This window comes from Topomyia yanbarensis, chromosome 3, assembly GCF_030247195.1.
Source record: "Topomyia yanbarensis strain Yona2022 chromosome 3, ASM3024719v1, whole genome shotgun sequence".
NCBI classification, from domain to species: Eukaryota; Metazoa; Arthropoda; class Insecta; order Diptera; family Culicidae; genus Topomyia; species Topomyia yanbarensis.
Window position 1 is genome coordinate 416,123,307 of NC_080672.1, and position 112,333 is coordinate 416,235,639.

A 112,333-nucleotide genomic window follows, 5' to 3' on the forward strand; every position below is an offset into this window, starting at 1 on the left:
GAAAAGAATACCAAAACCAAGAAAAAATACTTTTAATTTTCCTTAATTTTCACTTTGTTAGGGTGACGACAACCAACCACATTTTTCTAAATGGCATAGAATTATCATTTCATTTAATTGTCAGTAACATTTTTCATGTTGCCGGAATAAATTAAATTTTTTCACCAGTTATTAGCTAAGGCCTCTAGCTTTCCATTGATATGCTTATGTCCCTATATTATGAAATTCGAGAAATGTGGCGTGTTAGCGGGGGGAGGGGGGTTTTGGGGACAAACCTCCCCCCCTCCGAAATATTTCGAAGAAATTCGAAAAAATTGAATATGTTGTAACAGTTGTACATTCCTAGTATATTAAGATTGTAAATATTTTGAATTGAATATATAATAACTTATACATTCAATTCATTAACAAGCCTATAATTTACACCCACACAATCCGACAAATAAAGCACCAAGTATCAGACATAGAATCCACATTTCAATTACTTCAATCAAAGCTAATTCTTTCATCCGCCAAAATTTAGGCAATGTGTCCTATCTTCGATAAGTCCAACCGTTTCTGTATCCGAAGATCACACTCGTTTCTTTCAACCCCGAGTGAGATTGCGAGAATACTAATTCCAAGAAGAATCCTTGCACCAGAAGTTGAGGGAAAGGGAAAGCTAGACCGCTTGCTTACGCCAGAGCAAACTAGATGGTTGAATGATCTGAGATCCCGAGTAATCCCGAAGAATTCTCAGAAAATGACGTACTTCCGGGTACTTTGAGACTCCCTTTCTTAATCTGAGGAAATCAGGCTCTAATCACTTTGTCCCAAACCGTTCAGCAGAGTGGAAGTGCCGCGATTAGTTTCCCGCGTGTATACCCTAGTTAGGTAAAGCCCGTGACGTGGCTGGTATTTCAGTGAGTTATAAATTTCTATTTCTCTTACTAGCTAGGAAGTGTGCGTTGTCCGTTGAAAGCGAAATAGTGCGAACCGATTCTGTGTGCGAATCGATAGAAGGTAAAATGTGCTTAAAATTCTGACCACACACGTGGCTAATAACCCTTTCGACCGCCAGGCTTCTTTTACTTCAAACAGGATCATTCGGTTCAGATCGCACGCCAATACGTTCATCGCCCGCTTGCCGTATTTCGCATCACTCTGCAACCGTCAGGACAAATTTACCCGGCGCACGTTTTTGTCGGAAGGGAGCCGATACGCCAACACATCGCTCCATCGGAAGTTCCCAAATCTTCCGGTGATCATCTGAAGTGCCGGTTCGAATCATCCCTTTTCGGCCGGTAATCGAAGCAATCGTCAACCAGTAACAGCTGGTCAGATTCGGCCGAGACGATAGCAGTTCATCTGATCGTCTCGTTGCCCCCGCGCACAACAGCAGCAGGATCATCATCATCGTCTTCATTCAACAGTAGCTGATTCGGTGAGTCCGTTCGAATTATCACTAGTCGTGAAGTGGCGTCCAGAGAAGACGACCCTTAGAGAATTTTGAGACCGTCCTCCGGTCAGTTTTCTGAGCCCCCGCTTTCAGACGGGCCACGCTCATGACGATCAAAGATCCATGTGCACATGTGACGGCGTTCTCGATAGCACCCCCGAGACGCACATGTTATAAAAAACACCCGGGTGTACAAGCAATAGCCGCATCTCGCTTGCCGCTCCGGACCCCTTAGCCTGTTGGGTCGAAATTAAAAAAAAGCACACAGAACAGATAGAGAGAAGAAAAACGCACACAATAGAGAGTTAGGCCTGTAGATAGACAATGTACAATTAGAATAAAGCATGCTTACCGTAACCACATAAAAACCAAACTAGAATTGATAATACATCGTCCCGAAAATTGAATTATGTTTGTTTTTGAATAAATGTTTCGTGTTAGTGTAATTGAAACAGAATTTTTAGTTTGCTGAAATGTTTCCCACGTCACCCCGATTATGTTTCGTTCGCTTTTTCTCTGCCGCGTGGCAGATTTGAATTAGGTAGATTCTCTTCCACGTTGATAGCGCGATCTGGTGGCAAACATTAACCCTGCCAGTGATGATAAGCTTTTTGGCTATGGGGAGTTTCGACTGTGGGTTTTAGAAGGTGAGCTTTGGTTCTTGGAGAGTTTAGCCGTCTAGGGTATTTGGACCTGTTCTGGGGTTTAGCTTGTGTGCCTAGCTGAACCGATCTGGATTCTTTCAAAGAAAGGATTCTTTTCTTGACTAGCATTCTTGCAGTCTCATCCGGGCATCTCAACTTGGCGGTAGTCTCCGAAAGGAGTGGCGCTAAAACTACGCGCTTCCAAAAGATCGGTCAGCGACGGCTACATTTTGGCGCCCAACTACAAGTACGAACCTAGATTTTTTAGGAATATGTGGGCTATTTTTGGACAAACTCTCGATCACATACTTAATTAATTTCTTTTGGCCAGACCATAGATGAACACAAAATTTCAGGATTTCAGTTTGGCAGACCCTTTTAGCGCCCTGCGTTTTTCAAATTATTTAAGTGCTATTCTCGATTATGGTTCTATTTCGGCCAACAAATGTTGTTCGGTATTTCTGATATAACGCAATTCAGCATTCTAGTGTAAAACTTCAAACACGAACAACAATAATGTGGACTCTTCAGCTATGAGGTCTTGTTTGGATAGTTAATTATAGGTGTTTTCGGATATTTTTACTGTAGGAAGTACTGCGTTTCAACTTGGAAAGTTGAACCCATGCTTATTTAGAATAACAAATTTTTCTGGAGGAAATTTTTCGGATATTGTTGGTGAAATTGCGAATGTTTTTGTGGAAATATATATATTATTCTTTTGAATCAACTAGATTCATAATATTACAGAGTTTTCAATTTTACGAAAATTCATATTAAAATAAAAAAAAATCACTTATTTATTTATTGTCTTTATTTATTTATTTATTTATTACAATAATCTGCTATCATATATTCATTTGATCGTGTCGCTTATCTTCTATAAGTTATATTATTAAAATTTTCAAAACTCTGCGAAAATGAGTTCGAGATTCCCATACGCGTCGCACTTGCTAAACGATGAAGTAGATTATGAGCTTAGATTAAGGAACTACGTCGAGGATCTGGGAAATGATCTAGATTCAAAGCAACGATTACTACGGAGACTATTTCATAAGGATGCCAAGGAAAACCGTAATTATCGCTCAATGTATTCTATTGAGCAGGAGTTTGATTTGATTTCGTCACGAGTGAACGCTATTGCGGGAGCTCTCGGGAAAGACCCGGATGCAAGGCTCGTTTCGCGGCTCAAGCACTATTACTTGAGAGTGGAACGGAGCGTAGGAACGGATGATAGGGCATCACAGATGAGAGCATCTTTACTACAAGCTATAGGGGGTTTACTAAGTTCGCATTTGCCCGAGGGTCCTTTATCAACAGCAGATCAGATAGAAGGACTAGAGTCCTCCGGGAAAAGCGAATCAGAAGTAACAACTCCTGTTATACCCACAAAGAAGGCGCCACAAATTCAACAAACGACAGAAATGAACCAAACGGGGGTGGGAACACCATCCACGAACGAAACGCCGCTCCGTAAAATCATTAGCGAAGGTCTGGGTGCGATCCAGAAAGCATTGGACAAAGAAGTTCAAAAAAGCGGAGATGAGGGTTCAACTAAGGACGAACTTAAACGACGTGTTAAAGAATTAGAACAGCAGGTACTGGAAATGAGAACTATGTTTGAACGGCTAACAGAAACGAACTCAAATGTGCAACGCCAAGGCCGTGCGGAACCAGTGGGAGTTAGTTATTTAGGGGAAGTGAAGGCAAACGTACAGTATCAGAATCCACAACCAACCGATATTCAGCAACAACTGTTTCAGGCTCCCCGTTGGAATGGTGCGAACCATCAGAATCAGTTTACGCATACCCAGCAAAGTCAGCAACAAGAGGCTGCCGCTTTTCCACTATCATGCGATGTTCCCAGTTGAAAAAACCAGCGAGGGCCTGCAAATTTTGGAGGACCAATGGGATTGCTAACAGCACCACCAACAGGAAGTGGCACAGTTTTGAATCCGCAACGAAACGTCAATAGTCGACTGCGTGGACAGCCTACTGATTCTATTCAACCAAGTGAGGAGAGTAGCGATGACGAGGACCACTCCAGTTTTAGACGGACTCCGGTTCGGGATCGCCGTCGGCGAGATGATCGAATTCAATATGACCGACGAATCGAAAAATGGAACATTTTCTTTTCAGGTGATTCGAGGTCCACGACGCTAGAAGACTTTATGTACAAGGTCAAAGTTCTTGCCAGTATGAATGGAATACCACAGGACAACCTACTTAGCCATATTCATCTTCTTTTGCGAGGTGAAGCTGCGAATTGGTTTTTCACCTATTATGAGGCTGATTGGAATTGGGTGCTGTTTGAAACCAGCATTCGTTACCGATTTGGAAATCCGAACCAGGATCAAGGTAACCGCCAAAGGATCTATGAGCGTAAACAACAGAAAGGAGAAACCTTTATTGCTTTCGTTACGGAAGTGGAAAGGCTGAACAAGCTCTTAACGAAACCTTTATCCAACCGTAGGAAATTCGAAATTGTCTGGGAGAACATGCGACAGCATTACCGCTCAAAGCTAGCTTGCTTCACGATTTCGAACCTCGAGGAGTTGACACAGGTGAATTACAGGATTGATGCAAGCGATCCCTCGTTACACCCGATCGGACCGAGACAATCGGTGAACCAAATTGAGATTGAATCACAGGGAGAAGAATCGGAAGAAGAAGTGAACGCTCTGGGTAGAAGACAGTTCCGGGATCAACGACCACCGAGGAATCACGACACAGCGATTCAAGGAACTCGGACTGAGGTTCGTCAGGAAACAGTAAGACTTCCACTATGCTGGAACTGTCGAAACCATGGACACTTTTGGAGAGAGTGTAAGGAATCGAAGACAACATTTTGCTACGTGTGCGGTAATCCTGGAAAAATATCGTCGAATTGCGACAGTCACCCTAGAAAACCTACAACCTCCAACTCGGGAAACTGAGTTCAGGGTGCAGAGATGGGAAGCCCAGCACTCGCGATGAACCAAAAATTCCCAATCAACCATTTGTAGATCCTTTCCAAAACCTACTAGAAATTAGAATACAGACCAACCATTGCCCACATGTTAAAGTTGCTATTTTCGACACAGTCGTTGAAGCTCTGTTGGACTCCGGGGCAAGCGTCAGCGTAATAAATTCTAGCCAGCTGATTGAACGTTACGGACTGAAAATACTTGCCTCTCCAGTGCGCATTTGTACCGCCGACCATACTCAGTACTCGTGTGTTGGTTATGCGAACATTCCCATGACATTTCGTAACGTCACAAAAGTTATTTCTGTCGTTATAGTTCCAGAAATTACCAGAAATCTAATTTTAGGGATTGATTTCTGGAAGGCCTTTGGCATAAAACCAATGGTACAAGGAGCAGCAGGATTGGAGGAAGTAGCAGAAATCTCCTTGCAGCCGCAGTGTAATGCACATCAAGACATTTTCCATTTCTTCGTTAAACCGATTGATTCGCTTCCGTTAATCGAGCAGGCGAACCCAGACGACACGTTAGATATACCTGGTTTGGAATTGCCGGAACCATCTAAAGCAACGCCTGAAACCATAGAAACAGAACACGAGCTCACGAGTGAAGAGAGACAGAAACTAACTGAAGTAATTCGTACGTTCCCCTGCACCACTGATAACCATTTGGGAAGAACTACATTGATTCAGCACGAAATAATTCTCCGTGAAGATGCGAAACCAAGACGACAGCCAGTTTATCGGTGTTCACCATCAATTCAAGCAGAGATGGACCGTGAGATAGAGCGCTACAAGAAAATCGACGCAATTGAGGAATGCTCAAGCGAATGGGCCAACCCTCTAGTTCCAGTTCGCAAGTCGAACGGAAAACTTAGAGTGTGTTTGGATTCTCGTCGAATAAACGCTCTGACGAAGAAGGATTCCTATCCAATGAGAGACATGAAGGGAATCTTTCATCGCCTTGAAAGTGCTAAATACTTTTCGGTGATCGACCTGAAGGATGCATACTTCCAAATTCCTCTGAAGGAGGAATGTCGTGACTTCACTGCCTTCAGGACATCTAAGGGACTATTTAGATTCAAGGTGTGTCCTTTTGGTCTCACTAACGCTCCGTTCACAATGTGCAGGCTCATGGACAAAGTAATTGGTTTCGACTTGGAGCCCAACGTGTTTGTCTATTTAGACGACATTGTGGTGGCAACAAAAACCTTGGCAGAACATTTTAGGCTTTTACGAATCGTGGCTGAACGGTTGAGGAATGCTAATTTGACTATCTCGCTAGACAAGTCGCGTTTCTGTAGAAAGCAGGTTAGCTATCTAGGTTATCTTCTAACCAACGAAGGGGTAGCAATTGATAACACGCGAATCGAGCCGATTTTGAACTACTGTAGGCCAAAATGCGTGAAAGATGTTCGACGCTTACTCGGTTTGGCAGGCTTCTACCAGAGGTTTATTGGAAATTACAGCAGAATAGTTGCGCCAATCTCGGACCTTCTAAAAAAAGGACAGAAAAAGTTCCAGTGGACCGAGGCAGCCGAAGAAGGGTTTCAAGAGCTTAAAGCCGCACTGGTGTCAGCCCCAATACTTGCCAATCCCAACTTCGACCTCCCCTTTTGCATTGAATCAGACGCATCAGATAACGCAGTAGGAGCTGCCTTGATCCAGAAAATCGATGGAGAACCACGTATAATCGCATATTTTAGTCGAAAGCTCAGCAGCACGCAAAGAAGGTACGCCAGTGTTGAAAAGGAGTGCCTCGGTGTATTATTGGCCATCGAGCATTTTCGCCACTTTGTTGAAGGGACCAAATTCAAGGTGGTTACAGACGCGCGAAGTCTACTTTGGCTTTTCACAATAGGAGTCGACTCTGGTAATTCAAAACTTTTGAGGTGGGCATTGAAAATACAGTCGTATGACATAGAGCTCGAATATCGCAAAGGGAAACAGAACATAACAGCAGACTGCCTTTCGCGTTCAATCGAAGCCATCACGGCGGCGCCAATTGACCCAGAGTACCAGGATTTGATCCAGCAAGTTAACAGCGACCCTCAGAGCTACACAGACTTCAGAGTGGTAGACGGTCAGGTCTACAAATTGGTAAAGAAACAGGATAAGATCGAAGACGCCAGGTTTTGTTGGAAACGTTACCCAGCAAGAGGAGAAAGAGAAAACATTATTAGGTTGGTTCATGACAAAGCACATTTAGGGTTCGAGAAGACACTGACAGCAGTGAGGGAACGATTCTTTTGGCCTCTAATGAGTTCGGAAATCAAACGATTCTGCCAAAAATGCATTGTTTGTCAGACAAGCAAAGCGACGAATGTTAACACTACGGCTCCTCTGAAGGTTCAAAAGAAGATTGCTGAATATCCTTGGCAATTCCTCACAATGGATTATGTTGGTCCATTGCCGGTATCAGGAAAAGGTCGGAATACGTGCTTACTCGTCATTACGGACGTTTTCAGCAAATTTGTGTTGATCCAACCTTTCAGACAAGCCACAGCAGATTCCCTCGTACCATTCGTTGAAAATATGGTGTTTCAACTGTTTGGTGTACCCGAAATCGTCCTCACAGACAACGGAACCCAATTTGTCTCAAAGCTGTTCCAGGACCTGCTAGCAAAATTCAACGTTACACACTGGAAAACCCCCAGTTACCACCCCCAGATAAACGATTCGGAACGCGTGAATCGAGTGTTGACCACTGCCATTCGCGCAACGATCAAGAAAGACCATAAAGAATGGGCAAATAACATTCAGACCATCGCTAATGCTATTCGGAATTCGGTACATGAAGCCACGAAACATACGCCCTATTTCGTAATGTTTGGTAGAAATATGGTGTCGGATGGACGCGAGTATCGTTATCTGCGTGATACGGAAGCAGGAGACGGGAATTTGAACATTGGGGACAGGGACAAGTTGTACTCTGAAATTCGCCATAATCTGAAAAAAGCATTCGAAAAGCACTCTAAATACTACAACTTGCGGTCAAATGCGAACACCCCCAGATATGCGGTAGGGGAAAGGGTTCTAAAGCGAAACACTGAGTTGTCGGACAGGGGAAAAGGCTACTGTGCGAAACTTGCCCCTAAATACGTTCCTGTATTGGTAAAGCGTGTCATAGGAGATCATTGTTACGAAGTTGAGGATGAAAAAGGAAAGCGACTTGGGGTTTTCAATTGTAAATACCTCAAGAAACTTCGTCCGTGACTTCCAGCAATGAAAGAAAAAAAAAATTCGACCTATGTAACTTCTTAGTAAGGAACCAAACATCTAAGGATGTACAAAAATCCAATTATGGCAAACAATTCCCTCCTCGATCCGCGTTGTGAGTAGTCCAAAAAAGTCCAGCTATGACCCCTCTTCGAGGCAACTATGTATCTAAGGATGCACAAAAACCAACTTTGGTTGTGGACATTTCTCCTCGCACATCGAGTCGAGTGCTTCGGAATCCAGCTATGAATACTCTTTGAGTGGACAACGCAGCATAGCTGCACACAAATCTATCCAGCCATTCTTAAGGTGCTCCTCAGCACGCTGAGTTGAGCCGTCCCACAATAACAATTAATACTACTGGTGACGTGCCTTAAGAATGTGTTTTGGTGTAGCATTACATGAGTCCGAACGTTAAGAACGTAAGACAAATTTATGTATGCTAATCTCCGTTTGACAGCTATGAACCTCAAGCTCATGTTGAGTGACCATTAGGGTGGGACAAAAAATAGATTCCAGCTCCGAGCAACTTTTTAGGTACCATTTGGGTCCTAGAACAACTGTGCAAATTCTTAGCTCGATCGGTGAAACTATATTTTTGCGCCCACTGTTTAAAGTTTACATGGGATTTTGTATGGGAAAGTTAACTTTTACAAAATAATTCCTCCAGGAGTCGCCCATTACTTCCTAAAAATAAATCGTTATGTGGCTTGTATAGGAAATTTAACAAAGAAAAAAAGTCTCGAAAACCACGAAACGATCTGATGCTTGTGGAAAAAGTTATTAAGCAAAAACCAATTGATGCTCTGACGATTGAAAAAATATTCATTTTTTCTAGCACCACTGCTGTTGGTTGTCCAATTATACGCAATTTTGTTTTAATCCTCTCTTAACGTATCTAAATCGTTTATCTATACTATTTGGCCACTTCGCAAGGTTTTGAGTTATAAATTGAGGCTTCTTTTGTACATAATAAAAGAAAGTTAAAATTTTTTTATATAATAAAACCGTCAGAAGCAGTGATGCTATGAAAAGTGAAATTTTCATCAATCTTCAGGGCATCAATCGGTTTTTGCTTAATAACTTTTTCCACAAGCATCAGATCGTTTTGCAGTCTTCTAGACTTTATTTCCTTGATAAATTTCTTAAAAAAATCAGACATCTGTTTATTTTTAGGAGATAACGGGCGGCTCTTGGAAGAATTAATTTGCAAAAGACAATTTTCCCATACAAAATCCCATGTAAACTTTAAACCGTGGGCGCAAAAATATAGTTGCACCGATCGAGTTAAAAATTTGCAGAGTTGTTCTGGGAGCTAAATGGAACCCAAAAAGTTACTCGGAGCCAAATTTTATTTTTTTCATATAACCATGTCCCACTCTAGTGACCATGGATTGAAATTTCTTCGAAATCCTGACGAGGTAACGACCTTAGATAAGACGACGAACTGTAGACGTAGTGTACAATTAGGTTAAGATACCCTACCTAATCTTAATTGATTCGAATGTTAGTTACATGCTTATTTTAGGTTAATAGTAATACTTCTGTGCAATCTTCCATGCAAGCATTGCTGACGTCATAGATTTTTCTTATGCTTCCAATCCAGTTTTCATTTCGTCGCGTTAATCCTCTAATAACTTCAGTTCATCCTTTCTAGCAACTTTTAGGTCAAATTTCAGCATCAATTTTTATTTCGTCGCATTTTTCCTCCGTACAATAGCTTCAGTTCATCTTTTCCAATAATTTTAGGTCAAATTTCAGCATCAATTTTGGGTAGTATTTAGTAGTTCCAGTAATCAGTAGTTGCTTTTCTTAATTTGTCCGACAGCTCAGTAAATTCAATCATGCTCTCAGTCTGTAAATTACAATAGGTATTCCACATCCAATTGTTTTGTCTATGCAACTTTTCTGCACCTGATATCCAAATCCCACGACGCAGCTTCTGAAAAGAAAAACACAAAGCACTCAATCGTTTGGGGAGAATTTCAATAAAAAAAATACTCCCCCCGTAAATCTGCATCTGGTATCACCGTTTAGCACCAAACGACAGGAAATCCTCCGAAGAAACAGCATTTTCGCGACCGACAAAACTTTACGGACACGTTGACCACTCGTTTCCGATTTTCGTTTGACAGCTCAACCCACTGCGATTGCACAGGCGGCGGTTTGACTCTTTCGGCAAGTTTAGTGTGAAGTTTTCAAAGCTTGGGTTTAGTTAGAAATATTTCGGAAATATTTCGGTTACTTGTTGAATTTCTAGTGATCATTGTGAAAATGGTGTAGAAATTCATTAAAGCCTTTTTATGTTTTTTTAAATACATTTTGTGAAAGAGATGGACGATTTTCCTAGAGTATAGCTCTGGGGTGAGCCAAATCTTCGCAAAATAGATCGTTGCGGTAAATTCAGAGGAGAATTCTGTGCTCAACGGAATGATTGAGGTTGTTTTCAAATCTGAATGAGCCTGTTTTTGGGAAAGTAATATAGAAGTTTCGGTTGTATTTTCATCGAATTCGAAAGGAATTCGAGAGAAAGTATATTTTATTCGGGAATGTTGGGAAAGTTTAGTAGTTGGGAAAGAGTCACGCAAATCTGTCAAACGACAAGGTGGTTGAACTGTTCAAACTTCCGAAATTCATCTGTAATTTTAAAAAACAAATATCCGTTATATTTTTGTTAAGGGTTTTCGAATAATTTAATAGAAGTATTGGAACGTTTGTTGAAGACCAGATTCTCACGACGTTGAAGGTCAGTAACAGACATTCTCTGTAATGGAACGTGATCTGAAAATAGAGGTGGAGTTAACTCTCGAAGTTGACGATGAACACATATGACTCCAAATAGTTCAATACACTTAATTAAGTTATATTTATTATCCTTAAGTTTCTAGAAATATTTGTCCATAATTTATTTTCGTAATATTTTTTCCCTTACGAAAATTTAGTTGAATCAATCCAACTAAATTTTCGTAACTTGAGCATGGAGTGATGTAACAGTTGTACATTCCTAGTATATTAAGATTGTAAATATTTTGAATTGAATATATAATAACTTATACATTCAATTCATTAACAAGCCTATAATTTACACCCACACAATCCGACAAATAAAGCACCAAGTATCAGACATAGAATCCACATTTCAATTACTTCAATCAAAGCTAATTCTTTCATCCGCCAAAATTTAGGCAATGTGTCCTATCTTCGATAAGTCCAACCGTTTCTGTATCCGAAGATCACACTCGTTTCTTTCAACCCCGAGTGAGATTGCGAGAATACTAATTCCAAGAAGAATCCTTGCACCAGAAGTTGAGGGAAAGGGAAAGCTAGACCGCTTGCTTACGCCAGAGCAAACTAGATGGTTGAATGATCTGAGATCCCGAGTAATCCCGAAGAATTCTCAGAAAATGACGTACTTCCGGGTACTTTGAGACTCCCTTTCTTAATCTGAGGAAATCAGGCTCTAATCACTTTGTCCCAAACCGTTCAGCAGAGTGGAAGTGCCGCGATTAGTTTCCCGCGTGTATACCCTAGTTAGGTAAAGCCCGTGACGTGGCTGGTATTTCAGTGAGTTATAAATTTCTATTTCTCTTACTAGCTAGGAAGTGTGCGTTGTCCGTTGAAAGCGAAATAGTGCGAACCGATTCTGTGTGCGAATCGATAGAAGGTAAAATGTGCTTAAAATTCTGACCACACACGTGGCTAATAACCCTTTCGACCGCCAGGCTTCTTTTACTTCAAACAGGATCATTCGGTTCAGATCGCACGCCAATACGTTCATCGCCCGCTTGCCGTATTTCGCATCACTCTGCAACCGTCAGGACAAATTTACCCGGCGCACGTTTTTGTCGGAAGGGAGCCGATACGCCAACACATCGCTCCATCGGAAGTTCCCAAATCTTCCGGTGATCATCTGAAGTGCCGGTTCGAATCATCCCTTTTCGGCCGGTAATCGAAGCAATCGTCAACCAGTAACAGCTGGTCAGATTCGGCCGAGACGATAGCAGTTCATCTGATCGTCTCGTTGCCCCCGCGCACAACAGCAGCAGGATCATCATCATCGTCTTCATTCAACAGTAGCTGATTCGGTGAGTCCGTTCGAATTATCACTAGTCGTGAAGTGGCGTCCAGAGAAGACGACCCTTAGAGAATTTTGAGACCGTCCTCCGGTCAGTTTTCTGAGCCCCCGCTTTCAGACGGGCCACGCTCATGACGATCAAAGATCCATGTGCACATGTGACGGCGTTCTCGATAGCACCCCCGAGACGCACATGTTATAAAAAACACCCGGGTGTACAAGCAATAGCCGCATCTCGCTTGCCGCTCCGGACCCCTTAGCCTGTTGGGTCGAAATTAAAAAAAGCACACAGAACAGATAGAGAGAAGAAAAACGCACACAATAGAGAGTTAGGCCTGTAGATAGACAATGTACAATTAGAATAAAGCATGCTTACCGTAACCACATAAAAACCAAACTAGAATTGATAATACATCGTCCCGAAAATTGAATTATGTTTGTTTTTGAATAAATGTTTCGTGTTAGTGTAATTGAAACAGAATTTTTAGTTTGCTGAAATGTTTCCCACGTCACCCCGATTATGTTTCGTTCGCTTTTTCTCTGCCGCGTGGCAGATTTGAATTAGGTAGATTCTCTTCCACGTTGATAGCGCGATCTGGTGGCAAACATTAACCCTGCCAGTGATGATAAGCTTTTTGGCTATGGGGAGTTTCGACTGTGGGTTTTAGAAGGTGAGCTTTGGTTCTTGGAGAGTTTAGCCGTCTAGGGTATTTGGACCTGTTCTGGGGTTTAGCTTGTGTGCCTAGCTGAACCGATCTGGATTCTTTCAAAGAAAGGATTCTTTTCTTGACTAGCATTCTTGCAGTCTCATCCGGGCATCTCAACTTGGCGGTAGTCTCCGAAAGGAGTGGCGCTAAAACTACGCGCTTCCAAAAGATCGGTCAGCGACGGCTACAATGTTAAACAAAAATATGCCTAATATTTTGAATGGAATTCTCAAAGTTTCATTTGCAAAAATGATCTTGTGAGAATATTTCCTTGTAGTGAAAATTGGCGGCAGACCTCGACCTGTCGGCTCGTTGTGAAGGATAGCTCAGCCGCCGAGGAATACAAACGAGTAGATCGCGGCGATGCGAGGAGTTAAATGGCTTCTGGTATGGTGATAAAACTGGGAGCTTATTGATTCACGAAATGGATATCGAGAGAAATTTCGCCACATTCTGTAGTCCTTGACTGACGGCGAACATGGACTGGATTGTTTCTCGGGATTCTCGGGAAATAAAGTCCCGGGATGGAACCTCTGCTAACGAGAAGCTCGACTGTTCAAGATGCAATTAAGATTCCGCAAAAAAGTATCGACATACGAGGTAATTCGGACAATGCTCGTGAGCACTGAGAATGCATTTAAACAGAAGCTAAGAGGAGATCGACACAGCGCTGTAGTTACGACAATGTGAATGTTAAGAATCCGTTCAACAGCGCCGCAGCGCTGAACAGATCATGCCAGATCCTGAAGAGCTACTTTCAGAGTAAAGTGCTGTGAAACGATAGAACAAAAAACAATTGATTTGCTTCTACATTTGTTGTTAGCTTCGAGTCGAGTGCGTCCGCTGCGCCAGGTTGCTCTGCTTCATTTTCAATGCAACCAGGATACTTAGTATGTGAAGAAAGCTTTTTTGTGAATGGCGAACAAACAGTTCCAGACGCGATTTTTCCCATGGAAGTACCGAATTTTTTTGTCTATTCTCGAGGGATCCTAAGAGGAAACTACTGGATGATTCTAAGAAAACTGCGAGTCGATTAAAAAGTAGAAGTCTTATGACTATTGGAAATCAAATTCATTCAGATGCCAAATGATTTCAAAATGAATGAAAGGTCGAAGTCTGATGTCGAAATAAAAACACAAGGCTAGAAAAAAATCTTGATATCTTGATTGTGATGAATAAAAATATTGAAAACTTAAATTTTCTTGAAGACAATTTTTAAAAAATACGTCTTCTTTGAGACTTTGGACAAACTTCGGCTAGTTTCCATTTTTATTTGGCATCAAAAAAACATAAACTTGGTTTCGGAGATAGGGGCCTAGTCCTTAGGGCCCTGTGGCTGGCTACGTCCTTGAGTCGACCTTTATCCAGCTTGATCTGAGCACGAAAAACATGTTTAGACTAGAAAATGAACAGAGTTAAAAACTATTAACTAATAGAAGAGACTATTACGTTACAAGTTGTTCTTGGCTCTAAATTTCGCACAAAATTATATTGAAAAAAGTGGTCGAATACTTCGTCACCAAAAAAATTATCTTTTTTTTTTCTTCGAATAAACTTTACAAGTTAACCTTAAGGTTGGACAGAGAATGGGCAAAAATCGAAAACGAAAAAAGCAGTTTTTTCCACACCGTGTTAGATCTTCATAAAAATCAATCAGCTTATGTAGAATGTTGATAAAGTACTGCTGATTGATTTTTATGAATATCTAACGCACGGGGTGGAAAAAACTGCTTTTTTCGTTTTCGATTTTTGCCCATTCTCTGTTCAACCTTAATCTATCTGAGAAAAGCGTATAGCACGTAAAAAATAACAGCGCTGAATTTTCGCAAACTTACTAAGAGGTAACGTAGAATCGAGCGTGATATTTTTGATATTCACACCGGTTTTGTTACCGACAAAAAATAAAAAAAAAAACTGTTTTAATCCACCTAGTGGTGCAATTGTGCCTTTCTCATTTGTCCAAACTACGATTCCATGGCTGGTTATGTTCAATACAATGATGGAAATGAATGGATCGATAGCCACGATCTTGAGATGCTGACATTGAAACATCGCTTGAAACCAGCGTCGGATCAAGGAAGAGGATCCGGGGGGGTCCGGACCCTGCCGAAAATTTTCAACTTGCTAAGAAATTTTAAACTAGTTTCAATTTTAAAGTAGCAACCCCTCATTTCATACTCCTACCTACGCCTAAATAAGTCAAAAAAAATCGCGGCCGGGATTAGGTTGACGATTTTTAGAGTGATTGCATAACCTTTCTATATGAGAAAGGCAAAAACACAAAATTGAAATCTGGAGGATATTTTTATTAGTACACCAGTAACATTTAGAGTCTCTTTTTGTTTACTTTCTCTTTCGATTATTCTATAACGTTTCTATAACACTTTGCACTAATTTTCCAGTACAGGGTGTCGACTCGTTTCTGAAATTCCCTGATTTTCCAGGTTTTTCCAGACCTTTTTAAAAAATTTCCAGAGTGTTCAAACAAATCAAATTAAATTCACATTTCGTCTATCGTTTTAGCTTAAACCATTTTTGCATTTTTAGTTAGTTTAAACCTTTTGTATCTTCCATTTCAATTAAACCACTTTTGGTCTTTCAACTGCCATGTAATTTAAATATATCCAAATCTAAACAAGTTTCATCCTCTAAAATTTTAAATAAAAATATGTTTTCTAGAGGCTGATTGTGACGAATCTTGGATCAACGCATTGCATACTCATCGTGGTGCTTATGGAAATCACAGACCAACAGACATAACACTCGAAAACAATGCTTCGCCTAGTATAACGGTTATTTTAAATATAGTTTTCGTTGGGGATGTGGTCGTATTTGCGATAAGGCCGCCTCCCCGAGCAAACGTAAAGTCCATAATACCCCATACTCATGGGGTTGTACATGGGTTTTTGAAATTGGTTCAACCCACGAAAACACCATCGTCATGGTCCGGTAGATCCCATGAAAAAACCATACGTTGGTATATTTATGGGTTATTGAGACCATTTGTTGGTGTTTTAATGGTTGTGAAAGTGGGCACGGACAATGTTCATGGTCTTTTCAAGGGGTTGTGTGGTGTTAGATCCCATGAGTATTTGCTCAGGTGCACAAGTAAGCTGAGGATAGACCACTAGTGAGGCCCGAGGGATGCCCGATAAGCAAATGAGTGTATGGGACCGTATATAAAAGGAGGAGCTAGTGTTCTGGAAAAATAAGCGGATTGACATTTTGGGGATGAATTTCCTCATAGTGTTATGTATTTTAGTCTGTGTGGAAATGGTGATGAGTCTGGGATCTTCCGTTAACCTTCTGGCAGTCGCGCTGGTGCACTGAGTGCATGCTGCTTTGAAAAGCTAGCAAATTGTCTTTGGGTAACTGCGGCTGCTCATTCAGAGGGCCATATGCGCGACTTCCGGAGGGTTAAGTAGGCACCGTTTTAACATACTCTATCATATTCCAAATACCCTTGAAGGTGCTCGTAACCCATTCTTACGTCAATTTTCAATGTAAAGTTTGTTCGCGAAAAAATATGGAAACCTAAAAACACATAGATCTCTTGATGTATTCAACCAAAAAAGAAATATTTTTTTTAGAAATGCGTATTAGAAATAATATGTGCTGTCCAAACGGAAATCAAAAGATATATCATTGGAATAGTTCTAAAAAGATTGGCTAATCGGCAAGCTCTGTTCACACTGTTTCCAAAACGTCTAATACTCGAATGCCATCAGCTACATATAAAAGAAATGCAAAATACAATCTTAAGAAACGACCAAATGGATTCGATAGTGAGACAAACATTCTGTTAGTACACTAATAAAATAATAATAAAATAAAAACGTCTAATGTGTTTGTGCATAATTCGAAGCATCATCAAGGAACGAAGTCATTGAAAGTATTGATTATTTCGAATTATAGTGATAGGCAAAATATGAGGGCTAAACACTTCTTCGAAAACTGTAACGTGGATATTCTACCAATTTTTCCTGTGTGGCGATGGTTTACAAAACTTGGACGTAGAAGACTTCAACCAAGCTTCATGGCATGTAACGAAATGAAGTATTAAAGTAATTCTGAACGATAGAGAAATCTAAGTTTCTCAAGAAATAATTGGTTAAGCCGGTCTTCTGCAACAGTGGGTGAACCAGTAAAAACTTCATACCAACAGGAAGGTATCCCAGAATATGTACTAAGAAGATTGTTTACAGAAACGGTTTAATCACTTCTGTGCAGTAATAATCCGCTTTTTATGTTCTGGTTAGATTTGGATTCTTCTTTTGAAGCTTCCGGAAGTCATGCTAGTGCACTGAGTGCACGCTGCTCTGTAAATCTAGCGAAATCATCTGAGCGCACCAGCGGCTGCTCGTTCAGTGGGCCATTTGCGCGACTTCCGGAGGGTTAATAATGATTGCGTTGTTGATACAAAATCATCCAGCACTTTTTCACAACTTTAAAATAGGGGCATAATTCAAGAAAATGTGGAATAATCACAAGAAAAAACAGACAGGTCTGCGAACAAATTATAGAAACCGGTTTTTGATAAGTTTACTTGTGATTTGATACAAACAGTTTTTTAGTCTCTCATTTGCCTGCCATTTTCCACCAATTCGTCATTTCAGAAATTAAGTACCCTCTAAACTGCCGTTGAGTTCGTATTCGTCCCATGTTCTATGAGATTCTATGGGCCTGAGGGGAACGTTTTGGTCGTTTTTACCGCATAGCAGACTGACAGGGTAATGGTCATTACTATTATAATTTTAAACTTATTCAAATATTTGTAGATGGTTTGGAATCAGGAAGTCATCTACTTTTTTAAACCTGCCATTAGGAATCGTATGAGATCTTGTTTCCGGACAACCGGAGATGTGTCCCAGCTTTGAAATACTATTTGTAAATTTCAAAGAATCCTAGCAATATGGATGTCAAAATTCTTGGGTTTGCCACAGAGATTGTTAACAATCGTCCTGGGACTATCTGACAATTTGACCCCGGAGCGGTCTTCACAACTTTATTTAGTTGCTTAATAATTCTGTCTCTCAGTGAGCGGAACAGACAAATGACTTCAGCTGAAGACAAAAAACAGAGGCAGCCAACGTGCGCGAATAAGAAGTATGAAAACTGTGCGTTACCTAATTCCGCTATGGACTAGCACTTAATACGAGTGGAATTGAGTTGCGCTTAGAATTAACTCGATGGCTAGTACATGAAAGAACTTGAATAAAACAAGTTTACGCCGTTGTGAATTAGTTGATTACAAACCCCAAAATTGGTCATATAAGCAAAAAATAAGCTGCCGTAAAACAAGAGATCAGCTACAATGCGATATACAGTAAACGGCCTTGAAGACTTATTTCAAGAATCGGCAATTTTTTAAAGAATTTATTGCTTTATTATTTTAGAAATGCAACTAGATTATCAAAAATAAGTTCGATTTAATAGGCGTAATTACTCTACCACTCTGTATCTCTAACATTATTGACCCATCTTTTTCGTCTACAATTTGTAAACATAAAAAATACCCACGGTTCGGCCAAGCTAATGCATTGAGCCGTGTCAAAGTAAACGGCCTGTGCACACCAAGCATACTTATATGTAGGGGAGAGAGGGTAACAATGAAACACATTTTTTCTACAATTTAATTTTGATGATAATACATGTTATTTGTGTAACCAAAAGTGATACATAGTGCCACTCTGTTGTTAACTAATACATATATTTTTTCCAGCTGGTAAAATTCACGGGAAATAATATTTTTTGAATAATGAACAGTCGGTGGTAAAATGTATCAGTGTGCCCCATGGGTAGGAACTATGAAACATGATGTCGTCTATAGTGAAATATTCTACTTATAAATTTTATTCTTTTGTTTTGACGAAGAATGATCCTAACGCTTTGAATTAAAGTTATATTGAGGCGAAAGTCGTTTGTTTACGAAAGAATCCACTATATCATCGCGTAACATCGAACCACCATATATGCATATTAGCTGCAATCCTGAAATAAGAGACAATTTCTACAAAACTTGCCCAAATTTACTAATTTTGCACTATATGAGTAGTATTTACTGTGGAAAATTGGAACCCATTCACATTTTGAGACAGACCACCAAAACAAAAAAAATCACTGTTCCCCATACGCCTTCGTTCCACAGTTACCCAATGGGTCTATTCATGAAAATTGTGAAATTACACAGAACCATGAGAAGTTACCAAAAAACTTTGTTCGCGGCAAATGTTGAGCATAAAATTTGCTATAAATAGCAATAGACTAAACATTTATTCGATGAATGGTAACTCACAAAGATGGAATAATGTTTTTCATTGCAAATTTACTCTGGCTATCACAAAACAAACAAATATCCATTAAAAGAGATACAGTTATCAGATCTCTTCCAAAATATAGCAACACGTGTAAAGAATTAGAAATCGTGAAATATGAGGGAATGAGACGATTCTGACCATGCATTATGATTTTATTGCGAATGTTTCATAGTTCCTGCTGATCCACTGTTACCCTCTCTCCCCTATTTACCTTACAGAGTCAGAAGAATCACAACAAGGCCGTCGATAAATCAATTTGGCATCCGTATTGAATATTATATATGCGTCAGTCCACGTCAGATTTACAACCAAAATTTTTTTTGCTATCTTAACCCATTATATCCTAGCGTATGAAATTTCATACGCAGAACTATCCATCGTTTAACGCGTGTTTACTGCAGAATTTTGGCATCTAACTGTTTTATTATTGCACTAGTGGGATCATTGCACCTCATATTTCATGGTGAAACAAGACAACTGCCATTTTTATAATTTTGTTTACATTTTTGAACCGTGTATAGCTGGGGCAAATGGCGGCTGCAAAGTAAGCAATACATTTAATTTAATTTTATTGTTGGAATTCCTGCTAATAATTCCATTATGTGACAAAACGTTCCTACAGATGTAAAAGAAGTGTTGTCTATCAGAAAATCCGAAGAAATATGTTAAACAACTTAAAATTTGTTGTTTTTATTTAGGCGCACGAAATTTTTTGCGCGAGAAATTTTCATTCTCAAAACCATTTTAAGCGGTGATTTTATTTTTCCCATAATCTTTAATACATTTTTGGTGGAATTGAAGATATCACTGCATTTGGCTCACTTTTTGAAACCCCTGGGTTATAATGGGTTAAGCTCAAAATTGTTCACACTAAGTTTTGTTTTTGATCAATATGATTCTTTTTTTCAATTTATGAGATTGTAAAATTTTGAATTTTATTGAATTGAACATTTTTCAATCACTGATAATTTAGAAACTATTCAATTTGTATGTATGTATGTTGGTAGCCACCATCCTAGCTCGAGTCTTGCTTGTTTTTGCTATGTAACTTATGTATTCTACAAATACTAGAAGCAATTTTTTTTTAAGTTGAGCAAAAAACATTTTATTATTTTTTTAAATCATTTATAATTATATTGCGAAGATTAGGTAAAAAATTCGGAATGGATCTCCAAGTACCTCACGAGATAATACAATGATAACAGATCACTGGTCGTTCAGTGTAAAATTGGATTGTCTTCAGTTTATAACTGTAATATCTCGCATAGTATTTTGATATCCACTCCAGATTTTTTCGCGAAAAAAAAGATTAAACATGATTCTTTATACTTAAAACTGGCCCTACTTTAAAAAAAATCAATTTGTTTATAATAATTACAGATTTCATAAATTATATAACAAAAAATATGTTTTTTCGGTATGCTCATGCAAAAACAACTTTTTGTAAATAATATTTTTTTTTATGCATCAAATACTTTTCGAGTTATCAGTGATTGAAAAATGTTCGGTTTTATAAACTTCAAAACTTAAAAATCTAATAACCGGAAAAAAGTATCATATTCAGCCAAAACTAAAAATTCGTGTCATTTATTTTTAGCTAAAGAATGCAAGAAAAAAATTTGGAAGGAATTCAAATTTTGGTTGTAAATCTGACGGGGATGACCCATATAACCATGGTTGTAAGAAGTTGTAATTATGAGATGGATCGAATATTGGTATTCTCCCTAGTATAAAATGTGTTGAGGGGAGTAAGTGCGTTCAACCGAATATTTGAGCCAATGTTTTCCAGTCGCATTTATAAAAAACCTGTTTTAATCCACCTATAGGTGCAATTGTGCCTTTCTCATTTCTCCAAACTATGATTTAATAACTGGTTCGTACAATATAACATTATGGAAATGTCTTTCATTCTTATTACACTTGGTAAGTATATATAAGAGCACCTTTTTGCATTCATCGAGGTATCGGTTTGAATCGGAGTTTTCTATGTGATCGCAAACTCCGGAGCTGGAAGTCGGATGGAGATGGAATTTAATATCAGTTTCCGAGGACGCAACACCTTTCATTTGAGACTAAGTTGATCAAATCGTTCTAGCCATTTTCGAAAAACCAATATAACCGTTATTCTGAATTTCGGATCCGTCGATGGTGGCCAGTGTGGCCAAAGAGACTTTGAATGATTGTTGGTGACCTAGATCTACAAATTCAACAGTTGTGCTTATATTTTGGAAAAAATCACCTCACCAATTCATCGCAGAATTCGTTAGAATCGGGATTTGCTGCGTGATCGTACGTATCACCCTGTAATTCAGGAACCAGAACTCGGATCCACACAAAATTCAACAGCAGCTGATGGACCTTTCATTTAAAATCAAGTTTGTCAAAATCGGTTCAGAAAATTCCGAGAAACCGATGTGGACAAATCAACAAATTTTGTTTTGTAACCATACTCTTCAACTCGTAATCCGGAACAAGAAGTCGGTTGAAAATGAAATTCAATAGCAACCTATGGGAATATTATACCTTTCATTTGAATCTTAGTTTGTAAAAATCGGTTCAGCCATCTCCGAGAAACCGATGTGGACATTTTGTTAACAAATCCGCACATACACACATACATACATACATACATACATACATACATACATACATACATACATACATACATACATACATACATACATACATACATACATACATACATACATACATACATACATACATACATACATACATACATACATACATACATACATACATACATACATACATACATACATACATACATACATACATACATACATACATACATACATACATACATACATACATACTTACATACATACATACATACATACATACATACATACATACATACAGATATTTTGCGATCTCGGCGAACTGAGTCGAATGTTATATGAGACTCGGCCCTCCGGGCTTCGGTTAGAAAGTCGGTTTTTGAAGCAATTGCATAACCTTTCTATATGAGAAAGGCAAAAGAATAATATTTAATTAGCTTAATAAGCATGAGTTCAATGTTATCTTCATGTGATTATAATTTGGAAAGGTTGGTGGAATGGGTTTGAACGTGTAGGGAATGGGGGGTTAGTAGAGTGGGAGTGGAGGATGCGTCAGAAATCCTTCATCTTATTTCGGTATACGGGGTGGATGAAGGAAATGCGGGCGTGAGGGGTGGGAGGGGAGTGATGAAGGAGGGAGGTGTAAGGGCAAGGCGGGGGGAGGGGCGGCGACGCAATGCTCAACTGCATATTTTGCCTTCCATTTGAGACTTGGTTTGAGAAAATCGGTTCAGTCATCACCGAAGAACCGATTTGACTTTAATTGTGGAATATGCCCGGAATTCCGGACTTCCGGAATCGTCGATAGTGGACAATATATTCAAAGAATGTTTGATTGGCAATCAGTGATCTAGATCTGCGATTAGAAGTTATTTGGTGACCATTTCAATAGTTTTTAGCCTCTGAGGTATTACGATTGTACCGATTTATATGGGAAATTCCAGTGTATCCTTACTAACACCCCTGTAACTCCGGAAGCAAGAGTCAGAACCGAATGAAATTCAGCAGCAGTCAATGGCATTACTGTATCTTTCATTTGAAATCAAGTTTGTAAAAATCGGTAGAGAATTCGTTGGGGAATGGGTGTGATATTAGCTTAGGAACTTGGCGGGTTCCCCGGGGGCGTCATGAACCGTCATAGGTGGCCAATGTGGTCAAAGCTACTTTGATTGATCATTAGTGATCCAGGCCCGCAAACTAGAGTAATGTTACATCAATTTTAATATGTTTTACATCATTTGAACATCATGGGGGTACCAGTTTATATGGGAATTTGCTGTGTGACCGCACTCTTCAACCCGTAACTCCGGAACCGGAAGTCGGATCAACTAAAAATTCAATAGCAGCTTATGGGAGCGTTATACCTTTCAGATGAAACTAAGTTTGCGAAAATCGGTTCAGCCATCTCTGAGAAAATTGTGTGAGTTTAAATGACACACACACACATACACACACACATACACACACACATACATACACACACACAGACATTTGCCGATCTCGACGAACTGAATCGAATGGTGTATGACACTCGGCCCTCCGGGCCTCGGTTAAAAAGTCGATTTTTACAGTGATTGCATAGCCTTTCTTTATATGAGAAAGGCAAAAAATATTAACACCAGGTTCCAGGCTTTTCCAGGTCAACTAGAATTCCCTGAAATTCCCTGATTTTCCAGGTTTTTTCCAGGAATCGCCACCCTGTCAGTACATATCGAATGCCAACGGCATTAACTAGAACATTATGTAAAGAGTTGAGTAGTAATTGATTAAATGACCGAGTAACGAATAGAAGAGAAAGACCCCAAAAAAATCTCTCATTGTAACTTACGTCCTAATCTAAATTTTGTCCATAAATATACTTTATTTACCCCGTGGTTTCGTTTTTCGCGGTTTGGTGATGATGATGATGATGATGATGGTCCCACCTCATACCCCCACAAAGGTGTGAGCTGAACGATTTATCTAAAAGATAATTAATATTTTGATCCATAACAAAACCAGTTAACAAAAAGAAACGGACTGGTTCAATTTGCAGACATAGCTTTCCTTCAAAAGAACGTAACCAGATACATTTCGAATATTCCGCCAACAACCAGGGTCCATCAAGAAAATTTCCATTCCGGGAAGATACTTGATAGAATCGGGAATTGAACCCAATAGCTTCCATTTCCGATAATTCTCTGTAAGACTCCTCCCGCCTGACCAAGACATCGGTACTACCACCTGCTAAGGTGAGCAGTGACGAGCCTAGTGGCAGTGCAGAGTTCGGTCGAGTTATATCATCCACATCAGACCCCTTTATTGAAAGTTTCCTACCATTAACCCAAGGCAATCAAGGGATACTCCTATCCGAGAACATCCTTGATTGATCAGGAATTGAACCCGATATCTAGTAGTTATCAGAAGGAGTCATCAAGCCCCATACTCAACGAGCTAACTCCGTTATTACCACTATCGCACCAATAACCGAACTTAACTCTATTGTCGAGCAAAGTCAACACAACTCCATCATCAAATCAGACCCTGATCACAACAAAAGTCTAAAAGCTTCGATTCAACCCGATGAGCTTTTAGTGCTGGTCACCATGTTCGATTTCAAGTTAGTCTCTGTCTGCTTAGCGCGCGCGTGGCTCAGACTTTTGTAGACATCTCATTATTTTTTAATAACTTTAATAAACAAGTAACAAAAATCCATCATCATCATAGCGAATATAATAACTTAGTGTGACTAAATGCAAATAATAGAAGAGAAAAAAAATACAATCTTCATGGTATTACATAGTTATTCAAATAACTCCAAAATATAAAAATTCAAAAAATCTGTCTACAAAGCAGATTTTACGTGTGAAATACATAGTGTTTTGAACTCCGCTAATGTTGCTGCACGTTTAATATGCCTAGGCATCGAATTGAAAAAACTTATTCCTTTGTACAACAAGGAGTTCTGTGATCTACTAAATAAAAAGTTTGGTGTTCTTGGATCCGACGCGTTTCTAGTGTTGTACCTATGCACATCACTTCCTCTTTCCATTCGATCACACAAATATCGAGGCAGCATTCCATTAATAATTTTAAAAATGAACACCATTGTTAAATAATAAATTCTTTGCTTCACAGAGAGCCATTGTAATGCGCTTAGCATGAAACTAGAGGAAGTGTATCTGTTACATTTTAATATTAATCGCATGATTCTATTTTGCAATCGCTGTAACCTCAATATTTGTGTTTGATTGGCAAGAAACAAAATGGATGGGCAGAAGTCAATATGTGGTGAAACAATAGATTTATATAATAAAATTTTACTACTAATTGATAAATCATTTTTCAGACGACACAATATACCATACTTTTTAGCAATCTTTTTGATGACATTGTCGATGTGAGACTTAAAGGTTAACTTGTCATCAATGATTATTCCAAGACATTTTAATTCACTAACGCAATCAATAGTCTCACCATTTATTTCAACGTTAACGTCAGGCCTAGTATTAGCCGAAGAGATGATCATATATTTAGTTTTAGCAACATTTATCTTTAATTGTTTAAATTTTAACCAACGAGCAAGGCAATACAAATCTTCGTTCAAATGTGCCACGGCTTCATCTATATCCTTAGCTGCAATGAACAGAACAGTGTCGTCAGCAAACAAATTTAAGTCACAAAATCGTAAAACTCGCCTCATGTCATTTATATACATAATAAATAAAATAGGACCTAAGACACTACCTTGCGGCACTCCAAGAGGATTGCCGAGAGGACTAGATACAAAATCGTTAAAACTAGTTTTCTGAGTTCTATCACATAAATAATTTTCAAACCACTTATGCGCTATCCCTCCGATACCCAATCGCTCTAAAGTTTTCAAAAGTAATGGTCTCGAAATTGTCTCAAAAGCGCGTTTCAAATCCAAAAATACAGCAAAAATAGTCTCTTTAACCTCGATTTTCTCTTTCCATTTTGCTAACACTAGATTCAAAGCGGTTTCGCAAGAGTGTCCCTCTCGGTATCCCGATTGCTCCGGAATTAGCAAATTATTATTATTCAAATAACTCATCAGCTGGCCCTTAACAACAAGTTCTAAAATTTTCTCTAATGTGTGCAACATGTTAATGGGGCGGTACTCTTCGGCTTTATCCGTTCCAGTAACTTTGGGAATAGGAATCACAAGTGATTCCTTCCAAACTGTCGGCACGTGCCCAGTTTGTAGCGATTCATTTACAAGGTCCAGCAGATCGTGTCCGATGACATGAAAGCAATCCTGTATCACTTTTGCATTGACATTATCGATACCAGCCGATTTTCCCAAAGAAAAACAAATATCTTTCAATTGTTCAAAAGTGATTGGGTGAAATCCATCAAATCTACAGTTAATATTAATCGGCTGTGTTATTTCCGCAGGTTCACTGACCAGCTCAATACTTTGATTGATCAGTTGCACACTGTTAACGAAATAACTGTTCAATTTTTCAGCTATTATTTGCTCAGATTGTTCTTCTACCCCGTTAAAAGTTATGGACTGCGAGGAACTAGGTTTAGGTTTAATTAAATTCTTTAGGATTTTCCATAACTCTTTGCTGTTGTTTTGATGTTGATCGATCTTCCTTTGAATGTACTCACATTTGGCCTTTTTCAAAGCTCGTGAATAAATATTTCGCGCGTGTGTGTACCGATTCCAAAGACGTTCACTATTAGTTCTGCAAAATTTCTTGTACTTTTTATCCCTTTTACGTTTCAGGCGCAAAAGATCTAAAGAGTACCAGCTGTTCGAGTTATTTAAATTAATATACTTTTGAGAAACTAAACTATTTGTACACTCTTTTAACACATTAGTTAGAACAGCTGCCTTGTTATCCAAATTTCCATTCAATTCCGTAAAATCCAGGCTTCTCGAAACCAGTTGAGACATGGCTTGTTTCGAATATCTTTTCCAGCACATAATTTTAACTTTATCCTCCTCACGGTTTGGTTCACTCTCCAGCAAAATTGAAATTGTCTCATGATCTGAAATTTTACAATCGGCCTCTACATACGAATGAACCCAATCAAAATTGGAATACACGTGATCTATCAATGTTCTACTGTGTCTGGAAATTCTTGTAAACTCACTAACCGTTTGCTTGAAATTGAAAAACTCAGCCAACTGCTTCAACTGATTCGAATTTTGATCGTTGAGCCAATCAATATTGAAATCGCCCGAAATTACATTAAGTTTGCTTAAATCAACGAAATTCTCCCACCAGTTTTCTAAAATTTCTAAAAATCGTCGATCGCTAGAACTAGGAGAATGGTATACTACTGCAAAGTTTCCCATCTGCATGCCTCTTTCAACTGATATACCCAAGAACCAATTATTATCAACTGCTTCGTTTAACCGAACGTTGAATTTAATCGATTCTTTGGCGTAAATAGCAACTCCACCGGTATGTCTGGAATGAGATAGGCAAAAAGCAACTTTATAACCCGGAATGCTATACTGATCAAATGCATCAGCATTAACAATATGTGTTTCTGACAGAAAAACCAACAATGGACGTTTGTTTTCTACAAGATGTCGCATTGCAACAAAGTTTGTAGACAACCCAGCTATATTTAAACATAATATTTCAGACAGCCTCCCGTTTGTTAGTTGCTATTCACTCAACAAAACGTTGCTTTTTTCGATTCTAGCAGTCTCCGATATACTGAACACTGCTTACTAAATGCCGCATGGTTTACGTCCAAATTCATTTTGCGTTCACTATTCTTTTTTATACAATTTACACATTTAAAATCAGTTGACGAGCATTCAGATGTTCTATGTGCTCCATTACATCTGGAGCATGTTTCTTTATTAACGCATCCCGTACTCTTATGACCAAATTCTCCACAGTTGAAGCAGCGCAGCACGTTAAAGGCCTCTAAAACAGAACACCTATCCCAACCAATGTTCACCGTACGGGCTGACATCAGACCGCTATAAGTGTTCTTATCAACTTCAATTATAACATTGTATTTGTTATACTTGAAACGTGGATTTTCAAAATTGGCAACAACTTTAACATAATCGACCGGAATGCCCTCATTCTGATTCTTTAATAAGTCAACGAAAACTTCCTCAGAGTATCGATCACTCATCCCCATTATTTTCAACTTCGGTTTACCGGGTATCGGTATAACAGCATTATACTTTTCACCCAGATTGCTTACAATGTTTTCTTTCACCGATTCAATATTATCCCGAGTTGCACACTCCACAATAATCGAGCCATCTTTACCGTTTTTAAAGTTGCTAATTTTGTGCACCTTTGGATCTAATTTATTTTTTAATTCATTCCTCGTGTCGTCACTCGATTGCAACGGCTCGACTGGTTTAATCACAATGACCGGGCGAGCCTTACGTTTCGTTTGACTTCTAGTTCTAATTTTATTCGTCCCAGTAGCTCCCGACAAAACATTCGCGTAAGTAATTCTACTATTTTTATCAAAAACCTCGTCATTATTTCCATCATCGTCTATTTCAATTAACATCGGTTCATCTTCTTTATTCGTCAAAATTTTTCGTTTTCTACTGGGATTCCCGTCAGATTCAGAATGAACCTTCCTATTACTAAAATTCCTCTTTCTGTTCATTCCAACTAATTCAATTTCACGCTTAACATTTTCATTTAAACAACTTTTCAAATCTTCCAACTTTTTGGCAACACTGTTTTCCAAGCTAGCCAATTTACTCTCGAGAGAGTTGTTGAAAGACCTGATCAGTTTTTCTATTCCGTTTTCTACTGCGATGTTTATCTGTGCATCGATGTTTTTTCGGGCATCAGTGAGAGACTCAAAAATGGAAGCGAATTTTTCCATCTTCTTATTCAATTCAATGGATATCGAACTAACATCCTGCACACCAGAAGACTGATCTGATAAACACTTCGCACACTTGTAGCAAAGACTTGCATTATCAGCCACCCAATTTACCATGGCCTTTGTTAGCCCGGAACATTTTTGATGATATTTATCACCGCAAAAAAGACATACAACCAGGCCTTCGGCGAGACTCACCGTGCTCGTACACTTTGCACACAGGCCGCTCATTATAGGCAAATTAAACTACAGCTGGAGAAGCGGGACAATACCAAAAAACAATATAACACTGCGTCTTCCACTGCGGGCAAGCTTATAAAGCCAGCCGCAGCGAAATGAAATCTGAAAATCACAGAGCAATAATAGTCTGTATGACTACACACTATACTTATCTGAATGATATTTCGATTAGCAATAGGCGCCCACAAAGTTTTCAACGAAAAGTAAAGTATTTCACACGATTTAACCGATTGATGTTTACGCACTCTTTCACACAAGTTACCATATTCACTTTCACAGGTCCAAGTATGAAATACAGAAAATATCTATGTTCGAAATATTTTTTTATCTTAGCTTGTTTAATTACAAATGATAATCCACAATCCAACAAATTCCGACCGAATCATAATACTCAACCGGTAACTTTTGCTTTTTGTATTATTGTACTAAGAGATAACAGAATTGTCCCGTGGAACTCACCAGCAAATTTTATAGGACAATAGCTTGGTTTCTTCACAGCATAATATTAAAACAGGAAAGTGTTGCTGAAAACCACTTGTTATTCGGATTTTCACTGAGAGACAGGTCGTGTCGTTGCAGAGCCTATGTTCGCCATAATATCGAGAGTACTGAACACAAGATTACTAAAGTGCGCTGCCGTATAAAACTTATTTCAAATCGCAACGACTGTGGAAGAAACTGTCATTCGCTAGGCGGCGCTGGCAACAGACAATCGGTAATTTGGAATTCGTAATGATGTCAGTACAAGACTGAATTCAACAAACCGGCTGGTGGTCACCACGAAGAAAAAGACAATTTCAACTTCGAAAAATAATGGCTGGATATAATTGTTTAAGTGCATTGAATTTAGTATATTTTTAAAAATAGTGCAATACAGTCGAAGTTCAGAATGAAGCATATTCCCTATTGTTTTGATGAAGTCAATAAGACGAATCATTCGATACTCAACCGTAGTATCAATTTCCCATCTCGCTGTTGATCCTCGTGATCATCCAATGAAGCTATATTCGCACTATGAAACGATGATGTTATAGTGTAAACATCATACTCGTTTGTCTCCGTTCATCCGATCCAAACACTTCCCCAGAAAGCCGATCGTCACATAACCGCCACCTCCTATCACATGTTTGATTGAAAGGCCATCCAACTTACATTATTTACTATTCCTGTTTGCGTAGTAGATTCATTATGAAGCCGTGCTTAAAGTAGTGTCCCCAAACGTCTCCACTTGAATGATAATATTATTGATGAATTCTACTAAACCAAAAATCTATAAAACATCGCTACAGCAAATGACAGCATCTCTTCCGATTATTACGGCGTAATCCTAAAAAAATCCAGTGAAACCGTTGTTTGAAAATAAAGATAATTATATTTCAGAAATGCCATATTTACATTAGCATGGCGGAGACTCCTTCGTTGAATGTAAACTTATACTGCGCAACGACAAAAGCCTACTAGTGTCTACGATCCAATAAACGAATCACGCAATGCCCACGGAAAGGTCATAATATAAACAATGCAGCATTTTACACTGACTCAGCAAAAAGAATTGATTGCAAAAAGCACGATCAACGAATTTGCAAATTCTCATAGGTCGTATCGCTGACCTTCGTACAATTTCCGAAGCCCTAACGAAAGCGAGGGTGATGAGTTGGGGCTGGCTAATAAAAGCTTAAGCAATCAAGTGAGACCAGCAGCTATTTCGATGTGTCTATTCTTGTAGCTCGTTTTGTTGCTATTGTTGTTATGAAACATTGATGACACGGTTTAACCCACCGACGTCCTGTTATAATTCATTGTAAAGGTTGTCGACCGATTGTCTGGCAAACAAATTTCAATAAGTGATTTAAGTCACGTCGCACACTAGCTAATGTGTGTGGGTGTATGTTGTAATAACTTATCACTATCGAACGGCGTTCAAAGTCTACCGTATGCACGTTAAGTCATTGACATTTTTCAGTTTTTGTTGGTGCGGTAGAATGATTTCTTATTTTTATTATTATGTTAGTTCAACGATTCAAGATTCAATGAGTCCAATAGTTCAAGAGTCCAAGAGGTCAGAAGCTCAACAGCTCCAGAGTCCAAGTGATCAAAAGGGTACAGAAGTTATAGAGGCCAGTAGTTCAAGGGTCCAAAAGATCAAGAATCACCTGCAAGAGTTTATGTAAGCAAGTGTTCAAGAGTTACATGAGTTCAAAAGGTCAGGTATCAAAGAATCAAGGAATCCAAAAGTTTAAACGTCGTTGGTTGAACAGTCGTAACAATTTCAAATCCAAGATATCAAAAATTCAAGTGTTTATACGTCCAAAAGTTCGAATGTCAAAATGATATATAAAGTCGTCGATTGCAAAAAAAATCTACAGTGACACTTTGGTTTGTTATCATTTATATAAAACAACAGCTTTACTCATATAAAATAATATATTTAGAACTTTTGGATATCGCAACATATTCCTCAGGGAATCTTGTAAGAATAAATGTTCCCCCATCAGGAGTCGTATGTATTGTACGCAGATCTGCATAATTCAATCTGTTGAGTTTCAGTTTCAGCTTCAACCGTTCGTAAACACTAAACTTTGGTCAATATTCGTTAACAAAATACATTATCATCATTAACTTCACGAATCATCCGACACATTGGCCCGGGTCCTCCGTGGTCTTCGCTGAGCCGCCTTCTTACCCATCTGTTCTCCCCGTCCGACGGTTTCGAAAATATTGAACGGTGTCTGTCCGATGTTGTAGTGGTTGTGTCGGAACTGCCGAGCCTGAATCCGCTGCGAACTGGTCACTTCCGCGTCGTCCAGGTGGCGTAGCTGCGGCAGTACGCTGATCACCATCATCCGGTAGTCGTTGTGCTCGAGCGTCGAGTTTCCATTGAAGGAGGACGTGGCGCCCGGATTACCCAGCAGCGATAGGTACCGGAGCGATGGACAGCAGTCTCGGATTCGGTAGACCCACTTCTGGACGTTTTCGATATCACAGTGATTTAGCCAGAGTAGTTCCAGATTCGGGAGCGAGGGGAAGGTTTTCTCGTCCGGCTGGGGGTTCTTGTCCAGGATCAGCGTGTTCAGCTGGCGGAAGTAAGAGAGGAAGGAGAGATCTCTGGAAGAAACGGGGAAACAGAAATGGTTTTACATGATTTATAGGTCTATAGTTATTTATATTAATATGTCTCGAAGTCATGAACAATATAAAGACCGCGTAAACTTTCATTTCATAAACATCGCTTCTTTCGAAGTAACCTATTGAATATTGCTGCTAAAAATAGGTTGGCATTTTTATTTTTAGAATGTGGAGAAAGCCCCGAGCACGAAAGATTCACGTTGGTAGTAGGATATTTAGTAGCATTAAATATCATACTGCGAAATTTGTGCCAAGGCTTTAACACCAGATTAGGAATTTGACGTTTTGGAGTTCTTCTTTGGGGCAATTTTCACTAGTTTATTTTCTAAATTGTCGAACTTATCCTCGACAAACCCAAACTGACAAAATTTCTGATTTTAATAAATTTCATATTATGGATGATCTATAATATGAAATTTGTTGATATCCAATTTTGCCGTAGAATACTTTATGAATGTACAGCATATAGTGAATTCTACTTCACTACAGTTATGCCGCTGACATAACCCATCCTTCTTCTTGAATATAATGTCTGCACAAAAATCCATTCATCCTTGAATATTTTCCGCAATTACCGTAAAATAACAGGCTTTCTTTTAACACAAACAATCTAGCTTCCCTTACGGAAACAGTTCACATTAAGGGGTTACTGTAGAACAGGAAAAAATATGCATTTATCAGAAATGTTTCTAGACGCAAAAAAGAGATGAATCGGGATCTTGTCAAATGGGATTTATGATAGTAGTTGTGAAGAACAAAAAATATTTTTTTCATGTAAATCTGCTACAAGATGGCGACTGTATAGCCCTTTCCTGTTGACGCGTCTTTTTGGAAAGGGTCTACGGCCGTAAATCTATCGCCATAATTTTTGACCTAAAGTTTAAAACTAAAATTATTCTGATTCCTTATAACAATAGCAAGCGTCGATATTTTGATTTTTCGCGAAATGGTGCTCTTTTAAGTGAAAAAAGTAAAAAAATCGACACAAAATTGTTCATTAAAAAAATAATAAATAAAAAAATAAAATCCTACGTGCATCGCAGGAGAAATTAATTCTAAATGTACTGTAAAAAAAGATGGGTGGGTAATGTCTGCGACATAACCGGAGAGATGTAGAATACATAAGGAACACGTTCTTCAAATATGTTGATACTCATTAGGATTTTCGGACAAAAGGTGATTTGGGCGAGGAATATTTCAAATTATTCTTTACAAAAATGATGGTGGTCCTGAAAAGGACCGGTTTTGTTGGCGTTGTTGGCCTTGGTGAGGGAGATGGCTAACGATGAAATTAATTGTTAGCATGAGGAAGTCGCGTAGTACTGGCCAATGGAAGAACAGATAATAATTGATTCCTGAAAATCAATTTTTCTTTATTCATGTAAATTATACATACTTACAAATCTAACAGAAGATTCCTGATCATATTTCTGAATCATTAGTGCGAACATTGTGTAATTTGGTTAAGTACAATGAAAGTTACAAACTTTCCAAACTCGACCTTCTGTTCATTCAGAAATATTGAAATGGGGTGTCGTGGTCACAATAAAAAAAGATGGGTGGGTAATGTCTGTCACATAACCGGAGCGTCGTGATTTCAATTCGAGACGTTAATTTAAATCTAATAATATTCAACAGAATCACGTTTGAATGGGAAATTTTCAAATAATTCTCTATGGTAATAATGGTGGTTCTGAAAAGAACCTTTGGTATCGGCGTTGGTGTTGATGGTGATGCGCTGGATCGTTGGATATTTTTGGCATGATAGTTACGTGCCTGGCGAACTGTTTTGTAGCCTCGAACAAAACGACAAGACTGGCTTCTTCGGGTACCATTACGGCTGAACTTTATAAGCTTAGCTCGACTTTGAAATCCTGCACAATCTCACGAATCAGACACTGGTAGGGCCATTTTGTTTGCTACTAGCACGGAGCTGCACAAAAAATCATTTAATGCAGTTAGTTCACGGGGGCTGCCAAAAAGCTTGAATAGAAGCATGCGACTTCAACGTTTCTCTTAAACACATGCAACAACACATTCGTTTTGGTAATACTGATAATAACAGTAGAAAGGAATGGAAAAGCAGTGCACGAAACGAGCGAGAGGATAATTTAAATTTTTGTTCCGTGTGCAAGCTACTTTTTTCCACCCAACGTATTATGTTGCTTGTTGAAAATTTGCTACACACCTTAAAATAAAAGTTTCAGTTTAACTCTCACTAGAACACAATTGATTGGTCCTGAAAAGACCGTTGCTTTTATTGTAATTTACGCCCACTCCCACAAACCGACCAAGTAGGCATCAGTGGCTTCATTACGGCTGAGTTTTGTAAGCGTAGCTCGACTTTGAAGTAATACACAACCTTACGAACCAGACGCTGGAATGTTAGCCAGCGGATTAGTTGCTCCGTTGCCCTTTAGTTGGGGCGAAATACTAGCATGGCGACAGTTCCTGATCGGTAGTTGGTTGCGATGGGCCACCAGTAGCTGGGGCACTTTTGCGGACCGTCATCATCGCCAACTGCTTTCCTCCGGTGGACTGGCTGCTTGCTAGTGCTTGAACGAATACGAATGATGAGAAAAACCGACCGACCAATATTCATATATGAAAACACGAGAAAGCACTACTATCGCTCTCCCGCTCGTTTTCGTGCCATTCCTGTGCCTTTCCTTTCCGTTCGGCTACCAATACTAGCATAACCAAAACGAATATTCTGTCTTTCCATCGCCTTCAATCTAGTGGCCAGTGCTAGCAAACTTGCATGTTCAGTTTTTCAATAACAACATTCCAACAATATTTTCAAAGAATGTTGCAGATTTGAAAAGAAGGAAGGAGAAGATTTTCACAAATTTAAATTCTTTTGTTTTATTTGTTAGCGCTGATAAAGGCTATTTAGTTTGCTACTAGCAAGGAGCTGCACAAACAAATCGATTTATGCAGTTAATCAACGGAGGCTGCCAAAAAGTTCGAATAAAAGCATGCGACTAGTGTACTTTGCACGTTCTATATTTTATCAATACTAGAGAGGATCAATAAAATAATTCAAATTGTAATAGCGACATGCAATTGTGGCAACACTGGTCATGAGATGGTGGGGGAACACGCACATTCGTTTTAGTTATGATGGTAGTAGCAGCAGAAAGGAATGGAAAAGCAGTGCACGAAAACGAGCGAGAGAAGATAATTTAAATTCTCTTTCTTTCTTTCCACACATCGTATTTCTTATATTGCTTTCTGAAAATTATTTGTTATACACCATAAAATGTAAATTTCAGTTTAACTCTTATTAGAACACAATTAATTGGTCCTGTAAAGAACCGTTTATTGTTTTATTGCGGGAGCATAATTCAGACGCACTCCCCGCGGACACGGTGAGCTAGAAAGCACTATTTTGCATTCTCGAACAAACCGACCAAGTAGGCATCGTTGGCTTCTCGGGGCATCATTACGACTGAGCTTTGTAAGCGTAGCTCGACTTTGCAGTCCTGCACAATCTCACGACCCAGACGCTGGAACGATAGCCTATTCTGTTGCCCTTTAGTTGGGGCGAAATTCTTGCAGTGCGACAGTTCCTGATCGGGTTGCGATGAGTCACCAGTAGCTGGGGCACTTTTTCCGCCGTCGTCATCGCCGACTGCTTTTCTTCGGTGGACTGGCTGCTTGCTAGTGCTTGAACGAATACGAATGATGAGAAAAACCGACCGACAGATATTTATATAATCGCGCTAATATGCACTACTATCGCTTTCTCCCTCGTTCTCGTGCCGTGCATGAGCCTTTCCTTTCCGTCCGGCTTCTAATGGCCTAACCAAAGGAATATGCCGTCTTTCCCCCACCAAGTGCTCTCGTCAAGCAACCCAATGCGAATAACCATACGAACAAACATGTAGTGGACCTATATATAAACTTTTCATTATTTTATTGTTCGGTTGGTCTACCATAACGACGGCTCTGTGCGGGATGGGCTGAAAATTTTCACTTTTCCGAGTCGTTTTCGAAAGATTTTTCAAAGATTTTTTTTTGTTATTAGTACATGTTATACATACTTCAAATTTTAATACAGCATAGAGGAACATATTTGCAACAAATTGGCCTAAAAATCAAATCATTCTGTTAAGTATGATAAAAGTTATTAACGTTAAAAATCTGACGCGGCGCCGCAGCCGATATTTAGAAACGGGACCCCTATATTGAAACCTTAAATGTATTCTACATTAAAAAATTATAGCTTGTAGTAAAATTCAAGTTCATGCTTGAATTCATTGTTTGTTTAACATTAACAAATAAGTTCAAAAAATCAAAACAAAGTAAAAGTATAAAATAAATATATCTTTTGCTGAATTAAATCAATTCATGTGTTGTAATTTTTCGAGGCTAGTGTTTTCAAATACTTTCGTGGTTTGAAACAGTTTCTCATCTTTTTCTGTTTGTTTCGTATTCTTTTTTGACGCGGCTTTTCAGTTATTTCAAAAACATAGTTTTATTCAGATTATTTTTAAAGTTAAAAATTGCCAATTCGCATAGTTGGAATAGTGCAGGTTTCAAAGTTAAGAAAATACTACCCGAAGAGAGTATAATTCGAATATGCTGCGTATGAAACGGATGATGTATGATAGATAACCGACGACAACAAAGCAGTTATCACAAAATTCCAATCTAATTCAAAGGCTCTTCGTTACCATGAAAATAGAGCAACACACAGTCAATAGTAGCCAGAGAAGGTAAAATAAAAGGGAATGGTCTACTCCACTTAAACACAAGACAGTAACGAATTAAGCAAATAAAAATACATGGTTATTAATCAACATTAAAGCGAAGACTCCATATCAAGAAGACTGATATCTCTTTCCTTCCCCCATACAAACGAGAAGCGACTGAGGTTACAGCGCCTCTATTGGAAGAAGGGAGGAAGCTTTATGTAAAAATGTATATGTGTGTGTGCATCACTATGGAAAGTACCACCTTTACCCGCAAGTGGCGTTGCTGTTACTGTCTCCGGATTCTGGACAGAGTTGCCAGTCTTCTTGATATGGAGTCTTCGATTAAAGGCAACATACAGTAGAAAACAGTAATTGATCATCTTGGTTGTTTGCCCTCAGTTATGATTCTTATCAAAACTCTGTTAAGAAAAACTGCGATGGAATACGTGTAATATTGTTGGAGAAAAAAATAGGTAAAAACTAATTGTTCACCAAGAGGAAATTGTTTAAAACCACATCTGTACGTGAAGGGCTCAAAATATACAGGGTGTTTGGTTCATGGTTAAGAACCTCGCGAGAGACAATTGACTGTCATATTTGGAGAGAAAAAATTGTTCTACACATACCATCAAATCTCAACCGTTACTGAGTTATTGAATTTTTTGTGTTAAAAACTTAGTTGTCTTAAAATTGCTCTAACTCAAAAAATATACTTTGCATTTCAAATCTTTTAGACCCATTGGATAGGTGAGAAAATTTCCCATTGAAAAATGTTCACAAATGTTTCAGCTGATGAGGTACCTTTTCACAGTAATTTATTTAAATTTTCACAATTTTGATCGATTTTTCGTTTAATTCGCGAAAATCTTAATAGTTAACATTAGAGATGGTCGGGTTCGGGTTTTTGGACCCGAAACCCGGACCCGACCCGAACCCGACGGGTTTCGGGTCGGGTTCGGGTTCTATAAATTTAAGCTTCTCGGGTTCGGGTCGGGTTCCGGGTTTTCAAATTTGGAAATCTCGGGTTCGGGTCGGGTCCGGGTTTTTGCAATTTCGAACTTTCGGGCTCGGGTCGGGTTCGGGTTTTTCAAATTAGAAATGATCGGGGTCGGGTCGGGTTCGGGTTTTGAACAAAACAACCCAACCATTTCTTGATGCAGTTGGCGTCTGTACACAAAGCCCAGTCTCTTTTTGTAGTAGTGTATTATACTTCTTGATACGAATGGATGACACATATAACCGTACTAATTGTTAGCACATTTGAATCGCTAGAATTCGTCGTTGTTTTCTGGTGCTCAAATATTGTATTTTTTCATTCTTGTATAAAATTCCCTCTCTTCAGATTCGCAAGCTACTCGAATTATTTTATTTTTTAAACGAACATTCATTTTAGAGTATTCAACAATACGTTTCAAATCTAAAATGTATTTGCAATTTATTTTTCTTGATAATTAGTGACAAACCAAGTCCACAGAAATTTCTCGGAAAATATTGGTTCAACTTTCTATTATAAGTTTCGATAGGTACTTTAAAACTGATACTTAGACCGCGGTTAGAGTAAACGCGTGAAACTCGGCTAAAGCCTACAGCAAATCGTATCTACAGCAAAGCGAGCGAAAATCTACGGGAAGTAGAGACAATAAAAAACTATCTATAGATCCGCTCCTGATTGGTCGTTTTGACAGTCGCGAGAAATCGAAAAAAGGGTGTCGCGAGTATACTGAATAGTAGTACTTTTTGCTACATATTGAATTATAATTGTTTTAACCATGTATATTATAAATAGAAACATGAATTAAAATGATAATTAAATTTCAAGGCAGCACGGATTTGTATATTCTTGGCATAGTTGCGATCCACGAGATGCTTTTCAACCATTGACTACAAAGACAAATTCCCATATATTGAACTCACAGATTGTCAGATTGTCCCCGGGCTGGGCCGTTGCATGATCCGGATTTCTTCATGAAAATATATGAATATCCACGCTCTTGAGGAATTAATCACAAATTGTGTGTTCTGTTGAAGCCATTGACGGATTTTTTAAAGTTTGGAGTCGTTCCGAAAGCTCCGTTGGAGATGTCGAAGCATCTCTACTAGCGCGCTTACCGTATAATCTGAAGCATAATATAATTTAGATACCCCATCATAGATAGTCCTAACGCTAATGATGTGACATAAAAAACGCGTCAGAGAATCTTGATTGACATCCTTCGACACAAGTTTGACCGTACCAACCAGCAATAAATTATACAAATCTGCCTTTTCAAGAATGGTTTTTGATAATGAATTAGAAATTTTGGTTAAGTGCGACGGGCAAGGTTGTTTGAAACTGTCACCATTAAGCTTTTTGTTTCCCCTTGGGTTAGCCACCGATTTATCCTGATTTTCGATTAAGATATCGACGATTTATAAGTTTCTCAGAACATTACAAATTCGATGTTCAATAATAGTCAATATAAATGCGAATTCTACTCGCCAGTGATACGTTTTGCCATAGACAGATATAACTCAATGCGAATGGTGATTCGAATGATTCTACTACTCTTAGATGAGCCTTGGGTCCAGCTCTGGTGCCTAAAATTAGAAATCTTCGAGATCTTTGGTTGATTCTCCGTACTAGCAAGTTGGGTTCGGATCGGGTTTTTCAAATTTTAAATTTTCGGGTCGGGTTCGGGTTTTCAAATTTTAAAATTCTCCGGGTCGGGTCGGGTTCGGGTTTTACAAAATTTTCATTCTCGGGTACGGGTCGGGTCCGGGTTTTTCAATTTTAAAATTTTCGGGCTCGGGTCGGGTTCGGGTTTTTCAAATTTTATAATTTCGGGCTCGGGTCCGGTTCGGGGTTTTCAATTTTCAAGCTCTCGGGTTCGGGTCGGGTTCGGGTTCGAAAAAATTGAAACCCGACCATCTCTAGTTAACATCACCATTTTAATAATTCAAATTTTTAGTCTTGAAGAGTTGCATAATTTGTTCTTTGACATTCATTTTCACTAATACTAGCTCTAATTCTATTTTTACCATTTTTGTTAACCATTTTTTTGTTAACGACCTATTGAGTCAATTTGTCAACAGTTGTCACGGCATTTAATTAGCAAGGGACTGCAAGGTGAAGTATATTTTTCAATATTAAGAGCCATAGTACTCAAGAGACATGCCGTAGACTCAGGTGATTCGCATTTCTAATGCCAAAAGATCTTGACTCCTGCGGTAGCAGACAAAAAGTTAAGTCGCCGGTAAGCTCTAAGCTTGCATATATGATCCTTCCACGCTTTTCTAAACTTTCTCCCTTCAACTTCTTGCTCTCCCTTGAGTACTATGGCTCTTAATATTGAAAAATATACTTCACCTTCCAGTCCCTTGCTAATTAAATGCCGTAACAACTGTTGACTAGCTCTAATTGAAAAAGTATGGCACTTATTGTACTTTTTTGCCTTTCTCATATAGAAAGGTTATGCAATCACTCTGAAAAACGTCAACCTAATCCCGGCCCGGAGGGCCGAGTGTCATATCCCATTCGACTCAGTTCGTCGAGATCGGAAAAAGTCTGTATGTGTGTGTGTGTATGTGTGTATGTATGTGTGTGTGTATGTGTGTGTGTATGTGTGTGTGTGTGTATGTATGTGCGTATGTGTCAAATAATGTCACTCATTTTTCTCAGAGATGGCTGGACCGATTTGCCCAAACTTAGTCTCAAATGAAAGGTGTAACCTTCCCATCGGCTGCTATTGAATTTTGGATCGATCGGAATTCTGGTTCCGGAATTACGGGTTTCAGAGTGCGGCCACACAGAAATTTCTCATAAAAACTATAGGAAAAATTAAAAATAGAATTTTTATTTTTGATGCTAAATGTATTCAAGGTGCATAAAACGTCAAGATTTGATGCAAACACGAAAAAAATTTGACGAAGATTCACTTTTTTGGATTTTGCACATTTTTGCCTTTCTCATATAGAAAGGTTATGCAATCACTCTGAAAAACGTCAACCTAATCCCCAATTTTTTTTTCGACTCGCATAAGGTTTCTGGATTTTAACAGGGGCGTAGTTTATGGTTTACAGAGAGGGGTTACACCCCCCTCTACTGTTCACTCCCCTCCTTTAAAAATCTCCTTAAATCACCCCTCAGACCACCACCTCATACCCCTCCCTTTCAACCCCATCATCTTTAAACCACCACTATATTACAAAGTATACCAATTTATGCTGGGGAGTCGTTCGTTCATGGGACTTTCGCCCTCCTCACATACCCACCCCCGCATGACAAAATGAGTTAGTAAGCAGATAACATTGATCTAATGCTGTTTAGGCTAATGGAGTATGATATTTTTTTGTTTCAAGTGTTTCACCGTCGACACCGTAGGACATTTCCACAATTATGTTGAACATAAAAAGCCTCCGTGCCATAGTTTAGAGAAATGAGAAAGGCACAATTGCACCGCTAGGTGGATTAAAACAGGTTTTTTTCTTTCTATTCAAAGCCAGGAAAATTTTACAGAGAAAGATGTGTTAATATCTTTCAGTTAAGTGAATTCAGTATTCTTTTAGAAGTAAATTAGTTTAAAGTTAGTCTTATTATTATCATTTTCGTTAATTTTCTTAAACTGGTAAATAATAAACATCGCCATTATTATCATGGAAATAATGCATCCCAGCAAGTTCTACAATCCTTTTTTGACTCCATTCAATTATCTCTTTTTTTTGCGATGCAAAATCAATTTCGAACCCACTACATTTGTGGCGAGGTCATGCTGTGTTACTTATTAAATAGCAGCGAAATGAAAAGAGATATGGATAAAGAGTCAAACAACAAGTTAAAGAGAATATTAAGGGGAACCAAATGAACAAATTTCGTTGATTAATAATTAGAAAAATTACAAAACTGCTCTAAAAACGCTAATTGTGAGCTGTATCATTAGTAAAAAGTCATTTAGTGCCCTTAACCAAGAGATATTTGTACATAAATCGATAGAAACTTTTCTCAGCTTGCCAATGAAACCTTGGAAATAATTATGTAAAGCATATTTTATAGATCAGAGTCTTTAAAGCATTTGCAGGTCGATTAACGGAAAAGTCTTATAATGCAATTAAAAAGAAATGAGAAAGGCTGGGAATATGATGTTAAAGCACAATTTATGGATCGTCCCAAAAGCCAATTTTTGGATAGTAAATAGTGCTATAATAATAATTCATTATTTTGAAAAAATAACAAAAACCTCCTCAAAAACACTAATTTTTAACTACTTTACAACTAAAAGGTAATTAAAACTAATTAAATAAAAGATATGAGAACATTATTCAAGAGGAAACCTTTCACCTTTCGTATGGAACTAAAAGATTTAAAATACAAAGTATACTTTTTGAGTTAGAGGTATTTTAAGATAAATAAGTTTTTTACACAAAAAGTTCAATAACTCTGTAACGGTTGAGATTTGGTGGTATGTGTAAAACGATTTTTTTCTCCAAATATGACAGTCATTCACTTTTAATCATGAACCAAACACCCTGTATAACTAAATTCGTTATGGAACTTACGTTTCGATTTTTTTCTTCTTATCAGAACGTGTCGGGTTCTTAGTGACAGAACTACACTAGCGCCGGATTGACGCTAGCTCCAAAAACGAAAATACAAATAGTGTTTTTGAGTAAACCTGTAGCGTCAATCCTGCACTAGCTAGTGTCGAATTTTGATATGACGAAGTCGAAACGCAAATCCCATAACGAATTTAGTCTTAATCTGGTTATAACAAAAATACCCGGGAGCCCATCAGTAACGGAATAAAAGAGAAACTGATAAAAATACAAAGTTTCTCCGTGTACTTCATCGTTACGCCACGGAACACTCCTTTGCTATTACTGTTTCAGTAGACTCAAAATCGCAATGATATGTGTTTCAAGCATGTATAATCGTCGACAAACTTCAAGAAGTTCATGTAGTAGAGAACTGTTTCAAAAGTGAGTTAAACTGTAGAACTCTCTAGTTAGAGAGTGGTCAGGACTAAAACCATGTGTCCCACGAGGGTGACATGAAGCCGTTTCTCTCGTGGCCGACATCAATACCTTGAGTATTCGAACTAACTGTAACTTTTGATTTTGAAGTAGAATACTTCTAACGTTTCCATATAGGGGTCCCGTTTCAAAATTTTCTGCCTAAATTTTACCCGATTTTTTAAACGTGAATATCTGCCGTTGTACACAATGGAAAAATAAGATTATTACGCTATCTGATTGGAAATATGTACATCAATTTTGTATCCAATTCGGTAATATATACAATTACTAAAAATAGCGGAAATAATGGATTTTATGAAAGTAGTAATTGATCCATGATTGGTCGGTACCAGGGTCAAAAATGTTTTTTTCGTTTACCAAAATCTGACGAAAATGACGAGCGAGCGATGCTACTTTCTAAACCACTAGAACATTACGAAACCGCAAATGAGACAACGGCCTACGACAAAGCATGCGGGTAAATTCAATTTCATTATTTCCTCCACACATTCGTTTTCGCTACGAAATTAAGAACGACATTAGTCTCTTCGATATTGCACATAGCGCTGGCCAAACGAAAAGAAACTAGTAACGATATTTATTTGTCGTTGTTCGATTTGGGAGAATTACAAGCTAGCGATGATATTGGACGACTGAAGCACTATTGGTGTGCGTATTTCCTGTGTTTGTGGCGTTCTAGTTGCATTTTATGATGCACATTGCTATAATTTCATTTAATGAAAATTAAAATAAAAATCAAAATTACTGATTTGAAATTAAAACGAGATTGAATTTTCGTATTGTCATAGGAAAACGAAAGTCACTACTTCTGCTACTGGCTTCCATAGAATCGAAAGAAGAAGATGCGTTGTCTTTATTGTTTTGCTTTGTGTGAATTTAGTAACGAAGGAGGCAGCGAAAAGACGAAGGTGAATTCAGTGAATTTCATCATTCATTGAATGAGTATGAGAATTTTAGGCCCTGGTCGGTACAATTCGCTCAAAAAGCGTTGCAGGGACTGCCTCTTTTTCATCGAATGAACTGTGACTCGTATAAAAAGGGAACACAAGAAAAATTTAGTTTGTGTTCTGACGTTGTAAGCGTAGCAGCTGCTGCCTTTCATGTCAGTTCACATTCTTTGATGGTATGTAATAGATACCATGACTGCCGCCAGGCGCTGATAGCATTTCATTCTAATCATGAAATGACGTGCCAGTTTCAAGCATACACGGAAGATACAATGATGACACACCACAGAAAAAGCAGAAAGCTCTTTTTTTCAGAGCTGAATAAATGGATTGGCGATGGGGTGGTTTAGTGCGAGAACCGCGCTCTCTTGTTCTTTAAATTATATGTGGCGTCAGACAGATTAATTGTATCCACATTAAGCCCGGCTTATTTTATGTGCTGCTAAATGACGCAATGTGCATTTTACTTATTTTGTTTGCAAAGTGAAAAGCTCCATTATAGTGAAAACTCCACTCTAAGATACCAGCTTCGTTATGGATCGAGCCTATTATTATTTATTAAAACATGGGGTAAAACGCGCCTCCTAAGGAAATATGATCATAATTTAGCTATAGTACATTAATTGGGAGAATTTAATAAATATCATTCAACCAACATTTCCCCCTGTAATCGCAATCATAACGCTTTGAAAAATGTTCAAAATTTTAAAAATTCGCAACAACAACGGGACAAAAAGCACGTAATTTTGTTTTTTGTCGAGATTTCACAAAAGTGTAGCTTTAAATCGTCTTAGGTTATGCAATTATTAGGTTTTCAAAACAATTGTTCTTTTTTAGATTAGAAAGATGGGTAGGTAATGTCTACGACATTACCGAAAAGAAGTAGCATACATTTTAAGTTGTTAATACGAATGCTGTAATTTTTACTAATTTCTCAAAGGATTCATTAAAATAAGTTATTTCGGTATTTCTAATGGAAATAGCGAAATAACGGTACAAGTATATACGATTCTCTACTGTTGCCAAATGAATTGTTTCACTCTCATTAAATGCTATTTTTAGGGTTACCATATGAGGATAAATATGTTGGAATATTTTGGGTTTCGATGTACGTGTACCGATATTTCGGTATTTCCATTAGAAATAACGAAATGACTGGTTATAATATAATATATCAGAAGATAGTCAAAATTTTAGCATTCGCATTAACAGTCTAAAGTGTATTCTACTTCACTCCGGTTATGTCTCTGACATTACCCACCCATCTTTTTCCACATTACCCACCCATCTGACATTACCCACCCATCTTTCTCATATAAAGAAAGGCTATGCAATCACTGTAAAAATCGACTTTTTAACCGAGGCCCGGAGGGCCGAGTGTCATACACCATTCGATTCAGTTCGTCGAGATCGGCAAATGTCTGTGTGTGTATGTATGTGTGTGTGTATGTGTGTGTGTGTATGTGTGTGTGTGTCATTTAAACTCACACAATTTTCTCAGAGATGTCTGAACCGATTTTCGCAAACTTAGTTTCATCTGAAAGGTATGCCGCTCCCATAAGCTGCTATTGAATTTTTAGTTGATCCGACTTCCGGTTCCGGAGTTACGGGTTGAAGAGTGCGGTCACACAGCAAATTCCCATATAAACTGGTACCACCATGATGTTCAAATGATGTAAAACATATTAAAATTTATGTAACATTACTCTAGTTTGCGGGTCTGGATCACTAATGATCAATCAAAGTAGCTTTGACCACATTGGCCACCTATGACGGTTCATGACGCCCCCGGGGAACCCGCCAAGTTCCTAAGCTAATATCACACCCATTCCACAACGAATTCTCTACCGATTTTTACAAACTTGATTTCAAATGAAAGATACAGTAATGCCATTGACTGCTGCTGAATTTCATTCGGTTCTGACTCTTGCTTCCGGAGTTACAGGGGTGTTAGTAAGGATACACTGGAATTTCCCATATAAATCGGTACAATCGTAATACCTCAGAGGCTAAAAACTATTGAAATGGTCACCAAATTACTTCTAATCGCAGATCTAGATCACTGATTGCCAATCAAACATTCTTTGAATATATTGTCCACTATCGACGATTCCGGAAGTCCGGAATTCCGGGCATATTCCACAATTAAAGTCACATCGGTTCATCGGTGATGACTGAACCGATTTTCTCAAACCAAGTCTCAAATGGTAGGCAAAATATGCAGTTGAGTATTGCGTCGCCGCAACTCCCCCCCCCCCGCCATGCCCTTACACCACCCTCCTTCATCACTCCCCTCCTCTTGGACCACCCTCACGCCCGCATTTCCTTCATCCACCCCGTATACCGAAATAAAATGAAGGATTTCTGACGCATCCTCCACTCCCACTCTACTAACCCCCCATTCCCTACACGTTCAAACCCATTCCACCAACCTTTCCAAATTATAATCACATGAAGATAACATTGAACTCATGCTTATTAAGCTAATTAAATATTATTCTTTTGCCTTTCTCATATAGAAAGGTTATGCAATTGCTTCAAAAACCGACTTTCTAACAGAGGCCCGGAGGGCTGAGTCTCATATAACATTCGACTCAGTTCGCCGAGATCGCAAAATATCTGTGTGTATGTATGTGTGTATGTATATGTGTATGTATGTATGTATATATGTATGTATGCATGTATGTATGTATGTATGTATGTATGTATGTATGTATGTACGTATGTATGTATGTATGTATGTATGTATGTATGAATGTATGTATGTATGTATGTATGTGTGTGTATGTGCGGATTTGTTAACAAAATGTCCACATCGGTTACTCGGAGATGGCTGAACCGATTTTTACAAACTAAGATTCAAATGACAGGTATAATATTCCCATAGGTTGCTATTGAATTTCATTTTCAACCGACATCTTGTTCCGGATTACGAGTTGAAGAGTATGGTTACAAAACAAAATTTGTTGATTTGTCCACATCGGTTTCTCGGAATTTTCTGATCCGATTTTGACAAACTTGATTTTAAATGAAAGGTCCATCAGCTGCTGTTGAATTTTGTGTGGATCTGAGTTCTGGTTCCTGAATTACAGGGTGATACGTACGATCACGCAGCAAATCCCGATTCTAACGAAGTTTGCGATGAATGTAAAAAGGTGATTTTTTTTCCAAAACGTAAATACAACTGTTGAATTTGTAGATCTAGGTCCCCAACAGTCATTCAAAGTCTCTTTGGCCACACTGGCCACCATCGACGGATACGGAAGCATCCAAATTCAGAATAACGGTTATATTGGTTTCTCGAAAATGGCTAGACCGATTTGATCAACTTAGTCTCAAATGAAAGGTGTTGCGTCCCCGGAAACTGATATTAAATTCCATCTTCATCCGACTTCCGGCTGCGGAGTTACGGGTTGTGGAGTGCGATCACATAGAAAACTCCGATTCAAACCGATACTGCGATGAATGCAAATACGTGCTCTTATATATACTTACCAAGTGTAATAAGAATGAAAGACATTTTTATAATGTTATATTGTACGAACCAGCTATTAAATCATAGTTTGGAGAAATGAGAAAGGCACAATTGCACCTCTAGGTGGATTAAAACAGGTTTTTTCAGTTCAATATTACCGTGGCTCTTTCTTTCTTTTACAAAATTTTAGAACTCGAATAATGATTTCTTTTCTTGTATATTTGTCATGTCATGTATAATAATAAAATGTAATATTTGCATTTGAAAGTTTTTAATGAATATAAACAACACAAACATTCTCGTGTTCATGATTGAGAAAGGCACAATTGCATCGCTAGGTGGATTAAAACAGGTTTTTTTATCGATTCATCGCACTGAAATTACGCGACAATAAAACTGTTATCCTTGAAATTTGCTCAAATAACTATTGAAAAAAATGATTTTCTTAGAATTTTGAGCTCCCTTGCACCTATAGTTGATGTAGTGTATCTATAGTTGCAAGTCCCATAAGAAAGCAATGGGATTTGCAACAATAGGAACCGAAATTAGCGATTGCACCACTATTGGTACATGTGTTCCTATAGTGGTACAAGCGGTTTTGAATACATAAATTGGTTATTAAGCCATCTTTATATTTTTCCTATGAAGTAGGGACTGAAAGCTTTCGTTTAATGTATTAACATTGCCCATAGGTCTATTAGTCAAAAATTTTCCTTAAGCATGCGACTATTGGTACATCCACCCTACAAACTTCACACAACAAGAAAACTAAAACATTTTTAGGAAGGAGGTGAGCCGGTTGCAAAAAACAACGACCTCCAGCCAAATTTATAATAAGATTTATGTTACTATTTACGCCGGCGTCGGCGGTAAAACATGATGATGAGTTATGTTCTACCATAGACCATGCGGTAGACTTGGGTGCAACGCCCAACTCCTACTCTGCAGAAGGCAAAGAATTCTTCACATTTCCTTTCGATCATGCTCATATGAGCCGGCCTAGTTCTAGTTTTCCGTTCTAAGTTTATAACTGATTCGCTCTAGAATACCTATCCGTCTTTCAATTTCATTGCTTTCGTTTCTCTTAGTCTCAAATTTGCCGAAAATAGCCAACAAAATCGATACAGTAATAAGATTTATGTAACATTGCTGACGGTTTCCAGTTAGGGATAAATTTATTCTCTAATAATAGTTTTCTTTATGCACATTTTGGAATACGTTTTTTCTAAATTTTGTTCTAGCCGCTTGACGGCGTTCATAACACACGTAACGAAACACGCTTTTCTCTTGAAACTTTTTCGTTTCGTTGTTAGTGGTACTCGTACAGAGAAGGCATACTAGCGCCACCATCAAAACGGTGGTACATATATGAAACAAGCACTATCTGTCAAGTTGTCCCTGGGTTGATTTCATGCAACTCTGCACATGGTCTTAAAATTTTCACGTGAACTATTTCACAAAATTTGGGTTTTGTCATGAAACATAATATAGGTATGTTCAGTAGACCGGCAACAATTTTGACTTTTTTTCGGAACACTGCTAATTCAAATGGTAATTGGATGCACAAATCATATGCGAAATATGGGCTTTGTCCGACAGCTCTAGTTCACCCACAAGAAATTTCAAGTTTCTATAGTAATATATATGAAAACTCGGAAATAAAAACTTAAAATACAATAAAAAATTCCACAATAACTCTGCATTAGAGTGTCCCAAAATGACATCATGTAAAAAAGTCATCGGGCTCACTTCTTAAATGAAAAGTTAGGGTATTAGGACCACTTTCTTCTTCGGAGTGAGTTTGCTAAAACGCTTCCTACTGGTGGCGAATTTTGATTTTTTGAAAAATGGGCCGATTTTGGATAAAATTTCAAATTTATGCCTGTTGAAGTTGTTCTGAACTGTCTTAGATTTTTTTTCAGCATTTTTTATTTTTCTGGAGATCCAAACGGAGAAGTTTGGTTAGTAAGTTTGTACGAATTTTGAATTATAAGAGCGGCAGAGCCATTAAAACTTAGTAAAAAGTGAAATTTTTGGTGCTTTTCAGTATTTTTTTTTCAAAGCTGGGTATCTACAAAATTTTAAAAGTACAGATAACACTTTATATATTTGAACCGAATTCAGGGGCGTAATTTTGCTGAAGAAAGTTTATAGCTACGGCTAATGGAGTATGAGTTATTCAAGTTTTTGTTAGATAACCTTTGACATTTTTAGCAATTTATCAAAAATAATGCTCTTCCAAAAAAGTAGATCAGTTCAAATGTGCTTCGACCACGCATTGTTTTTCGAAAAATAGAAGGAAAATGATGAAAAATGACGTTTTCAGTACGTCTTTAGTATATCAGGACAAGGTTTAATGAGCATCTGATAATTTTTTGTAACTAAAATTATAAAAATAATAATAACTTTGCTAATGACGCCAAGTCTCTAATTATTTTTTGAAGAGTTAATTCTCCATAATTACTTCTGGGAGGCATCTTCAACAAAACAATTGTGTCAGAAGATGGACTGTATTCTGTTGTAAAACTTTTTCGAGGATATTTGCCCCAAATTTGACTATTTCGGAATTATGTGATCTAAACAGTAAATATCAGTTTTTCAACACGCACCTCACTCTTCTTCATTTTTCTTAACTTCAAAGTTCCTAACATGAAAATAAGACTTTATATAGAAAATGTAAATACGCCAATCAATTCAGCCTTCAAATATACGCCATAACTTGCCATTAACTCGACATATTTGTTTAATTTTAGTGATTTTCAAACCCGCTAGGTGGCTATTAGTCTACAACATAATTTTTAAAAAAAATCGTCAAATGCTCATAGAAACCGATTCTGATGTACAAGCGAAAAACGCCATTTTTCATCATTTTCCTTCTATTTTCCGAAAAATAATATGCGGACTAAACCCACTTAAGTTGTTTAAATAAGTTATACACCATTGGCCGTAGCTATACACTTTCTTCAGCAAAATTACGCCCCTGTATTCGGCTCAACTATATAAAGTGTTTTCTGTACTTCTGTAATTTTGTAGACCCCCAGTTGTCAAGAAAAAAATCTAAGACAGTTCAGGATCACTTCAACAGGCATAAATTTGAAATTTTATCCAAAATCGGCCCATTTTTCAAAAAATCAAAATTCGCCACCAGTAGGAAGCGTTTTAGCAAACTCACTCCGAAGAAGAAAGTGGTCCTAAAACCCCAACCTTTCATTTAAGAAGTGAGCCCGATGACTTTTTTAACATGATGTCATTTTGGGACACCCTACTCTGCATACCTCAAAACTTATGGTCGTGTAGCTTATTTTATAACGAACAGCTTTGTTGAAGATTGCATATTGATTGTAGGTTCCCCAACCAAGTAATTTAACTTTGAAGACCAACCGGGTTTTTTTTAAAATTTCACATTCTAAGCATGAGCGAGAAGGAGAGGCAACACATAACTTTATATGAGAATATCTTTTGACCGCATAACCGGATCAATTTGCAGTCTTTGGCAATATTGATCCTTACAGCTTAAGCAGATTTTGGGATGCACAAGATGATTCTGGAATTTTGTACTGAATTTATTGTTTCTGTTGCCTATTTTTCATATATTTTCACATGCAAACTTGAAAACACTTGTGAGTGAACTAGAGTTTTCGGAACAAGCTCATATTTGGAAAGTGGTATGTGGGGCCAATTACCTTTTGATTTAACAGTGTTCCGAAAAAAAGTCGAAATTGTTGCCGGTCTAGTCCAGCCTATAGCGACTAGTAATAGGTGCGAGCGGCAGATATGAGAAAACTATTAGAACTTCAAACATCATTATTCATTCGATAAGGTTCAATGTGATGTTTCCACAGAAAACGAAAGCTGCCCTGAGCTCCAAAAATATATTATAAAGCCACAAATCTTGTTCGTGATGTAGTTCACAAAACAAGATACCGCGAATCAGTTACGCTTTTATAAAACAAATCATATTGTCACGTTACTCCGAGTAAAACATCCGATAGTAATTAAACATAAACATGAGTCACATTACACCACGTGTCAAATTCGAACGTGCGATTAAGAATAAAATATCACGATAACGTGAAAAAAATTACAAAAAAAAAATCCTGAAATTATGAACATAAAATGTATTACTGGTGACGAAAATATCAAAAATCGTGGCTATGATCCTGAAATAATGAGCACATATTACTCTACCTGTGATTCAAATATCACAATAACGTGATTAGAAATTACGGAAATCGTGACTGAGATCCTGAAATCATGAACATAAGTCACACTACTCTGCTAGAAAAATCCAATGCGAAACTCGTAAATAAAATATCACAAAAACGTGAATATAAATTACGAATATCGTGACGAAAGCCCTGAAATCATAAACACTCTGCCAGAAAAATCCGACATTAAACTCATGAATAAAATATCACAGTAACGTGATGAGAAATTAGGAAAATCGTGCGACTAAGCTCCTGAAATCAATAACATCGAAGTAGTTGATATACTAGACATCAGTTTAACCTCAAAGTATGAACAAGAATCACAACGAAAACTAAACATGTACAGTAAAGTGGCTCGAAAATGACATTTTTCAGCACAGCACTTTTTGAGTTCCTTTTGTGGTCCCAAATGCCTGTGAAAAGTTTGGGAGCGGTCGTTTGCTTCCCGGGTTTGCGCATTGCGTTTAAAGTTTGTATGGGATTTTATATGGGGAAATCAATTATTTTGCATTTACGTTAATAAAGATCGCTATTTCACTCAATATGAAAAACCAGGTTTATAAAACGATAATTCAAATTTTGGTTAACTACTTTGTCGAAACCGGTAACTAGCTACGAGTTTTCAAAAAATAGTTATAACGATTTTAAAACTTATGGTTCAATCCAAATGCAGAAATTAATTATTTCTTCCAACACTGTCAGTACACCACGACACCGATACTTTAAACTTGAACAAATGAGAATATATTCATCGCAGAGACTTGGTACCTTTGAATGAAATGTTCAGAATGAATTGCTGAATAACACAGACGTAGTCAAAAAATGAAAAGAAGAGGGAGGGGGAGGCTTATGTACTCCCCAGTTCCCTTTTTAGATAGTTTAGTATAACATAAGGAGCACATCTTCAACGCAGGTTTGTACCGTCGAAATAAAAATTAATCTTACGTGTTTGAGTGCTACTATTTAAGGGCTCTACTGTTGTCTCATTTAAAATGGTACAACGGTTTATAAGTTTTACATATTTTAAAACCCTATTTCTTAGCCGTTCAGAGTCAGAATTTAAAAAAAAATGCATATCCTTAGATTCCTTGAAGTCTCGGAATTGTTTTTATTGAAGTTTTCGTTTGAGAATCTAGGAACGAAACCACTTATTACTTACTTCAAACAAGCGTTTTTTGATGAAATTGAGTTAGGTTCACGCAAAACAGAGGTGATCTTGGTGGACCAGCAATATACTTCAGGTTAGAACCCAACGCGATTTCCAGACCTGAGTTAGTTTTTGCATCAAGCAAAAATAACATAAATTTGTAGGTGTAAATCCTAAATATTGTAAATGTTTTTTTCCCACAACAAAGATTGTAGGGTAAGGTGGGGCAAATCCGACCGTTGGGTAAACCCGACCCCCCACTGTTATCGAAAATCAGAAGCACTACGCGAACTAATATCAATGGTGTCGTGTAGAGCATCGAAAATAGTCATACTGGTGGCATGACAGCATTTTATTATTCTACATTAAGATGCTCAAACGACAAAAAGTGTGTTTTTACAACTTTTGATTTGACTTTTGTGCATTATTGCCTACAGGATATTTCTGATTGTTAAAGTGATTGCATAAAAATGTAAGTGGATTTAAATTCTTTGATTAAAGTCCTACAAAGTGCGTAGATGAATTTGGTTCAACCTTTTTCATAACTTTTTTTAATTGCATCGTAATGAAAAATGACGCGGTGGGGCAAATCCGACCTCTAAATAATGGGGTAAATCCGACCGCTTTTTTGCTAAGAAAATGTTTATTTATCAAATTGAAATATATTTTTATTGTTATTTTATATTATTTTTATGAAAAATGGTTCATAATTACAAACGACACAAAAACGTGATGATTATAGTATTCGTCAAGCAATTGCTCCGATGCAAATGGGAATATCATTACGTGCTACTGCTCGTGATTTTAGCATTCTAAGATTGACATTGAACTCCATTTTCTTCATGTTATAATTCAATTACACAACATTCATTGATTTATCATTGAAAAACCATAAAATTTGGGTAATATCTGCACTAAATCAACCAAAAACATAGGGGGTCGGGTTTACCCCACCATTTTTGAAAACAGCAAAAATGAACATTTTCGTAAAACGCTTGTATCTCAAAATATTCCCAAGATCCGAATAAAATGCTATATATAGAAAGTTGCCCAGGAGTTTCACCTTTAATTTGCTGTATAAAACGACTTGATTCGATGTAAAATGAGCATTTTACAGCCAAAACCATTTACTAGGTCGCATTTACCCCACCTTACCCTATGTATAACCCTTAAGCTTCATACACACAGTATATATGCGTCCTTATTCCAATATTAATAACGAGACACGAAAGCCTTTGAAATACTGTATAACTTCGCAGAACATCAGATTGCACTAGCTTTTACCATTGTATGGATAGGAGTATTACCTTGAATTAATTTTGATAACTGGCGTCACCATGTGGTAGAATTCTGCATTTTTCAAATGAGAAAAGAAAATATTTTTTGCTGCTCTACAACTTTGTAGAACATCCAAATGCTCCATCTCTTACCGTTGTACAGATAGAAGTATTTCCTTTAAATTGTTTGGCTCACTACCGCCACCTTGCGGAGAAATCCTGAAACTTTCTAGTGAAACCAAAAAGTCCTTTTATTCCTCTACAACTTTGTGGAACTTCACAGTTTTCTTTCTCTCATCGTTTCAGAGATATGTGAGTTTTTCCTAACCTTGTCCCACCTTCACTTGTGGTTCACATATATGAGATAAGCGGAGTAGGGGAGAGAGGGTAACAGTGGATCAGCAGGAACTATGAAACATTCGCAATAAAATCATAATGCATGATCAGAATCGTCTCATTCTCTCATATTTCACGATTTCTAATTCTTTACACGTGTTGCTATATTTTGGAAGAGATCTGATAACTGTATCTCTTTTAATGGATATTTGTTTGTTTTGTGATAGCCAGAGTAAATTTGCAATGAAAAACATTATTCCATCTTTATGAGTTACCATTCATTGAATAAATGTTTAGTCTATTGCTATTTATAGCAAATTTTATGCTCAACATATGCCGCGAACAAAGTTTTTTGGTAACTTCTCATGGTTCTGTGTAATTTCACAATTTTCATGAATAGACCCATTGGGTAACTGTGGAACGAAGGCGTATGGGGAACAGTGATTATTTTAATGTAGAATACATTTAAGGTTTCAATATAGGGGTCCCGTTTCAAAATATCGGCTGCGGCGCCGCGTCAGATTTTGAACGTTAATAACTTTTATCATACTTAACAGAATGATTTGATTTTTAGACCAATTTGTTGCAAATATGTTCCTCTATGCTGTATTAAAATTTGAAGTATGTATAACATGTACTAATAACAAAAAAAATGTGTTTTGAAAAATCTTTCGAAAACGACTCGGAAAAGTGAAAATTTTCAGCCCATCCCGCACAGAGCCGTCGTTATGGTAGACCAACCGAACAATAAAATAATGAAAAGTTTATATATAGGTCCATTACATGTTTGTTCGTATGGTTATTCGCATTGGGTTGCTTGACGAGAGCACTTGGTGGGGGAAAGACGGCATATTCCTTTGGTTAGGCCATTAGAAGCCAGACGGAAAGGAAAGGCTCATGCACGGCACGAGAACGAGCGAGAAAGCGATAGTAGTGCATATTAGCGCGATTATATAAATATCTGTCGGTCGGTTTTTCTCATCATTCGTATTCGTTCAAGCACTAGCAAGCAGCCAGTCCACCGAAGAAAAGCAGTCGGCGATGACGACGGCGGAAAAAGTGCCCCAGCTACTGGTGACTCATCGCAACCCGATCAGGAACTGTCGCCCTGCAAGAATTTCGCCCCAACTAAAGGGCAACAGAGTAGGCTATCGTTCCAGCGTCTGGGTCGTGAGATTGTGCAGGACTGCAAAGTCGAGCTACGCTTACAAAGCTCAGTCGTAATGATGGCCCGAGAAGCCAACGATGCCTACTTGGTCGGTTTGTTCGAGAATGCAAAATAGTGCTTTCTAGCTCACCGTGTCCGCGGGGAGTGCGTCTGAATTATGCTCCCGCAATAAAACAATAAACGGTTCTTTACAGGACCAATTAATTGTGTTCTAATAAGAGTTAAACTGAAATTTACATTTTATGGTGTATAACAAATAATTTTCAGAAAGCAATATAAGAAATACGATGTGTGGAAAGAAAGAAAGAGAATTTAAATTATCTTCTCTCGCTCGTTTTCGTGCACTGCTTTTCCATTCCTTTCTGCTGCTACTACCATCATAACTAAAACGAATGTGCATGTTCCCCCACCATCTCATGGCCAGTGTTGCCACAATTCCATGTCGCTATAACAATTTGAATTATTTTATTGATCCTCTCTAGTATTGATAAAATATAGAACATGCAAAGTACACTAGTCGCATGCTTTTAATGTAGAATACATTTAAGGTTTCAATATAGGGGTCCCGTTTCAAAATATCGGCTGCGGCGCCGCGTCAGATTTTGAACGTTAATAACTTTTATCATACTTAACAGAATGATTTGATTTTTAGACCAATTTGTTGCAAATATGTTCCTCTATGCTGTATTAAAATTTTAAGTATGTATAACATGCACTAATAACAAAAAAATGTGTTTTGAAAAATCTTTCGAAAACGACTCGGAAAAGTGAAAATTTTCAGCCCATCCCGCACAGAGCCGTCAAAATGGTGGACCAACCGAACAATAAAATAATGAAAAGTTTATATATAGGTCCACTACATGTTTGTTTTATGATTATTCGTATTTGGTTGCTTGACGAGAGCAGTTAGTGGGGGAAAGACGGCATACTCCTTTGGTTAGGCCATTAGAAGCCGGACGGAAAGGAAAGGCTCACGCACGGCACGAGAACGAGCGAGAAAGCGATAGTAGTGCATATTAGCGCGATTATATAAATATCTGTCGGTCGGTTTTTCTCATTCGTATTCGTTCAAGTACTAGCAAGCAGCCAGTCCACCGAAGTAAAGCAGTTGGCAATGACGACGGTCCGAAAAAGTGCCCCAGCTACTGGTGACTCATCGGAACTGTCGCCCTGCAAGAATTTCGCCCCAACTAAAGGGCAACTAATCTGTAGGCTATCGTTCCAGCGTCTATATAAGAAATACGATGTGTGGAACGAAAGAAAGAGAATTTAAATTATCCTCTCTCGCTCGTTTTCGTGCACTGCTTTTCCATTCCTTTCTGCTGCTAATACCATCATAACTTAAACGAATGTGCATGTTCCCCCACCATCTCATGGCCAGTGTTGCCACAATTGCATGTTGCTATTACACTTTGAATTATTTTATCGATCCTCTCTAGTATTGATAAAATATAGAACGTGCAAAGTACACTAGTCGCATGCTTTTATTCGAACTTTTTGGCAGCCTCCGTTGATTAACTGCATAAATCGATTTGTTTGTGCAGCTCCTTGCTAGTAGCAAACTAAATAGCCTTTATCAGCGCTAACAAATAACACAAAAGAATTTAAATTTGTGAAAATATTTTCCTTCCTTCTTTTCAAATCTGTAACATTCTTTGAAAATATTGTTTGAATGTTGTTATTGAAAAACTGAACATGCAAGTTTGCTAGCACTGGCCACTACATTGAAGGCGATGGAAAGACAGAATATTCGTTTTGGTTATGCTAGTATTGGTAGCCGAACGGAAAGGAAAGGCGCAGGAATGGAACGAAAACGAGCGAGAGAGCGATAGTAGTGCTTTCTCGTGTGTTTATATATGAATATTGGTCAGTCGGTTTTTCTCATCATTCGTATTCGTTCAAGCACTAGCAAGCAGCCAGTCCACCGAAGGAAAGCAGTTGGCAATGGCGATGGACGGAAACAGTGCCCCAGCTACTGGTGACTCATCGGAACTGTCGCCCTGCAAGAATTTCGCCCCAACTAAAGGGCAACTAATCTGTAGGCTATCGTTCCAGCGTCTGGTTCGTGAGATTGTACAGGACTGCAAAGTCGAGCTACGCTTACAAACCTCAGTCGTAATGATGCCCCGAGAAGCCAACGATGCCTACTGGTTCGAGAATGCAAAATAGTGCGCCTGGTTTGTTCGAGAATGCAAAATACTGCACCAAACGCATAACTTTCAGGCCAAATATATTAAACTGGCTCACCGTGTCGCGGGGAGTGCGTCTGAATTATGCTCCCGCAATAAAACAATAAACGGTTCTTTTCAGGACCAATTAATTGTGTTCTAATAAGAGTTAAACTGAAATATCCATTTGAGGTGTTTAACAATTTTCAGCAAGTAGGTTAGAAATACGATATGTGGATAGAAAGAGAATTTAAATTATCCTCGCTCGTTTTCGCGCACTGCTTTTCCATTCCTTTCTGCTGCTAATACATCATAAATTAAACGAATGTGCGTGTTCCCCACCATCCCATGGCCAGTGTTGCCACAATTGCATGTTGCTATTACACTTTGAATTATTTTTTCGATTCTCTCTAGTGTTGATAAAATATAGAACGTGCAAAGTACACTAGTCGCGTGCTTTTATTCGAACTTTTTGGCAGCCTCCTTTGATTAACTGCATAAATCATTAGATTTAAATTAACGTCTCGAAGTGAAGTCACGATGCTCCGGTTATGTCACAGACATTACCCACCCATCTTTTTTTAGTTTAGTAGAGCGAATACGAATTACTATCGCTCTCTCGCTTGCTCGTTTTCGGGCTATGTTCCTTTTCATTCTTTCCTGCTACTAATACTAGCATAATCAAAACGAATGTGCGTCTTCCCACCATCCATTTAGTGAGCAGTGTTGCCAAACGCATTTTCAGTTTTTCATCAATAACATTTCAACAATATTTTCAAAGAATGCTGTAGATTCGAAAAAAAGAAAAATAGTTGGTGATGGAAAAGAATTCCCAATTAGAATTTTTAACCATAATTATAACGAATCATTTGAAAATTTCACATGCAAACGTAATTTCGTTGCATATCATTAGATTTGGATTAACGTCACAAGTGTAGTTACGACACTCCAGTTATGTCGCAGACATTACCCACCCATCTTTTAATGTAGAATATTTAGTCTAGAAATCAGAATGTTCCAATGGTCGTTTCAGGCGACTTCAACATAGATGTTTCAAAACAAGAGAATTTGAAATTTGTTTATTTTATGAATGAATGTTTCAAGCTTCGTTTGATCTCTGATCCATCACAAGCAACTACACTTGCAGGCACATGCATTGATCTTGTATTTGTCAAAAACGTCAATGCAGAAACCCGAAGATATATTTCGTACTTTTCATATCACAGACCAATACTTTTTTTAATTGATCCAGTGGTTTAATTTCAAATGTAAACAACGCTTGAAAAATTATAACCGGTTGACGACCTACACCTACACCAATCATGTCAGAATCACCTCCTGGACAACAGCTAAGCCCGGAAATAGTAAGAAGTCAGAAACATCCAACGAAAATCGAAGCCAGCGCATCTCCCCACCAAGGCCAACAACGCCAACAAAAACGGTCCTTGTCAGGACCACCATCATTTTTGTAAAGAATAATTTGAAATATTCCTCGCCCAAATCACCTTTTGTCCGAAAATTCCAATGAATATCAACATATTTGAAGATCCATATCCTTATGTATTCTACATCTCTCCGGTTATGTCGCAGACATTACCCACCCATCTTTTTTTTGTTTTTGTGGTCTGTCTCAAAATGTGAATGGGTTCCGATTTTCAACAGTAAATACTACTCATATAGTGCAAAATTAGTAAATTTGGGCAAGTTTTGTAGAAATTGTCTCTTATTTCAGGATTGCAGCTGATATGCATATATGGTGGTTCAATGTTACGCGATGTTATAGTGGATTCTTTCGTAAACAAACGATTTTCGCCTCAATATAACTTAAATTCAAAGCGTTAGGATCATTCTTCGTCAAAACAAAAGAATAAAATTTATAAGTAGAATATTTCACTATAGACGACATCGTGTTTCATAGTTCCTACCCATGGGGTACACTGATACATTTTACCACCGACTGTTTATTATCCAAAAAATGTTATTTCCCGTGAATTTTACTAGCTGGAAAAAATATATGTATTAGTTAACAACAGAGTGGCACTATGTATCACTTTTGGTTACACAAATAACAAGTATTATCATCAAAATTAAATTGTAGAAAAAATGTGTTTCATTGTTACCCTCTCTCCCCTACGCCCTTTGCGAATGTTAAGCAGCAGTATCCAACTTTAAACGTTAATAACTCTTTAACGGTTGGTTGGATTGTCTTGCAGTCTTCGACAAACTTGTTCAGCATATCTTCAAAAGCTTAACTCCTTCCTGGGTCAGTGATCGGAAGTTTACAGCGACCTCTAGCGGCGATTTTGTGAACTGCGAGTGGCCAAAAATCCCATACAAACTTTAAGCTCTATGGGGGAGGGTTAACCGATTTCGCTCAAATTTGAACAGTGTCATTTTTTCATGATTTGGAACGACGCTAGGAGGTGTAGATTAGTGATTTCAAAAATGGTCGTTTTTTTGTCACCCTACTCCCCAGCTTAATTTGGTATGCTTTGTGATATACTGGTGGGTAAAAGATGATGGAGTTGAGAGGGGGGGTGTGGTATGAGGGCTTGATGGGGTGGTGGTCTGGGGAGTGATTTAAAGGGATTTTAAAGGGAGGAGAGTGAACAGTAGAGGGGGAAGGGGTAACCCCTCTCCGTATACCCTCAACTACGCCCCTGTTAAAATCCAGAAACCTTATGTCAATAAAAAAAAATGCCCGGTATTAGGTTGACGGTTTTCAAAGTGATTGCATAACCTTTTTATATAAGAAAGGCAAAAATGTGCCAGAATCCAAAAAAGTGAACCTTGGTCAAATTTTCTTTTCGAGTTAGTATCAAATCTCGACGTATCATGCACCTTAAAGACATTTGGCATCAAAAATAAAAATTCTATTTTTAATTTTTTCTATAGTTTATTTGGGAAATTTCTGTGTGGCCGCACTCTTAAACTCGTTATTCCGGAACCAGAATTCCGATCGATTCAAAATTCAATAGCAGCAGATGGGAAGGTTGCACCTTTCATTTGAGACTAATTTGGGCAAATCGGTCCAGCCATCTCTGAGAAAAATTAGTGACATTTTTTGACACATACGCACATACATACACACACATACAGACTTTTTCCAATCTCTACAAACTGAGTCGAATGGGATATGACACTCTACCCTCCGGACTGGGATTAGGTTGGTGGTTTTTAGAGTGATTGCATAACCTTTCTATACGAGAAAGGCAAAAAACTTATATTATTCAAATGGATATATCTTTTTAGTTAAGGGGTTACATACCTTTTTATTTTTCAAAGAATCGAAATTTTTTATTGCTTTATCTGAAAGAACTGCTCTTGGAGAAATTTTTTCAAATTTTTATAGAGATCCGAGAAATAGATAGAAAGTTGCAGCCCTTCATCTAACAAGAGCAATGGTAGTTTGAAATTTTAAACTCGATTATCTCGAAATGACGTTTTTCCAAAAATGGTTTTCCGTGATCACGATTGCTGAAAAACCGCTCAATCGATTTTCTTCATTTTTTTTTTTAAATTGATTGTAATTAATGTTTCTCGTACCTTAACAATTCCTTTTTTATGCATAAATTTTTGCTTTATAGATGAAAATTTTTTAATACAATTTTTAGAGTTTAAAGTAGCATCTTTTTAGGAAAAACGTTCCCGAATGCTGGAAAAAAATATTATTCATTCAACTGATCGTTAAAGAACGAGGAATACTCATATACTCATGGATTTTTTTGAGTTTTGGAATTTTGGTAGATCTTTTGGTCTTTTGGTCGTGATCACCGTAAACCTTTTGAAAATGGTTTCGGAGAAAAAACCATAGCTCCGCTAATTGTCAATATATTTTTAAAAAAACTTATGCTTGTTTATTTCACTGAAAAATGTGCTACCAAAATACTATAAGTTTGATGTAATCAAATCATTGCATTATATCTTTACGTAAATTCAAACTTACTTGACATTTTTCTCACAAAATGGTATGTAACCTCTTAAGATTCCGATTAGGGTCGAACTGGTTTTAATTGAAAAGTTATTCGCTGGACTTATACTTCCCATTCGATTTCGTCGATACAAGTCTTTCTTTTCGCTCAAACACAGAAAATAAATAATAAATCGTGTATTAAATTAAAGTTATAATGTTCAAAGTGGCTGTACTTTTTTGAAACAGTTCGGAAAGATCATGATACTGGGACGAAAAATGGGTAAGCAAGTATCAGTCAGTAAGTAGGAGATGAGGAAGGAAATAGAAAAACTGGTATATTTTTCTACAGACATATTCTAATTTATATATACAAAAATCAAATAAATACACTAAATACGCGTCGATTTCTTACCTCATGTAAAGAATCGAAAGTCTTATTGTAATGTTATAAATCCATTTAATACAAACATTACAGTAAGGCGGGGCTGATTGATGGAACGATGACCTCGGAACATGTCTGGCGCTGTACACGAAATGGGTCATCGGAAAGTCAATTGGGCTAACACCTTCCTAAATCCTTGAACCAAGTTATTTGCATGGATATGTTAAAATACATGCAAACATCTTTTTTCTGTAAATCACTACTAGCTAGTGGGAGTTAGGATGGTTAACACACACACGGAAAGTTCATGATACTTGAAAATGAGTGTATTTTCCGAAAATTCATGTCTTGTTTTGCACCTTTCTGCCCCGAGGCATGAGAAAAGGTAATTTTTCATGATATATTTGAAGGAGACGCATGGTAGTGTTTGTTTCCTAAGGTTCATAATATAATTTATAAATATCTATCAACATTATCAACATTTGAAAAAATGTATGCTGCTAAAAATTTACTTCACCTAATTTTTTGGAAACGAATTTTCAGATATAGCGCACTTTATATTCGTAAATGTTGAATTTGAGAACGACCCTAAGTGCTAAAATTTTGAGGAAAAAATAAAATAAAAAATAAATAAAATGTTTCAATCCACCTAGTGGTGCAATTATGCCTTTCTCATTCGTCCAAACTACGATGCGATGCCACGGCTCATTATATTCAATACAATGGTGGAAATGTATATTACATATTCAGTACGATTTGCACATAGTACATACAATAGATCGACATCCACGATTTTGAGATACTATGTGTCGACACTGAAACATCGCTTGAAACCATCGGCGAATCAAGGAGGAAGATCCGTTAAGAAATTTTAAACTAGTTATAATTTTAAAGTAGTAACCGCTTACTGCATAGTCCTACCTAAGCCTATACAAGCGATTGCGATTTAGAGCGATTGCATAACCTTTCAAAAAATAATATCAAATATAAATTCAACCTCACTAAATTACTCTAATCTGATGTTTTCATCAAATTTGGGCCGCTTTTGGGGTTTTGCCCGATCTGAGTCAAAATTTCTCAGGCCACCCAAATTAGATGATATCGCAATTTCGATGGAAAATCTAATTTTTTTGGTAGTATTTGGCATTGCAAAACTAAATCCAAATGGGTTCAACAAAAAAAATTATCATCATATATTGATATTTGAAACTTTGTCTTTTTTAAACACTTTCTACGGAAGGGGGGGGGGGGGTGTAATTGACCGATTTGAACGAACTCACCACTCGTCATAAGACACAGATTATTCGTATTTTTCCGTTTTTTAAACAATTGTTTATTAAAAGAATGAAATAAAACAATGTTCTGCGCCGCCTTTTTAGTTCGATAAAATACCACATATACTACTTGTAGTACCTAACAACATGCCGTCGAGAAAAAATGGCCCGCCATTTGTAACTAAGTTATACCACGCCGAACGTCGTCGTTCGAAGCCTCGCGCGCACGGACTTCGCGCTCGTTCCATTGTCCGAAGCCCGTGTTCGAACGTTCATTACAGTTGAACATCACTGACGATTTCAGTCTATTCTCAACCACTAAAGGCATCAGTCACAATACCAGTGTGCTCTCTGCTGCTACCCAAGCCAGCGCAAGCAGTTGCTTTATTCTTGTGTGCTTTGTCTGAAGAACAAAGGGAACCGTTACTATTATGCTATCAAGATGACTGAGTCTCGACAACAAAATGTGATTCTTCGGGCAAACACGGTGGCCATTGACTTCCGGTCTTTCCGCATAAGACCGAGTATTGGTGAAGTGGAACATTTGCTGAAAGAGAAAATGCAGCTTCGGTTTTCAGACGTAAGTTTCATCCAGTTGGAGCACGTCAGACACGCGGTGCTGATAACGTTCAACAAATTCGCCCAGGCAAAAAGATTCAAAACAACTTGAAACACGTTCTGGATTGTGACATCGCAAAAATCAAGATCCCTGTGTATATGGATAACGGAAACGTGGAAGTTAAATTACATGACTTGGCACCACGTACTTGCAAAGTGGCCATTAAAAGATTCATGTCGTATTTCGGAGAAGTGGAATCCATTTCGGAGGATACGTGGAGGAACTACTTTCCAGGTATTTCAAATGGTGTTTCTGTGGTGAGAATGCGGGTAGACCAACCCATTCCCTCCTACCTTACTCTGCAGTACACAACAGAAGGGCGTGATACCATTATACAGCGAACTCTATGTGCATATCAAGGACAAACTAACACGTGCCAGTTCTGTGAACAAACGGTACATTACGGACAACCCTGCCCAGAAACCGCTAAGAAAAGCTCATCTACAGAAAGAAATACCAACACTCAGTCTCCAATATCATTCCCTGAGCCACAAACGGTTGCCAAATTTGTGGCTGCTGTTCAAACAATAATGACAACTGCGAAAGCCGTGTCAAGTACCACAACAGCTAATTCCAGCAATGAGAGAGCTACTAGCAATGGAGGGTTCACGCTCGTGACACGAAAGGGAAAGAAGTTAGGAACAACACCTGCTCGCGAACATCGAAGCAGTAACCCCGATGATGACCCGGACATGTGCGCAGACGACAGAGATACAAATGACCCCCATGATATGGTTGAAGTGGATGCAAATATTTCCCCGACGCGAAAACGGATCTCCGCGCGCAATGGCAAGTCGCGCGTACGGGATCGATCTTAGCATTAATTCACCTCAAATTCACCAAGGGGCTGATAAAAACAGGTCTCTACTGTACTACAATGGAGTGATCAATTTCGTTTTACACTATTTCAATCACGAATTGCAAAGCTATATGACAAAAATGTAAAAACTAGACCTATTTTCTGAGTACTCCATAAATAGAATTGGTCTTTTCATGCTTTGCTTAGATACCATATTAGTTGTATCAGTGATCTCAAAAGTGCTTGCAATTAAAATGTCAACATTTCCACCACATATCAGAAGAAAATATCATGCACAGTGAGAAGCAAGAGAAATGGAATAACATTACAAAATAAATATTGTATACCATACTACATTCAGTTTGAGCTGACTGTGGGTAGGGCATGATACCAATGTGTAACTTGCCAATATTGACAAACTAATCTCAAAGACGACAAGGAATAAGTTCTAATCGTCTGGAACAGAATCTTGTTCATAATCCGAAACACGCTCTTATCATTTTCGTTCTTCAAACTAGCAGTACAAACAAAAGTATCATTACTTACTTGATATTATTATAGCTTAGATCCAGTATGGTGGTCGTTCGGGAGAATTTTTCCGCAATTTTCCTTGGAATTTGTGACAATTTTTCATACGCCAACGAAAGACGTTCTCCGCTGCCATCCATGTCGTTGTTTTGGCTGGAATTGCTAAAATCAAACAATTGCGATTATTTTCCCATCACCTCATACTGTACCAATCCATCCTACCTGGTAACACTTTTGACCGACATCGCATCCGAGGACCAATCGTAGTTCAGGTACAGCTCGTCGTCATCGTCAGCGTGCGAATAATTCTCGATGAAGAATCTGCGCCGAGAGAAAAAAAATGCAACAAACAGGCAAAAGTAAGTGAATGTGAACCACAACAGGCACCGTTGTGGACACGCTTGTTCCAGTCAATGATCGACCTGTTGATATTGTTTTGGATCAGGTTCAGGGTAATCCAAAAACACACTGATAACGGCCAACCATGAATTGGAACGCATTTCAATTCGCGTCTGCTAAAACGTGGAGGTAGTACAGTATAACTCCCTTTAATTTGTACTGTTTTAATTCGGATTAAACTAATCCGTTGGTGGATTCGATGCTCTGACCACAGATTAAGGGGATTATACTTATACTGCACAATAGTACCTATCACGTGGCGGAAGGTAAAAATCCACGTATACGTACATCATTATCAGCAAACCAAACTACACAAAAATCCAAATCCGTCTAACTTCAACAACAACACTACCCTGGAAGAAGGCTTCCGACTGCTTTCGTTGACAAATCACAACTGGTGCGCGTTTTTCTCAACTCAACAGTTAGGTCCACAAATCGGAACGATTGTTCATCTGAGTGTCACTGCACTTGATTTTGCGACACGGTTCACCAGCTTTGGGGCAAGGCATCATTTGAGAAGTCGTTCCGGCGTTTTGCTTTTCGGGCGCCAGTCGCACCATTCGCGGGTAGGGTGGTTCCTTTTGCGGGTGCAAAAATCTAATTACATACGCAAAGTGGAACAACTCTCGTTCGTTCGTCTGTCCGCCGTCGGTAAACAAGTGTCTACCGACGCGACGATGTGACGTGTCAACGTGCGCCGGCGGAGTGATGTCCGATGTAAATATGACAACCATTTGCTTATCTTATCACTGCGTGCGGGTTCGTACCTACTAACAAACGAAGAATAGTGAGATTCGGAGGATGGTGGATTGTTCGAGAGTGAGAGGACCAGATTTGCGGCGACACCAATTCTAATGGTGAATACTGACAATGCGTTGAAACGTGTGCATCGGGCGGATGGAGTGCAGTTTTGTAACAATTTATGAGCAATGCTTTAGTATTACTTTTCAATGCGGAGCTAAACCTTCAATTTTAACAAACGTCGTAACCAATCATATATAATCCTAGTACTAACACAACGATTGAAGCATTATTTCATTGCGCGTAAATTGGTTCACCCGCTAACTTTTATTCGGACCCATTAGAAGATTTACCCCAATAGAAATGAATGGTAACATAATTTTCACTGCAACAGTACAGTAATTTTACAATAATTTACAATTGAGTCTAATGTTATGTTACAATACAGAGGCTTTAACGCTCCTGTAGTAAATTTCATTGCAAAATTAACTTTGCAGTAAAAATAAGAGGTTGTTCTTAACATTAAAAAAAATTCTTTGTGCTATCTCTATAGTAAAATTTAATGTGAATTTACTGTATTATTTTTTCTCTGAACAGTAACATTAATTGTTACATGAAGTTTTAATGTAAATGTACTGCGAGAACTCTTCGTCGAACAAAGTGGAAACAGTAACAACCATAATATCTATTGTTATATGATTGTTTGATGGGAAAATAATATTGCAAATTTCTACCCGGGTATGTAAATAGTCATTCGTTCCGCTGATACCTGACATAATTCTTATCAGATGCGTCAACATAGATTCAAATCTTGCAATTTCTACGGATTTGTTTGTTTCTATCATTTATGAAATACTAATCAGTATTATCTCGTGCGTTGATGCCCAATCAAAGTAGCCATGATGACGAAATACTTGTTTGCGTTTACACTGGCCAAACCAAAGGTCAGCACGTGGATCAAGTTTGCTTGCTAGAAACATAATTTATGTCCACATTATCATTGATATCACTTGATATACCAAGGCGGAAGGATATCGTTTGACATTTGAATTGGCAATTCACAGTGGTGTAGTCAGGGGGTAGAGAGGTAAGTTAACCCCCCCCCCCAAACCAAAATAATTGGATTGAAAAAAAACGCAGACTAATGTTATTAAATATTGTGCAATTTTTTTGGGAAAATATTCTCTGATCATTGATACATTGAGAACCTCTTGTTTTAAGAGGTTACATACCTTTTTATTTTTCAAAAATCGAAATTTTTTGATCACGATTGCCAAAGAACCACTCAACCGATTTTCTTCAATTTTTTTTCCATTGATCGTAATTGATTTTTCTCGTACCTTAACGATCCCTTTTTTGACGTAGGACTACGTCTTTGTTTTCGATGTGGGGGTGCACGTTGTAAATTCTTCAAAAATGGTATGTAACGAAAAGTGGTTCAATACGTTTAAACGCATATAATTCAGCCATCTCACGATAAATTTTCAAATTTTTTGCTCATGTTGCCCCGAAATACTTCTAAGAATAGTTTCCATTAGATAAACCCAAAGATGTCATGGCATTAAAAATTTAAACAATGTGCAACCTAGTCAAAATATCGCACATTTACACACAGAAGATATCACTTCCCTAGTCCGGCACGACAAATTTGTGTACCTAGGGTACTACGCTTCTATGAATGACGTCATCATCGACTATTTAAAGAACAGATTTAACCGGACAAGCTCAGTTGCCTGTTGAACGGCAGGCGAAGCAGATCACTGCGCTGTATGTTTTCACAGCCAGTGTAGCTGATTTAAAAGTCCGTTACACTGGCTGGTACGCGTTTACTAATTTTGTTTTGTGCGCTTGGGTTCAATGTTTGAGGTGAATGTGTAGCTAGGTATATCTAATTTGTTAGCAGGGTTACCATAGGCTGTCTAACGCAACACTTTAAATAGCATTACGCGCCTATCTTTCATAGCATGACCCAAGAAATTGATTTTGACAAGCACCATACAACTCGCGAACAAAATCAATGAATACACAGTAAAAATGTAATATTTCTTAATGCAAACCTAAGGCACGGGGAAGAAAGTTGGTTTTCTTTAAATTCCAGTCTTATTTTCTTTAAATATATCACTTTTATTAAATATTCAATTAAATTGCAATAAAAAAATCATTCGGTACAAAAACACTTTTCTAACCCGTTGACGATTGAATTTGGTTTGCAAATGCTGCTTTTTAGAAGAAATTCGCGATTTTCAAAACGAAAAAGCCGTGTGGTGTCCGGCGGGCTGAAATCTTTTTGCACTATTTCAACCAAGAATAGAACCTCTGGGAACTGCTCCCATGTCGTAAGAGGCGACTAACAACATGCTAGGAGTTCCTAGGCCGAGGTTTTGTTCCGTACCGAAGACTTAATCTGGACGGACCTTAAGGTTTTCCATATTACCCTCTTTCCAGTCTGTATTTAGTGAATCACTGACATATACCTTTTCTGATTCGCCTTTCTTGATTGTGTACCAACGTTTTAAGTTTCTTCTGGCGGTTGTATATTAGCCGTAAATGACGAAATCTAATTCTACACTAAGTAACAGAATATATTAATATACCGGCACTTCCACGCCAAGGTTTAACTTCCAAAGCTTTGGCTTAAAAACCGTTTTTAAAAAATGGAAACTTTCATGTAGGAAATTTATTGAATTGGCCTAAGATGGAGCTGTCGAATTTCACAAAAAGCTTTTTATGTTGCAAGTGATCTGTAGTTGTGTTAAATTAGGTATTTTTCTATTATATTTGGAACCGTCTACCGACAAATCTACATTTACGAATACCTCCAAAAGTGACTTCTTGAGGTCTCATGAAGGCCTGACACTAGCTTTATGATACTTTTGCTTTTCTAAACAGTAATAAAAATCTCAACATTCAAGAACTTCACTTTGTCAGAAAATGTAGGGCCATCGGAAGCTAAAACTTCGTAAAATCGCACTCCTGGTCCTTTTTTCAGTGCAGTACTCTACGTCACTCGTTCAAATTTGCACCGCTCTTATGGTAGTCGGTATTTGCTAGTATTACTGTTCTCCCATCCATTCTGGTAGTCAAACGGTGGGATAGCAAAATTCTTACAAGTTTCCTATCTCATGCCTCCACGCGATTCTAAGTCTATTGATGACATTTGGTCCTTAGACCGCAGAATGAGAGGGTGCGAACAGAATGAGAGGGTGCGAACAGATCTAGTCGAGAAAACATTGCCGTAAAAATGAATAGTTGATCGGAAATTAGCCCCAATACGACTAATCTGACTAGTATCTATGAACACGGCTCAATACGTATTGAAAATTCGCCGCGTCTGTTTTTATGAACCTAATTTAAAGCTCCGTTATTGCTAACAAGCCCGTGCATCAGATTAACAATCCTTTATATTTCCCTTCAGTGTTCGGTATTATCGCTCGTATACTTGTATTCCACAAACAATCCGATATGGAAAATAAGAAATACTTTCCTTGATTTATAACATCTCGCGCTATTTTTGCCAGTATAATATGCTGTCACTTGGTAGTTTTCAAGCCAATAAATATATCGTAGAGAAGAAGTAGCGAGTTCTGTCCAAATACTGTTGCAATAAATAGTGATCCGGCCCATTACGCAGATAAGATTAGCTTTTCCAGGCAATACTCCCACGATCGGCTGTGTGGAGTTCAAATTGTTTTTGTTTAGGGAACATAGTATACTCTCGGTAGCCGGCTGCCCAGAGTTTAAAAATAACCAAAAACTACACAAGATCATCTCTTTTTCGAGTGATCGTGCACTCGAAGACTAACTAAACAACTACCTAATAAAATATGCTTTACAGGTCGCATCGTTTGCTTGGAGCGAATCCTAGACCTGATACCCTTCCAAACCACCAACTCCGCGACACCTATGGAAGAGTCTGATGAATCGTCGTCCTTCCGTTAAGTAGGTGGAGCATCAACACTTCCTGTCTACCTTATCCTTTATCCTTCCCCGTGAACGATGGAGATGGGGGCGGCCGGCAATGATGGCTATCATGCTGTTGAGGTTTTAATATGGGTCGGATTGGTATGAATTCCTACTTACCACTTCCTAAGCAACTCTTATTAGATAATCAGCAGTCAAACATGATGAAGTCAGTGTGCAATCCGCCAAAATCATCGTCACAACGCAACGCAACGCAACGCAACGAAATTCGCGATTTTCAAAACGAAAATTAAATTTTACTTGTATGTTGACAGCTCCATTAACAAACATGATCATTTTGATAGTATTTTGTCGGTAGACAACGAATATTCACAGATTTTTCTATAATGTCACAGATTTTTTGGCATTTTCATGAAAATTCACAGATTTTTGGAAATATTGTGATTTTTCACAGATTTTTCGGAAATTTATCACAGATTTTTTCCTGTTTCAGTTATCACAGATGGTAAAAAGATATTTTTGACTGAAACACAGATTTCATTGCGCAAAGACGAAAACTTTCTTAGCAACAAATTTACGCGGATCGATGGAAAACACAACGAAAGTTTATTATTTACGTTCGATCAATCAACTAATTCATTTCCACTTCACGTGATTCATTTCCACTCAGCTTATCCTATTTTGATTCTGCTAATAGGTACATACTACAAAGCCTATTTATGAATGAATACACTGTCAATCGAAAAACTGTTGCAAAAACGCATCTAAGTACATAGATAAAATTGTTTTCGATTCTGAATATTTATAGTTTCGATATATGATTAAGACCACTGCATTCGCTACATTTGTATGTATACTTTAGGAAAGTTACAATCATGGCAAAATATAGCTATATATTGTCTAAAATTTGATTGTTCTTCACCGGTCCGGATTTTTTACCACACACAATCGAAAAGTTTTTATAATACTTTAGAGCTAATCTTGTGCTATAAAGATTTAGTTCCAGATGTTAGTTCGGTCACGGTTTTCTGTCTTCTTTCTTCAGATCTTCTCAAATAAGTTTAATCAAATTATTATTACTCTAAATATACTAAGAAATAAAATATTTTACATTAAGTAGTATAGTCCTACGTCTACAGTTCGTGCAACCTCATAGGGTTGTCCTTTGTAGTTTTGATGCATAAATTTTTGTTTAATATATAAGAATTTTTTAATACAAATTTTAGAGCATTTTTTAGGGAAAACGTTCCCGAATGCAGGAACAAATTATAATTTATTCTACTAATCATTAAGGTACGAGGATTACTCTTATATTTGTAACCGAACGTTACAGGAATCAAACTACTTTTTTGGTGCTATTTACAATCAAAAGAACATTCAAGGTGCTTAATTTATACCCAAAACATATACAAAACAAGTACACCGTACATACCAAATACACAAAACCACACCGGTGGGACTTGCTGCTGAAAGGGCCCGATTGGAAAGGGGATCGTCAGTAGGCCTATCAAGGTCGAACAGTCGGAAACAGGGCAAGAACCGCCATCAATTAGTCACCGTTGGTCAATTTCATACAGGCGAGCGAGTGCGTAAGACGTGTTTTAATTAAAAATCAGTGAGTGACTTAAATAGAGTAACCAAGCGTCATCGCCATTAAGGTAATGAGATCAAGAGGCCATCTTGATGCTTACTCGAACTCCTAAATACATCCAGTAATTCTGGGATTGCTCTCCACTCACAGGACCTTTTGATACCTTTTGGTACTTACCATAATTTGGCATTCCCGGAAGTTGCGAACTCCCGGAGACACACCGCACACGCATCGGTCTAGGTGACTTGACGGTCACTTACGCCTAACCGTAAAGGACCAGCTTTCAGTTCTCTGACCATCAACTAAAATCAGGGACAAAGACTCTCGGGCAAAGGCCCTCATTACCAAGGAGAGCCACCCTTCTCGGTCTGGCAAAAGTCGGTCTCGTCCGTCGCCAACCGATCTTGCCAACGAAGGAAGCGCCTGTTGGACACCTCGCCCAGAACGCCTTTCTGGGACCGCCATTTTACCCATCATCCCAGCTTCGAACCATACACCCTAGTAACCAGCCATCGCCACCTTGCACGAGATCATCCTCGCAACGATTCCGGACCCGAAGACGATCAGCGAGCGCTCGCCGGTTCATCTAGCTGCCAACAAACCATAGAGTACGGTATGTACCAGTGAACCCACCAGTGAAACCCATAACATTACACGAACATCACACAATAAAAGACAGACGTTAAGAAGGTTGAGTGTTTTCATAGCATAAGATCCGCGAAATCCCTCCAGTTTGCCCAGTAGCGCGCCGACCCTGCGACTAAGTCCGAGTCACGTGCTGCTGAAGCTTGTCGGGTAAACCTTAAGTTACATATTAATGGAATTTTATGAGTTTTAGGTTTTTAGTTGATCTATTGGTCTTCAGTCGTGATCACCGCGAACCTCTTAAATAAAAAAGGATTTCGGGGGAAAGACCATAACTCCGCTAATTATCAATATATTTTTATAAACTAATTCTTGTTTTTTCACTGAAAAATGCACTACCAAAGTACTACAACTTTTATGTAATATAATAATTGCTTTATGCATTTACGTAAAATCAAACTTTCTTGAAATTTTTCTCGCAAAAAGGTATGTAATCCCTTAGCATCGAGAAGCCTTTTGGAAAATTGTAGGTAAGGGATCTTGTAACTTATCTCTTAGCCGAGATCCCATAGTTGTAGAATTACATCAAAATAAAATAAAACAACTGCCTGAATGATTATGAGCTCTTTTTTGGAGAGATGTTCTAAAATATTAATTAGGGACAATTTCTTTAATGGGAAGCTAAGTTTGAATTGGTTAATTGTATATGAAACATAAACTTGCATACATTTTTCATTTGCTGAAATTGTATTTTTTGAGATTGCTTAGAGTTGAGACAAAATCTCGATTATATTAACAAGAATTACATTTCAGAAAGTAAATGGAAACTGATGAAAAATGATTTTTACAGTTTGTCTCCAGCAGGTTAGGATCATTTTTAGTTTTATTATCGATTATCTGGATTGCTTCTAAGAAGGATTGGAATTAATTAAAATTTCAATATATTTCAAGTCACTGGCTATTAATGGCGTATTTTTGAGTGCTGAATTGAATGATGTAATAAGATTTTGTGTGCTAGGTACTAGCAATCGTTGTCGTGAGCTTCAATAGTGAAAAAAGTAAAATAAATGCTAGATAACTTTTTTTGCGGTCACGATCACATTCATTCGAAAATGTCAAATTTCGATGTTAAATATCATTGAAGAGTTTTACAACGTAAAACAGCAATTTTTTTGATAACATATTTTTGGCGGTTAATCCTCCTAGAACAGTAGTAATAACAGAAAATTTACTCATGAAAAATTAGCTCAAAACTTAATGTCTTCGGCAAAGTTTTCGAAAATGCTATTTCGAAACAACTTTATTGAAGACATGAATACTCCATACATTTAGAGTATCGAAATATAGTCTATAGAAAAAACCTGCAAAACAAGTTATTGCCATATTACTGTATTTGGTAAATCTCGTCCAAAAGGGCCTAACCCCACATTGAGTTCGTTTTATCGTTCGTTTTCCGAGGTTTTAAGAAAAAGAACACTGATATAACACTGTTTTTAGTTGGATTGCATTGTACGTTGAAGTTTCGGCCCACACAGTCGTTCCTGAAGGTAAGGGCCGCTCATTCACTTGCTATGTATGGCTATTTTCTAACTTATATATATTTCTTGTATAAATGTATATTATTGAGCATATTTTTTTTGAAAATTCCAGTGAAGGTGTCATGTCTCTACATTGAAAGTTCACTGAGAAATAGGGGATTAAGAGAAAAACGGTACATTGTGGTCGGAAAGTTGAAAAACGTGGAATCAATTATTATCTTTCGTTATGGAGTTGGTGTCTTCGGAAGAGTTCCTGTATGGCACTTAGCGCTTTATTTGGTTGAATCACACTAGTTCGGAATTCAGTCGCTAGGGCGGCGCTGTTGCCAACTTTTTAATAAAGCTAGATAGAAATGTGGTGTCTTCGGGAAAGTTGCAGGTCCTACTATTTTAAATATATCTGCTAAAGATGCAAACTTCGTAGGTCCTGTATGTTTCGAGATAGAAAAGGTGTTAGTTAAAACATTTTCTTACAGATTATGTTTTCAAAAATGCGTCGTATTTCAAAACCTGTAGGACCTATAAAGTTGGTGTCTTCAGGAGATATATTTATAATTATCTGACATATAACTCTGTCATATACACCATCTTTCTACCTCGTTCCATTAAAAAGTTGATAACAGCGCCGCCCTAGCGACTGAATTCCGAACTAATATGAAATGATCAAATGAAGCACTAGATGTCATACAACAACTTTGCCAAAGACACCATAACTCGAAAGATAAGGAAAGGACGTGTGAATTGTGGGTTAGCCCCTTTTGGGTGCTAGGTACCCCTGGGGTTAGCTCCTCGAACTACGAAAATGCTCGTGAATTGAAACACCCGCCCCCCCCCACCTCCCCATCCCATTTAACCGAATTTCTGGCTACGCCACTGACAATTCAAGCGTCACTAAGTTTATATCCGGTATAGTACCGTTCCAAGCATATCTGTTCCATGCCACTTTTTGTTGATTTTGACTATCCATCACCAAACGACGTTTGGCAAACGTTATAAAATCCTCTATATTTTTATATAAGCATTTAAAAATATAGGGTTTGCTCTAAAAATTAAAATAAAAATCATTTTGTCGCATTGCGAAAAATCACGCGCGTCTGTCATCGAAAAGATGATAGAGGAACGTATAAATATTGTTATCAAAAAAATAAGGACCAGAAGTTTAAAAAAAAACCTATTTTAATCCACCTAGCGGTGCAATTGTGCCTTTCTCAATCATGAATCACGAGAATGTGTGCATTGTTTATATTCATTAAAAGCTTTTAAATGCATATATTACATTTTATTATTATACATCACATGACAACTATATACAGGAAAATAAATCATTATTCGAGTTCTAAAATTTTGAAAAAGAAAAAACAGCCACGGTAATATTGAACTGAAAAAAGGTGCGAAATCGGCAAAGTCCCAAAAAGTCGATTTATATAAAAAAAAAAAAAATTCGAGATTACATAAAATCTCGACGTTGCATTTTAAAGATGTTTGGCATCAAAAATACGAATTCGATTTCTGAAATTTCATGGGGTCCCACTTTGAAAAAAAATTAGAGTTCCGGCTTATATGGGAATTTCATATGTGACCGGACGATTTAGTCTATATTTCCGGACCCATATAAGCGATCCGTACGAAATTTTATAGACATCTGTGGGGATATTATAGCTATCATTTGGGACTAAGTTTGTGAAAATCGGCCCAACCATTTCCGGGAAACTGATGTGAGTTCGTAAATTTTGAAAGATGGCCGCTTTTCCCGAGCACTTCCGGAACCGTCTATGGTGGTCAATGTAGTCAACGAAAGTTTGGTTGGCCGTCGGTGACCTAGAACAGCAAATTTAAGTTGTTTGAGAGACATTTTAGCGAAATTTTTACCTTTTTTGCTTTCATCGGAGTATCGGTTTGAATCGCAATTTGCTATGTGATCGCACGCCACAACCTGTAACTCCGAAACCGCAAGTCGGATCGGGATGAAATTAAATAGCCATTTACGGGGACGCAATACCTTTGATTTGAGGCCAAGTTTAGTCGAATCGGTCTAGCCATCTCCGAGAAACCGATGTGACTGTTATTCTGAATTTAGATACTTCCGCCGGGGCTTCCGGAACCGATGATGGTGGCCAATGTGGCCAAATAGACCTTGAATGGATGTTAGTGACCTAATACTACAAATCGAAGCAGTTGTGGTCATATTTTGGAAAAATTTTCACCTTCATACATTTATTGCAGAATTTATTAAAATCGACATTTTCTGCGTGTTCGTTCTCATCACCCTGTAATTCCGGAACCGGAAGTCGGATCCATTAGAAATTCAATAGCAGCCTATGGGAACGTTGCACCTTTTATTTGAGACTAAGTTTGTCAAAATCGGTTGAGCCATCTCTGAGAAAAATGAGTGACATTTTTGGTCACATACACACACACATACACACACACACATACATACATACACACACAGACATTTGCCGAACTCGACGAACTGAATCGAATGGTATATGTCACTCGGCCCTCCGGGCCTCCGTTAAAAAGTCGGTTTTCAGAGCAATTGCAATACCTTTCTATTGAGAAAGGCAAAACATTGAAAAACGTAGGGTTTGTTCTGAAAAATTGAAAAAATATCATTTTGTCCGTTCGCGAAAATTCCACGCGTATCTGCCCAGCGAAATAAAATCACATACATACTACATTCGAATACTGAAATTAAATCGGTTTTCAATACTAACTAATTTTGTCATTGTCATTTCTCAGCCCACACCCTGGCAGACGTTCATCCGCCCATCTAGACTCTGTCAAGATGAGGACCTACAAAGCCTAACTGTTCGTATGTGCTAGTCCGTATAGCACACCAGTTTCTTCCACAAGCAGGCGCCGGCTGTTAACCAGTCCCACAAGTTTCAGATACATTACATAGAGGATAGTTGGAGACAGAAAATGAAAATATAGTAAAGAGATTTTGGTTTGCTGAAACGAGACAAGAAAAGCAAAATAATTGTGATTAGTTTTTTTTTCTCGGGCAGATGGGACTGCAGCTTAACGTAACGTTCTCTATTTTGTCTGGTCCAATGTATCCTGCTCCTAACAACGCGTGCTAAGTCGTCAGTGATGCAATTAAAACTTCGCATTGATTCCGCTTCTATTTTCTTCCTGATCTCCTCATGGGTCCCCTAGGTCAGAAGCGGATCAATCGACTGTTAAGTAAATTAGAGATCGCGAATTTCATACATACATACAAACTATTTGGCGCAAGTTCAGAGCGTGTAACGCCGTTTTGCATTGAATCCGCTTCTGTCTCTTCCTAATCTCCTTTTTGTCTGCTAGGTCCGAAGCAGATCAATCGACTATTAACTGAAACGGTAAACATACTAGCAGTATTAGTCCTTACTCGCGAATACTTTTCCTTCAACTGTGCTGTTTCTTCTCTATCTTATAACATAACTCGATTATCCCTGTTCTAGTCAATATACATATTCATTACATTATGGACCAGGCAAACCCTTTCTTTTTCTATTATTATTATCCTGAGTAGCTATACCAGTGAAGGTATTTTAGGATTTCGCAAAAAGAATCTCTGCCAATAAAGGCATAAGAAATATTTATCCACTATTAACCATAAACCGAATGTCCGCCTGGTTCGACTCGAATAGACCACACCGACCCGAAAGGGTTGCTTATCATTTCTGAGAGCCGGTGTGCTTGGTCGAGTTTAGTAATCATAAGAACAAGTCCTGAATAATTAACTATCTCTTAGGTGCCAGTCCTGCACTCCTTTCCTGAACTAGCCTCATACTCACGATCAAAAGAGTCGACAACTAGTAGGATCCACATGTCCCCCACCCAAGCGAATTGATCAACTTGCAAGTAGGAGCACATATCTACCAACCAGCCAAGAAGACTTCCGAATCAATGAGAATGGACCATGCCAGTCGAAGGCCACAGGCCCAGCGCCATCTCGTACAGTGTCATTGTCATTTCTCAAGATGAGAACCTACAAAGCCTAACTGTTCGTATGTGCTAGTCCGTATAGATTTTGGTTTGCTGAAACGAAACAAGAAAAGCAAAACAATTGTGATTAGTATCGTAGCTATAATAAATAAATAAACGATTTCTCCTCTGTTGTCGGTTTCCCTGTTCGCAGTCCTCCCTCCTGTTCCTGATCTGTTTGGGCCACTGGTTTTCCGTTTCCTAGGCCGTCCCGCTCTCCCGCACACATCGTAGCAGGAGAAACAAATGAAAAGACAAAACAAAACAAAATGAAAATAAATGGAAGTCTGCTATCTGTGCCTAAATTGATGTTGCTTCTCAGTTTTGCACGACCCAGGGGGGACTTGGCCTTGATCCCAATGCTCTGTCACCGATGTTACGTGATATTCGTTATGGAATATTCTTTGTTTGTTTGGGGGCCATTCATAAACAATGTTGTACGTTTTTTATCCCTGATCCGCTGATATGTCTAAAATTCATTTTTAGTTTTTTTATCTCGTTACGTGACGCTCTTCCCTATTGTCAATATCCAACATCATTTATGAATGGTCCCCTGGTGATATATTTAGAGCAGACAATCCAATGAGAAATAGGATTGACAGGATTTTAGTGCGCTCTTGGCACCTTGTGTCACATCTTCATGTTTGTTATACATACTAAGTATACCAAAGCATGCGATGTGATGACCGGAAGATTAGAGAAGCAACTCCTTCCCTTCCCCCCCACATTCGAATACTGAAATTAAATCGGTTTTCAATACTAACTAATTTTAACTGAAAAAACAAGTTGGATTCTAACATACAAAAATATCGACCCTATATTCCAGCTGTAAAGGTAAAGTCTGAAGGCGTCGTCACCGATGAGAGTTTGCGGAGGATGGTTCAAAAACGTACCCCCAAACAAACTCCTATCCGATGACCTTCGCTGGAACCGCCTTACCAAACTACATCCTCTTGCACAAGGTCCGTTTACCTCCCAACAAACATTAGGAGCTGAACTATAAGACTACTTGTCTGATTAAAAGCAGATTAAAGGCTATGTAAGCTGAATAAAACTTTCGCTGAACTTTTTATACGTTAACAGTTTATTCAGCTTATTTAAACTGTAACATGTCACCCTGTCCCATAATTGAAATTAATAAATAAAAAAAAAATTCGTATTTGAGTTTGTTTGATAGGAGTTAGGTGTAGAATTGTTTAATTAAATTAACTGCCAATTCAAACACTACCGCTACCAAACCGTCCGAGTGCAATCATCAGCTACCAAAGCCGGAAAACACACAACGCTCACAAAGATCGCAGTTGATCATATTGGGGGCTCGAGATCAGCTTGCGGAATAGATTCGCTTTTTTTGGCTCCAGCTGTTGATCAAGCCACACGTACTGCCGAAATATCGTTGAGTGAGTCAAAGTAAAACCGATATAATAGTGTAGAAGTTGAATCCCTTTTGGGGATCAAGCCGTTTTCGCCCGATCCGAGTGTAGAAAAGTGTGACCGTTTAAGTGATAAATTTCCGGGGGTTGGTAACGACAAGGTCACAGCAGTTAAAGGTGTAAAAAGCTATTGTCTATCGGGTCCCGCAAAATTTCACCATCGCGAGCTCGGGTTAAACTTCGTGCGCGCGCGTGTGAAATACCACCTTAAGCGAACCCACCGTCCGTTGATGACCCCGCGAGTATCGGAAAAGTGTGGTGTCACCGTGAAAAACCCCACTGTGGCCGTGTTACGGATACCGGACTTTTCCCGCCCCAAGCCACCTGGAAGTTCACTGGAGAAGAGCACCCGTGAGTGTCCGAGCGTGATTGCGTGCTCGGAGAGAACAGCGGTTCCACGTCCAATGGCAGGTTAACTCTCCCAAGAGCTAGTTTAGGCAGCCCTCGAGAGAGTCAAAGGTGAGTCTGCATGCTCATAGGTAAGCGAACCCTAACTTACAAAACTCTAGTATTCACCAGCTCAAACTAGGCTGAACTATACTACTAACAAATATAGCAGCGACAATATTAATTCAACCATCTTAATTAGACTGAATTACGAGTTGAATAAATGATGCTGTTACCAACATTATTACCTTTAATCATTAAGCTACACTACATATCTTCAAAAGGTTGTTTCTACCTATACATTTGCCTTTATAACACCTTTGACTTTTGGCTGAATTATGTGTTTAACAAAGGTAATTGTATCTACTACAAAAATTGACACGATTTACGAATCATGACGAACGGTAACCGACCTGGGTTCGAGTCCCAATACACGAACATTTTTTTTTAGTTTTCAGCGAAACATTTCCCAAATCTCAACAAACAATTGAAGCTTTTACCAAGATCTAAGCGAAAAATGAATTTACCGAGTACTCAGCTGTTCAAATCTCCGCGGAAGTAGCAAAAATGCTGAATTTTGGTAAAAAAATAAATGTGTAGCGCTTATCCAATCATATTGTAGGCAGCAATAAGATGTAGAAAATGCTTTTCCCGTTAACCTTATTTTTTCACGAATTCATTATATACCAATAACAAAAAAAAAAATAAAAAAAAACCTTTTTGGCAATATTAAGAAAGTTTTAGAGTCATCAATTTAGCTCTAGAATCATATTATATTTCTCACAACGAGTAGAAATATCAAAAATACCTCAGAAGGTTTGCTATCAAAAATAATTGCTAAATTGATAAATAAACTATTGAATTCGAACAGCGACTTCCGCTTACCAAAAAAAAATCACATTGGGAAGAAAATTTTTTGGCAGGGGGTGGAAAATAAATCGAGGAGATTGCCACCTTAGAATTATAAATGGCTTCAACCCATCATTCTGTTATCACCACTTTCATATGACACCCATTATTACTTATCCAAATGTTTTGTGACAACCGTAAGTCCTCATCTTGGATACAAATACGTCTACAATCATCAGTTTTTGAAATTAGTAAATTGTCTAATTTAATATTCCCGAATGTTCAAAATTTTACATTTAAATTTTCAAATAAAAATTTTCAAATAAAAATGTCGTAGGTTGGAATTCGAACCCAAGTCAACTAGATGCAATCAAATCTATAAAACGCTACTGTAGCCTTTTGGGATTTTCGATTGATTGACACCGGTGTAGTGGATTGCACTGGTTTTGCACTTTCTAGCAGAAGTGTCAATGGAACATACCCAGTTTTCTGCACTTCTGCTAGAAAGTGCAAAAACGGTGCAGTTTCAGTGCACTCCACTACACCGGTGTCATTCAATCGAAAACCCCCTTTTGTACAGACTCTATTCAGCAGTCTAGACTTTTCGGTACATCGGTGAAATCTTAAGCATTCGATGTCCGCAAGATTCGTGCAGACAGTAAGGTAAGCGCTTAGTATTCAACAGGCTACGGGTTCGAATCCAGGTATGTGATATGATATCGAACAAGGTAATACAATTTTTCTCTAATTGTAACGTAACACTAATAAAAGAAGAGGGGCTTCCAAGAGATTAATGGCGTGTGATTTAAAATAAATATCTTTTTTAACAATTTTTTCTATGATAATTCTCTCAGCTGAATAGCGGCAGCGAAAATCAGGGGCGGATCCAGAAAAAAATTTCGGGAGGGGTCCGAAATTTTGAACATTGTACAATACGTCATGCGTTGAAACCTAATTTAATGAAATTCAGTTTTGGTTGTCAAATTTGGTTTGTAATGATTTTAAGTTTAAAACTGATATAAAATTGAAACTAATTCAAAATTTCTCAACAAGTTTAAAAAATTCGGAGGGGGTCCGGACCTCCAGGACCCTCCCCCTGGATCCGCCACTGGCGAAAATGTTTATTGATAAAGCTGAACTGTGGTTTTCTTCAGGCTGTATACATGCTGAAGAATTGTTCTTTAATGTATTTTAATCAAACAAGCTGAATAAATTCTCCAAATCCAGATGCTTAAGGGTGGAATAAACGATATATGATTACACGTATACTTCCAATGTTCAGCTAGAGCTGAATAAAGCAACTGTTGAAACGTTTATAAAATCACGAAATATTTGGTGGCTTGTCTGCAGTTCTGAGATGGATCGATAGTTTTGGTAGATTAAAAGCCATCCGCGAATTGAAAAAAGCCACATTTTGAATGTCACCGTTGCCATGTTCTGTACACAACCCTTTAATATTTTTTCAGAACACCGATCAATCGAAGACAGATTTATTAGAACATGTTCGGTTGCTTCTGGTTTACCCACAAGAATTTTTAAGTTTGTTTAAAAAATATGAAAAATCAGCACAATAAATTCAGTAAAAATGGTAGTATCATCTTTGCATACTAAAATCCTCAGAAAAATAGTTTAAGGTTGAAAGATCAACATTACGAAGACTACAAATTGATCCAATATTGTAGTAAAAGAGTATTCTAACATAATGTGTTGCCTCTCCTTCTCGCACAATATATTGGAATAATATATTTTCAAAAAATTGGTTGACTTTCACCGGAAACCTGCAATCAATAAACAAGTATGCAGAATCAATGTGGGACATTTTATTGAATTTAAAGATTTTCTTTCCGATGTTAGAGTTAGATTTAGAGATATCGTAAAAACGTCATATTGGGTATATGGAGTTCATAACCATTCAAATTAGCGGTGTTCCGAAAAATGTCCAAATTGTTACCGGTCTAATACACAAGTATGCACTTTTATTTAGTTTTCCTTTGATTCAACGTAGATGAATTGTTTCACTACTTAATGGTTACTGAAAATGTTATTTAATGGAAAATCTCCGTGAAAATAGTTTTATCTCCTCCGTTTCGCAAACACTCATTTTGATTTTAAAAATGTTTCCATATCGCCCCCAAACTGCGGTAACAATATATTCGAAATGTATTGTAATAGAAAGGCACACTTGTGAACACCCTTACTAATAGCTAGTAACAGCATAAATCATAGTTACTTTGTTCCTTACAACTTATCATAGAACAGATCTACCTTTGACCAACGAAAATCACACTACACAAAAAAGTGTCCGAGATTTGGGCGATCCTTTGTGGGATGTGTAAAGTAGTACACGGAAGCCTTTTTTAACTGAAGGTTATGAACCGCACGAAAACCGCCTAACTTGTAAAATCCGCACAAAAAACTTTAGTATACACATATACTAAGCATAATCAAACATCACACACTGTAACAAATGTAAATTTCACACATTTTGTCCATGTTTTAATACATATTCACACGTCCTGCCATTTAAATCATCTCAAAAAAGAATTACATTTGCATAGCTCTATACGTATTTCATAGACAAAACTACAATTTTCTGCAAATTCAAAAATAAAGATTCGCGCGCAACTGTTAACGCGATCACATTAACTCACTCGATTCGATACTCGAAAGTTTTGCGAATAGACAATGGATATTAAAACTTGTAGTAAAACAATAGAATTTCCGACCACTTACTCTTCATTATACACAATGGCCTGCATTGTTTTTCTCTTTCGATTAGCTCGATGGACGAGCTTGTAGAGATGTAACGAATGGTCCCGATAGAGCGGAATTTTGACGACTTTTAACTGACACCTCGAGTACGAAACGAAGCCCAGACGCGGTCCCAACACAGTCTTTATTCAGCTTTTACCGACCAAAAAAAACTCAGGAGCAATCGAAAGTGATATGCTCGATTTTAATCACCGAAAACATCACTCTGTTTCCTAACGACACAGAAAAAACAATTCAATAACAGATTTGCGCCATTTCTCACGGCAGAAAAACACACTTTTGCAAGGACACCCGGCAACCGGCTTCCTCAGTTCAAAACAAACTGCGTCTTCTGCAAACGAACGCCGCCGACTGATAGAGATAGAGGTTCGGCCGCCGACTTTGGTTTTCATCCTACATAGCCGGTCTATTTCGCGTAGACGGGCTAGAATCTACAAAGTTCTAGAGCAAACGCAGTTGCCCGCGCTTCCCGCCATTCGTCGTAACTAGGTAGCGACATGAGGTATCACTATCAGCCGCCGCCGCAGGAGATAGTACATGTGTGCTGGCTGTCTCTACTACTATGTGGTACTTACTTACAGCGTAGTATAGTACATAACAATTGATTGAGTTGAGGAACTGGAAAAAAAGGGTAAAAACAATTGATTTTGTCTGCTGGCCTAGTCTCCCAGCAGTGTCACGCACTCGACGGGGAAATCGATACTTGCGCTTAGTACGGTGAGAGCTCGTGCAGCGCGGATGATATAGTGGCTAAGGAAGGAAGTAAACTTATTATTTCTTCGAGTTTGTTAATTGTCGAGGTCTTAACCTTAGGGTCATTCATTCGGTTTTTCGGGTTAAAAAATACTAATCCTGTGTGCAGGTTTGATAATCGAACCTAGTTTTTTACAGACATTTCGAATATTATTTTACTGACAATTCAGCTAATCATGTGACATCCTTGCGCAAGCAATCGATCGGATCATCGGAATATAAAGCTAATATGAGAACATCGTATTTTCCGTTATTCATGATTATTGTACACATTTCAATGCAAGAATCTTGTAAATATAGTTTCGATCTAATAGTGAAAAAATAAATTATTCTGTTCAGAATACCGGAAGACGTTTAAAAACTTATGCGCCTACCGCAGGCAATATTTCGAAACAAGACATCTCTATTGAACGCCCTTATGTATACTACATGAAAAAACAGAATATTATTCAAAATAAAATAAAAATCAGAAGCTATCACCCGTACTGTAAAAGAGCCTACTGTTCGTTAGCAAACTAAGGAATCTATTACCTCCATATTGGCACAGGACTGCAGCTATGTAATTCAATTCCCTACTAAACAACACAACAGTTCCACTAAGCAGGCGTTGCAACGCGTTGCGGATGATGGGGCTCAATGCATACAGCTATAGTGATTGTTCGTTCACATTGAGTTTCCTGCTCGTCGCAAAATTCTAGGTCAAGGTCTTTGGAATAGTGCTCCTGGTACTGCGGTTGTAAAATGGGATCATTGTCCCGGTACTGTATTTTGTCATATTTTTTTCTTGCTGGCTTGGAATCACTGTTAATTGGTACCGCTAAAGTGCCGAATAATGTTAATAAATATTATTGTATGGCATATAAATATCGTAATGTATAAAAAATATACGATGATGGGCCTAATTTTACTCTATTCCCATTATCACCCTATTCATTGGAACCCATTAGTTAGAGTAGCGTCTGTCATTTTTGCTCTGCAAATTGACTCAAAAGGTAGGGTGAGAATTAGGCCCCACGATTTGAGTTTTCGTTTCGCTTAAACATAAGTGATTAATAGACTGCCCAGAAAAATAATGAATTTTTGAAAACTCCATCGGCCCACCCCTAATTCGATTCCTAGTCCCACCAGGAGTACTTGCACCAAATTTGAAGCAAATCGGACAGGTCTAGCTACTGGACCAACGTGCCTGAAGTTTGTATTAGATTTTTCGACAATTTACAAAACTCACTAACTCGCATTTTTGCCGCTAGGTGGCACTGTATGCATCGTATTATCACTGTAAGTGAAAATAAGAAAGATAATTTAATTGTCTATAACTTTGCCGAAGGCTGCTAGTGAATCCGGCTTTGTTAAAGGAAGTTATTAAACTTTTAGCGAAGTGATGTCTGAGTCAGTTTTGCATGGGGCCTAGCAGACCATGGTTATCAGTGCTCGATTCGCACGAACTATACATTTTTGTGAAATAATCGTTAGGCTCAGCTCAATAGCATGTTCAGAAGAATTATAGCACATAATACGAGTTATGTTTTGGTTGGAAAATTGTAGTTCCAACTGTGACCGCATAGATGGCGCCAACACTTCATATAAGAGAGATAGAATATCGAGATGTTCGGAAGAATTATTGCAAAATGCCTGTTCTACAACTTTGTGGAAGACACCTAATTTCTATCTCTTTTCGTTGAAAAGTTAGTATACGGTAAAATGGGGAACTAAAATGTTCTAACCAAAGCAAGACTCGTATTATTTACTACAATTCTTCTGAAGATACTATTGAGCTAAGTCTAACGGTTTTTCCACAAAAATGTTTAGTTCGTGCGAATCGAGTACTGATACACAACCATGCTCTGCTAGGCCCCATGCAAAACTGACTCAGACATCACTTCGTTAAAAGTTCGATAACTTCCTTTAACAAAGCCGGATTCACTAGCTGTCTTCGACAAAGTTGTAGACAATTAAATTTTCTTTGTTATTTTCACTTATAGTGATAATACAATGCATACAGCGCCAACTAGCGGCAAAAATGCGAGTTAGTGAGTTTTCTCCATGTAAATTGTCGAAAAATCTAATACAAACTTCAGGCACGTTGGTCCGGTAGCTAGACCTGCCCGATTTGCTTCAAATTTGGTGCAAGTACTCCTGGTGGGACTAGGAATCGACTCAAGGTTGGGCCGAATGGAGTCATTTTTTCCTGTCACTCTAGTGATTAACCTTTTGTAGGCAATTCTTGTTGTTGATTTTTAGAAAAATAGAAATGATATTTATACTAATGTATAAGCAGCCCATCGCTGCACAGTAATTCATGAAATAGTTTAACATACTCTAGAATAAGGCCAAAATTGACACATTACCCTATTATATATTTATAATGAACGCATTCAACTTTAGGAAACTCAGATCTTTGTGAACAACTTTTTCGTAAATTGATCATTCTAATTTTGTAGTTATTTCATAGGGAGATTTGGTAGTAGTAACAATGTTCTCTCATTTCGAGCTCAATCTTCATCAGGATGGTCTATATTTAGTTCCCACATGCGTTGTAGTTAAAGGCATTAACCTCCTGGTTATCGCTAAAACAAGCATTGCTCGGAATGATTAAAACAATTAGAGGTGATCTCTCACGTGAATAAAAGCTCTCCTCTTATCAGCCGATGCGGGAACGTTTATGCTCCGACGTCGCTCACATCATATTTCGTTAAGACGGTCATCTCATTCGAAATTTAAAAAAATGATGAAGAATCGAGATATTCTTTATATCCGCCTCGATGAATTGTCCATACATTTTTCTGAGACTAAAATTGAAATTGGAAGTTAAAAAATTATAAAAATCTAATGTTTATTTTCAATATTTTCCAAAACCCACAAAATGTAATATTCAATATTGTAACTTGCGTATCGCTACTGCCTAGCAAATATGAGACTCCCTTTCTCAACGCCTCAGGGTCGGCATACGCTCGTGGCTAATCGCGGTCAAGAAAACACCTGATCTTTATCCTCAAGCAAGCACAACTTTTATTTCCCTTTTCGTCGACACTTTTATTCTTTTTCTCCCACTTTCTTACTGGCTATCTCCTACCTTAGCACTTCTTTATTCTTCGGTTTTCTTCGGGGCCCCTTTTCCACTCCAGTCGTTGTCGCTGCCACTCCACCACCGTACTCCACTGCTTCACTCCGGTGATTCTGCGGTTCCACACGGTGTTCTACGGCTGCCGCACGTCGCTCGCTACCGGTCGTCTACGCGGCCTCGAGTGTTTGACGATCTCGAGCTTCGACGAGGGGTTCTATTCGTCGGCTATGCCCGGTTTCCCGCGTGAGTATTCGACGGTCGGACACGGTAGGGCTTTCTGGGTTCACAGGGGTTATACACTAAAACCACGGCTTCAAGGTATGAACTACGGGGTCCTGCGAACACAATGGGGGATGTCAAAATGGCGGATTGGCTTTGGGGGACGGTCGAGGCGTCTCATGGGTTAGTTTAGGGGACGGTCAATTACCTGGAAGTCTGGATTCTCCGGTTAACTATCCAGTTCCTTATTTCTGCTTTTTACTTCACTTCACTCTTTTGTAATTTAACACTCAGCTTCACTTCTCTTTACTTCGACTTTTATTGCTTCTTCTGGCTTGACTTAAAAATTCTAACTTTTCTCGTCGATAGTTACCGGGCGCAATTGAACTCCGGTTTTGGTGGTTATTGACCTCATACCCTCGACCGTTGACCCTTTGGTTCGCCAATGAATTCCGCCCAAATCCTCTATTATCGCCACCCCCAATGGCCGCCTGTTTGCTAAATCCGGCACCTGGTGGTGGTTTACGGAAATTGTGGCGAGTTTTCCTGGCTGCGTTCTGGCCTTCTGACGGTGTTCGCCTTTTAGACACTTCACAGATCTTTTCTTGACATACACAGATTTAATAAACGTAAACTAAACGCGACAATCTCACAAATCTTATACAGAAACAAATACACTGGTTACAATATTTTGAATTTATTTTGGTTCCAGAGAGAGCCACAGGCGGTAGAATGTTTAGATTAAAATACATGACTCAATGGAACGCGTGGAAGAAATTTACAAAAAATATATAACATGAAAACACCGAAATATTGTGTCTATGCTGTCCAACACAAAAATCTTGATCCATGACCCCTTAACGCAGAATCTCCTTCTTGGTTAATCTTTCAAACACTTCGCCGTTTGTGCCTTCCCACTATCAGCAGTAATTTTTGGAAACAAACCGTTGTTGCCGACCGAGCATTGGGGATGCTGAAGAATACTGATAAACTTCTGTACTTCAGTTACCGCGCAGTTCACACGGGGTATAAATATCTCGTGGCTCATCCATAAGTTATGTCACGTGCACAGTTTTTTTTTCATAATGTCACAGATTTATTAAACAATTTTTCATCACAAGATATTTTTCACAAATGGAAGATTTTTAGCACTTTTGCGATTTTTTCTAGAGATTTTCACAATTTTTCGAAAAAATTCTGATTTTGGGCAGAGTTTTTAAAAAATTCACAGAGATTTTCACAGATTTTCTCTGTGTTAGCCATCATAGATGACAAAAAGACTTAATTGACCGAAACACAGATTTCAATGCGACATCGGTGGTCTTAACTGCGACAGACTCTGGACGATAAAGATAGAAAATACGGTTTCTCCGAAGGTTTGCACGAGCTTTTGTAAACGAACTAGAAAATGCAGGTCGACATTATCTACATAGATTTGAAAGCTGCCTTTGAAAGAAAATCATCATAAAGTTCCACTCACCTAACTATTGGGATTTGGAGCCTCGAGTAGACTGATACCGTGGTTGTCATCGGACTTGACTAACATGATACTACGTGTTAAACTCGATTCAAGCGTTTCGCCCCCATCTACTGGCACGCCTGGCGTTACGCAGGGAAGCAACGTAGGCCCACTACTGTTTGTTATATTTTCAGTGGCTTGGCAACGTTACTGGGCGTTTGATGTAAGCTTCGTGTATAGCTATGAGGTAGCGTGTTCTGTGAAAGAGTGCATTCATGTGCAGTGACGTAGCCAGGGGAGGTTTGGGGGTTTAACCCCCCCCCCCCCCCAAACCCAAATCTTTGGATTGAAAAAAATCTTAAAGCTGACTAATTTAATTAAATATGGTGGAATAATATTTTTTTGAAGGATATTGTCTGATCTGGAATTGAATCTTGTAACTGAACTATTAGCCGAGGTCCTATAGTTGTCAAATTATCATGAGTTTTTTTGAAGGGATGTTCCGAAATATGGAATAGGAACAATGCTTCGAATGTGAAGCGAGGTTTTATTAGGTTGATTGTCTGTAAAACAGACCTTCTCACCGAAAAATTGGATAATTTTAAATTTTTGCTAAAATGTGTTTTTATGAGAATGTGATTTACAACGATAAGAATATTGTGAAAAAATATAAGGAATGATGGAAAATTACTTTTTCCGTTTGATAAGGATCGGTTTTATGAGCATTTCATTTTTGCTGTGTAATCAATTATATAAATAGCCTTTAAGCAGGATTGGAAATTTTAAAATATTTGAGTGTTCGATTGAATTGTGTAATAAAATGTTGTATACGAGGACTCGTTTTGGATTTGCGAGCTTTAGTAGTGAAAAAAAATTAAATTACTGCTCGAAAACAAATTGTTTACGGTCACGATCGCATTTTTTCGGAACTGTCAACTTTTGATGTGTAGTATCTTTGAAATATATTACAACGTGAAGCAGCTCATCTTCTAATAAAATAATTTTGTAGGTTAATCCTCCTAGAAGTAATTATAAGGTATATTTTCTTCAAACAAATTCAGTTCGAGAGTTAATGCCTTCAGCAAAATTTTCGAAAATGATTTTTCAAATAAACTTTGTTGAATAGGGCGGGCAAAGCGTAGTTGGTAAGTCAAGGTACGCATATCAGCTAGATTCGATTCCAAATCCCCGCACATAAGGTTAGAAATTTTTCGAAAGACCCTATGGATCGCCCCTATAATCAAAATGAAAAGAAAAACTTTGTTGCAGACATTTCATAACTAAGTTTGAAGAAGACATAAATACTCCGTGTGTTCAGAATATCGAAATATATTAGACTATATATACTGGTCGGTGTTAAGTCAGCCCGGACTATCAGGAAGCAGAACATATTGGCTTCAATGGCACGTTACCCGTATGTAATCGGGGATTTGTGGCTTGCCGTGTGTTTTCATCATTTGCTGAGCAGAAGGAAAGAAGAAGGAGGTGTGGGGAAAAAGAATTGGAAGGGTGGGAAAAATTACGAAATTCACAAAGATCACATGAAAAAGACTCAGCGCGCTGAATAGTTGCCATGTGACAATTGAGTTTGCAGTAGCCGGTTAAAGCCCTGGTCAGCATGCCACAGTGGAATTTCGAAAAATGTGGGAGATTTTTCGAAATCACTGGGCACGGTTGTTCTAGAAACACCTTTGTTTGGCGACACGTTTGTAGATTTCTCCAATAATTACGGTGCTAGGACCGTATTTTTTTCCTTATCCAACTTGTCGAAATTGGCAGGGCGGGCTCAGGACCAACGAAGTCAATCGCTGAACCTGTCCTGGCCAATTCGTCAGCCCATTCATTTACAGTAATACCAGAATGTCCGGGCACCCAGACAAGGTAGATTGTGTTAACAATGCTTAGTTCTTCGATTTGGGCTCGGCACGCAATCACTAGCTTAGACCGTGATTTATCTGAGCTAAGGGCCTTAATTGCAGTCTGACTGTCGGAGCAGTTTATAACTTTGCCGGACAAACTCAGTTGAAGGGCCGATTGTACGCCGCACATAATCGCAAAGGTTTCTGCTTGGAATACAGTACAGTATCTACCTAGTGAATGAGTCAGTGTAAGTATAACAGACCACTTGCGTTTGTTGTTTGTTATTCCTGATGTGATGATCGATTATCCGTTCCAAAGCTATCAGAAGAAAAGAACTTAAGCTGATAGGTCTAAAACTCTTGGCTTCTTCATAGCTTGGGCGCCCCAGAATCTTCACGCTGACGCCAGTTCCAAGCTCTTCTCATATCCTTTTTCATTCTTTCAGGCTCAGCCCTTCGCGGGGTTCCCCTGGTCGTTTTAACAGTACGAAGTGGACAAGCTTCTTCGTATGATGCTACTATGAAAGAATTTGTCGTATCCACGACGTCATCTAAGTCGTCTAGTTGACTGATTGTTGGAAAATATCTATAAAATTTAGTCGCCAAGTTTTCCAAAAAGAGATCTCATTTTATAGATTTAGGATTATGATATGTTACCACATTGAAGGTGACATCAAAATGATCGAAAAATATATATTTATGATCGGATAGAGACGGTTCAGTTTCATTTGGAACCTGCCAGTTTCCCAACTCATGCAAAATTCTATCAGAGCAAAGCGTTATGTCTAACACCTCCTCCCTCCCAGACCTCGCAAAAGTTGGTCAGTTTCCTACATTCAGAATATGTACTCCATCAGTTCAGAGCCTCTCAGATTGATGTCTGAGCCGCCCCATATGATGTGATGAGCATTCGCATCACTACCGATAATGAGCGGAAGCCAATTTTTGCTACAATAAATTACACAACAACTAGAGGAAATCAAGCGAGTTGGGATGTACACGCAAATAGCGAGCCATATCAGGTTTAAACGGGACACGATCATCTGATTCCCACGATTTGCGAAGAAAATAAGGGTCCACTGTGTCAGAGATTCGCATAACACAGTAAGGGTAAAACCCAAAATGCTCCGTGCGCGACTAGCATATTTTAGACCCTCCAGTCATCAAGTCCTCGGCACGGAACTACACATTGACTTAGGGTCTCCAACTTTCGGTCGCTAAACTTGGACATTAACAGTTTTCAAAAATATATAGATAAGCAAAATGTAGGGGTGATAACGGCTTGCAAGTACGTCCTGGACTGGTACATAGGGTGATCTACCTCGGGTCCCAAGGGAATCTATTGGTTGAAACCTGGCAACACAGTACTCTGCGCACTGCCAAACAACATACTCGATATCGTGATAGCCATTCTCACAAACGCAATGATTACTCCCAGCAGGTCCCATACGACGGAGATGAGCATCAAACGTGTAATGGTTGGATATGCGCCTTAACATCGTACAAATAAGCCCTTAAATCGAGCATTCGTCGATACCTTCGGGATAATGATATTTAGCCCAGCTGCCCATTGCTCCAAGAAGTTTTCCAACTACCGAGCGTACTCTGACAAGAGATACTGAATGATTTTGGATCGATTCCAAGTATTGTGCAAATTCCGACCATCAATTTCTTATCCAGCAATCGGAGCATTCTCAGATTCAGTGCAGGCACTAGGAATATATTGCACTAGATATTTTGATTTTCCGCTGTGATCATGAGTGCGGTTTTCTCAGAAAGGAACGAACTAAACCATATTCCGATCTTTTTCAAAACTTTGAAAAACATACATACATAATAATGGTGAGGAATAGGTTTTAATTGATTTTATTTTCAGGTTCTATTTAGACATGTCGCATTGATTTATTTTCTAATTACCGTTGCTCCGTGACGCGGACGAAACCCTTCAAATGTGCTGGAGATCGTTTATTTCTCGCAGAGCGCCGAATAACTTCTTGATTATCATCGTTGTGTTGTGTGGTTTCGGGATTTGGAGAGTGAGATTGTTCCTGATTGCCTCCGGTGCAGGCATTGCATTTATCGCTCATATGAGTAAATGCGCCCGGATAGTTTGCTACTGCGACAATAAAAACTCACATTTTCACACGAAAAGTTATTGGCACTCACACAACTTCTCCGGATAAATACCACGTGTTATTTCTCCGGATAAATAAAACAGCCGGAGAATGAGAGAATGAGTTTATCACGGTATCCTTCTTGTGTTCCCTGCTTTGCTGTCGTTATTCCAAAACACGATAAAACAAGTCTATCATACTTCTTTGCCGCTTTTCTTTGTAATTAAGTGTATTTTTTGCAGTTTTAATTGATTTCCACGAAATTAAAATTTTATCACCTTCTCCGGTGAGAAGGAAAAAGTCAAATAAATTTTATCCGGAAAATCATTCTCACGCTATTTGTGGAGACAGGCCCGATGAGAGGGGGAGGCAGCCAGGGCAATTGCCCTGAGGCCCGGGTCGTATAAGGGGGCCCGCGTTTTTACCCGGAAGATAGGCGAACACGTCCGGTTTTCATAGAAGAGCTATAAAAATAGCAATAGTAATTTCTTTATAATCATTTGCCTTATTAAATTGTTTTATAATAAAAGCGTAAAAATTGAAAACTTTATTTGATAGTTGATATTTGTTAAAACAAATGTCTACGTTCCCGATCAGAAACACATAACAGAAATATTTCAAAACTATATATCGCATTGTTACTTGTTATAAATTTCTGTTATTTTAACTACTAACGAGACCTAATTTATAACAGAATATGTTACAGAAATTGTGCTCTGTTATAATCTTGTTATTTCATTCTGATCGGGTTGTGTACAAGTTCATAAAACGAGTTTTATTGCTTGAATTGACGGAATACACTACAATATATTGAGAAGCCAATACAAAGTATTTTCGAAGAAAGCGTCAAACAAAAATGCGAGGGCACGGACAAACGCATCCGTCCTCTTCTACGTTTGCCCCTTTGCTGATGGTGCCGGTTGTTGGCTTGGAGACACTGGGCGTGATTGTTGCTGAGTGAATATTTGTTCCTATCAGACCCGTAGATATTTGTTTTGTAGCCGCTTGTGGTTTGGCATAAGATAACGGTATGCTGTTTACGGTTACAGTAGGTGAGCTTTTCTTAGCTGCTCTTGCACGAAGTTTTCCGTGGTGCAGTTGGTTTGTGCGGGAGCATTCTCACCACAAAAACAACGTTAGGGACACCTGGGAAAATGCAAAGTTACAGCTCTAATGTAACCCACTTCTCCGTATCTTGACATACATTTGTTAATCTCGTGGGGCGTGTGGAGATAATTCGTGTTATCACATCTTTCTAGAGCCCTGCGGAGATCATGTTGTTAACGTGGCAGCTTTCGTTGTTCTGTGTTGATTGTTTGATATGGTGCGTTTGCAGGGCGTTAATTTATCCAGATTGAGCACAATCTGTACATTTCGTAATTGTTTCACTTCCCGAGTAGCTGGTCTTACAGGACATTTCCAAAAACCAATAGCAACACAATTCATTTGCAGCTGTTTTTGCCGTGTATCTATAGCGGAACGATTTTTAGTTTCTACTCTGGGCGAGATGAGAAGGTAGACTGACCTTAATTAACCGGCGATTAAAATGGATGACGGAATATGCTCACCGTTAAAATAAAAGTTCTGAATCCCTCCGGGGGTTGGAGGTATTATTCCAGCTATTGTATCGCCTGCAGATCGTTCAGCATCCTTCCGGGGGTGCAGAATGCTCTGTTTTAATTGTTTTGTGTCGTTACTCAAGTAACCGTAAGCTCTAATTTAAAACTCTAGATAAGCTATAAGTTAGCATTTCCATTGCTAACTTGCCGAAGCTGTACAGGGAATCAGTAGATAATTAATGCCTGGGAGTAGCGAAACATCTTTCAATGTGCAACTCCTGGAAATTCCCCGAACGTAGATTGCGAAAGAAAAGGAAAGGGATATTAGTCCGATACTTGCTTTTTCTAGAGGCTGTATATACTACTGCGCACTCCGCAAGTATCACGGGAGGAGGATATTTGTTAGTAAGTATAGAAGTTGTATTCTACTTCTTCGTTATCAACGCCAGAGAGGTGACTCAACTATCTGGACATCTAGGATCCATTAACTCATGGACCGGAGACCGGCGGCTTTACTTCCCTTCTGAAGGAAGACATGACCACAGAACTTTTCACCCCAGAAAAATCTCAACGACCTCGCTTGGGATTGAACTCAGGCCAACTAGAATGAGTGGCGGTCACGCTTTCCACTCAACCACCAGCGCCGTCCAAATATACGTATCAATTGCAAATATTATCCACAATAGACGTTTGTGTAATTTCAACCAAACATTTAGGTAGAGTTTGGATTAAACCAAGTATACCTGCAAATCTTCTCATAGATCAGTGATCAAATGCGTATACCAAGTTGAGACGAGATTTTAGACTACGGATCAAATCACATTTCTATAGGCACTAAATCATCTATTTAAACAGTCGGCATGCCAAACGAAAGAAGAGGTGCTTCTGAACTAGCTATATTCTGGCACACTGTTTCGCCTTTTTCATCACTAAGTGTGTTTTAATGATTTCTATAGAACTATGAAGCCGTAAAGAATATGTTTAGTATGCGAATATAGAACATGTCTAATAGGGCATTGCAAAAAAAAAATATTTTTTTGAATTCTCAAAGACCCCCCTTCTCATACTGTGACAAATGTCAAAGTAGGCTCAGATGCCATATTTCACATCATTTGGACAATTCGAAACTTCCGCCCACTTCGCTTGAAATTTTTGAAATTGGTACTATGGGAAAATATGGAGGAAAAATATATTAAATGCTACAACGTTTGAAGTAGCAATCAGAAAATTACAATTTATACCTCTTTTTAAAGGAAATAACCTTAGTATTTGAATGTAGATATATCTGTTTCTGGAAAAATAAGGAAAAGTGGGGTACTGGGTCATTTTGACCCCAAAATCCTCTATTTTGAATAATTTTTCTGCTCCGTGATGTAAATCATACATATTTTGCAGTTTTTCTAATGTGACAAAATCTCAGAAATCGAGTGGAACATTTTTGACCTTTGTCCGAATACGAGAAGTTGGAGTTATAGGGTCTTTTATCATTCATATTAAATTTTATCATTTTCTCGTAACTTGTTGAACGTGGAAAATTTTTAGGAATACTACAAAATAGATTCGTTAGCGGTAAAATTCAGAAACATCAAATTTTTTGACATTAACTCTACAAATCACATTTTTTTCATTGAATGTCCTAATACCTCAACTTCCCCTATTTTTCTAGGAATGGAACTTTTCTGATGTGATCTATAAGCGTATTTTACACTAAAAGTAGTCAATTAAATAAGAATTTTGTTGTCAAATAGAGTTAATATGTTCGATTTTTTGATAAAAATGTGAAATCGAGACTATATGTCAGATAATTTGATGTTTCTGAATTTTACCGAAAACGAATCTATTTCTATTTTGTTCCTAAATATTTTTCACGTTCAACAAGGTACAATTTTTTTAAATTGAGTGGAAAATAATAGAGATATATGCACGAGAAAATGATAAAATTTAATATGAATGACAAAAGTCCCTATAACCCTAACTTCTCGTATTCTGACAAAAGTCAAACAGGTTCCGTTCGATTTCTGAGATTTTTTCACATTAGAAAAACTGCAAAATATGTATGATTTGCCTCACGGAGCAGAAAAATTATTCAAAATAGGGGATTTTGGAGCCAAAATGACCCAGTACCCCACTTTCCCTAATTTTTCTAGAAACAGATATATCTCCATTCAAATACTAAGGTTATTTCCTTTAAAAAGATGTATAAATTGTAATTTTCTGATTTCTACTTCAAACGTTGTAGCATTTAATATATTTTTCCTCCATATTTTCCCATAGTACCAGTTTCAAAAATTTCAAGCAAAGTGGGCGGGAGTCTAGAATTGTCCAAATGATGTGAAATTTGGCATCTGAACATACTTTGACATTTGTCACAATATGAGAGGGGGGCCTTTGAGAATTCAAAAAAAATATTTTGCAATTCCCTAATGTCTAAAGCCATTAAATAATGCTTCGTGGTCTCTTGGGTATATTCCTAACCTTACCACTTCCCAATCCTTCCCATCAGGGAAATCATGAAAAGACAATTCATGGCAAGGCACAAATCTCCGATCAACATGGGGAACGTACCATTTGAGCTAGATGCTACTGATTCCTGATTCCTGAGTACCCACAAATTGAAAAACTTGTAGCTATGGCAATTTTACCCGATTCGGATACCACGGAATAAAAAGCTATCGAAATTCACATGTCTGGCGCGCTATCTGTGGATGTGGCAATACGAGTCAACCGGAGACTAATAGAAACCATGGACTCACATACTGAACTAGAGGGCCTAAGGTTTAAAAGGGCCCGGCAGTAATACAAGCCTTGGGGCCCGACGCGGCTCTCGACGGCCCTGTGTGGAGACGGAGAATTTTGCGACTCATCTTATCTCGGAAAAGTTGGACATCGGATAAGCTACTTCTCGCGTGAGTGAGAGAGAATTACAATGCCTGCTCCGGTGTTGTTATAGTCTAGATTAGGCTTCCTCCAATCGTAAACTTTTCGTGTCTGCGACACGTGCCGCTTAAGGATTTAACCAGTTTCATCACTCAAAGTTAACATACCGCTCTTTTCTTGTATTACGGTAAATTTACGGGGATCAAATCTGGATTGTGCTTTACCCCGGACTTGGCGCTGTATCACAACTCTGTCTCCAGGCTTAACGCGACATTCACGAGCCCCACGTCTGAGGTCTTCTCGTTTCTTACTTTGAAGTTTAGAGTCGCGATCTCTTTCGTTCAATAGATTATCGTCAAACAAATGTTTTCCGCGGCACAACAGGGGAAGCCAACGTTTTATTTTCCGCCCCATCATCACTTCCTCCGGTGGTATTTTTGTGACAGAATGAGCTGCTGCGTTATATGCGTGAACTGCCGCATTTAATTCTTCCAAATATGGTGTCCCGCTAGAAGCTGCAGCTGTCATTGCTTTGTTGACTAGCTTCATGCAACTTTCAGCTAGTCCATTTTGCTGGGGATGAAGTGGGGTTGAAAATACGAGATTAATTCCACGTTCAAGGCAGTATCGTTTATACTCTTCACCGTTAAGGCCATCGTAACTCGCGCCGCAAAACAGTAGGAAAAAGTTAGTTTTTCGAGAAAATAGACGATAAAATTAACTAAAATCCCAAAACAAAAAACATACGTCCCTGCAGAATTTATTCAGCTATCATCTGGTTAAAATTTTCCGTGAAAATTCTCCCGATTTTCCGAATGCATTACCTTAGACCGGAAAAACTTTTGCCTTTTTTGCATTTCCACGCTAATATCTTCGAAAATAAAGCGATGACATACTCTTTTTAGTATTTCAGTGTGTTTCTATTTCTCTCAAGCACACATTGGAACTTTAGTTTGATGGAATTTTCCGACTTTTCCATGAAAATTTTACGATTTTCCTAATTTCATTCATAACCTATCTGTGCATTGTGCATACGCTCTAATTGATTCAAAAAATATACTGGAGCATTCTACGTAATATTTACATCTAATGTATATTCAGTTTTCACGAAATGTCTAAGATTTTCATTGGGAAATTCCATATTTTCCATCGATTGCATATCAAATCGTAAACTCCGCGGATGCTTGTTTGTATGCGTATACATGAACCGGCAGTAGATGGAAAACACAAATAATAAACGTTAGTAGGCGTTTGCGTTAGTTTCACAAGTTGCAGCATTTCAGGGATTACATCTTGACTACGATGTTGCGAACAATGAATAACTAATATTTGTTTTCCATTCAAATATCGGTACTTAGTTGATTGTAACATTAATTTCAACATAATTACTGAATTGTGCTGTGCTTTTCATAAATAACATTAGTTTTTTTTCTGAGCTAGAATATGGTTTTGATATTGGTGTACAATTGATGAAATTTTTGAAGACAACGTCCTAAACATGAACAAAACTAATTGAAAGAGATCAAATGTGACGTTGTAAAACATTATACTAACATGATAGCATATTTCGACTGGCTGAAAATCCCCTTTAGGAATCCGGAAGAAAATCGTGTGAGTCAGTGAGCTAATTTCATATGCAAGTGATCTACCCAAATTTTCCAAATCTATCATATAAATCACACATTATGAGAAATTCCAGCATCGTCAAAGAGTTGTGAGTTGGTGTGATATTGCGGACATTGATAAAAAAAAAACATGTTCATAATTTATTTCACTTTTTGGAAATCAACCAGAATAGGTTGGCAAAGCTGTATTATTGTGCAATATGATGCCACACTATGCCACCATTTTCTTCTGATACAGAACTCCTATCCCTCACCTTCCCGCGATGTCAGTTCCTACATTTTGACAGCGGTTGGGGTTGGAGCCTGACTCAGATTTGTTTCGGATAGAAGCGGCATTAGTGACCACGGTGGGATTTGTGGTCGTATGCTGACAGGGAATGGGAGCAAACGACGCGCGCGGTCTACCCAAGCTAAACTAAGCTAAGCTTTTTGGAAATCAACCACAATAGTTTCTAATGTACACTCGCTAGCCAATAAATAATATAAAACGTTTTTCAGTAAGCATTGCCGTCCTGAGCATAACCAATCAATAGATATTATAAATATTTAGAGGAACTAAGCACGGCGAAGACTGACTATTCATATAACCATTAGATCTTCAATGTCCCAACAATGCTATGTGGCGGTGACACTATACCGATGACCCATAGTGAATTATACTGCCAACGATCGCACATTTGTCCCATTTTCTATGGAATTCTTATCTTTATGGGAGTGATTTGCGATCATGGTTAGTATATGTGTATATAAAAGCTATTCTGCTCTACCTAAGTATAGGTGATTTGTAAGTTATGCTACGTAGATTCGCCAACTTTGTTTGAAAAAAGCCATACGATTTTTTTTACTGATAGCGTATAAGTACAATACTTCGTATAAAAGGTACTATTTGATATAGCAATTAGATATGTATATGTATTTCAACCTGTGAACATACACTTCGGTGCGCTATGCCCCACTACCGTGCAACAGATCATAGACATCGTGAAAGAATCAATCAGACGTAAAAGCATAAGATTTCCATAGTGAAAAACAACAATCCGAGAAAAACGTTGTTCAAGATTTACATTTTCTTTGAGCCAAATGGATGGGACAACCATGGTTTGGTATTTTTTCGATATTTTCTAAACAAACCTGGTAATCTTATTTGTTCATTGTGATTCAGTGGTGATACAGAATACAATCCAACAGATAACTCATTTTCAACATAAAATTCATATGGGACTCTTATGGTTTTATGGGCAGTAAAGCTCAACGCAAAGACACTATGATATAGGCACCGGTGCCGGTTACAGATGGATTCAAAATAGATCATTTACCTACATTCTCTAAATATGATTTTGTAGTATCAAAGGCTGTGATTTTTCATTAGGATTTTAAACCGGTTCTACACTGTATCCAACCCATTTTCGGAATTTTGTTCTGATTCTTATATGCGGCAGTAGATTGCACTGGTTTTGCACTTTCTAGCAAAAGTGGGAATGAAACGCGTCTAGTGGCTTGCTCTACTGCTAGAAAATGCAACACCAGTGCAATCCACTGCCCCGGGCTTTTTCAATGAAAAACCCCATTAGTAACCTTTTCTTCCGACATAGAATCATATCTGCATTAAATTCGAGCATTTCGGAATATGGTTTACCGGACCAGCAGTAACTTATCTTCTGTTCCACCCAGTCTAGGTTATCTATAGATTGCCCTTACAAGTCTATGGATACCAAGCAGAATATCTAGTTATAAGAAATGGTTCAGAATGACCGCCAATGTCTGATTGATTTGAATTGAGTTATGTGATGACATCTTCCAAGCAAAAGTTTATGAAGTCTAGGATGTCTTCGATTGATTTATTGTAGTTGTGTATCACAAATAATAGTTAGTACATTATTAATTGTGGTGCACAACTGGATATTGTTTTGCCTTTCTTATATAGAAAGGTTATGCAATCGGTCGGAATTTCGACTTTCTAACCGCGGCCCGCAGAGCCGAATCTCTTATACCATTCGACTCAGTTGTTCGAGATCGGTAAAAGTGTGTTTTTTTACTTGGTGGTAAAGCTTTTATGCCGACCCAGCAAACGTTCGACCATACTACCGATTTCGTCCATCGTGTGTTAGAGCGAGGGACTTTGAACAGAGAAGATAATTCTGAACACTACTCCTCTAAACTCCTCCAAGGAGCCTTTGCCTGCCATTTGCCTGATCCCCCGGATTCCTAATTGCTAATGCACTTCACATGATTCCAGGTCTAGCTGTTCGCGCTAGATTTCGCTGGTCTCATAACCGCCATAACAGTCCTGCACGGCATGATATTCTACATGCTCTCCTCCCTACGTTGACCAGTTGGATGCCGTGGTCGATCGAGCGATTCCGGTTGAAGGGTGGCTTCCGGTACACTGGTGCCCCGACGACCCTATACTGGTGGTTTGTTGTGTTCGGTGCTACTCGGCGTAGTCCCCGACGGTGGAGCTAGCCTACCTCGGCGGAGAGTTCCTCGACGAAAGAATGTCTCCCGCAACCGTTGACGGACGCGTTATTCTTCTTTCGATGCAGTCCGGCAGAATGCCGAGGTCAGTCCAGCGATTCCGGGTGGAGGATTGCGACCGGTTCACTGGTGCGTGTATATGTGTGTGTATATGTGTGTGTATGTATGTATGTATGTATGCATGTGTCAAACAATCTCAATTTTTCTCAGAGATGGCTGGATTGATTTGCAAATACTTAGTCTCAAATGAAAGGTACAACCTTCCTATCGGTTGCTATTGATTTTTTTTAATTGATCCGACTTCCGGTTCCAGAGTTACGGGTTGAAGAGTACGATCACACAGCAAATTCCCTTATAAACTGGTACCATCATAATGTCCAAATGATGCAATACATATTAAAATAAGTGCAACATTACTTGGATTTGCGTGTCTAGATCACTAAAGACCCATCGAAGTCGCTTTGACCGCATTGGCCACCTATGACGGTTCTTGATGCCACCGGGGAACTTCCCAAGTCTCTAAGTTAATGTCATACCTATTTCTCAGCTAATTATTTACCGATATTTCCAAACTTGATCTCAAATGAAAGTTACTACGTTCCAATTGAATTTTGAATTGAAAAGTTACAACGCTGCTATTGAATTTCTAATTGAGCCGACATCCGGTTTCAGAATTACAGGGTGATGAGTACGAACACACAGTAAATCCCGATTTCAACGTATTCGGCGATGGATGTAAATTTTTTCCAAAAGGCGAAAATTTTTCCAATATGTGACCACAACTGCTTGGATTTGTAGTTCTAGGTCACTAACAGTCATTCAAAGCCTCTTTGGCCACATTGGCAACCATCGACGGTTCCAAAAGCCGCAGCGGAAGTATTCAAAGTCAAAATAACAGTTACATCAATTTCTCAGTGATTACCGGACCGATTTGACCAAACTTAATCCCCAATGAACCCCAAAAACTGTTATTAAATTTTATTTCGATCCGAATTCCGGTTGCGGTGTTACAGGTTGTGGAATGTGGTCACAGAGAAAACTCCCATTCAAACCGATAGCGCTATGAATGCAAAAAGGATTTTTTTTCCCTAAAATAGGAGCCAAACATCTTGCATTTGTAGTTCTAGGTTACTGACGGCCCATAGAAATCTTGTTGGCCACATTGACCGCCAAAAACGGTTTTGGAAGTACGCGGAAAGATGGCCATCTTTCAAAATTAAAAAACTCACATCAGTTTCTCGGAGATGGTTGGAGATTTTCACAAACTTTGGTGAAATGTAAGGTATATTACCCCTATAGACTACTATGAAATTTCAGATATATGGTTTCGGAAAGATAGAATGAATCGTCCGGTCATATAATAAGTTTCCATATAAGCCGGAAATTATTCAATCTGTCTTGAAGTGGTTGTTGTAATTTTAGAGTACATAGGTTGAAAATACAATTATCAATGTCATTAACATGTATATGATTGTCTGGCAGTAAATTGTATAAATAATTATTGACTTTTGATGCCCACAGCACATTGATGTAGATTCACCGAGAGAACATCAATGTAAACTGAGTTGAATTTTAGTTTTACGTCTAAGAACATGGACGCCATTTGTTCTTTTTTGCCAGGCATAGTGCTAAGTAAGTCCACCTGCTACAAGGAGCTATGCAGATAAGTAAACGCCAACCCGTGGGGCAATGCTGACTGTGTCGTTATGGCCAGTATCAAAGGTCCAATGACGCCAATAGAAACGCGCGCTGACAAACTGAAAATTATCGTGGAGAGTCTTTTCTCGAAGCACGACCTAACCGCATGGCCTCCTACAGCATACGTTGATGCAGATGGTGGAAATGCTGGTGATTATCGAGTCCCGAACGACGAGCTCCTTATAGTGACAAAAGAGCTGAAAGCGAAGAAAGCATCCGGATACGATGGTATCCCTAACGTGGCGCTGAAGACCGCGATACTGGAATTTCCGGACATGTTCAGGATAGTCGCACAGAAATGCCTGGACGATGACTACTTTCCGGATAGGTGGAAGATCCAGAAAGTGGTGTTGCTGCCAAAACCAGGGAAACCACCACGAGATCCATCATCGTATCGGCCTATATGCCTGCTGGATACTCTTAATAAACTCCTGGAAAGGGTCATCCTCAACAGACGTTATAGACGATAAAAGCCATCCGCACAGTCATCGCGACCGCACAGAAATCATCGAAGCAGAAGAGAAAAGGTAATCGCTACTAAGCTGTGGTTAGGATCAGTGTGAAGAACGCGTTCAATAGTGCCAGCTGGGGCAGGGGGCGATTGCCATAGCGCTGCACAGAATGCGGGTTCCGGACTATATGTGCAAGGTTCTGCAAAGTTATTTTCAGAACCGAGTACTGGTCTACGAAACGAAAATGGGGAAGAGGTCAATTAGGGTCACTTAGCCCAACGGAATATAATGTACAATGGAGTGTTAACACTGCAACTGCCCAGGGGAGTTGAGATCGTCACATTGGCAGATGTTGTTGCCCTAGCGATAACCGGTGAGACCCTTGAGGAGGTGGAGATAACCGGTGAGACCCTTGAGGAGGTGGAGATGCGTGCGCTGAAGCTCCTGGGTGTGATGGTCGATGATTGATTAAATTATAATAGCTATTTCAACTATGTATGTGAGAAGGCTACGAGGACAACTAAAGCAAGGATCATGTCGAATCACGGAGGAGCAAGAGGCAACACGAGACGTCTCCTGGCGGGTGTCTCATTATGGCGTTCCGGCCTGGGCTGCTGCGCTGAACTCAAAGAGGAACCGGATGAAGTTAATAAGCACATTTCGCCAAAAAGCTGTTCGTGTCGCGAGTGCGTACAGAACGATGTCGTCGGAGGCGGTATGCGTAATTGCCAGGATGATTCCCATCTGCTTGAGGACGTGGAATGCTACTAGCGGAGAAATGCATGTAATGCAAGGAGACTGGTCCGAGCGGACTCGTTGGATAAGTGGCAGCAAGAGGGGAACAACGCAGAGAAAGGAAGGAGGACCCACCGACTCATCCCAAATGTGTCTGCTTGGGTACACTTCCATTTGATGCAGTTTTTGTCCGGGCACGGATGCTTCCGGAAGTACCTGCATCGATTTGGACACGCTTCGTCACCCATTTGCTTGGAGTGTGTGATCATGCAAGAGACACCGGAACACGCGGTCTTCGAATGCCCTAGGCGCGAAGAAGTCCGAAAGGATATGCCTAGTGTGACAGTCGATAATATCGTCCAAGAGATGTACCATGAAGAGCATATATAAAACGATAACAATAGAGTGGTTACGAGTATACGAGTATACGAGGGACAAAAAACTAGCTCCATTGGCTAGAACGCCACTCTGAAACCTGAAATAGGGTTTCGGGAGAAATTCCGCATCCGGGGAACTTTTCGGCTGTGTGAACTAGGTCCATCGCCGGACACCAGTAGAGTAGTACGCGCCGTAGCACCGGGTTGGGGTCGTCGTGGGGCCAGCGAACCGGACGTTTGGCTTTACCGGAATCGCCAGACCGACCTCGAAACTCTATCGGGTAGCTCGTGAGTAGGCTAGATCCACCGTCGGGGATTGGACCGAGTAGACCGCGGCCAATAACTTGCAGTGGGTCGTTCGGGCGCCAGTGAACCGCAAGCTACGTTGCACCCGGAATCGCTGGATGGACCTTAGCACCTACTGGCCTGTTGAGTAGGCTAGATCCACCACTAGGGAATAGATCGAGTAGATCGGGGGGTAGTGGGGAGGTAAATCGCTCACGGAAACGAACATCAGCATCGGGAGAAATCTACCACCGAGGAATTCACAGTGGGGTAGATTCGCCGCCGAGGACTGTTCGACTAAAACGTGACAAAAATAGGAGCTAATTGGCTTACGAAACAAACACCGGTGCCGAGAGAAATTCCTTTGTTGGGGAATCCTGGCATGACAATAACTAAACGACCTCCTAACCAAAGTGCTTAGAGTTCTAAGGTGATTCGTCTTTGGTAGTAACTAGGTGAGAAGGTAAGGTAAACGTGCAATAGGCTACGGGAAAAGTAACAGCGAACAACTTTGCATGCTAACTGGAATCCAAGAAAAATTGTTTTTAAAACCAATATTGCTGATCGACGTTTTTTGATAATCGTATTACCTGAGAATAAATGCTCCTTGCTCCTAATTCTTGTTGGAACAAGGAGTGCTCTGATGCGTATGAAGTTAGACATATTGCTTACAAAGAATTTTTGAAACAAGGGGTTAGTCGCATGAATTTTGAAAAATATGCGATATTGCAAAAAAGATATGTCAGTCTACGTCGAGCCAAGAAGTTTAGTTATTAGAGCCGCTTCGTTGATGATTTGTCTAGAGAAACATCACTGAGTACTCTTTGGATCACAACCAGAAGAAAGAGAGATCGAAACGGGACTAGTGAAAACGAAGTTTTTAGGAAGCGATGTATATTTAATTTTGCCATGAAACTTTGTCTAGATTCTTCTCTTGCGTAGAAAAACAATTGTGATGCTCCCACAAGTAACGAATCTATTGATTAGCCCTTGATAATGAAGGAATTTTCAATTGCGCTCCTCTCATACAACTGAATTAAATTCAACTTGGGGAAGAGTTTTTTTGATTTTGCCAAAGACGCTTGCTGGATTTAAGACGGCGCCGGTGGTTGAGTGGTAAGCGTGACCGCCACTCATTCCAGTTGGCCTGGGTTCAATTCCAGCCGAGGTCGTTGAGATTTTTCTGAGGTGAAAAAATCTGTGGTCACGTCTTCCTTCGGAAGGGAAGTAAAACCGTTGGTCCTCGGTCCATGAAATTGGTGGATAGATATCTAGTCCAAGTAGTGGAATCACCTCTCTGGCGTCGGTAAAGAAGAAGTATATCCAACTTCTATACTCTACTAACAAAAATATCCTCTTCCCGTGATACTTGTGGAGTGCGCAGTAGTATATACGGCCTCTAGCAAAAGCAAGTATCGGACTAACCATTCCTTCCCTTTCCTTCTGCGATCTACGTTCGGGCCTGGCCGGCATCGGTATTGATCAGAAACACTTTAGGATTACCAGGAGTTGCACATTGAAAGATGTTTCGCTAATCCCAAGCATAATTATCTACTGATTCCCTGTGCAACTTCAGCTAGTCCCGATCGATAACGTAGTAGCAGCCAGGGGTGGTCGCACAAGCTCAAGCTCAAGCTCAAAGACGCTTACTGGATTTATTCAACAAGTTTCTTGAGCAGAACATTGTCCCGCGTTACAAGAGGTAAGTGAGAATTATCGCCATTCCAAATCCGGTAAAACCACACTCCGATCATAACTCGTATCGACCGATTGAAATGCTATCCTGCATCAGAAAATTGCACGACGTCTCGAAAATTGAATTGACGCGAATGATTTGCTATCAGATACCCAGCTTGGTTTTCGGAGGGTCAAGGAAACGAATAATTGTTTGGCAAAAAAGATCAAATGGCGTCCGCAAAGTAAAGTTCAACTCAGTTTACATTGATTTACAATCTCGTTGAATCTACATGAATGTGGTCTTTCACCAAAATTAAATAATTAATTATACAATTTACTGCCAGAAAATCACACACATGTTAATGACATTGATAATGTAATTGATTGTATTGTCAACCCATGTACTCTAAAATTACAACAACCACTGCAAGACAGCTTGAATAATTTTTCAAAAAGGGCTTTAAAGAAGGGGAATCGATTTATCTACGGGGAAAACAGAGCTGGTAATTTTTTCAATGAAGCGTAATTCAGCTCAGCTTCAGCTTCAGCTGGCTGATAGAACGGTCCTAAGTCCTTGCCTTCAAATATCTCAAAATTTAGTTCGATTCATAAGGCAAATGGGTAGGCTAAACGAAGTGCTAACATAGGATAAATTTACTTCGAACAATAACTGGATCTTGGTGGGGTGCTTATCCAAGTGGCCTGATTGTATTGAAGGATTCCACGAGAAACCGGCCGACCACAAAATATGCACGGAAAAAAATTGTTCCCAAAGTCGTGAATTGAATTCTTTACGTTACGAAAACAGGACCTTGACTAAAAATCATGGCTTTTATAATTATGTTCAATTTCCCTTCAGTAACGCCCGCATAACGCTTTCATTTGTGGAAATATTTGATTTTGTTTTGTGAACTTCGGTCACGGTTTCCGCCAAGAACTAGTTCACAACTTTATGAACATGATTCATAAAACCAAAGGTTGACTCATGATTTTTTTCATAGTTATAGGAACAATAGTTTACAACATCGAAATATTCTGGCTATTTTTTCGTGAACTATTTCACGAAATTCGGAATTTTATTCATGAACCCATTCAATTCTCGTGAACTAATTCATGATTCCTAGTATATTAGTTCCAATTCAATATCCGTGCTCGTGAAATGGTTCACAAAATCATCAAATATTATTCATGCATTCGTGAACTGGTTCATGATTCCTAATATATTAGTTACGATTCAATATCCGTGCTCGTAAAATAGTTCACGACATCATGAAATATTATTCATGTTTTCATAAACCGGTTCATGATACCTAGTATAATAATCACAACTTATTCGTTTTCGTGAAAAAGTTCACGAAATCATAAAATATTCATGTGTTCGTGAACTGGTTCATGATTCTTAGTACATGATTTACGAACTATCTAGTATTTATTTGCGTGCTTGTGATATTTAGAAGATATCCCTAATCATTTACAATTTCATGCAACATGGTAATGAAATTTTTACGTGAACTCTATCACAAAAGTTGGAGTATTATTCGTGCAATCATTTTTGTTCCATACACTTTTTAATGAAATACCCAGTTCTAGCGACCAGTAATAGGTACGAGCAGCAGATATAAAAAATATTAAAACCTAGAACATCGTTATTCATTTGATAAGGTTCATTGTGATGTCCGGACAGAAAACGAAAACTGCACTGAGAACCTCAAATAGTGTGCGTGATATATTTCACAAAACCAGATATCACGAATGAGTCTTATTTTAATGATCCAGTTCATATTGTCACATTATTCCGAGTAAAAAAAACCAGTAGTAACCAAAAAATAATAGATCACGATAAGGCGAAGGGAATTTACGAATACAATGATAAAACTGCTGATATCATGAACATTAGTTACATTACTCTTTGAAAGTAAGCTCTAAAACAAATTATCATGATAACATGAACAGAAATTACAAAAATCGTTACTAAGATGCTGGAATCATGAACACAAATCACACAACTAGTGACAAAAATATCTAAAATCGTGACCAAGATCCTGAAATCATGAACATGAATTGCTCTATTCATGACTAAAATATCACGATAACATGAACAGAAGTTACAAAAATCGCTAGTAAGATCCTGAAATCATGAGCACAAATTACACAACTCGTGACAAAAATATTTAAAATCGTGACAAAGATCATGAACTCGTGAACATGAATCACTCTATTTATGACTAAAATATCACGATAGCGTGGATGAAAATTACGAACATCGCGACTAAGATCTTGAAATCATGAACTTTAATCCCGCGTCATGAGAATGCACAAGAATCGCGAATAAGCTCTTGAAATCGTGAACAACGTTTGACTGTCGACTGTGTATTCCCAAATTATGAACAAGAATCACAATAAAAAATAAACAACAACAGTAACCCACCCAAACATTCTAATGTAACGCCATGTATATATTCAGGGCGAGCTTGTTTTTAGAAAATACAAATAGTTTCATGAATACGAGGTTTATTATTCATAATTTCAGGAACTTTGTCACGGTTTTCGTAAATCGTCCAGTTCATGAAATCGTGACCTTTTGTTCATGAATTTATGAACGGATTTTTTCGTGGGACCATCGTTGATTCGAACGAAACTTTGAAGTTGTGTTCGGTTTATGAATCTCCATGATTTTCTTTGACAATTGCAATAATTTGATGCAAAAGCAATTTTTCAAAAGGGCGTAGATATTTCTACGTGCATAAATTTCATTTTTTTTGTTCGATTACTGTATTTTATACAGCAATACTTTCTAAGAACGAGTTACAGGGAATGAATATTTCTGTACAAAAATATGCACTGAAAAAAGTGTAATTTTTCACAAAAACAAAAATTTATTTTTAAATTTAAAATGCAAAAAAACATTTTTGCTATTTTTTTATATTCTGTCAACCAAAACCTAAAGAGAAATAAAATATAAATATGATTGTATGATAGAGAACAATAACTTTATACATGTTTTTAAATTTCATACTAATTGACATACAAATTTTTTTACAGAATATAATTCTAAGTATCATTTTAAATCAAAATGCATTTAACAAAAATCTTCCAAAATGCGATAGTTTTCGAGATATTTGGAATTTTGTTCCAACAGAAACAGTTAATTCGACTGGTTATGTCCTTTTAAAAAGTTATTTGTCTTACCCCATCATAAAATATAAAAAATCTAATGTTTATCGTTTCGAAGAGGCAAAAGAAATTTTTTCAGTGTATTTGGATCATGGAGAAGCTTTCAATAAAAAAGTTTTTCTTACAACAACTTTTGACATTTTTTCATAACTATTACTATTTGCAGTCAAAAATACATTTTTTTGAATATGATTCTTAACGCAATTTTAAATCAAAATGCTAATAACAAAAAAATTCTGTAATGTAGATGTAGTAGTTCTCGAGATATTTTAAATTTTGTTTTAAAAACACAATTCTTTTGTTATATTACTACCTTTTCAGAAGTTATTCGCGTATCTCCATCAACAACAATCGGTTTTTCAAAAGGCCCATAACATTTCCTGTAACTTTCTTTTTGACATCAAGGCGATATTGTAAACCATTTGAAAGCTATACGAAAACAATCAAAATTCTATTCAATTAAAGGATCTGATGATTAAACTAAATAGTTCGATCATACGATCATGCTTTTTTCATGTAGCTTTCAAATGGGTTACAATACCGCCTTGAATTCAAAGGAGAAGTTACAGGAAATGTTATGGGCCATTTAAAAAACCTATTGTTGTTGATGGACAAACGCGAAATGGTCTCAATGAAATAAAATAATTGTGAAGTTAAAACAAAATTTGAAACATTTCTAGAACTACTACATTTCAGAAAAATTTTGTCATGAGCATTTTGATTTAAAATGGTGTTTAGAATCATATTCAAAAAGAAAATTGTATTTTTGAATGCAAATAGTATGAATCATGGAAATATGTCAAAAGTTGTAGTTAGGACATTTTTTTAGAAAGCTTATCCATGGTCCAAATACACTGAAAAAGTTTCTTTTACGTCTTTAAAACGATAAGCATTAGATTTTTGACATTTAATGATGGGCGTAATCACACGAATTAGCTTTTTTGTTGGAACAAAATTCCAAATACCCCGAAAACTATCGCATTTCGGAAGATTTTTGTTAAATGCATTATAATTTAAAACGATATTTAGAATTATATTCTGAAATAAAATTACAGTTGTATATGTCAATTAGCATGAAATTAAAAAAAAACATGTATAAAGCTATTGTTAATTTTTGGCGATAAGTTTTTCATCATACAATCACGTTCAAAATATTTCTTTTCTCTTTAAGTTTTCGATGACAATAATAAAAAATTAGAAAAAATTAGTTTTATTTGCAATTTAAATTTTTAGCGCAATTTTTTTGTTTTTGTGGAAAATGACACGACATTTTTTTCAGTGTATATTTTTTTCGTACTGAAATGTTCATTCTCTGTAGCTCATTCTTAGAAAGTTTTGCTGTATAAAATACAGTAATCGAACTAAACATTTTTGAAATTATGGCACGTAGAAATGTCTACGCTCTTTTAAAAAATTCCTCTTGAGTCGAAAAAATCTTTCTAATTGTGAAAAATGTTCAGTCTTCCATGTCGGTGAAACGGGTAAAGTAGGAATCGAAGATGGTCGGTCACGATTTTAAATATTTTCGGATGGATCTTGATGTGGCCAACAAGATTTCTATGGGCCGTCAGTAACCTAGAACTACAAATGCAAGATGTTTGGCTCCTATTTTAGGGAAAAAAAATCCTTTTTGCATTCATAGCGCTATCGGTTTGAATGGGAGTTTTCTCTGTGACCACATTCCACAACCTGTAACACCGCAACCGGAATTCGGATCGAAATAAAATTTAATAACAGTTTTTGGGGTTCATTGGGGATTAAGTTTGGTCAAATCGGTCCGGTAATCACTGAGAAATTGATGTAACTGTTATTTTGACTTTGAATACTTCCGCTGCGGCTTTTGGAACCGTCGATGGTTGCCAATGTGGCCAAAGAGGCTTTGAATGACTGTTAGTGACCTAGAACTACAAATCCAAGCAGTTGTGGTCACATATTGGAAAAATTTTCGCCTTTTGGAAAAAATTTACATCCATCGCCGAATACGTTGAAATCGGGATTTACTGTGTGTTCGTACTCATCACCCTGTAATTCTGAAACCGGATGTCGGCTCAATTAGAAATTCAATAGCAGCGTTGTAACTTTTCAATTCAAAATTCAATTGGAACGTAGTAACTTTCATTTGAGATCAAGTTTGGAAATATCGGTAAATAATTAGCTGAGAAATAGGTATGACATTAACTTAGAGACTTGGGAAGTTCCCCGGTGGCATCAAGAACCGTCATAGGTGGCCAATGCGGTCAAAGCGACTTCGATGGGTCTTTAGTGATCTAGACACGCAAATCCAAGTAATGTTGCACTTATTTTAATATGTATTGCATCATTTGGACATTATGATGGTACCAGTTTATAAGGGAATTTGCTGTGTGATCGTACTCTTCAACCCGTAACTCTGGAACCGGAAGTCGGATCAATTAAAAAAAATCAATAGCAACCGATAGGAAGGTTGTACCTTTCATTTGAGACTAAGTATTTGCAAATCAATCCAGCCATCTCTGAGAAAAATTGAGATTGTTTGACACATGCATACATACATACATACATACACACACATATACACACACATATACACGCACCAGTGAACCGGTCGCAATCCTCCACCCGGAATCGCTGGACTGACCTCGGCATTCTGCCGGACTGCATCGAAAGAAGAAT

The 112,333-nt window shown here is 38.3% G+C and overlaps 1 protein-coding gene across 2 annotated transcripts; it reads right to left on the minus strand.

Annotated features, from left to right (window-relative positions):
• Nucleotides 1–31,417: 31,417 nt before the first annotated feature.
• LOC131688912 (leucine-rich melanocyte differentiation-associated protein-like) lies at nucleotides 31,418–83,742 on the minus strand. Of its 2 annotated transcripts, none has more exons than XM_058973534.1 (4): nucleotides 83,241–83,742; nucleotides 65,311–65,409; nucleotides 65,107–65,250; nucleotides 31,418–32,117 (listed from the first exon to the last, which is right to left on the minus strand). In XM_058973534.1, exons 1-4 carry the CDS (start codon nucleotides 83,264–83,266, stop codon nucleotides 31,634–31,636), a joined length of 753 nt encoding a protein of 250 aa, XP_058829517.1. In that variant the 5' UTR covers nucleotides 83,267–83,742; the 3' UTR covers nucleotides 31,418–31,633. The 2 variants fall into 2 exon arrangements, with proteins under 2 accessions (XP_058829517.1, XP_058829518.1); XM_058973535.1 differs by lacking the exon at nucleotides 83,241–83,742 and adding an exon at nucleotides 65,776–65,926.
• Between the last annotated feature and the right edge of the window lie 28,591 nt (nucleotides 83,743–112,333).

What these genes read in the sequence shown, in the direction of transcription:
- LOC131688912 (XM_058973534.1), bottom strand. Translation starts at nt 83,266, where the DNA reads ATGCAGGCCATTGTGTATAATGAAGA. An exon ending in TCGGTCAAAAGTGTTACCAG is followed by an intron (nt 65,251 to 65,310) that starts GTAGGATGGATT and finishes GTTTGATTTTAG; the next exon opens with CAATTCCAGCCAAAACAACG. An exon ending in CTAAGCTATAATAATATCAA is followed by an intron (nt 32,118 to 65,106) that starts GTAAGTAATGAT and finishes CGTTTCTTCCAG; the next exon opens with AGATCTCTCCTTCCTCTCTT.